This window comes from Hyperolius riggenbachi, chromosome 6 (assembly GCF_040937935.1).
Source record: "Hyperolius riggenbachi isolate aHypRig1 chromosome 6, aHypRig1.pri, whole genome shotgun sequence".
NCBI classification, from domain to species: Eukaryota; Metazoa; Chordata; class Amphibia; order Anura; family Hyperoliidae; genus Hyperolius; species Hyperolius riggenbachi.
This window is the reverse complement of record NC_090651.1, coordinates 338,705,204-338,849,382: the sequence shown is the minus strand read 5'-3', so window position 1 is coordinate 338,849,382 and position 144,179 is coordinate 338,705,204.

The following is a 144,179-nucleotide window of genomic DNA, read 5'->3' as shown; positions in this document are numbered from 1 at the left end:
TCGCCTGGAGATCTATGAACGGGAAAAACCATTCCCGTTCGTTGATCTCTGCCCCCGCAATGATCGACATGCTTCTATGAGAAGCAGCGCGATCATTGTGAAAAAAACTCAGTTTCCCAGCCTCCCTAAACTTCCTGCAAGCGTCCTTCCGACGCTTGTAGGACGCCTGCAAAAAAAAAAATAATGTGGCCATCTTGTGGCCAAAAAGTAATACTACACCCAGAAACATTTTTCACATACAAATACATTATTTTCAAATATAAAATTAACTCATTAACTTCCACTCTCCCCAATTGTTACCATTTTTTTTTTGTAATATTAAAATAAATTAAAAAAAATTACAATAAAAAAAAACTTAAATAGTTACCTTAGGGACTGAAATCTTTAAATATTTATATCAAGAGGGTATAACACTGTTACTTTATAAATTATGGGTTTGTAATTAGGGATGGACGCAAAACTGAAAAAAATGCACCTTTACTTGCAAATAAAATATTGGTGCCAACCATTGTGATAGGGACATAATTTAAACAGTATAATAACCGGGACAAATGGGCATATAAGTTACATGGATTTTAATTATAGTAGCATGCATTATTTAAAAACTATAATGGTGGAAAACTGAAAAATAATGATTTTTTTCCAAATGTTTTCCTATTTTCCCATTAAAACACATTTAGAATAAAATAATTCTTGGCATAATGTCCCACCTAAAGAAAGCTTAATTGGTGGCGAAAAAAACAAGATATAGTTCATTTTATTGTGATAAGTAATGATAAAGTTATTGGCGAATGAATGTAAGAAGCGCTGAAAGGAGAAAATTGCTCTGGTGCTCAGGGGGTGAAACCCCTCAGTTGTGAAGTGGTTAAGGAACATGTAATTCTTGCCTAAAATAAATACAAGAATGGAATGAAGCAGAAGAGCAAAACAAATGAAGGGAGGAAGGAAGGAAAGAGATGAAGTTATAAGAAAGTGGGAGGTGGGCAAATGATAGAAATTTGAGTAATATAATATACTTACTTGTCCCTGTCACAGCTGAGAGCAGGAAGACCAGACACACAAGATCCATCCCTGCTAAGGTAGCTCTGCTTCTCTTCTGAGTAATGTCACTTCTGGCTGCTGAGATATCTCTTCTGCAGCGTAGAGATGTGAAAGCAAATTTCAACACACAAAAGGGTGAGAGATACTCTGCACCTCCTCTGGGTAGTCTCTCACTTCAAACTGCTGAGATATCCATACAGTAGAGATGTTATCGTATCAAAAACAATAGCCTCAGTGTCCACATTATGTGGAAAAGAGTACTATACCATCAGGGGTGTAACAATAGACCCTGCAAGGGATGCCTCCGCAGGGGGGCCCAGATGCCACAGGGGGCCCGTGGGGGGAAAAGTTTGAGAGACTGATAGCTAAGGGCATGGAGAAAAAAAACGTATTCTGCTCTCACAGCATTGTTATATTGACTACATGTGTCCACCACACAGATAAGGAATCACACACACTTTGGAATTTGTACACCTTCCCTGCTCCCTAGGGTTCGTAAAAAAAAATCTGTCTCACACTGCAGCTAAGTTCTAAAGACTTGACAAAGACTTTACAAACAAAGGAGTCACATTTTGAAAAAAAAGTTGTAGATGTAATGATCAGTGATGTATCTGATAATCAGAACGCGCTGTATCAGCACAATAGTCAGTATATTATTCAAAGTGTGATCACATGTGTTCTTGTGCACAGTAATATACAATAATGCTAAAGAGTGATAGCCCTTTGGTGACAGGGGGTATCACTAACAAAAGAGTGGTCGTACAGGCAAGGTCGGTAACAGATCGGTCAAGCAGTGGTACAGAATCGTCAAGCAAAATCGGAGTGAGTATTCAGGCAGAAGTCAGCAACAGATCAGATTGGCAGAGGTACAGAATCGTAAGGCTAAGTCAGAAAGAGTGTTCAGGCAGAAGTCGGCAACAGATCAGATTGGCAGAGGTACAGAATCGATAGGCAGAGAGTAGTCAGAGGTACAGGCAAAAGTAATACACAGTAATATCAAATAAAAGTAATAATAATAATCCTAAGCTAAGTGCAAATCCCTGGGGTCCTGCCGGTTCAAGCACACACAGATCTGACTAAGGTCTGAGAGCTTTCACTGCGAAGTTTCAGCAACAACAGACAATGAGCTACTGACAACTCCAAGCTTAAATGCAGACAGGCAATTCCAAGCGTCCCGCCCAGAACACTTCCACCAATCAGCGAGGAGAAACAGTAGCCAGATGTCAGCTGACCGGCCAGTCAGCTGACTCGTCTCCTAAGCCCATAAAGGTCCTGCCGCTCTGCGCGCAAGTGTGCTGACCTGAACCGATGCGCAGTAATGAGACCTGTTCTGCTGGAGGCCGTGAGGGACGCCTGCGATGATGCGTGAGATGTGGAAGCGGCGATCGCGCTGCTCTACGCTAAGGTAAATACTTCATTCTTAACAGTAGACTTTCCCTTTTCAGCAAAAGGATTCCTAGATTCTTATCACACGGGCTAATGACTTTATGGCCTCTGAATACTTTTACAACTCAATGGAGTGGAGATTGATGTCTTATGCTGCAAATACACTGGTCGATCCGCCGCCGATGAGCCGCCGGATCAACTACAGCCGCGTCCTCGCTCGTCCGCTCGTGCACGCGGATCGATTACTGCTCGTCCCCACCGGCGCTCCTTATCAGCTGCTTGATTCCCCGCCATTGTCCGCCGACGGGGATCGAGCGGGTGGGGGTCGAGCAGCGTGATCGGACCAGCTGAATACTATTAGCTGGCTGGATCAGCTGGTCGATACACGGTACAGAAACGTACCATGTATCCCTTACATTACTGTTGCTGCTTCATTGAGAGCTTGTGACATTCTGAATGTTTTTCCAAAGTTGCATTGATACTATATCTTATGTTCAGCATGTCATTGTTGTTCCTCCATATAGCATGTGCTCTCATGTAGTAAATTAATACAGCTGTGTGTGTTTGTATGTACTGGGAACAGAGCTGCAACGAGGGACTTGTCGGCTGCAAGGGGCTGGAGGAAGCCCCTGGTAAGTAGATCTGGGGGTAGCATAGATTGCCTGACATTTCCTTTAAGTCTACGTGTTTTTATCTGCATGGGGAAAACACATGGGGGGCCCCATCCAAAGTTTCGCAGGGGGGCCCAGTGATGTCTAGTTACGCCCCTGTATACCATTGAAATGTTTGATATGTATAATTAGAGACATCTCACAGTGCATATAATGCATATGTTGTTTTCTATAATGCATTTGTTTTCTGTACAAGACATATGATATGGAAACATACCTTTTTGCATATGTGTAAAATGTATTGTGTTAGAGAACTGGCAGTACAGGGAGGAAGGGTGGAGAGGTATATTCAAATAATCAAATTAGTATGCTAAAATACATTTATAAGAGTTTAATGTGGACTTCTGTAGATCAGCACCTATGACCCATTATCTCATGAGTTCCTAAGAACTATTATTCCTCAGAGCATACATCTTGTTTGGGTCATTTAGTCTAAACTTATATAAGTAATTGAGCTCTGCTGTAAGTTGTGCAGTAAAACTATAAAAGTGTGTAAGTTGTGCAGTAAAACGATAAAATATCTGGGGCTTGATTCACAAAGCCGTGCTAATGCGTAGCATGACCGTGCTATGCATTTAGCATTCAATGTGACGCACGCAAAGGTTTGCATGCATAAAGCTTTATGTGCGTGCGCTGACGAAGGTTGTCATGCGGTAATGCGCGCACTTTGCCGTCACATTGCGTGCTACATGGGTAGCACGGTCATGCTATACATTAGCACGGCTTTGTGAATCAAGCCCCTGCTGTGTACGAGGGGTAATGAATGTATACAGGGTGGGCCATTTATATGGATACACCTTATCTATGGATACACCCCATATACCACACCATACCATCAATTTTTTTGTTCCAACAGTCTTGGAGGGATCTATCCAATGTGAGTTAGTGTCAGACCAATAGCGGTGGTGTATCCGTATACATGGCCATATTAAGGTGTATCCATAGAAATGGCCCACCCTGTATATTATGTTTTATTTGCTAAAAAAAAGCTCATTAGTTCATGCCTTTTTCTATGTATTTTCAATATCATAAATATGATCAATGCTTTAATAAAGATGAAGTTGTTGATTGTACTTCATTGTATTATTATTATCTTCCCTGACCAGAGGAGAAACACATCTGTGGGGTTCGGGGGCAGCAGAAAAGGTGGATCCAAGACCAGCTGGCCTTTTCAGTGTTGACAGAGTGAGCTACACTTCCGTGAACGAAGGGGTAAGTAGATTTCTGTTTGTCCTCTTTGTTGTACACAAGCTATCTAAGAACTCTAGAATAAGTACTTGAGGTACTATGTTTGTGCCTCAGAGTGAGATACAGGGTATCTCTCTAGAATAAAGTAGTGATGTCGTAAGGGCCAATTTCGACTTAAGAGTGGTTTTGATTGTGACGTCACGTGCTTTTGATTCAACCATAATCTACATTACGACTGTAAACGCCGTTTCGATTCAGATTAGGAGCTGAAAATGTATTTAAAATTACGAGTCGTAATGACAACTGTATATATCTTCTTGCCGACCGCTCCACACAGATTGGCGTGATCGCGTCTGCAGCTCCAGGACCACTCCTTGCTAATTGGTGTAAATGGTTTGGAATGGGGATTGCAGGGGAGTGCTTACACCGATGCGCACGCATCCCCGCTCTAATGATGGAGCTCCCTTCCGCCTTCAGCCTCCCAGCGCCCGCCGCTCGGAGACTGTTAGACCATGAAACTGCTGTCTAATCAGTCTGTACAGCACTGCGATCTAAGGCAGCGCTGTACTGGGAACAAAGCTGTCTCCCTGGGGGACAAAGAATCAATCTGCAATGATAGGCTAAAGCCTATCACAGCCGATGGCTGTGATAGGCAGATGGGGGAGGGAGGGGTAATAAAATAATTTAAAAAATAGGGAAATTTAATTTAAAAAATAAAATAAATATTTATAAAAAATAAATAAACACACCTGGGGTTAATCTGACCCCACCAATAAAAGGCTCTGTTGGTGGTGATAAAAAGAGCGGGGGTTAATCACTTGTGTGTAGAGATGGCCCAAACCTCCGATTTTCGGTTTGCGAACTTCCGCGGAAGGTTGTGTTCGCGTGAACTTTCGCGAACCGCAATAGACTTCAATGGGGAGGCAAACTTTGACAACTAGAAGCATTTATGCTGGCCACAAAAGTGATGGAAAAGATGTTTCAAGGGGTCTAACACCTGGAGGGGGGCATGGCGGAGTGGGATACACGCCAAAAGTCCCAGGGAAAAATCTGGATTTGACGCAAAGCAGCGTTTTAAGGGCAGAAATCACATTGAATGCTAAATTGCAGGCCTAAAGTGCTTTAAAACATCTTGCATGTGTATACATCAATCAGGGAGTGTAATTAGAGTACTGCTTCACACCGACAGACCAAAATCACTGTGTAACGCACCGCAAACAGCTGTTTGCGTAGTGACGGCCACGCTGGATCGGTGTGCACCATGGCGAGAGTGCAGGCCGTGGCGGTTTTCAAGCCCATATGGTTGCCGGGCTGTGGTAGCTCAATGATAGAAAAACAGTGACTGTCCAGCTGATCAAATTTGGTCTGACCACAATGAAGCAACGACCTTATTATCCTTGGTGTGCCAACCCCCAAGACACTCATATAGCCCCTCATAAAGCCCCTTCACCGCGGCAAGGTAATGATCTTGAAGGGGAATGGGCACATGTACATGCATTTTGTTTTGTTGTTGCAGCTGCAGTGCAGCCAGATAAATTAGGCAGGCCTGTACACGCACCAGAAAAATGTGTAAGTGGCCGCTGCTAGCAGCGGCCTTAAAAATTCAGGAATCCACCTGGAGTCCTGGACCCTGTTGGTGGTGGCGGAGAAGGCAAGCGGCCTGCAGGCAGAGATGCTGTGTGTGGGGACTGACTTAGTCTTGGGGTGGGCAGTAGCCCTCCGGGATCCATGCCTCATTATTTTGATAAAGGTGAGGTACTGAACACTTTTGTGACTAAGGCGACTTATCTTCTTAGTGACAATGCCTCCAGCTGCACTGAAGGTCCTTTCTGACAGGACACTTGAGGCAGGGCAAGACAGAAGTTGTATGGCAAATTGGGACAGCTTTGGCCACAGGTCAAGCCTGCGCACACAGTAGTCCAAGGGTTCATTGCTGCTCACAGTGTCTACATCCACATTTAAGGCCAGGTCGTTGGCTACATGCCAGTCCAGGCGGTGGTGGAGGGTGGATCTGGAAGCGCTAAGGCGAGGCTTTGGACTAAAGAATGTCTGCATGTCCGACATCACCATGAGATCGCTGGAGCATCCTGTCTTTGTCTACGTGGACATGGGAGGAGGATTACCGGCAGTGGTACCTTTATTGCGTTGTGCTGTGACATCACCCTTAAACAAATTGTAAAGCATACTTGCCAGCTTGTTCTGCATGTGCTGCATCCTTTCTGCCTTCAGGTGAGTTGGTAACATGTCCACCACTTTGTGCCTATACCGAGGGTCTAGTAGCGTGGCCACCCAGTACAGCTCATTCCCCTTGAGTTTTTTTATACGGGGGTCCCTCAACAGGCTTGACAGCATGAAAGATACCATCTGCACAAATTTGGATCCAGACATACTCTTCATCTCCTCTTGCTCTTCCACAGTGACGTCAGGTAAGTCCTCCTCCTCCCCCAGCCACGAACAATACCACAGGAACATCGAGCAGCACAAGCCCCCTGCGACGCCTGCTGCGGTTGTTCTTCTGCCGCCACCTCCTCCTCCTCCAAAGAAACACCTTCCTCATCATCTGAGCTGAGTCCTCTTCGCCACACGACTCTTCCTCCTCCTCCCCCCTCTGTGCTGCTGCAGGTGTTGAGGACACATCTGAATCTGATGAAAATTGTTCCCACAACTGTTCCTGCCGTAACTGTTCCACTTCACGCTCCTCCACAGCTTGATCCACCACTCTACGCATGGCACGCTCCAGGAAGTAAGCGTAGGGGATCAAGTCGCTGATGGTGCTTTCACTGCGACTCACCAGGTTGGTCACCTCCTCAAACGGACGCATGAGCCTGCATGCATTTCGCATCAGTGTCCAGTTGTTGGGCCACAACATCCCCATCTCCCCAGATTGTGTCATTTTACTGTAATTGTACAGGTACTGGGTGATGGCTTTTTCCTGTTCTAGCAGGCGAGAGAACATGACCAAGGTCGAAATCCAGCGAGTCGGGCTATCACATATCAAGCGTCTCCCGGAAAGTTGTTTCTCTGCCTAATGTCTGCAAAAAGTGCCATGGCCGTGTAAGAGCGCCTGAAATGCCCACACAACTTCCTGGCCTGCTTCAGGACATCCTCTAAGCCTGGGTACTTTGACACAAATCTTTGAATGACTAGATTCAGCACATGTGCCATGCAGGGTACATGTGTCAGTTTTCCAAATTCAAAGCGGAAAGGAGATTACTGCCGTTCTAACACACCACGTTGCCGATCTCCAGCTGGTGCGGGGTCAGCCACTGATCCACCTGTTTGTTAAAGGGAACCTTAACTGTGGGCCCCCCAAAAAAATCACTTATCTGGGGCTTTCCCAAGCCTCCTGCAGCCGTCCTGTGCCCGCGCCGGCCCTTCGGTGCCCTCCAATCTCCCTCCGTGACTAAGTTTCATTTTCGCCCGACTGCCAGTCATCCTCGGGCAAAGTGTCCTCTTCTTCCGCATTCCCCGTCGTAAAGAGCCGTAAAGCGCGTCCGCATGATGCGTCTTGCATCATGCGGATGTGCTTTACGGCTCTTTACGACTGGGAATCCGGAAGAAGAGGACGCTTTGCCCGAGGATGACTGGCAGTCAGGCGAAAACGATACTTAGCCACGGAGGGAGATCGGAGGGCACCGAAGGACCGGCACGACCACAGGATGGCTGCAGGAGGCTTGGGAAAGCCCCAGGTAAGTGAATTTTTTTTTTTGGGCCCACAGTTAAGGTTCCCTTTAAGAGCAGCCAGAAGAGCTGCTCCAGTGTGACTCTCCGCTTTGAGGCAAGACATGTCTAAGATGGCGTGACACCGTCGTACCTGGCATGCAGCATAGGCCCTGGGGAGATGGGGCTGTGTAGATGGAGAAGAGATTGCGGCACCAGCCAAGGAGGAGGAGGATGATGACAGCGAAGAGGATGTAGCAGGTGGAGAGGAGGTGGCAGGAGGCCTGCCTGCAAGCCATGGAGGTGTCACAAGTCGGTCCGCTGCACAAGACAGGCAAGACATGTCTAATATGGCGTGACACCGTCGTACCTGGCATGCAGCATAGGCCCTGGGGAGATGGGGCTGTGTATCGGGAGAGGAGATCGCAGCACTAGTAGAGTTGAACTGCCACTCAGCCAAGGAGGAGGAGGAGAACAACAGCGAAGAGGATGTAGCAGGAGGACAGGAGGAGGCAGGAGGTCTGCCTGCATCCCGTGGAGGTGTCACAAGTTGGTCCACTGCACAGCCACGTATTCCCTGCTTGCCATCGGTCACCAGGTTGATCCATTTGGCTGTGTAAGTTATGCACCTGCCCTGACTGTGCTTGGCAGACCAGGCATCCGTGGTCTGATGGACCCTTGACCCAACGCTGTGTGCCAGAGATGACACCTCTTGCCTCTCAACTTCACGGTACAGTTTGGGTATCACCTTTTTAGAGAAATAATTGCGGCCTGGTATCTTCCACTGTGGTGTCCCAATGGCCACAAATTTAAGAAAGGCCTCAGAGTCCACCAGTTTGTATGGTAACAGCTGGCGAGCTAACAGTTCCGCCATGCCGGCTGTCAGAAGTCGGGCAAGAGGGTGAGTGGCAGAAATTGGCTTCTTACGCTCAAAGATTTCCTTCATGGACACCTGGCTGCTGTGGGAAGAGGAGCAGGAACCGCTCAAGGGCAGAGGCGGTGTGGAGGAGGGTGCCTGTGAAGGAGTAAGGGAGAAAGTGGCTGAAGATGCTGCACCTGAAGGAGGAAGAGGAGAAGGAGGGTGGATTTTCTTTTTGTGTGCTGCTTTTGCTCAGGTGCTCTTCCCATTGCAGTTTGTGCCTTCTCTCCAGGTGCCTTCGTAAGGCACTTGTCCCTACATAATGGTTGGCCTTTCCACGGCTCAATTTTTTGAGGCAGATAGAACAGATGGCATTGCTCCGATCTGAGGCAGACACATTAAAACATTTCCAAACCGCTGAGCCACCCTGGGGTGATGGCACTATGGTGGCATCAGCAGCTGACGTTGAAGGGCATGTTGGCTGGCTGTACATAGGTTTCTGATGACGAGCTCCCCCTGCTTCTTTCAGCAACTTGTCTCCTCCTACTCCTCTCTGACTCCCCCTCTGAACTGTCTCCCTGTTTATCTCCTCTATTGGGAACATACAAGGGATCCGTATCATCGGCATCATCATAATCATGGCACACTATAGAACAGATGGAGCCACTCGGCACTCATACCCAATTTGTGGGGGCAGAGGGTAGATTCTGCACTTGCAATACGTTCATTTGCTACTCCACCATTCCTAAACACCCATACAATGGCGTATGACTTGAGCTGTAGGACGTGCAACCGATTCTGAGTCCTGTAAAGTCTATGGATGCATATAGGTGGAGACAAACCGGGCATAAGTCCCTTTAAGCACTTTTATTGCAACATCTTGCCATAGGATAACGCAGTGGTAGATTTACAGCATGCCAAATATGGATACATCAAACCTGCATTGATGAAGGTGTCAGGGGAGTGCGGGAAATTCGGGTGACCAGGGATGAGTGGATGGCACTACAGCCGTTTCATGCCCAACTGGGGCTTGCTCACATGCTTGTGTCCTTAGAAATGACGGCGCCGGGCGCCTTCCTAGATAGGACCTGCAAGCCATGCCCTCGGCGCCCGTCATTGGTCTAGAGAGAGAGTGTCAAGGGAGTGAAAGGTGAGGGGGCGGAGACTCGCCGAGATGGCGAGAAGCTGGTGATTGTGCTATGCAAAAACCAGCAAGCAGAGATTGGCTGCTGGCAGAACAATTAAAGGGACAATGTGTGATAAAAACTAAGAGTGAATACCATCATTAATAATCAAAATTGCTTATAAAAAATGTGCTTATTTTAGACAAACAGATAAAAGCACAAAACATAGTGCATCAGACATGTGTTTCATTTCATTGTGCCCATAAAACTGGTTGAGCACAAATCCGTGTGCCCTAAGTTAAACATGCCCATAGTTGCATTGCTGCAGCACAGTACATTCTAGATCTCCTATATCAATTAAAACCAAGTTCTACTTTATTGATATATTCCATATATTTTATCCCCTAATTAAAACAACCCCATGTCATTCCCATAAACCCCTCTAAAAAGACTGGAGGTGAAACTGTGTTTCCTAAGAGAAATTGAGAGGTATATTTACCTCAATACTGTATGGGTAGCCATCAAAAGCCTCCATAAAAACAAAGGGCCAAAACAATACTCATTAGCTGGACTAAGCCATCAAATGGCTAGTACTTTAGCCAGGTCAGAGGAATAACAGAGCCAAGTGGAGATAAGTGAAGCTCGAGGGAGATAAACAGATGTAAAAAGGAGAAAGAGGGCATGTGAAAAAACGCGGAAAAGCCGCCGCTTCTCAGGGTGAGGCGGCTGTTTCCGCGTCCAGCATGGCATCACAACGCGGAAAAACCGCCGCATGCCGCATAGGCAGAGCGGCGGAATCTGCATTGGCAGCGGCGGAATCCGCATTGGAGGCGGCGGACTTGCCACTTGGCAGTGTCCCTGACAAGGGGGCTGAGCGTGGGGAAGCCGCCGCTGGTATAGTGAGCGGTGCGGCGGCTCCCACGCCCGCTTCAATGGATACATTGCAAGACAGTACTGGTGTGGCTGGGACTGATAGTCCACCAAGATTCAGAGTGACACGCGTAGAGATGAGCGTAATGACCTAATTACGATTTCGCGAAATTTCGCGTAATTAGTGTAATTACGATTATGGCCGTAAGTACATAATCGTAATGAAGAAGGATTTCGCGAAATTTCGCGTAAACGTAATTTTCGCGTAATTTTCGCATTACAATGGTTATTTGTTCATGCCGTAATTTCGCATTAAACGCTACCGTAATTTCGCGTTAAACCGTAACGCTCCGTATAATGTAAAAAAGCCGCCGACTTTAAGGGTTAATAGCAAAGCCCCCTTAAATGCTAAGAGCCTCAAATTTGGAGAATATATTAAGGAGATTAGGAGGAATAAGAGGAAAAATTTTTTTTTCAAAAAGACCTTATAGTTTTTGAGAGAATAGATGTTAAAGTTTCAAAGTAAAAATGTATACATTTAAAAACCCGCCGACTTTAACGGTTAATAGCAAAGCCTGATTAAAGTTTAGGAACACCAAATTCACAGGGTATATTAAGGGGATCAGTGGGAATAAGAGGAAATTTTTTTTTTTCAAAAAGACCTTATAGTTTTTGAGAAAATCGATGTTTAAGTTTCAAGGGCAAAAATGTCTTTTAAATGCGGAAAATGTCAGTTTTTTTTGCACAGGTAACAATAGTGTATTATTTTCATAGATTCCCCCAAGTGGGAAGAGTTTTACTTACTTCGTTCTGAGTGTGGGAAATATAAAAAAAAAAAACGACGTGGGGTCCCCCCTCCCAGACCTCTTTAACCCCTTGTCCCCCATGCAGGCTGGGATAGCCAGAATGCGGAGCACCGGCCGCGTGGGGCTCCGCACCCTGACTATACCAGCCCGCATGGTCCATGGATTGGGGGGTCTCGGAAGGGGAGGGGCAGCCAAGCTTTCCCCTCCCCCTCCGAGCCCTTGTCCAATCCAAGGACAAGGGGCTCTTCTCCACCTCCGATGGGCGGTGGAGGTGGAGGCCGCGATTTCCTGGGTGGGGGGTTCATGGTGGAATCTGGGAGTCCCCTTTAAAAAGGGGTCCCCCAGATGCCCACCCCCCTCCCAGGAGAAATGAGTATAGAGGTACTTGTACCCCTTACCCATTTCCTTTAAGAGTTAAAAGTAAATAAACACACAAACACATAGAAAAAGTATTTTAATTGAACAAAAAATATAACCACGAAAAAAGTCCTTTAATATTCTTAATTAACCATTAATACTTACCTGTCCCTTTAAATAAATGATCCCTCGAAATATCCTCGGAAATGTTCTATCAGTTACAATGTAACAAAGTTATTACAATGTAACAACTTTGTTACATTGTAACTACGCCGCACCAGACGTCACTCGCCGCTCACCCGCCGCATACACTTACGCGTCCTTGCAGGACGCTAAGTCCCCGCCGGCTCCCGCTGTCCACCCCGCCCACATCTGTCACCCACGTCACCCAGATGTGGGTGACATGTGGGTGACATGTGGGAGAGGCGGGGAGGGCAGCGGAGCCGGCGGGGACTTAGCGTCCTGCACGGAGTCCGGACCCGACAGAGCTCTGAGCTATATAGCTCAGAGCTCTGAGAAGCATCTTTGTATTTGGGCTCCAAGGAGCCCCATTGGTCCTTAGCAGACCAATGGGGTTCCTTCAAATCAGAAGGAACCCCATTGGTCTGCTAAGGACCAATGGGGCTCCTTGGAGCCCAAATACAAAGATGCTTAGAGAGCTCTGAGCTATATAGCTCAGAGCTCTGTCGGGTCCGTGCGGCGGGTGAGCGGCGAGTGACGTCGGGTGCGGCGTAGTTACAATGTAACAAAGTTGTTACATTGTAATAACTTTGTTACATTGTAACTGATAGAACATTTCCGAGGATATTGCGTGGGATCATTTATTTAAAGGGACAGGTAAGTATTAATGGTTAATTAAGAATATTAAAGGACTTTTTTCGTGGTTATGTTTTTTGTTCAATTAAAATACTTTTTCTATGTGTTTGTGTGTTTATTTACTTTTAACTCTTAAAGGAAATGGGTAAGGGGTACAAGTACCTCTATACTCATTTCTCCTGGGAGGGGGGGTGGGCATCTGGGGGACCCCTTTTTAAAGGGGACTCCCAGATTCCACCATGAACCCCCCACCCAGGAAATCGCGGCCTCCACCTCCACCGCCCATCGGAGGTGGAGAAGAGCCCCTTGTCCTTGGATTGGACAAGGGCTCGGAGGGGGAGGGGAAAGCTTGGCTGCCCCTCCCCTTCCGAGACCCCCCAATCCATGGACCATGCGGGCTGGTATAGTCAGGGTGCGGAGCCCCACGCGGCCGGTGCTCCGCATTCTGGCTATCCCAGCCTGCATGGGGGACAAGGGGTTAAAGAGGTCTGGGAGGGGGGACCCCACGTCGTTTTTTTTTTTTATATTTCCCACACTCAGAACGAAGTAAGTAAAACTCTTCCCACTTGGGGGAATCTATGAAAATAATACACTATTGTTACCTGTGCAAAAAAAACTGACATTTTCCGCATTTAAAAGACATTTTTGCCCTTGAAACTTAAACATCGATTTTCTCAAAAACTATAAGGTCTTTTTGAAAAAAATTTTTTCCTCTCATTCCCACTGATCCCCTTAATATACCCTGTGAATTTGGTGTTCCTAAACTTTAAGCAGGCTTTGCTATTAACCGTTAAAGTCGGCGGGTTTTTAAATGTATACATTTTTACTTTGAAACTTTAACATCGATTTTCTCAAAAACTATAAGGTCTTTTTGAAAAAAAAAATTTTTCTCTTATTCCTCCTGATCTCCTTAATATATTCTCCAAATTTGAGGCTCTTAGCATTTAAGGGGGCTTTGCTATTAACCCTTAAAGTCGGCGGCTTTTTTATATTATACGGAGCGTTACGGTTTAACGCGAAATTACGGTAGCGTTTAATGCGAAATTACGGCATGAACGAAACGCGAAATTTCGCATTGAAAATTACGCTTACGGTATTTTCAATTACGATTTTAATGGCAATTTCGCTACGCTAATTTCGCATCGTAATCGCAAATTTCGCATGCGTAATTATAGTAATGCGAAATTACGAAAATTTCGGCTCAATTCTAGACACGCGCGCGCGTGCAGAGGCAGAGCTTATATAACAGCCAGAAGTGAGTCAGCTGACCAGGCTGGTCTGCTGACGTTTTCCACAACTCTCATTGATCCAGCAATTAGGGAGGGGCCTGGAGAGTGTTCTGGTATATATACTGCTGGCAGTTCAGTTGCTGGTTGTCTGGCGTTGCGATCACTATGTGGTAGCACGCAGACCTGAGTCAGATCCGAAAGTGTGCCGGGACCAGCTGGAGCTGTAATCCTACACTTAGCTAGAGATTGTTGATAGTTTAAAGTACTAGTTTGATTGTGATTATCTGTTATGACCTTCTGCCTGCCTGACCATTCTCCTGAACTCTGATCCTGTACTTTGTCTTTCTGATACTCTGTTGCCGAACCCCGGCTCGCTCTTAGACTCTGCATCTGCTTTCTGATCTTGTACCTCGATATTTCTGATACCCTGTTGCCGAACCCTGCCTGTACTTTAGACTCCGCCTTTGCCTCCTGATTCTGTACTTTGTCTGTCCGTGTGGTTGCGACCTGATCTGCCCGACCTCGAGAACCGACCTTACTGTTAGAGGCGGTTCCCAGTCCTGATAGTGACACTTCCTCTTGAGTGTCACTCTCGTTCTGTCGATTCCTTCTCTCAGCCTGACTCCTCCCTCCGGGAGAGTCCAGAAGGAATTGTGCAGTACTCCTTACTGCTCTGAGGCCCAGCCCTCTCATTATTACTGTTTGCACCAAAACACTCTACCCAGGTGTCCAGAGGTTAGCTTGTATATCTGATTATCGGTGATACTGCAGATCATCAATAATCAGGTATATATCTGTATTCCCAGTGATACTACAGATCACCGGTAATCAGATTCTCTCTGTGTTACACCGATCATTACAAGGCACCACCCAGAAAAACTGAAGGATGAGACCACCAGGAGACACCCGTGAATAAGGACGTCATGTACCTAAGGGAAAGATAAATATCACAAGGAGAAATCCAAAGAAGAAAGGAAAGAAGGAGTGGGTAGGTGGTTTCCTAGCCGGCAACACGCTACACATGTGTGGCACTGGCACCCATTGGAGAAAACTCTCCAGATGGCGTACCCCAAAGGGAGGGGAAAAGAAAAGAAAAGAGGAGGCCAACAGTGACGCGCGCGCCCAGCTCCAACTGCTGCGGGTATCGCGCATAGCTGTTCTTTGATATCTAAACACCACGGCTCCGATTCAATGGCGTTAGTGGTGGGTATGTAAGGCAAAATTGCCCCAAGTCCCCCTCTTCCCCCATCCGTCACATCTTGTCATTGGCCGGCTATTGTCAGCCAAAGGGTGTATATTACACCCGTTTTGGTTGCCAGACAGGAAGCACCATACCCATATACTCCCTCCATGTGGGGCCAATAAAGGAGAAAGACACCACAAGAGATTTGTGCAGTCATACCGTGGATTACCCAAGCCAAACGGGTGCTTAATGGGGCAAAGATACTGCTCTGGGTCCTAAAGGGCCGAAAGGCATTCCCCAAAAAATTGGGGGACCCTAGGTGGCTATGGATCAATAAAACAGGACAACTCCAGTCTGTCATTCAGACCTAGTGGTCCCATTGCCTCTGTGCGTAAGATAACCCTCGATTCCCATCTGGTCAGTTCTTGATCTCGATCACCTCCTCTCCAAGACGGAGCTACGTGCAAGAGGCCAGCAAACCTCAGGCAGGGTCGGACTGGGCCACAGTAGTACAGTTTTTTCCCTCGGTGGGCCCCCCCTCTTTGTCTGACAGAGCTCCAATTGCTGCCTGAAGCACAAAAATGCTCTTCTCAGTGCTGTAATCACTCATGCTGAGAGCAGTGGCATAGCTAAGGAGCTGTAGGCCTCGATGCAAATTTTACAATAGGGCCTTCCAAGCACTCTATACATAACAATTGATATGACGCACCAAAACCTGCCAATGGCAACTACAGTGTCAGAGGTGCAAGAAGGGGATGGGAAATAGCTTGTTAATGATTACCACTGTTCAAAGTATCTATAGAAGTGATTATTATGAGCAAAGGACCAATAGAGAGGTAATACTGTAGTTGAGGGAGGGCCCTTCTGGTCCCCCTGGCCCAAGGGCCCCGATGCGGTCGCAACCTCTGCAACCTCTGCGGTTGCAACCTTCGCAAAGTAGGACATTACTTTATATTGAAGGAGGGGACTCTATGCAAAGTTTTGCTGGGCAGCAGTGTCTCCGAATTACAATGCTGCTAAGATCATGTACATTTGGCCCTGTCCATAATACATCATGACCACGCCCACCTTCCGGTGCATGGTCACGCCCTTTTTTCACTGCAATCATGGGATGTGTGGGCGCCAGGTTGAAATTTCTTTGGTGGGCCCCCAGTGTCCCAGTCCGACCCTGACCTCAGGCATCCCGCCCTACCTCCATGGGCCTCTCTTACGTGTTCGATGAGTCGGGGGCAGCCTTTCCCTGATTTTATGATTTATAATATCAGGGAAAGGTTGCCCCCGACACGTAAGTGAGGCCCATGGAGGTAGGGCGGGATGCCTGAGGTTTGCTGGCCTCTTGCATGTAGCTCCGTCTCGGAGAGGAGGTGATCGAGATCAAGAACTGACCAGACGGGAATCGAGGGTTATCTTACACACAGAGGCAATGGGACCACTAGGTCTGAATGAGACTGGAGTTGTCCTTTTTTCTTGATCCATAGCCCCCTAGGGTCCCCCAATTTTTGGGGGAATGCCTTTTGCCCCTTTAGGACCCAGAGCAGTATCTTTGCACCATTGAGCACCTCTTTGGCTTGGGTAATCCACGGTATGACTGCACTAATCTCTTGTGGTGTCTTTCTCCTTTATTGGCCCCGCATGGAGGGGGTATATGGGTGGGGGCTTCCTGTCTGGCAACCAAAACGGGTGTAATATACACCCTTTGGCCGACAATAGCCGGCCAATGATAAGATGTGACGGATGGGGGAAGAGGGGGACTTGGGGCAATTTTGCCTTACATACCCACCACTAACGCCATTGAATCGGAAGCCGTGGTGTTTAGATATCAAAGAACAGCTATGCGCGATACCCGCGGCAGTTGGAGCTGGGCGCGCGCGTCACTGTTGGCCTCCTCTTTTCTTTTCCCCTCCTTTTGGGGTACGCCATCTGGAGAGTGTTCTCCAATGGGTGCCAGTGCCACACATGTGCAGCGTGTTGCCGGCTAGGAAACCACCTACCCACTCCTTCTTTCCTTTCTTCTTTGGATTTCTCTTTGTGATATTTATCTTTCCCTTAGGTACATGACGTCCTTATTCACGGGTGTCTCCTGGTGGTCTCATCCTTCTGTTTTTCTGGGTGGTGCCTTCTTTCTCCTTTTTACATCTGTTTATCTCCCTCGAGCTTCACATATCTCCACTTGGCTCTGTTATTCCTCTGACCTGGCTAAAGTACTAGCCATTTGATGGCTTAGTCCAGCTAATGAGTATGGTTCTGGCCCTTTGTTTTTATGGAGGCTTTTGATGGCTACCCATACAGTATTGAGGTGAATATACCTCTCAATTTCTCTTAGAAACACAGTTTCACCTCCAGTCTTTTTAGAGGGGTTTATGGGAATGACATGGGGTTGTTTTAATTAGGGGATAAAATATATGGAATATATCAATAAAGTAGAACTTGTTTTTTTTTTATTGATATAGGAGATATAGAATGTACTGTGCTGCAGCAATGCAACTATGGGCATGTTTAACTTAGGGCACACGGATTTATGCTCAACCAGTTTTATGGGCACAATGAAATGAAACACATGTCTGATGCACTATGTTTTGTGCTTTTATCTGTTTGTCTAAAATAAGCACATTGTTTATAAGCAATTTTGATTCTTAATGATGGTATTCACTCTTAGTTTTTATCACACATTGTCCCTTTAATTGTTCTGCCAGCAGCCAATCTCTGCTTGCTGGTCTTTGCATAGCACAATCACCAGCTTCTCGCCTTCACGGCGAGTCTCCACCCCCTCACCTTTCACTCCCTTGACACTCTCTCTCTAGACCAATAATGGGCGCCGAGGGCGTGGCTTGCAGGTCCTATCTAGGAAGCCGCCCGGCGCTGTCATTTCTAAAGACACAAGCATGTGAGCAAGCGCCAGTTGGGCGCGAAACGGCTGCAGTGCCGTCCACTCATCCCTGGTCACCCGAATCCCACACTCCCCTGACACCTTCATCAATGCAGGTTTGATGTATCCATATTTGGCATGCTGTAAATCTACCACTGCTTTATCCTATGGCAAGACGTTGCAATAAAAGTGCTTAAAGGGACTGATGCCCGGTTTGTCTCCACGTATAATCATCATAATCATCCTGCCCAGCTTCGCTTGCCTCAGACACCTCCAAAACTGCACCAACAGCAGGTACTTCATCATCTTCACATGTTACGTCAAAAGTGTCGGCGCCTAACTCAAACATATGAGGTGGTGTAACTTGCTTAGCGCCTTCATCTAGTTGTAACAATAATGGCTGTGAATCAGTTAATTCCCCACCAATTAACTCCTGTGAAGTGTCAAATGCAACGGATGTTGTGCTTGTAGTAGCGCTGGTGGCTGCGGAAGATGAGGTGTTCTGTGTAAAATAGTCAACCACGTCCTGACAATCTTGGGAGTTGATGGGACGTGCCTTCTTCTGAGCACTGTACTTTGGGCCAGGGCCGCAAAAAATCACATCAACACAACCTCGAACAGACCTGCCAGGTGGCCTTCCTCTGGGTCTGCCTCTACCTCTGCCTGTTTGGTCCTTTGTGTCCATATCAGGGGGGATGAAGTGAAAGGTATGCACTGACTTGACTAATACAATGTGACTACACAGGTGCAGTTAACAGGTATGCACGGAGTGGTATATCACACTGCGTGCACTCACGTAGGTAGGTGGGTGCACTGAACACAACAGGTAGGTATATGCAGTGATGAGGTGGGTGCACTGAACACAGGTAGGTATATGCAGCCTATCGCTGCACTGTTCTTAATGGCCCCTTTCTCTTGATTGCTGGTTCTGATTGTTCACCACCACCACACCAAGCAATTGGAATAGGACTCACCCTCTGCTTAGACCACCATAGGTCTAAGTGAAGCCTTGGGGTTATTCCCGGGTCACCCCCGACCACTGCGAGCTCTAGGTCACCTTTTCCGCCTTCTTTCCACCTCAATCAATGAATCTTTATACCTCCAAATAAAAACTGCTCATAGCGTAATACTGTTTGTTTAAAATAAGCTCTAAAATTTATTGCACTTACAATATCCAGGTTAAAATGACAGCATGAGTTTTTCCGGGCTCTCCCCCGTATCGGTGGCCTCTGGTGGGCTCTCCAATGTGTAATCCCGCCTCTCAGACTCGACCGCTGTACGCTCAGTCGTTCGTCCGTTCCGGCGTCTCCCCACCGCTCAAACACTCCACGCCACTTCCTGGGTCCCGCCCTACTAGTTTCGTCACCTTAGTGACTCATCAGGAGCTGAAACCCTGGTTGGTCAGGAGTGTTTTGACCTAAAGCTCACTCCCCTCCCCTCCCATTGCAACCAATAAGGCACCATGCACTTGCATAATGCATATTAGATAGCCGCACTTAACCGCTCGCTAAAAACCGAATAAACTTTAAAAATTAAAAATTAATGCCATGATGCGTTTCACGCCGCTAACCCTTCCCCTACCCGGCTCGCATCATGTACTTAAAAACTTCAAACCCCACAGAGTGCCGATATGGTGAGATCCCGTTTACAATATTCTCCACACATCTATCCATCCAATACCATCCCATCCATCATCCCACATTTGTATATCCTCCTTCAGAGCAGCTACCCCCACACCCTCACCCTCCCTTCATACATTGTAACTACTTAATTTTCCCCCAGAAAGCATACCAAATCAATGTCAATATTTAAACCTGCTGGTCTCAAAGTACCCATTTCATATATATATCTTGTTTCCTCCTGGGATATTTTCCTGAGCATATCAGTCCCCCTCCATGCTGGAGTTATCTTTTTGATAGCACAAAATGACATTTGTTTTGCATTACACTCATGCTTCTCCCTAAAATGCATAGGCACACTATGATTTATCTTCCCATTCTGTATATTCCTCGTATGTTCCCCCATTCTCTCCTTGAGTTGTCTGGTTGTTCGTCCTATATACTGGTAGCCACATGTGCACCATAATACATATATAACATACTTGTCATTACAGCTAATAAATTGGTTTATTTTAAATCTCCTCCCATTCACAGAAGAGACTACCTCCTTTGTTTTGACTGGTCTAGCTTCCCTGCATGCCTTGCATTTTCTGCAGGGATAAAAGCCATTTTCTTGCCACCCCTGTAGTCTCTCTTGCTTTTTGGGGGGGGTCCACACAGCTCGGTACCATAAGGTTCCTAAGGTTTGGTGCCCTTCTATATGTAAACCTTGGGTTATTGGGGATAATTCCCCTTAGTATTTAATCCGTTCCCAAAATTCCCCAGTGTTTTCTGATTATTCTTTCCCAGTTCCTATACTGAGAATTATAATCTGTAATGATAGCCATCTGTTGGTCCCCCTCCCCCCTTGCTCCCCCTTCCCCAAAAATAAGGTCCCTTCTATCCCTCTGGCTGATCTCATAGATTTGTTTGTCCAACTCCTCTCTTTGGTATCCTCTTTCGAGGAATCTACCCCTCAGGATACCACTTTGATGCTTATAGTCCTCCATTGTTGTACAATTGCGTCTCATCCGCAGGAATTGGCCCTTAGGCACATTGCCTATCCATCTGGGATGGTGGTTACTACTAGTGGGTATGTACCCATTTCTGTCCGTTGTCTTGAAATAGCTTCTAGTACTCAGAGTGTCCCTATCTTTTATAATCTCTAGATCCAGAAAGTGGATTTTTTGGGGATCAAATTCAATAGTAAGTTGAATATTATTTGTGTTGTGATTCAGCCTCTCAATAAATTCGTGCAATTCAATTTCCCCTCCCCCCCAAATAATAAATAAATCATCAATAAAACGAATCCATTTTTTAATGTTACCTCCCCCCTCATTACTCGTAACCTCTTCCTCCCACTTCCCCATAAACATATTTGCCAGACTGGGAGCGAAGCTCGCCCCCATGGCGCATCCCTTGTGTTGCCTATAATATGTCCCTTTGTGCCAAAAATAGTTTTTTTCAAGTGCAAATTGTAATAGTTCCAAAAGATATTCGACCTGATCCCCTTCCATTCCACCTTCCTTTTCCAGGTAGTCCCTGGCCGCTTCAATCCCCTGCTGGTGATTAATGTTTGTATATAATGAGGCCACATCAGCCGTGACCAGTATTTTTTCCCCTCCAAAGTGATCCCCTCCAGTATCTGTAGGACGTGTTTAGTGTCCCTGAGAACATGTGGTAACTTTTCCACTATGGGTTGGAAGAATTGGTCCAAGTATTTTCCTAACTTATGGGTTACTGACCCTATACCGCTAACAATAGGTCGTCCTGGCGGTTTCTCCTGATTCTTGTGAATTTTTGGGACTTGGTATATCACAGGAATCCTTGGAATATTTGGGATGAGATATTTATATTCATCATCTGTAATCATCCCACTATCCATTCCAACCTTCAAAAGTGTTCTCAATTCCGGGGGCGTGTCCGCAGCTCGTGCATGGCGGACGCTTGAATAGTGAGCTCCGTGCATGAAGCCTAAACTAGCGACAACAAGCAGCCACCTGGGTCCCAACAGCGAGAATAAGATGTCGGAAACCCCGATGGAAACAGACCTGTCAAAGAAGAGGAAGAAAACCCCACCTCAGCCGCAGAAACTCCCGGAGCTTTTTGCAGGCATGCAGGCATGGGCCGCACTCAAAGATGGCGCCGGCTCCCGCTCCAGCACTAACTCCGGAACAACAAGCCTCTTGCCTCCTCTCACAACTCAAGAGGGAAACAGAACCCAGACACGAGACTCTTCTCCGGACAATAACTCACCAGCATCCCGCAGCCCAGTGAAGTCTCGACAGAAGCTAAACGGAGACGGCGATCAGGTAGGACAAAGTTTACCAGACTCTGCCCCCTCTCTACCCCCAGCCAGCATCGAGCAGTTCCCGGCAACAGAGCAGGTCATCACCCAGACATACTTGAAAGAGCTAATGCTGGCCATGAAACAATCCATCACGTCAGATATGTTAAACATATCCCACACCCTTAAAAACTCCATAGATCTCCTGGGGGAACGAGTAGACATAGTTGAAAGGGGAGTTTCTGCACTTACTACAGAACATAACAAGGCGGTGGACTGCATCGATCATAACAAAAACGATATCTCTTGGCTGAAAAGCAAACAAGCAGATTTAGAAGACAGGAATCGCCGATCCAACCTTAAATTCAGAGGGGTAGAAGAAGCCGTGTCTCAATTACAGCTACGGGACTATGTCACTAGACTTACAAAAACAGCACTCCCACAAGTGGCTGACATCGAACTAGCCATAGAGAGGGTTCACAGACTCCCCAAACCAGCGAATCTCCCAGACTCAGTACCGAGAGACGTCATCTGCTGCTTTCAATTTTTCACCACAAAGGAAGCTCTCCTACAAGTAACCCGCTCTAAGGGCGCACTCCCAGACCCGTTCAAGCACATTTCGCTGTACTCAGACCTCTCTCAGGCCACACTACTCAAGAGGAAAGAATTCCAGCTTGTCACTAAAACACTTAGAGAGAACGCAATCCAGTACAGGTGGGGATTCCCCGCAAAACTATTGCTCTCCAAAGACGGGAAAAAGATAATGATACAAAGACCAGAGGAAGGATTAAAACTACTACACTCCTGGGGGATCCTTCCAGCGGCACAGTACGAAAACAAGCAAAATCCCTCTGGAGTTGTTAAACTGACCCAGGAATGGCATTCTGCATCCTAAGCTTCTGCACACCACTTTCCCCAACAGATTACTAATGGACCGTAGAGTTCACAAAAAGAATGTGACCTCTCGATCCGGCTCCCACTATGGAGCGCTTCTGTGTAGTCCCTCTGGAAGGTTCATTCTTACCATTAGCTACTTAGAGGCCTGTTTCGCCTTCAACTCCCAAAAGGAACTATCAACACCAAAGCAAATGATTAAGGAAGCCCTGCGCTCCCCTCACCCTCCCTCCCTCCCTCTTACTCAGGAGCTTAAAAAGACTAATACTCCTTTATGTTTGTCCACAAAATTTCTCCATAACCATAAAACATGGCTCTTAAAATCACCTCCCTAAACACGAAAGGTCTAAATCTCCCAGTCAAGAGACACTCACTTTGGAAAGAGGCTTTAAGACTCAAATCAGACATAGTGTTCGTGCAAGAGTCCCACTTCCAGGAAGGGTCTGCACCAAGATGCTCACACCCAGAGTACCCTACCATAATCTTCAGCAACTTCTCCAAAAAAAAGAGAGGAGTGTTTACTGCGTTCCATAAAGACCTCAACCTATCAATTATTTCAACAGAAATAGACCCTTTGGGTAGATTTGTCCTTACCATATGCTCTATTAATAATGCACTTGTGACTCTCCTCAATATCTACGCACCTAATGAGGGACAACAAAAGTTTATCCGGAGTATGATCAGCAGAGCAAAAAAGATTCAGCAAGGGGTTCTGCTCATAGGAGGGGACTTTAATATGGTAATTGACCACTCTCTGGACTCCTCAAATCCCAAGAAAAAGAACTACAAAGCTCTCTCAAACCTGCTACACAAGGAAGATCTGTATGAACCATGGCGAGCCCTACATGGAGACGAAAGGGGCTACTCTTTCTTCTCAGCGGTCCACTCAACATATACCAGAATTGACTATTTTCTACTAGATAGACACTTACTGCAAAAAGTCTCTAAAGCAGAAATCCATGAGATAGCCTGGTCAGATCACGCTCCAATCAGCTTAGAATTAATAATGTCAGCTCCTCAAAAGAGAACTCGACCATGGAGATTAAACTCCTCACTACTACTAGACACATCTAATGCAAAAAAACTGCAATCCGCCATTCAAGAATTTTTTGAATGGAATTCAACACCGGAAGTTGGAGTGAGCACAGTATGGCAAGCCCACAAAGCTTATATTAGGGGACTTCTCATCCAAATGGGGGCTACCCAAAAAAGAAAAGGACTGCTATCCTAGATTCAGTCCTCTCTGAAATTAGAATAGCTGAAGAACAAAATATTAAAAACCCATCACCAACCAAAGTTAAGGAAATTTTTAATCTTAGACAAAAACTTAAACTAATACTCACCTCAGACTACGAGTTTCACCTCTCTAGACTTAATTATAGACAATACCACCAAGCCAACAGAGCTAGTCCCTTTCTGGCTAAATTAATCAAACACAGACAGGAAAAATCTAAAATAGCTAAACTTTACCACCCCGTCTCAAAAAAGCTGCTAACTAATCCGCAGGACATAGTCAACGCTTTTAGCGATTACTATAGCGCCTTTTATAACCTTAAAGACGACCCACAGACCTTCCAACCATCTCCAGATAGCATTAACAAATTTCTTAGTAAAATCAATCTTCCCAGTATTCCCCCAGCACAATTGGACCAGATAAATAAATCTTTCAATATCTCGGAAATTTTAAACATCATGATGAAGCTAAAACAACACAAATCCCCAGGCCCTGACGGCTTCTCAAATGAGTACTACTCTACATTCGCTCCCTTATTAGCGCCTAAGTTAACTGAACTATTTAATAATTTCGTAACCCAAAAACAAGTACCCCCTGAAATTACAAAAGCCATTATTACTGTTATCCCTAAGCCAGGTAAAGACCATACGGCTCCCTCCAACTACCGTCCTATATCCCTGTTAAATGGGGACCTAAAAATTTATACTAAAGCAATTGCCAACCGCTTGCTGGAGGTTTTGCCGAGCTTGATTAAGATTGACCAAGTGGGCTTCACTAAAGGTCGCCAAGCACCGGATGGCACACGCCGAGTAATCGATATGCTGTACTCGATGGGGGCCTGTCGAGGGCCTTCTCTCCTCCTAGCTTTGGACGCAGAGAAGGCCTTCGACAGGGTCCATTGGGGCTTTCTTCAATCGGTTCTTTTGAAATTTGGTCTGAAAGAATTTATATTCAATGCTATCATGTCTGTATATAAGAATCCCTCAGCACAGGTATTATCATCAGCTTTCACGTCCAAACAGTTCTTAATTACCAATGGCACCCGGCAGGGGTGCCCCTTATCACCGCTAATTTTTGTGATGGTAATGGAGACCCTGGCCGAGACCATTAGAACCAACCCAGACATAAAAGGGATCACAGATAACCCGCAGTCCCCAAAAATTAGCCTATTCGCGGACGATGTCCTACTGACAATATCTGATCCTGTCAAGTCCCTCAAAGCCGTCTCCCAATCACTGGATGCCTTCGCCAAATCCTCACTATATAAAGTCAATGATACTAAATCGACCCTACTGGGGATTAATCTCCCTAGGCACATAAAAGCTGAAATATCGACCAAGTTTCCATTCCCATGGGCTAAATCCTCAATTACTTACTTAGGAATTCAAATCCCAGCTCACATAAAAGACATCTACTCCTGTAACTTTCCCCCTCTCCTAGAAAAAATAGCAACAGAACTAACACATATAGCCTCTTTCGAATTCTCAATCTCTGGCAAGATTGCGGCCTATAAAATGTCAGTTTTTCCAAAAATTCTATATTTTCTTAGGACCCTATCCATCCCGATACACTATAACTTTTTTAGAAAGTTACGCACAATACTCCTAAAATTCCTATGGAATAAAAAAAAACATAGGATTGCCTACTCAATATTAACAACCCACCCGTCCCAAGGGGGCTTCGGCCTACCGGACCCCAAAACCTACTACTTTGCGTCTCTATTAGAGATGTCAAAGAACTGGTTCCCTACAGAACATCATAAAAGCTGGGTAGACTTAGAGAAAGAAGCTTCTCCTATCCTGCTACAAGATCTCATATATCTAACTTGGTTAAAAATCCCAACACCAGCAACACAACATCCCTCAATTAAGGCAACAATTAACGCATGGCAACATCTCAGATCCAGAGGCCTCAATAATACCATCACGACCAACCCAAATATCCCCATTGAGACCTTATCAGCAGCAATACCTAACCTTAACATTAGCAAATGGACTAAAGCAGGAATAAAATGGATCCAAGACCTACTAATAGAGTCAACACTAGCACCCTTCTCCCACCTCAAGTGGAAATTTAAACTATCAGAGAAAGAGAGATATACATATATACAGATAAGCCACCTAAACGCAAAGCACAAACTCAACCCTGCACCCATATCCCATATAATAGCTTCATATATATGGCCAACCAGAGGAGCAAGAACCTCCCAGAAAGGCATTTCTCTCTGGTACAGACAAATTATAACATCTAGTCCTGACCCCTTACAGAAATTTATAACAACATGGAATAATGACATCCATACACAACTAGACACTAATAAATTACTCAAAGCGCTTCAAGATGTCAAGAAACATTCTAAATGTATCTCCCACATGGAAACGGCAAAGAAAATAATTTATAAATGGTATCTAACACCCAGAATAATGTCCTTATTCTCACCACAACATTCCCCCGAATGCTGGAGAGGATGCCTGAACACAGGCACCCTTTACCACATAGTATGGGATTGCCCACTAATCACACCATGCTGGGACCTAATATCAACAATAATCTCACTACAAACGAATACTCAATTCAGAGTAACCCCAGAAATGGGATTATTTACAGTTGGACTGGAAGATATTCCACCAATACACCAAACTGTAGTAGTCCAATTAATATGTGCTATGAGACAACTGATATTAACTAACTGGGGTACGGCCAACACCCCAAACGTTACCCAACTCCGAACATCAGTAGAATTTAACCTACAGATGGAAAAACTATTCTTGACTAGAGAACGACCAGGCACCCCGACTAACCACCTTGAAATAGACTGGGACAACATAATAATAAAACTAATAAAGGCAACAACATAAAACATAGCAGGACAACCTAAAGAGTATTGATCACCTACCAACCTACTAGCCCTCCCCCCCCCTCCCCCCCCCCTTCCCATCCCACTGACATGCAGGCTTCTAAAATGCTGCCGGCCTCACTCAGGGACACCTTCTGCCTCGAGGAGTGAGAACGAGTAGCACATTTAAACAAACAATCACCAAACAACGGGAGATTGAAGGTCACAACCCAAGTCTAAACAAACCATCCATGACCTTCCAAATACTAGCTTCCCCAGGTTAACATTAGCTAGGAAGTTTAAACCAAACTACACCTGCTCCACACAATTTAAACCAATAGAGCCCAGAGAGACTCAGCGTATAACCAATTGAGGTGGCACATCAGGGCTACAAGTACGTGATAAAGCATGTTTCTATACTTCAATAATACCACTCTGCTATTGACTCTTATGTCTATGTGTTTAGTGTGTTTTCTTGTTTTGTTGATATGTTACAATTATTACCATGCTAATCGGCATCCGTTGATGCTACTGGTTTGTATCAAAAAAAATTTTCAATAAAAATAATTATAAAAAAAAAAAAAAAAAAAGTGTTCTCAATTCCTGGAGATACTTACCTGTAGGGTCCCCTCTCAGGGCTGTGTACGTATCTACATCTCCTACCAGTCTATCCAGTTCATGATTATATTGTTCCTTGCTTAAGACCACCACCCCTCCCCCCTTATCAGCTGGCCTTACTACTAAGTTTTTTTCCTCCAACATGTTTTTGGCTATATCCTGTTCTCTATTGTATTTCCTAACAGGAATTAAATTCAGATCCTCCACCACCATTTTCTTAAATACCTCTATGGCATTATAGCCATGATCCTGCGGGTTGAATGTGGATCGATTTTTCAAAGAAGAGTGTTTATAAACTGTTGGGGCTGGCTCTTTTCTGGTTGTTTCCCCCCTTCCAGCAAAGTATTTCTTTAGATGCAAATTTCTAGTAAATTTGTTCAAATCTATATAAGTTTGGAATTTGTTGAGACCATTCCTCGGTGCATATTTCAACCCCCTGTCCAACAGTGTAATTTCTCTCCTCGCCAGGGGAACCCCACTTAAATTATATATCCCCTTACCTATTGATCCCTTCTTTTTTTGTTCACCCCTTCTCCTCCCTCCCCGTACCCCTCTTCTGGTCCTCTTTTGCCTGCATAGTTCCTGTATCCCCCCTCCCCCCTCCACCCCCACTCCCCCCTCCCCCTCCCCGGACCCAAATCTAAAAAATGTTCCATATTCCCTTGTTGTCTCAATGGGTCATATCTGTTATACACTGGTAGATTATATTGGGTGTCTTGATTGGGATATCTGTCCCCTCTCCCTCTGTTGGGTCTATCCCCATACCCCCCCTGGATTCCATTTCCCCTATTTGGCATTCCCCTTCCATACCCTCCATACGTACCTCTCACTGGTCCATTCCCTCCTCTCCATTGCATGGTTCCCCTTCCTCCCATTGGACCTACCCCTTGTCCACTCCCCATTCCCTGTGGGACACCTCCCCTTATAATCTCTTGTTGTGTGGGTGGGTTGTACCCTCCTTGGTTTAAACCTTGAATTATACTCACCCCCTGTGTGTTTATATCACTCTGTTGTTTTATTGCCTCCTGTTTCTTTTTTATCTGCCACTTATAGGCTTCTTTTTTCCTATATGCCTCATCATCCCTCTGAAATTTTCGTTTTTTCTCACTTACTATTTCCCTTTCATTTCTTTGCAAAATTTCATTCACCTTCTCAGATCTCACCTTATACTCCTCTGTCCCTTTAAAACTCTGAAGATTTGTTTTTATTTCTTCTATCTCTCCTCCCAGTCTGTCTAATCGCCTATTCTTACATTTTATGAGCAGTTGTATTAAACCTAATCCACATTTATCAAAATACTCCTCCCATTCCTCATCATTAGTTTCATTATCCTCCCCATCGTTGGCCATAAGGTCCCATCTCAATATTTTAGGTACTATTCCTTCCTTATGGTACTTGGTGAGAGTGGCCACATCCCATTAAGTACTCTGTTCTTTGACCATAATGCTCTGCAATTTCTTAAATTCTTGGTCTAAGTTATTACCATCTTTGCTCACTATAAATATCTCGTCTAGATTGACCAGTCTCCTGGTTCTTTGTTCAAATATATCCACAGGTGCAGCACTATTCATTTTTCAATTAATAATATATGAGGTATTTAAAGCGCACACTGATTTCTATCACACCCCAACTACAATAAAATACAATACAATGATTCCAAAAACAAAATCCACAACAGTGGTGCGATGGATGGGATGGTATTGGATGGATAGATGTGTGGAGAATATTGTAAACGGGATCTCACCTTATCGGCACTCTGTGGGGTTTGAAGTTTTTAAGTACATGATGCGAGCCGGGTAGGGGAAGGGTTAGCGGCGTGAAACGCATCATGGCATTAATTTTTAATTTTTAAAGTTTATTCGGTTTTTAGCGAGCGGTTAAGTGCGGCTATCTAATATGCATTATGCAAGTGCATGGTGCCTTATTGGCTGCAATGGGAGGGGAGGGAGCTTTAGGTCAAAACACTCCTGGCCAACCAGGGTTTCAGCTCCTGATGAGTCACTAAGGTGACGAAACTAGTAGGGCGGGACCCAGGAAGTGGCGTGGAGTGTTTGAGCGGTGGGGAGACGCCGGAACGGACGAACGACTGAGCGTACGGCGGTCGAGTCTGAGAGGCGGGATTACACATTGGAGAGCCCACCAGAGGCCACCGATACGGGGGAGAGCCCGGAAAAACTCATGCTGTCATTTTAACCTGGATATTGTAAGTGCAATAAATTTTAGAGCTTATTTTATACAAACAGTATTACGCTATGAGCAGTTTTTATTTGGAGGTATAAAGATTCATTGATTGAGGTGGAAAGAAGGCGGAAAAGGTGACCTAGAGCTCGCAGTGGTCGGGGGTGACCCGGGAATAACCCCAAGGCTTCACTTAGACCTATGGTGGTCTAAGCAGAGGGTGAGTCCTATTCCAATTGCTTGGTGTGGTGGTGGTGAACAATCAGAACCAGCAATCAAGAGAAAGGGGCCATTAAGAACAGTGCAGCGATAGGCTGCACCAAGTGTGTTGCGCTTTATATAGAGACTGTAAACTTATTGATGAAAAACTGTGACAGCGCACCACTGTTGTGGATTTTGTTTTTGGAATCATTGTATTGTATTTTATTGTAGTTGGGGTGTGATAGAAATCAGTGTGCGCTTTAAATACCTCATATACAGGTAGGTATATGCAGTGATGAGTATTACAATGTGCACCTGTCACACACAGACAGGTAGAGGACAGATACAGTGACACTGCATGCGCTCAACTCACGTAGGTAGGTGGGTGCACTGTGAACAACAGGTAGGTAGGTATATGCAGTACTGGGTATTACAATGTGCACCTGTCACACACAGACAGGTAGCGGACAGGCACAGTGACACTGTGTGCGCTCACATAGGTAGGTGGGTGCACTGTGAACAACAGGTAGGTAGGTATATGCAGTGATGGTTAACACAATGTGCACCTGTCACACACAGACAGGTAGCAGACAGGCACAATGACACTGCATGCGCTCAACTCACGTAGGTAGGTAGGTGCACTGTGAACAACAGGTAGGTATATGCAGTAATGGGTATTACAATGTGCACCTGTCACACACGGACAGGTAGCGGACAGGAACAGTGACACTGCGTGCGCTCAACTCACGTAGGTGGGTGGATGCACTATGAACAACAGGTAGGTAGGTATATGCAGTGATGGGTATTACAATGTGCACCTGTCACACACAGACAGGTAGCAGACAGGCACAATGACACTGCGTGCACTCAACTCTCGTAGGTAGGTGGGTGCACTTTGAACAACAGGTAGATAGGTATATGCAGTACTGGGTATTACAATGTGCACCTGTCACACACAGACAGGTAGCGGACAGGCACATTGACACTGCGTGCGCTCACGTAGTCAGGTGGGTGCACTGAAGTTAACAACAGGCAGGTAGGTATATGCAGTGATGGGTATTGCAATGTGCATCTGTCACACACTGACAGGTAGCGGACAGGCACAGTGACACTGCGTGCACTCAACTCACATAGGTAGGTGGGTGCACTGTGAACAACAGGTACGTAGGTATATGCAGTACTGGGTATTACAATGTTCACCTTTCACACACAGACAGGTTGCAGGCAGGCACAGTGACAATGCGTGTGCTCAGCTCACGTTGGTAGGTGGGTGCACTGTGAACAACAGGTACGTAGGTATATGCAGTACTGGGTATTACAATGTGCACCTGTCACTAGAGATGTAGCGAACGGTTCGCCGGCGAACGGTTCCAGGCGAACTTTGGTGGTTCGCGTTCGCCTGCACCAGACGAACTTTTGCGGAAGTTCGATTCGCCCCATAATGCACTATGAGGGTCAACTTTGACCCTCTGCATCACAGTCAGCAGGCACATTGTAGCCAATCAGGCTACACTAAGCCCTGGAGCCCCACCCCCCCTTATATAAGGCAGGCTCCGGCGGCCATTACACTCACTCGTGTGCCTGCTAGAGAGAGGAAAGGGACAGCTGCTGCAGACTTGTTCTTCTAGGGACAGATTAGTTTGGTTCTTGGCTGCTTAGCTTAGTGTTGAGTGAGAACCCACCTGGCCACCTCACTGCATCTAACTACCTGTTGTGTTGAGTGAGAACCCACCTCACTGCATCTTAAGTACCTTTACTGTTCAGTGAAGCCAGCTCACTGCATCTAACTACCTATTGTGTTGAGTGAGAACCCACCTGGCCAGGCCACCTCACTGCATCTAATTACCTGTTGTGTTGAGTGAGAACCCACCTCACTGCATCTTAAGTACCTTTACTGTTCAGTGAACCCAGCTCACTGCATCTAACTACCTGTTGTGTTGAGTGAGAACCCACCTGGCCACTTCACTGCATCTAACTACTACAGATGTCGCCAACCTCCGATTTTCGGTTCGCAAACCGGGTTCGCGAACCTTCGTGGAAGGTTCGGTTCGCGTAAAAGTTCGCGAACCGCAATAGACTTCAATGGGGAGGCGAACTTTGAAAAATAGAAAAAATTATGCTGGCCACAAAAGTGATGGAAAAGATGTTTCAAGGGGTCTAACACCTGGAGGGGGGCATGGCGGAGTGGGATACATGCCCAAAGTCCCGGGGAAAAATCTGGATTTGTCGCAAAGCAGCATTTTAAGGGCAGAAATCACATTGAATACTAAATTGCAGGCCTAAAGTGCTTTCAAACATCTTGCATGGGTATACATCAATCAGGGAGTGTAATTAGAGTTCTGCTTCACACTGACACACCAAACTCACTGTGTAACACACCGCAAACAGCTGTTTGCGTAGTGACGGCCACGCTGGACTGGTGCGCACCGTGGCCAGAGTGTAGGCCATGGCGTTTTTCAAGCCCATATGGTCGCCGGGCTGTGGTAGCTCAATGATAGAACAACAGTGACTGTCCAGCTGATCAAATTTGGTATGACCACAATGAAGCAACGACCTTATTATCTTTTGTGTGCCACCCCCACCCGAGACACTCAAATAGCCGGCGGTCATTGCTTCATTGTGATGCGCAAGCCCCTTCACCGTGGCAAGGTAATGATCACGAAGGGGGATGGGCACATCTACATGCCTTTTGTTTTTTTGTTGCAGCCGCCCGCAGTGCAGCCAGAAAAATTAGGCAGGCATGTACACGCACCAGAAAAAATAGTGTAGCGGCCGCTGCTAGCAGCGGCCTTAAAATCTCAGGAATCCGCCTAGAGTCCTGGACACTGTTGGTGGTGGCGGAGAAGGCAGTCAAGCGGCCTGCAGGCAGAGATGCTGTGTGTGGGGACTGACTTAGTCTTCGGTCGTGCAGTAGCCCTCCGTGATCCATTCCTCATTCATTTTGATAAAGGTCAGGTACTGAACACTGTCGTGACTTAGGCGTAACTATGCCTCCAGCTGCACTGAAGGTCCTTTCTGACAGGACGCTTGCGGCAGCCGGCAGGGCAAGAGAGAAGTTGTATGGCAAATTGGGACAGCTCTGGCCACAGGTCAAGCCTGCACAACCAGTAGTCCAAGGGTTCATCATCGCTTTTCGCAGAGTCTACATCCACACTCAAGGCCAGGTAGTCGGCTACCTGCCGGTCCAGGCGTTGGTGGAGGGTGGATCCGGAAGGACTATGGCCAGGAGTTGGACTAAAGAATGTCCGCATGTCCGACATCACCCTGAGATCGCTGGAGCGTCCTGTCCTTGCCTGCATGGACTTGGGAGGAGGAGGGTTACTGCCAGTGGTACCTTGATTGCGTTGTGCAGCCACATCACCCTTAAATGCATTGTAAAGCATCATCAACAGCTTGTTCTGCAAGTGCTGCATCCTTTCCGCCTTGTGTTGACTTGGTAACAGGTCCGCCACTTTGTGCCTGTACCGAGGGTCTAGTAGCGTGGCCACCCAGTACAGGTCATTTGTCTTGAGTTTTTTGATACGGGGGGCCCTCAACAGGCTGGACAACATGAAAGAGGACATCTGCACAAAGCTGGATGCAGACGTACTCTCCATCTCCTCTTGCTCTTCCCCAGTGACGTGACGCAACTCCTCTTCCTTCCCCCAGCCACGAACAATACCACGGGAACGTGGAGCAGCAGAAGCCCCCTGTGATGGCTGCCGCGGTTGTTCTTCTTCCGCCGCCTCTTCCTCCTCCACAGAAACACCTTCCTCATCATCACCATCATCAGAGTCTGACTCCTCTCCTTCCCCACACGACTCCTCTTCTTTCTCCTCCTCCTCCCCCCTCTGTGCTGCCGCAGGTGTTGTGGGAACATCAGGTTCGGGTGTAAATGGTTCCCACGACTCCTGCTGCCGTAACTCTTCTCGTTCACGCTCCTCCACAGCTGTATCCACCACTCTACGCATGGCACGCTCCAGGAAGTAGGCGTAAGGGATCAAGTCGCTGATGGTGCCCTCATCGCGACTCACCAGTTTGGTCACCTCCTCAAAGGGCTCCATGACCCTGCATGCATTTCGCATCAGTGTCCAGTTGTTGGGCCACAACATCCCCATCCTCCAAGATTGTGTCCTTGTACTGTAATGATACAGGTACTGGGTGACGGCTTTCTCCTGGTCTAGCAGGCGAGAGAACATCAGCAGGGTGGAATTCCAGCGAGTCGGGCTATCGCAAATCAGGCGTCTCACCGGCAAGTTGTTTTTCTACGCTGAATGTCCACAAAGCGTGCCATGGCCTTGTAAGAGCGCCTGAAATGCCCACACAACTTCCTGGCCTGCTTCAGAACGTCCTCTAAGCCTGGGTACTTGGACACAAATCTTTGCACGACCAGATTCAGCACATGTGCCATGCAGGGTATGTGTGTCAGCTTTCCCAAATTCAACGCAGCAATAAGATTGCTGCCATTGTCACACACCACGCTGCCAATCTCAAGCTTGTGCAGGGTCAGCCATTGCTCCACCTGTTTGTTAAGAGCAGCCAGGAGAGCTGCTCCAGTGTGACTCTCCGCTTTCAGGCAAGACATGTCTAACACTGCGTGACACCGTCGTACCTGGCATGCAGCATAGGCCCTGGGGTGCTGGGGCTGTGTAGCTGGAGAGGAGATTGTGGCACCAGCCAAGGAGGAGGAGGAGGATGATGACAGTGAAGCGGTGGTAGCAGGTGGAGAGGAGGTGGCTGGAGGCCTGCCTGCAAGCCATGGAGGTGTGACAAGTCGGTCCGCTGCACAGCCACATACTCCCTGCTTGCTGCCATCGGTCACCAGGTTGACCCAATGGGCTGTGTATGTAATGTAGTGGCCCTGCCCGTGCTTGGCAGACCAGGCATCCGTGGTCAGGTGGACGCTTGACCCAACGCTGTGTGCCAGAGATGACACCACTTGCCTCTCAACTGCATGGTACAGTTTGGGTATGGCCTTTTGTGAAAAATAATTGCGGCCTGGTATCTTCCACTGCGGTGTACCAATGGCCACAAACTTACGGAAAGCCTCCGACTCCACCAGCTTGTATGGTAATAGCTGGCGAGCTAATAGTTCCGCCACGCCAGCTGTCAGACGCCGGGCAAGAGGGTGACTGGCAGACATTTGCTTCTTCCGCTCAAATACTTCCTTCACGGACAGCTGGGTACTGCTGTGGGCAGAGGAGAAGAAACCGCTGAAGGGAAGAGGCGGTGTGGAGGAGGGTGGCTGTGAAGGTGCAAGGGAGAAAGTGGATGAAGATGATGCACCTGAAGGAGGAAGAGGAGAAGGAGGGTGGCTTGTCTTTTGAGGGGTGCTGCTTTTCCTCAGGTGTTCTTGCCATAGCTGTTTGTGCCTTTTCTCCAGGTGCCTTCGTAAGGCACTTGTCCCTATGTGAGTGTTGGCCTTTCCACGGCTCAATTTTTGCTGGCAGAGACAACAGATGGTTTTGCTCTGATCTGAGACACACACGTGAAAAATTTCCAAACCGCTGAGCCCCCCTGGGGTGATGGTGCTACGGTGGCATCAGCAGCTGACGTTGAAGGGCATGTTGGCTTACCAAACACACAGGAGATACTCACTTCCCAAACAGTTCTCTGCTGCTTATATAAAGCCTGCAGGCTGCTTGTAAGCCACTCAAGAAGTGCACACACACGTTACACCTAGTCTGCAGTAATTAATTTAAACAGAAGCTGAGCGAATTCAGCCAGTCGTTGGAGAGGGTTTCAGTTGCATATAGACAATGGCTATATGGCCAGCAGGGGGCATGTTGAAGGGCATGTTGGCTGTCTGGCCATAGCTGGTGATACATGGCGCCGGACACTGCCCCCAGCTGTTTCTGAGGACGAGCTCCCTCTGCTTCTATCATGGAGTCGTCTCCTCCTACTCCTCTCTGACTCCTCCTCTGAACTGTCCCCCTGGTCATCTCCTCTACCGGGAACATATGTGGTATCCGTATAATCGTCATCATAATCCTCCTGGCCAGCTGCACTTTCCTCAGACACCTCCTCAACTGCACCAACTTCAGGTGTTTCATCAGCCCCCTCCTCACACGTTACATCCATACTATCGCCACCTAACTCAGACGTATGAGGTGGTGTACCTGCGCCTTCTTGTTGTTGTTGCAGTAGTGGCTGTGAATCAGTGATTTCACCACCACCACCAAATAACTCCTGCGAAGTGTCAAATGCAGCGGATGTGGTGCTTGTTGTAGCGCTGGTGGCTGCGGGAGATGAGGTGTTCTGTGTTAAAAACTCAATCACCTCCTCACGATTTTGGGAAGTGATGGCACGTGCCTTCTTCTGAGCACTGTATTTTGGGGCAGGTCCGCACGAAATCACACCAACACCACCTCGCACAGACCTGCCGGTGCCTGGTGGCCTTCCTCTGGGTCTGCCTCTACCTCTTCCTCTACCTGGTTTGTCCATTTTGTCCATCTCGGGGGGATGCTAGGTATATGCAGTGAGGTGGGTTCACTCAACACGACAGGTAGTAAGATGCAGTGAGCTGGGTTCACTTAACAATAAAGGTACTTAGATGCAGTGAGGTGGGTTTACTCAACACAACATGTAGTAGGATGCAGTGAGCTGGGTTCACTAAACAGTAAAGGTACTTAGATGCAGTGAGGTGGGTTTACTCAACACAACAGGTAGTAGGATGCAGTGAGCTGGGTTCACTGAACAGTAAAGGTACTTAGATGCAGTGAGGTGGGTTTACTCAACACAACAGGTAGTAGGATGCAGTGAGCTGGGTTCACTGAACAGTAAAGGTACTTAGATGCAGTGAGGTGGGTTCACTCAACACAACGCTAGGTATATGCAGTGATGACGAGGTGGGTTAAGTAAACACAACAGGTACTGGGGTATATGCAGTACTGGGTAGTATAATGTGCAGCTCCCTGTCACACACACAGGTAGTTAGTCACTGAATGTGCTGGGCTGCTGGCAGTGGCACACACACTATCAATTAGCAAGGCTGTGCATGCAACAAAAGTGTCAGTTTGACACACAGTAAAACAATAAATAAATACAGGATGAGCTCTGAAAACAGCTATTGAGGGGTGCTATAAAAGCAATAACAATCAGCCAGGAGCAAGCTAAGCAGCCAAGAACCTAACTAATCTGTCCCTAGAAGAACAAGTCTGTCTAATAGCAGGCAGTCTCCCTAGTCTGTCTAATAGCAGGCAGACGAGTGACTGTAATGGCCGCCAGCGGCTGCCTTATATAAGGGGGGGGGGGGGCTTCAGGGCTTAGTGTAGCCTGAATGGCTACAATGTGCCTACTGACTGTGATGCAGAGGGTCAAAGTTGACCCTCATAGTGCATTATGGAGCGAATCGAACTTCCGGAAACGTTCGCCTGCCGCAGGCGAACGCGAACCCCCAAAGTTCGCCTGGAACCATTTGCAGGCGAACCATTCGCTACACCTCTACTAACTACCTGTTGTGTTGAGTGAGAACCCACCTCCCTGCATCTTAAGTACCTTTACTGTTCAGTGAACCCAGCTCACTGCATCTAACTACCTGTTGTGTTGAGTGAGAATACACCTGGCCACCTCACTGCATCTAACTACCTGTTGTGTTGAGTGAGAACCCACCTCACTGCATCTTAAGTACCTTTACTGTTCAGTGAACCCAGCTCACTGCATCTAACTACCTGTTGTGTTCAGTGAACCCAGCTCACTGCATCTAACTATCTGTTGTGTTGAGTGAGAACCCACCTCACTGCATCTTAAGTACCGTTACTGTTCAGTAAACCCAGCTCACTGCATCTTACAACCTGTTGTGTTCAGTGAACCCAGCTCACTGCATCTAACTACCTGTTGTGTTGAGTGAGAACCCACCTGGCCACCTCACTGCATCTAACTACCTGTTGTGTTGAGTGAGAACCCACCTCACTGCATCTTAAGTACCTTTACTGTTCAGTGAAGCCAGCTCACTGCATCTAACTACCTGTTGTGTTGAGTGAGAACCCACCTGGCCACCTCACTGCATCTAACTACCTGTTGTGTTGAGTGAGAACCCACCTCACTGCATCTTAAGTACCTTTACTGTTCAGTGAACCCAGCTCACTGCATCTAACTACCTGTTATGTTCAGTGAACCCAGCTCACTGCATCTAACTATCTGTTGTGTTGAGTGAGAACCCACCTCACTGCATATAGCTAGCATCCCCCCGAGATGGACAAAATGGACAAACCAGGTAGAGGAAGAGGTAGAGGCAGACCCAGAGGAAGGCCACCAGGCACCGGCAGGTCTGTGCGAGGTGGTGTTGCTGTGATTTCGTGTGGACCTGGCCCAAAATACAGTGCTCAGAAGAAGGCACGTGCCATCACTTCCCAAAATCGTGAGGAGGTGCTTGAGTATTTAACACAGAACACCTCATCTCCCGCAGCCACCAGCGCTACAACAAGCACCACATCCGCTGCATTTGACACTTCGCAGGAGTTATTTGGTGGTGGTGAAATCACTGATTCCCAGCCACTACTGCAACAACAACAAAAAGGCGCAGGTACACCACCTCATACGTCTGAGTTAGGTGGCGATAATATGGACGTAACGTGTGTGGATGGGGATGATGGACCACCTGAAGTTGGTGCAGTTGAGGAGGTGTCTGAGGAAAGCGCAGCTGGCCAGGAGGATTATGATGACGATTATACGGATACCACATATGTTCCTGGTAGAGCTGATGACCAGGGGGACAGTTCAGAGGAGGAGTCAGAGAGGAGTAGGAGGAGATGACTCCATGATAGAAGCAGAGGGAGCTCGTCCTCAGAAACAGCTGGCGGCAGTGTCCGGCACCATGTATCGCCAGCTATGGCCAGCCAGCCAACATGCCCTTCAACGTCAGCTGCTGATGCCACCGTAGCGCCATCACCCCAGGGGGGCTCAGCGGTTTGGAAATGTTTTCACGTGTGTGTCTCAGATCAGGGCAAAGCCATCTGTTGTCTTTGCCAGCAAAAATTGAGCCGTGGAAAGGCCAAATCTCACGTAGGCACAAGTGCCTTACGAAGGCACCTGGAGAGAAGGCACAAACAGCTATGGCAAGAACACCTGAGGAAAAGCAGCACCCCTCAAAAGACAAGCCACCCTCCTTCTCCTCTTCCTCCTTCAGGTGCATCATCTTCATTCACTTTCTCCCTTGCAACTTCACAGCCACCCTCCTCCACACCGCCTCTTCCCTTCAGCGGTTCCTTCTCCTCTGCCCACAGCAGTACCCAGCTGTCCGTAAAGGAAGTATTTGAGCGTAAGAAGCAAATGTCTGCCAGTCACCCTCTTGCCCGGCGTCTGACAGCTGGCGTGGCGGAACTATTAGCTCGCCAGCTATTACCATACAAGCTGGTGGAGTCGGAGGCTTTCCGTAAGTTTGTGGCCATTGGTACACCGCAGTGGAAGATACCAGGCCGCAATTATGTTTCACGAAAGGCCATACCCAAACTGTACCGTGCAGTTGAGAGGCAAGTGGTGTCATCTCTGGCACACAGCATTGGGTCAAGGGTCCACCTGACCACGGATGCCTGGTCTGCCAAGCACGGGCAGGGCCACTAAATTACAAACACAGCCCATTGGGTCAACCTGGTGACCGATGGCAGCAAGCAGGGAGTATGTGGCTGCGCAGCTGACCGACTTGTCACACCTCCACGGCTTGCAGGCAGGCCTCCAGCCACCTCCTCTCCACCTGCTACCACCGCTTCGCTGTCGTCATCCGCCTCCTCCTCCTTGGCTGGTGCCACGATCTCCTCTCCAGCTACACAGCCCCAACACCCCAGGGCCTATGCTGCATGCCAGGTACGACGGTGTCACGCAGTGTTAGACATGTCTTGCCTGAAAGCGGAGAGTCACACTGGAGCAGCTCTCCTGGCTGCTCTTAACAAACAGGTGGAGCAATGGCTGACCCCGCACAAGCTTGAGATCGGCAACGTGGTGTGTGACAACGGCAGCAATCTCATTGCTGCGTTGAATTTGGGAAAGCTGACACACATACCCTGCATGGCACATGTGCTGAATCTGGTCGTGCAAAGATTTGTGTCCAAGTACCCAGGCTTAGAGGACATCCTGAAGCAGGCCAGGAAGTTGTGTGGGCATTTCAGGCGCTCTTACAAGGCCATGGCACGCTTTGCGGACATTCAGCATAGAAACAACTAGCCGGTGAGACGCCTGATTTGCGATAGCCCGACTCGCTGGAATTCCACCCTGCTGATGTTCTCTCGCCTGCTAGACCAGGAGAAAGCCGTCACCCAGTACCTGTATCATTACAGTACAAGGACACAATCTGGGAGGATGGGGATGTTGTGGCCCAACAACTGGACACTGATGCGAAATGCATGCAGGGTCATGGAGCCCTTTGAGGAGGTGACCAAACTGGTGAGTCGCGATGAGGGCACCATCAGTGACTTGATCCCCTACGCCTACTTCCTGGAGCGTGCCGTGCGTAGAGTGGTGGATACAGCTGTGGAGGCGCGTGAACGAGAAGAGTTACGGCAGCAGGAGTCATGGGAGCCATTTACACCGGAACCCGATGTTCCCACAACACCTGCGGCAGCACAGAGGGGGAAGGAGAAGGAGGAAGAAGAGGAGTCGTGTGGGGAAGGAGAGGAGTCAGACTCTGATGATGGTGATGATGAGGAAGGTGTTTCCGTGGAGGAGGAAGAGGCGGCGGAAGAAGAACAACCGCGGCAGCCGTCACAGGGGGCTTCTGCTGCTCCACGTTCCCATGGTATTGTTCGTTACTGGGGGGAGGAAGAGGAGTTGCATCCCGTCACTGAGGAAGAGCAAGAGGAGATGGAGAGTACATCTGCATCCAGCTTTGTGCAGATGTCCTCTTTCATGTTGTCCAGCCTGTTGAGGGACCCCCGTATCAAAAAACTCAAGACGAATGACCTGTACTGGGTGGCCACGCTACTAGACCCTCGGTACAGGCACAAAGTGGCGGACCTGTTACCAAGTCAACACAAGGCGGAAAGGATGCAGCACTTGCAGAACAAGCTGTCGATGATGCTTTACAATGCATTTAAGGATGATGTGGCTGCACAACGCAATCAAGGTACCACTGGCAGTAACCCTCCTCCTCCCAAGTCCACGCAGGCAAGGACAGGACACTCCAGCGATCTCAGGGTGATGTCGGACATGCGGACGTTCTTTAGTCCAACTCCTTGCCATAGTCCTTTCGGATCCACCCTCCACCAACGCCTGGTAGCCGACTACCTGGCCTTGAGTGTGGATGTAGACTCTGCGAAAAGCGATGATGAACCCTTGGACTACTGGTTGTGCAGGCTTGACCTGTGGCCAGAGCTGTCCCAATTTGCCATACAACTTCTCTCTTGCCATGCCGGCTGCCGCAAGCGTCCTGTCAGAAAGGACCTTCAGTGCAGCTGGAGGCATAGTTACTGAGAAGAGAAGTCGCCTAAGTCACGACAGTGTTCAGTACCTGACCTTTATCAAAATGAATGAGGAATGGACCACGGAGGGCTACTGCACGACCGAAGACTAAGTCAGTCCCCACACACAGCATCTCTGCCTGCAGGCCGCTTGACTGCCTTCTCCGCCACCACCAACAGGGTCCAGGACTCTAGGCGGATTCCTGAATGCTAGCAGCGGCCACAACACACATTTTTCTGGTGCGTGTACATGCCTGCCTAATTTTTCTGGCTGCACTGCGGGCGGCTGCAAAAAAAAAAAAAAGGCATGTACATGTGCCCATCCCCCTTCGTGATCATTACCTTGCCGTGGTGAAGGGGCTTGCGCATCACAATGAAGCAATGACCGCCGGCTATTTGAGTGTCTCGGGTGGGGGTGGCACACAAAAGATAATAAGGTCGTTGCTTCATTGTGGTCAGACCAAATTTGATCAGCTGGACAGTCACTGTTGTTCTATCATTGAGCTACCACAGCCCGGCGACCATATGGGCTTGAAAAACGCCACGGCCTACACTCTGGCCACGGTGCGCACCAGTCCAGCGTGGCCGTCACTACGCAAACAGCTGTTTGCGGTGCGTTACACAGTGAGTTTGGTGTGTCAGTGTGAAGCAGAACTCTAATTACACTCCCTAATTGATGTATACCCATGCAAGATGTTTGAAAGCACTTTAGGCCTGAAATTTAGCATTCAATGTGATTTCTGCCCTTAAAACGCTGCTTTGCGTCAAATCCAGGTTTTTCCCCGGGACTTTGGGCATGTATCCCACTCCGCTATGCCCCCCTCCAGGTGTTAGACCCCTTGAAACATCTTTTCCATCACTTTTGTGGCCAGCATAATTTTTTCTATTTTTCAAAGTTCGCCTCCCCATTGAAGTCTATTGCGGTTCGCGAACTTTTACGCGAACCGAACCTTACGCAGGAGCTCGCGAACTCGGTTAGCAAACCGAAAATCGGAGGTTCGCGACATCTCTACCTGTCACCAGTGGTGTTATCCAGAATCCAGATATCCGGGTAACCCGGAGAGCCGACAGTTTTTCAGCTATTCGATTCGGATTCAGATTCCGGATTTCTGTGGAAATCCGGATAGCTATTAGTGATGGGCGAACAGTGTTCGCCACTGTTCGGGTTCGCCCGGATTTTGGCCTGTTCGGGTTCGGTTCGGCACCCCCCGAACCCGAACAGGCCTTCTTTGTTCGGCCGAACATAGCCGTGTCCGGCCGAATGAACATAGCCCCCTATAGGGTCCCAGCATAAAGGGAGAGCATGCCCTGAGCGCGGGGAGGGGTGGGGGGCATTTCCGACCCCCCCCCCCCCCGCGCTCGGGGCATGCTCTCCTTTTATGCTGGGACCCTATAGGGGCACCAAAGGGACATGTTCGAGTTGGGTTCGGGGTTCGGCTCGAACATGCCGAACATCAGGGGCATGTTCGGCCGAACCACACCGAACCCGAACATCCAGATGTTCGCCCAACACTAATAGCTATCTGCGGATAGTTGGCTGGCAATGCGGATATCCACGGATATCCGCAGAAATCTGCCTGTTGAGATACTAGTCTGTAACTAAGTAGATGACATCCAGGACGCCATTGAGCCAGTTAGAGGGCTCCCAGCAGAAGCCCTAGCAACCAATCACAGAGGGGAACACTGGCCAGCCCCAACTGACCTCATTGAGCCAATCAGAGGGCTTCCAGCCTAATCCCTGGCACCCAATCACAGAAAGGAACCCTGGCCAGCCCCCCTGTATAATAAGGAGGGCTGCCATGATGAGAAATCTCGTCCTTGCTTGTGAATGCTCACTGAGAGACATACTCCAGTGTTGCTGGCAGGGCCGGCCCGCTCATGAGGCGGGGTTAAACATTTGCCTCAGATGGCACTTCTGGGTGGGTGGCACCCGCCTGTCCATGGGTGCGGGGGGGGGGCGGCCGCCGAGCTGGAGGCGTAGTGGGCAGGAAGGGGGTATTGGGCCTAGCGGCGGGGAGGGGGTCAGACCCCGCCCTCCCTTGCCTGGGTCCCCCATCTGCGCTCCCCCTCCAGCTTTAAAAAGTTAAGTAGCAGCCGCTACTAGTAAGAGGCAATGGGCGGGGATCATTCACCTCTTCCTCGTTCCAGCGTGCATTCCACTGACGTCACTTCCTGCAACGCCGTCTGTCACAGACCGCAAGGCCGGTCTGCGGATGGGGTAAATCGATCAGTGTCAGAAATCCTCTCACACGGTCGTTTTGTTCATCACGAAGGGTAACCCGAGTTCGCAATTTGATGAACTGACTCGCGGAGGGAATGTTCGGATGCCAACGGATTCACCTCACACATACAATTCAAAGATCTGCCACCAAGCGAGTTACACAGCCTGCTACTGTAATTATACTAGGACTTGGAGAACGCTTTATTAACCCCTAGCAGTATGCAGGAACCTGGATCAGATCATTTTATCTGGGCCGGGTTCTTGCATACGGGTTATAAAGGCACACTTCTATTAAACACAGGGTAGCGATTTCAGGAGAATAGGTACGATTGTGTACGTTCAGCAACAGGTCATAACCGCTAAACGATTTTTAAACGTTTAATAACAAAAATGCATTACATACAGTTATATACACCAATTAACATATATACACAGAGCTTAAAAATATAAAGGAATAAAATCAGAAAATTCATACTTAGTTAGCTGAGCAGTCCATTTGTAGAATGAAGAAAAATAGTCCAGTTTAAAAGTAGGCATTCAGGTTAAGAGTCCTTTGAACACAGCATGCGCCGATTCTCCTTGAGCACATGCTTGGACTTTCCTGGTCGATGAAATTTGGAGAACTGAGGGAGGAGTTCCTCACAACCACTTTTGCCTGACCTGAGTATTGGGCTGTCACTACCTGGAAAGTAGGTGTGTTTCAGGCGGGGCTACCGCCTAATCAGCAGGTTGCCGCCCACAGACTCAGAGCAGAAAATGTACCAATTATTAATAATCTGTGTGACTCCGCCCCAGATTGGCGCATCGCAAATCCGAGGCTATATTCATAAGCGGCCTGCGACCCTGTATCAAACGAGGCTACTCGTGCCTATTCTATCGCATGTGCTCTACGCAGGCTGGATAAAGTGGTTTTCCTATGGATTCCTGACAGCTAGAAAATTGCAATTCATGTGAATGATAGAACTGATTTCTAGGTATCAGGAAATGTAATTTTTGTCTTGCTGTGTCAAACCTATTTTGAATTATCAATAAATTAATGTTCTCTTAGTTTGAAGCTTATGAGTTTGGAGGGAATTTTTATCTCAGCCAATTTGAGCTGGCTTGGAGACATGAGCTGTGTGCCAAATGGCTCTACCCAGGGGTGTTGCCCACGTGTGAATTTCTTTCCTGACCTGACACAGGATGTGGGGGGAAGGTTACTGTACTCTCTGCAATGCTCTCAGAGGGGGAAAAGAGAAAGGAAAGGCATTTTTTGTACAGTTACACAGCACTGACAGTGATGGTTCGGGACCATACGAAAATCGTTGACGATTACGCACATGACTTTCCGTAATGTTTGCCACATCTCCCCCCTACCAGTCGGCCGCAGAGTGGGTCTGCCAGACCCGCTCTACTCGCCGCTTAACTACTGAACGGGTTCTCGACTTCTTATCTGACTGCCCTTTAGACAACTCACCAGAAGCATAAGGCCTCATGGTGCGGTGTGTCCCAGTGTCCGCTTTGCGGACGGTGCAATGCACACCAACAGGCTTACCTCTAAAGGCTTGGCTGGGTTTGCGTAGCGCTTCCTGTAAGGGAGAGAGTCGTTGGCTGACATCCGGGTCACTTCCTGACTCTCGGGTGTCAGCCTGCGAATCTGGAAGCAGCGTAGCATACCCCTGCTCTAACTGACTACACCTTGGCACAACATTTTGGTCAGCACCACCTAGGTGGACAGTAGAGCACATTTTAAAAAAACGAATTAGCCTTCACCTGGGTTGCGAGGCTTGCCCCTTCTCCAGGAAGGATAGAGGGTGGACCTCTGAGCAGTTTTGCACTGGGTTGCTTCTGCAAGGGGAAGATATGCAAGGGCGAGACAGGGAAGGCACTGCCTGTCTCCACCAGCTGTTTGGTAACAGGCAATGGTGGAGCACTCTGGCTGTCATAGCAGGAGGGGAGGTCTAGGCCCCCAGCTGCCTGCTCTGACACCTAGCCTGCTTCCACTGCCCTGCACGGATATGACCCAGGCAAAACAAGACTGTTACCTCTTAGATTAGAGACTGTCACATTTAAACATACATCATTTTTAGCACTGTGAGATTCAGCATGAAAGCTATTAGCAACATCTGGTACAACAGCAACATCACAATTACGTTCACTTTTCACATCATGTACACAGGTATCTGGAACAACAGTGACAGGTTTAGAATCAGACAAACAATGATTAGACAGCTGTCCGTTAGAAACAGGTACCTCTTCCTTGCCTCCTTCCCTAGGAGAGCTAGGTACCATTACCCTGGCTGCCTCCCTCTGTCCCACCCCAAGCTTGTACAGTACCTGAGTGGGTCTAGACTGGCAATCTGGGGTGTTGATCACAGGTTAATAAAAGGATCGTAGGGTGCCAAGATCGGTGCCCAACAGCACAGGCACTGGGATGTCATCTGGCACCCCCACAACTTTTGTCTGGTGCCCCTTTCCCCAATTGAGAACAACACGAGCTTTGGCGATGCGTGCGTGTGTGCCACCAACTCCCACAAGGGTAACACACTCATTAGGCAGGAAATTCTTCCTGGCTACAAGATGAGAGCGAACCAAGGTAAGCTCTGCGCCTGTGTCGCGGAAACCAACAGCAATCTGGTCGTTAACTTCCACGACTTGATGATTTCCAGAAAGTCGAGGATTTGCTGCTTCCATGACGAGGTAGGCGTGTGCAGTAGAGGATGCGCTAGCCACTTCTGCGCTAGGCTCTGGAGACGGCGTCCTCACCTCGGGGCAGGCCGACTTGAGGTGTCCTCGCTGTCCACAGTGGTAACACTTCGGAACATATGTGGCATCAGGCGGATGAGTAGCAGGTGCAGCATCCGGCCTCTGTGGCTGTGGGACCCGATTCCCACGGTTAGCAGGGGGAGGAGAGCTGGGTTGCATAGGTCTTCCCCCTTTCCAGCTCTGGGCTGGAGGTTTGCGGCTGTCTGGCACACGGGTGGCCACAAAAGTGTCTGCAAGTTCCGCGGCAGTTTTGGCGGATCCAGGCTTCCGCTCCAGGACAAGCTGCCGGACATCTGGAGTGCAGCAGTTCAGCAACTGCTCCTGTACGATGAGGTCCTCCAGACCTTGGTGAGAGTCTTTGTTGAGGCCCCGCGACCACTGCCTGAACACGGTCAGCAGGCGACTCTCCAGGTCGGTGTAAGAGTCGGTGTGGCCTTTCTGCAGGGAGTGAAACTTTTTGCGATAGACCTCTAGGGTCAAATGGGATTTGGCGATAATTGCAGCTTTTATCGCAGCATAGTCATTGTCCTTGTCAGCGGGTAAGTCCACAAACGCCTCAAGCGCTTTGTCCCGCAAGTTGGGTGTCAGATATCTCGCCCACTGCTCCTGGGGCAGATGATGCTGACGACAAGTCTTTTCAAAGGAGCTTAAATAAGTGTCCAGGTCAGTTCCCTTCTTCATTTCTGGGAATTTAAACTTGGGAGTCCCAAATGGGCCTGCTGTGGGCCGGGGTTCCGGAGCACTCTGCAAGGGATTTTGACCTTGCGCTCGCAGGTTGGCCATTTCAAGGTCATGTCTGCGTGCGGCTGCTCTCTCCTCTCTTTCCACTTCTTTCTCGGCAAGCCACCGGCACTCTGCCGCTTCCCTTTCTGCCTGCTCCCTGCGTTCTTCTCTGTCGGCCAGCCGCTGCTGTTCTGCGCGGTCAGCATTTTCTCTGACAATCTGCAGGTACAGCTCAAGATTTGTATCCGACAGTCTTTGTAAAGCATGCTGCATTCCAGCATCCGGAACACAGGAAGGGTTTGCATGGACGGGCTCCCGCCGGTTACCATGCTCCTCAGCATTTAAAGCGATCGGTTCAGACGCGGTCCCGTTTTCCTCTGGGTCTGGAAGTGGGTTGCCTTGCTCCAACCGCTCACTTCCCTCTGCCCCAGTTACAGCACCGTCTGAACCAAGAGTGTGCTCTCCCAGCATCTGCTCCGGCTGGGTATCCAGTCGCAACAAGTCCTCGTGTAGCCCTGCTACAAATAGTGCAGCTTCTTTAATTTAAAAAAAAAACATGTATTTTTATTCCTGGCCAGCATCAGCTATGAGAATTAGTGCTGGCACAGACTGTATTTACACAGAGCAAGCAGCCAGCACTCAAGATGGCTGTTCTGCTCTCAGTCAGGTGGTGGGTGTCAGTTACACAGGTTGGGAACGCCCCTCGAGCTGAAGAGGCAAGCCCTCTCTGATTTTTACCTCAGGATGTGACACAGGCAGCGTGAGGAGAGATGACAGAGACCAGAGGGGGAGAAACTGAGCTTACAGAGAGAGAAATGGCATTCAGTAGCAGAGGAATTTAGCTCACTGATGACACACAGAAAGGGGACCATGAGAGACAGCTCCCTGAGTCAAAACAGGGAGACACCTCATCCACAGAGGAGTGAGAGATAGCTCAGCAAGGCCAAGGAGACCGCTTCAGGAAAAATTGACAGATAAGTGAAATTTCACCACACAGAAACACAGAAAGAAAGTGACAGGAGTTTATCTAAAAAGACATTTTCCTATTAGTAATGACACAAAAATCAGACTGTCAAATCAAATCAGCTAAATATTCTTCTTCTGATTCTCTACAGTTAGATAATATATATACAGTGTGTGTGAGGAGAAGAAATGTTGTCATAGCAACACCGGAGTACTGTATAATGTAAATCAATGACTGTGTTTCCCTACCTGTCACCACAGAGCTGATCAGTGAGAGAATCTGTGTGTGCACTCACTGGTACTGATTATTAATCTGTCTCTCCACAGTAAAGCCAGTCAGCCTGTGTTTAAATGCAATTGCTCTGTACATTGACTGTGCATATGCCTCAAGAATAATCCCCAGTGTGGCTCTGCCTCTCCTCAGTGTGGCTCTGCCTGATATGAGTGGAAAAGACACTTACCTGAAGATATTTTTGGAGTGTTAATTTCTCTGTGTGGAGAAAAGAGAATAACACATTAGTAAAGAAATTTATCAATTCATGGGAGAAAAATAGGAACTTACCCGTGAACAGATCTGTTGCTGTGTTCTGTGTGTTCTGCAAGTGAAGTGATTGCATTTAGAGCTTAAACCAACCTGCAGTGAGAAGTAATAAAAGGAGAGAATTGATACTTACATATGTGACATACAGGAAAAAGAAAAAACTTTGAAAACAAAAAGAAAAAAAAAAGGAAAAAGAGAATGTCAGATATTTGTGAAGTTTAACCGTTAAAAGGAACAATAAGGGAAGAAACTTACTTCAGAGTTATTGAACTGGCATCTTGGAGTGTGCTGCATGTAAAGTAAAGGAAAGTTAGTATAAGCTATCACCTGCTTCAGAAAAAGATCTTCAATCAGCAACTTATCATCAGTTCTTTTAAAGGGGTACCCCTACTCCATGAGCATATACAGGCTTAAGTAGGAATATGAATTCATAGCCACTGTATGGTTAGATAAGACTTTTGCAAGGAACTGAAGACTGTTAGGGTCATTACCATACAGTAAGGACTACTTAGAGTCAGTCACTACTTATCTACCCAACCAGAAGCATTAGTCCATTTCCTATTTGGTTTCTCTCAGGTGTATTTGTTCACATACATGTATGCATACATATTTTTAGATAGGAAAGAGAAAACTGTATCGCTATAGACGTATTGAGAGTGAGATGAAGAAAAAGGTCTGATGAAGTATTGTGAAATGTGTATTTGCTGTGTTTTGTTCTTTGCTTTTTCCTACAGGTGCAGGAACTTCAAGCAAGGTCCAAGTGCAGTAGCCTCTAATGATATTTTAGGAAGTAACCTTTTTCTTTTCAGGTGCTAGATCTTCAAGCAAGAAGTGTTAATTTGTTGCTTATTTTACTTTATTAATTTAGTGTATTTCAAGGGTGGTCTTGATATTGAGGATTTCAATTGGGGGTTTGTATTCTTGTTCTGCATGTTAGTGGACATTATTTCTTTGTTTGCCAAATAAAAACAATTGTTATTTTTCACCAATTTATCCTCCTGGTCAATCACTATCCTTCCGCTTTAAGAGTAATAAGGGAACTCTCTCCTTGTGATAGTAATCGATTGGTCGGTTACATTTGACCAATTGCACTTTCTTTTTTCTATAAGTCACGTTTACTAGGTCTGCCACTGACATTTTCTTGTATCTTGCTGCAGCCATTTTTGCCAAATAAAAGATAGGATAGGAAAAGAGATTGGGGGGGGGGGGGGGGGGAGGACTCTGTGCTACACGGTTAGTCTATGTAAATGGTAATGCACCGGTTATCGACCACAGATTTTTGATCTGTTCTGGCAGGTTAATCAAATAACGTTGCCGTTGATGTTCTGAATATACACAAATCCCAATAAGCTGCCAAACAATGTCACAGACCACAGAGCCGGTCTGCGGATGGGGTAAATCGATCAGCGTCAGAAATCCTCTCACGCGGTCATTTTGTTCATCACGAAGGGTAACCCAGTGCTGGTCGTAATGGAAAAATCTACGCTTACGGATCATTACGCGTAATTTTACGCTATTACGCATTACGCAATTACGGTTACGGCGTAGGAAATTATCTACGGTACATCACTGTAATTATGCGTAAACTTACGCAGTTACGCGTAAGGATACTGTAATGTAGGCGCTTACACTACGATGTTACGCGTAGTGCTGTAATACCTATTAATGCATATTTTTTTACGCATACGGACGATATGTACGCAATAGCCGTCAATGTGACAGTTATTGCGTACATATCATTCGTATGCGTCAAAACGTACGCTTATACTGAAGGGCGGGAGAAGATACTATTGGTTGCTTAGGATGTTGACTGATTGGCTACTCTTAGAAAAGGGGAGTTTTTACGTTAGTAATTACGCGTAAAATTACGCGTAAGTGTTCGTAAAATTACGCATACCTAGCAATTACGGTAGACAGTGTAATTACGATACCACTCTACTGCTTACGCGTAAATAATTACGCGTAAGACCGTAATTTACGCGTAGCGCTTACGCGTACATTTACATTGAATTACGATGCGTAATTACGCTCATGCGTAATTTCGGCCCAGCACTGGGGTAACCCGAGTTCGCAATTTGATGAACTTACTCGCGGAGGGAGCGTTCGGATGCCAACGGATTTACCTCACACATACAATTCAAAGATCTGCCACCAATCGAGTTACACAGCCCGCTACTGTAATTACACTAGGACTTGGAGAACGCTTTGTTAACCCCTAGCAATATGCAGGAACCTGGGTCAGATCGTTATATCTGGGCCGGGTTCTCGCATACGGGTTATAAAGGCACAGCGCAAGGTCAAAATCCCTTGCAGAGTGCTCCGGAACCCCGGCCCACAGCAGGCCCATTTGGGACTCCCAAGTTTAAATTCCCAGAAATGAAGAAGGGAACTGACCTGGACACTTATTTAAGCTCCTTTGAAAAGACTTGTTGACTTGTCGTCAGCATCATCTGACCCACCCCACCCCCTTTATGTAATCACATGGGCTTGGAGACAGAACAGTGCAGGGGGCTGGGGAACTTGTTGCTGGACACTGTCCAGGGGAGAAAAGGGGGAGAGATAAATATTTTATCATAATTAGTGGGTTCTGGTTCAGGCATGGGAGACATAGAGAAATTGTTCCTGGCTGCCTGAGGCTACCTACAGCCAGGGCCGGATTTTGGGCAAGGCCACCTAGGCCATGGCCTAGGGCACCACAGGAGGAAGGGCACCAAAGCAGCTGCCTGAACTTATGCAGCATTTTCAAACTTGCAAATGCTGCAATGCAGGGAGATCAGGCAAGCGCCTAACCACTGTACTCTGCTACCAGCGTTCTGTGCAGTGGCCACCTTGCGCTCTGTGCATGTTTGCATTGTGGGGGGCGGCTATGGACTTGGGCAGTATTGGAGACAGAGGGGAAGAGAAAGCTTTGGCACTGGAGACGAGCTGAGAAATGAGTGACACTATCTGGCTACCAATACTGAAAGGGGGGAAGTGGGGAAAGGGAAAAGGGAGTCATCTGGCTACAAAAATTGAAGGGAAAGGAGGGAGGGGTCATCTGGGTACCTATACTGGGGAGGTCATCAGGCTACCTATACTGGAGGGAAGGGGGGAGGGGTCATATGGCTACCTATACTGGAGGGAAGGGGGGGGGGTCATCTGGCTACCTATACTGAAGGGGGGGCGGCTGGTGACAGTGGCCTAGGGCGGTAAAGAGTACAAATCCGGCCCTGCCTACAGCAGCTTCTTTTTATTTCACTCCCCCTTGCCTGTCTCTTCCTCTCACTTGTCTCTTTTCACCCTTCTGGCTGCCTGCAATGACCATTAGTGCTACCCTATGTCATCAGTTTGTGTCTGATCACCAACGGGTAGCATTAACCTCTTTTCTCCCTTTTGTAATACCTGGTACACAAAATGCAAGTTCCCATCAGATTGAACGGTCAAATCGATAATTTTCAGCATGTCGAACAGTGATGACCAAAAATGGCAATATTCTTTTCGCATTATGGTGCTCAACAGAGCTCGAATATTCGAGCAGTTTGAATATTCGAGCTCTTTTTCAGCTATTCGAGCTCGGTATTCGAGCTCCGAATAGCTGCAGCTATTCGAATGGGCTATTCGAGTTCACTATTCGAGCTATTCGAGCAAACGGCGCTATTCAAGCTCGAATACCGAGCTCGAATAGCGTCATAGCCCAGATTGATGTCCTCAGAGCCAATCAGAGGGCTCCCAGGCCCTCTGACGGCAGCCAATCACAGAGGGGGACCCTGGCCAGCCCCTACCCTATAAATAGCGGCCGCCATTTTAGGTTTTTCCGTCCTTGCCTGACTTTGTACAGAGAGAGATCTGCTCCTTTGTGCTTTGGCTTAGCAAGAGCTCTATTGTGGTCATTTGCAGGGGCGTAGCAATAGGGGTTGCAGAGGTAGCGACCGCATCTGGGCCCTTGGGCCAGAGGGGCCCGAAGGGCCCTCCCTCAACTACAGTATTAGCTCTCTATTGGTCCTGTGCTCATAATAATCACTTCTATAGATACTTTGAATAGTGCTAATCATTAACAAACTGATTCCCATCCCCTTCTTGCACCTCTGACACTGTAGTTGCCATTAGCAGGTTTTGGTGCGCCAATCAATTGTTATGTATAGAGTGCTTGGGGGGGCCCCATTGTAAAACTTGCATCGGGGCCCACAGCTCCTTAGCTATGCCACTGGTCATTTACCTAGCGTTTTTGCTCACATACACCTCCTATACACACCTATATTGTTGTTAGTTAGATAGACATTGTATTTTAGTTAGTAGCTTGTGTGTTACTAGAGAGCCAGCTGCTGCAGGCAAGCTTACACTGCTTTAGGCCTCAGGGCCTGCCTGTGTGGGCAGCGGCAGCTGTTCTCTCCTGTCCTCTGTGTTAGTTTATTTCTCATCTATACCAGTATTTCTGCTGCTGTCCTTTACTACTGAGTGATTGTATTTTATACTGTAACTGTAGTGTACTAGGACAGTCACTGTCACTGTTTGTTCATAGCTCCTGCGTTTGTACGTGCACTGTCTGTAGTGTACACACACTCTATTTCCTTCTGATTACTAGTACTGATTATTGTAATTTCTAGTTGTATACTTACTGTTACTACTTACTAGGGACACACTTAGTCACTGTTCATAGGCTAGCTCCTGCGTGTGTGTGTGCGTGCCGTGCACTCACTGTCTGTAGTGTACACACACTCTATTTCCTTGTGATTACTACTGATTATTGTAATTTCTAGTTGTACTTACTGTTACTACTTACTACTAGGGACACTCAGTCACTGTTCATAGGCTAGCTCCTGCGTGTGTGTGTGCGTGCAGTGCACTCACTGCCAGTGCCTGTAGTGTACACACACTCTATTTCCTTCTGATTACTACTGATTATTGTAATTTCTAGTTGTACTTACTGTTACTACTTACTACTAGGGACACTCAGTCACTGTTCATAGGCTAGCTCCTGCGTGTGTGTGTGCGTGCCGTGCACTCACTGCCTGTAGTGTACACACACTCTATTTCCTTGTGATTACTACTGATTATTGTAATTTCTAGTTGTACTTACTGACTGTTACTACTTACTGTACTAGGGACACTCACTCAGTCACTGTTCATAGGCTAGCTCCTGCGTGTGTGTGTGCGTGCCGTGCACTCACTGCCTGTAGTGTACACACACTCTATTTCCTTGTGATTACTACTGATTATTGTAATTTCTAGTTGTACTTACTTACTGTTACTACTTACTACTAGGGAGGGACACTCAGTCACTGTTCATAGGCTAGCTCCTGCGTGTGTGTGTGCACTCACTGCCTGTAGTGTACACACACTCTATTTCCTTCTGATTACTACTGATTATTGTAATTTCTAGTTGTACTTACTACTTACTGTTACTACCTACTTACTGTACTAGGGAGTCGGGACACTCAGTCACTGTTCATAGGCTAGCTCCTGCGTGTGTGTGTGTGCGTGCACTCACTCACTGTCTGTAGTGTACACACACTCTATTTCCTTGTGATTACTACTGATTATTGTAATTTCTAGTTAGTGTACTATTGGAAACACTCACTGTGTTCACTGTTCACACTTACTGATTACCAATACCGATTATTGTATTTTGCATTTGTACTGTACTAATCACTTAGCGATCTAATCACTTAGTGATTAGTGTCACCTCACCCACCAACCCACTCCATTAAAGTACCCCACTTTTTCACCCGCCCTTTAAAAAAACTTTAGTGTTTACGCCCAAAACATCTAAGATGTCTGGAAGTGGCAGCCAGCGCGGTTTGGGCAAGGGGAAGGGCAGCAAGGGAATCAGGAGGAGAGGGAGCAGCATTGTGGCAAGCCGCGGCCGCGCCACCATGCACAGTTCCGCAGCGTCAGTGGCTAACATTCCTCCTATAGCCACTGGCCGTGGACGCCTTGGGCGCCACCCAGCAGGAGCATCTGCAACTCACGCTGCAGAGACACAGCAGCAGCAGCGTGTAGCACCTGCTCCTATTTTCCTCCAGCCGGGTCGGAAACGTCCCATTGAGGAAAAGGATGCATCCACTGTGGTGCAACTGATGACGGAGGATGAGCAGCCCGCCATCAGCTCTGCATCCGAGGCCTCCACCCTCACCACCACCACCACCACCACCACCACCCCTGTTCGCAGCAGCCGCCCAGCAGGGCCTGGGGAGGAGGCCAGTTCACCGTCAGTCGCCGACCTGTCACTCAGCAGTCTTTTCACCCCAGGCACCATCAGGGTATTGTCTGCTGTTGTTGGCGATTTTGAGGAGGAGATGCTGATGGGCACTTTGGGGGAGGAGGTATTGGACAGCAAGACTGTGGCGACAGTCAAGCAGCCCATCCATGCATCAGGAGAGGGGTTTGGGGGGTCATCATCCCAGCAGGACATGTTTCAGGAGGGGGATGATGATGATGACACTGTGACCGACAAAGACTGGGTGCCACCAGCTCCAGGGGATGTCGTCATCAGCAGCTCTGAGGAGGAGGATGCGCTTGTGGGCCTTGCAAGGAGGCGCATCATTGCAAGCATTGGCAGCAGTAGGCAGGTCCCACAGCCTGCTGGTGTCTCAGGCTCAGCAGCAGCAGCAGCAGCATCTGCCAGTACCACCACCAGCCGCACCCAAGCCCCCCCCCCCAACCACCACAGGGAGACAGGCAGCAGCGGTTCCATGCCGTAGGGGGTTGTTTTTGTCACCAATCTGGCGATTTTTCACCATGCCCACAGTGTACAGCAAGTACGCCACTTGCAACCACTGTCAGCGGAAGTTGAGCAGAGGTGCAGACTCCTTAAAGTTCAGCACCAGCTCGCTCATCAACCACCTTGCTGCTAAACATTTCCACCAGCATGAGGAGTTCCAGAGGCTGAAGGTATCTGGTGCTGGCAGTGGCACCACACCCATCACTGCACAGCCTGCAGCAGCAGCAACAGCAGCCACCCGCCCTCCTGCTCCTCCAGCAGCACCAGCAGGAGTGCGGAAACGCACTGCTCCTCCCCCCTCTGCAACTCCTGCCGCCGACACTGAGGCCTGTTCTGGCAGCCAGTCCTCAGTGGCCTCCTCTGCTGTGTCCGCTGATTCCCGTGCTAGCAAAAGGCCACGCCAGAGCCTTTTGAGCGAGTCCTTCCAGGGGGTGGTTAGGGCTCTGCCTCCCAGCAGCCATCGCGTGCGGCAGCTGAACGGCTTGCTGGCACGGGCTATGTGCTCCCAACTCCTGCCGTACACGCTCGTGCAGGAGGGGAGCGACATGCGTGCGCTGCTTGCTTGTGCAGCCCCAGACTGGCAGCTCCCCAGCAGACACTTCTTCGCCCGCAAGGCCATTCCTGCACTGCACCGCTTTGTGATGGAGCGAGGGCTGGAGCACGCGGTTGGTGAAAGGGTCCACGTCACCATGGACTCCTGGAGCAGCCGCTTCGGGACAGGCCGCTACCTGTCCTTCACTGTCCACTGGGTCAGCTTGGTGGAAGGGGGTGAGGATGGGAGAGCAGCAGCGGGCACAGCAGCAGCAGCAACACAGTGGGTGGTGCCACCCCGCAGGGTCAAGGGAACTGCAGCAGGTTCCTCCGATCCTCTGCCATCCTCCGGCACACCTGGCCAAACCCCCCGCCTCAGCAGCAGCGTGAAGGCCCGCCACTGCCAAGCGCTGCTGCAGTTGGTCAGCCTTGGGAAGACCAAACTGACGGCAACCCATGTGTTGGCCAAACTCCAGGAGCAGGAGAGGATTTGGCTGACCCCCAGAGGCCTCAGAGTCGGAGAGGTGGTGGCCGACAATGGGGCCAATCTGGTTGCCGCCATCGACAGGGGAAACCTGACCCACATCCCCTGTCTTGCCCACGTGCTGAACCTGGTGGTGCAGAAGTTCCTGCGCACCTACCAGGGGATGGGCGAACTGCTGGAAACGGCAAGGAACGTTGTGTGTCACTTCCGGCGCTCGGCTGTAGCCTGTGCGAGCCTGGAAGACGTGCAAAAGGAGCTGGAGCTGCCACGCCATCGGCTGATCATTGACGTTCCGACTCGCTGGAACTCCACCCTGGCGATGTTGGAGCGTCTGGTTGAACAGAAGCACGCTGTCAACCAGTACCTTGCCCTGGCCACTGTTTGCGCCGCTCAGAGAAGGGACAAGACCAGCAACATCCCGTCCATCGTCCCCGATGATGACTGGAGGCACATGCAGCAGGTGTGCTTAGTGCTGGCTCCCTTTCTGCAGGCCACTAACATGGTGAGCAGGGACCATGCTATGGTCTGCGAGTGGGTGCCCCTGGTTTGTCTGCTGAACAGGGCCCTCGATGCTTTGCTGGAACAGGGAGCGGCAGCCTTGGACCAGCAGGAGCGTCATGCAGCTGCACAGTCCACCTCTGAGGGGGAGGAGGAGGAGGACTTGGTGGAGGTCCCTGACCTTGCTGCTGATGAGGGGGATCAGCACAGCGCAGCTGAGTTGGTGCGGGGGTAGAGAGAGGATGAGGCTGAGGAGGCAGAGGAGGAGGATGAGGACAGCAGCACTGCCGTCGATGTGCCAGCACACGTGGCCCGCCTCTTCCCAATGGCAGCGCACATGCTGGCGTGCCTGCGCAGGGACCCGAGAGTGATCCAGATGAAGCAGAGGGAGGAGATCTGGATCAGCATGATGTTGGACCCACGCCTCAAGGGGAAGTTGAGCCAGTTCCTGCCGCCTGCAGGAGGAGACCCAGCGCAACAAATAAGGAGCTTGCAGCAGGCCCTTGTTGAGCGCTTGGAGGAAGCCTTCCCCCAGCCTTCCACCCCCACTGTCCAGCCAGCACAGAGGCAGCAGCAGGTGCCTGCATCCAGCAGCAAGCGCCCCACAGACCTGCTGTCTCTCAGCAACGAGCTCTACAGGACTGTAGAGGCTCCGGCAGCAGTGACTAGAGAGGAGGTGCATGCAGCAGCATCCTCCTCCGGTCACAGCCAGCGCCTGACCCGTATGGTGGCTGACTACATGGGGTCCTACAGCGGGCTTGACAGCGATGCCCCTGTTGATCCCATGGAGTATTGGGTCAAGCGCCTGGAGATCTGGAGCGAGCTGGTGCAGTACGCCCTGGAAGTGCTGTCCTGTCCCCCTTCCAGCGTGCTGTCCGAGCGCTGCTTCAGTGCAGCTGGTGGCGTGGTCACCGAGAAACGCTTACGTCTGTCTCACAAGTCTGTGGACAGACTGACGTTTCTCAAGATGAACCAGGCGTGGGTGGAAGGCGAGTTCCTGGCCCCTGTTGTCGGCGAGAAGGGGACATGAACTGGCTACCGGAAAAACCATCTGTAATGTGCCTTACCACCCTTTACCACCTCCTGGCTCCTGCTCACTAAGCCAGCCTGGTTCACTTTGACTATTACGTCGCCTGCAGCCACACATTTTACACCTACAGTGGGCTGCTGTGTACTGCCCTTCTGCTGTCTGTCTGTGTTTCCCACTGCCAGGGTACACGGATTTACCTTCTGCTGCCACTCTGCCACCAGCTATTACGTCAAACAATAGCTACTCACATTACTCCTCCATTCCTCCTGCTGCTGCTGCTGCTGTCTGTCTGTGTTTCCCACTGCCAGGGTACACGGATTTACCTTCTGCTGCCACTCTGCCACCAGCTATTACGTCAAACAATAGCTATATCTGTGTAATTTGTTGTAAAAACAAAACAAAAAAAACCATTAAAAAAAAAAAGGTTTAATTTTTCTGAGGTGCCCGGGTTGAAAACTGTGTTGTCCCAGTTGTGTATTGGACACGATGTGGGCTGCACGACCGCTGTCTAGGACCTCCTGCTGTGTTTATTTACGCCCTGGTATGACCGCTAGGTACCAGGGCTATTATGTCACGCTGCCTGCCTGCTGCCACACTCACACTACTCCTCCATTCCTCCTGCTGCTGCTGCTGCTGTCTGTCTGTGTTTCCCACTGCCAGGGTACACGAATTTACCTTCTGCTGCCACTCTGCCACCAGCTATTACGTCAAACAATAGCTATATCTGTGTAATTTGTTGTAAAAACAAAACAAAAAAAAACATTAAAAAAAAAAAAGTTTAATTTTTCTGAGGTGCCCGGGTTGAAAACTGTGTTGTCCCAGTTGTGTATTGGACACGATGTGGGCTGCACGACCGCTGTCTGGGACCTCCTGCTGTGTTTATTTACGCCCTGGTATCACCGCTAGGTACCAGGGCTATTATGTCACGCTGCCTGCCTGCTGCCACACTCACACTACTCCTCCATTCCTCCTGCTGCTGTCTGTCTGTGTTTCCCACTGCCAGGGTACACGGATTTACCTTCTGCTGCCACTCTGCCACCAGCTATTACGTCAAACAATAGCTATATCTGTGTAATTTGTTGTAAACACAAAACAAAAAAAACATTAAAAAAAAAAAAAGGTTTAATTTTTCTGAGGTGCCCGGATTGAAAACTGTGTTGTCCCAGTTGTGTATTGGACACGATGTGGGCTGCACGACCGCTGTCTGGGACATCCTGCTGTGTTTATTTACGCCCTGGTATCACCGCTAGGTACCAGGGCTATTATGTCACGCTGCCTGCCTGCTGCCACACTCACACTACTCCTCCATTCCTCCTGCTGCTGCTGCTGTCTGTCTGTGTTTCCCACTGCCAGGGTACACGGATTTACCTTCTGCTGCCACTCTGCCACCAGCTATTACGTCAAACAATAGCTATATCTGTGTAATTTGTTGTAAAAACAAAACAAAAAAAACCATTAAAAAAAAAAAGGTTTAATTATTCTGAGGTGCCCGGGTTGAAAACTGTGTTGTCCCAGTTGTGCATTGGACACGATGTGGGCTGCACGACCACTGTCTGGGACCTCCTGCTGTGTTTATTTACAGCCATGGTATCACCGCTAGGTACCAGGGCTATTATGTCACGCTGCCTGCCTGCTGCCACACTCACACTACTCCTCCATTCCTCCTGCTGCTGCTGCTGTCTGTCTGTGTTTCCCACTGCCAGGGTACAAGGATTTACCTTCTGCTGCCACTCTGCCACCAGCTATTACGTCAAACAATAGCTATATCTGTGTAATTTGTTGTAAAAACAAAACAAAAAAACCATTAAAAAAAAAAAAGGTTTAATTTTTCTGAGGTGCCCGGGTTGAAAACTGTGTTGTCCCAGTTGTGTATTGGACACGATGTGGGCTGCACGACCGCTGTCTGGGACCTCCTGCTGTGTTTATTTACGCCCTGGTATCACCGCTAGGTACCAGGGCTATTATGTCACGCTGCCTGCCTGCTGCCACACTCACACTACTCCTCCATTTCTCCTGCTGCTGCTGCTGCTGTCTGTCTGTGTTTCCCACTGCCAGGGTACACGTATTTACCTTCTGCTGCCACTCTGCCACCAGCTATTACGTCAAACAATAGCTATATCTGTGTAATTTGTTGTAAAAACAAAACAAAAAAAAACATTAAAAAAAAAAAGGTTTAATTATTCTGAGGTGCCCGGGTTGAAAACTGTGTTGTCCCAGTTGTGCATTGGACACGATGTGGGCTGCACGACCGCTGTCTGGGACCTCCTGCTGTGCTTATTTACAGCCCTGGTATCACCGCTAGGTACCAGGGATATTATGTCACGCTGCCTGCCTCATTGACTGCCTGGCCTGCTGCCACACACTCATCCTCCTCCTCCTGCTGCTGAATTTACCTCCTGCTGTCTGTGTGTTTCCACTGCCAGGGAGCACATACAATGGCGCTTCCAACATGCGTGCGCCACCAGCTATTTATTACGCTCAAAAATAGCTGCATTTCTTTAAAAAAAAATTATAAAAGAGAAATAAGTGAAGAAGAAGAAGACGATATAGAAGAAGAAGAAGATATAGAAAAAGAAGAAGAAGGAGAAGAAGAAGAAGGAGAAGAAGAAGAAGGAGAAGAAGAAGAAGAAGATGAAGATGAAGAAGATGAAGAAGAAGATGAAGAAGAAGATGAAGAAGAAGAAGATGAAGAAGAAGAAGAAGAAGATGAAGAAGAAGAAGAAGAAGAAGAAGAAGATGAAGATGAAGAAGAAGAAGAAGATGAAGAAGAAGATGATGAAGACAATATAGAAGAAGAAGAAGATATAGAAGAAGAAGATATAGAAGAAGAAGAAGATATAGAAGAAGAAGATATAGCAGAAGAAGAAGATATAGAAGAAGAAGAAGAAGAAGAAGAAGAAGAAGATATAGAAGATAAAGAAGAAGAAGAAGAAGTATATACAGTACTGAACAAAATTTTGGACACAACTTCTCTTTCCACCTTTTTTTTTTAAAGGAACATCCCCACATAATCACTTGCTGTTGTTACTTGGAAAAAAAGATGTTTCTTGCATCATTCACCCTCAAAACAAGTGTTGGAAGCTATTTAAGGCCAATTCGAATAGTCAGCTCGAATAATGAGCTCGAATACCGACTCGAATAGTGAGCTCGAAGTCCGAGGTCGAATCGAATAGTAAAAATTATTCGATTCGAATATTCGACTGAACTCGAATAATTTACTATTCGAATTCGACCAAACTCGAATTTTAAAAAGGGGTATCCGATCATCACTGCACATTAATGTTCACAAAAATAATGTGAAATTCAGATTTACAAGAGAAAAATCCATCAGAAATAAGTTGTGTGGTTTTTCACATATTTGTACAGTAAAAATGTTTGTTTCGCAGTAAAATATAAATTTTACGCAAAGCTATTCTTCGCAAAAATGTTTTCAAAATTGAAAATGGCCTTTTCAATGCAAAAATGACTTTGTCGAAAATTTGCAAGCAACACTGACATCCATGCTAATCAAAATTGTGGCAGTGACGAGAATAAATGGCAGGGCATGCACTCCCAAAAATCAGAAGAATCAATTTCCAAGTTGACTATTAACGTTTATTGTTCCAAAAGTGTTAAAAAATATATATATTTAAAATTACATGGGATGGCCACCCCGTCACACCACACCGCTCAGACCACCAAACACACAACCAGACACGCGCCGGCATCTAACTCTGTTCTAAGCAGAAATACAAAGCGCACTGAGCTGCGTATAATCAATACGCCATGTCCATCTCCAGAGGAAGGTCAGATAGAGACTAAATGCAGGGACAGTCCAACAAGGTCAGCACCGACCTGGACATTGATTTAGCAGGAATCATGTGGCTGAGCAGCAAGCGATTCAGCCTTCACAGCAAAGCATAGCAAAGATCATGCATCTAGGCAGCAAACAGTTAATCCTTCAAAGCAAAGCGTTGCAGAAATCATGCATTTAGGGTAGCAAGCAGTTCATCCCCCAAAGCAAGGCATGGCAGGCAGAGATATCACAAATAGCAGTCACCAGGATAATGTCTGGCCAGGATATACCTACAGCTCATCACATGTGCTCCATAGTGTGAGGAGAGGCAAATGACTTGCCATGAAATCACAAATGTAAGGAAAAGTTCATCTCACCATGTTCCTGAATAGCGACTGCATAGCGTGCTTTAGCCAACAAACCAAGCAGATGCTCCGGGATGAAGAGGACAGGTGTCCTAGAGAGTTGCCTTTTGTCTGCATGTGACGATGCAGGTTGCTGTGGTATTCCAGGCTGCTGGTAGTGCTTGTCCCCGTCTCCTGTGAAGGCGATGTGGCTGGAGGAGGCGATTGCAAAGGCCTCACTGGGGTGCCTGAGCGGGGGTCGGGACGGCGTGGTGTCCCATGCACGGCGGGCAGCTTCCCCGACGTTTCGCTGGCTTCTGGCTTTCTCAAGGGGCGTTGCTACCCTCGCCTACAACTTCCGCTTCTTATGCATCATTGCGGCCAATAATACGCATTCATCACTCCGCCCATCAAGGACAACAACACACGTACGTGCGTGAGGGCAGGGGGCAGAGGATGCATGGACTGCTGCAGACACCACAGGCAGCTACATGCCGAGAAGTGACGGGACGGAGGGAGGGGAAGGCAGAGATTACCAATCATAAAAGAAAACATGACCAATACCGTGGTCGTATATCAGGGGACACCATGTCAATAAAGAAGTGCCCCTGTCAGTTGGAAAAGAGTTTTTTTTTTAAAAACATATACTCTGCCAGGCGAATCCCCTTCCCCCACCCCACTCCCGCCCTGCCACCAAAGTGTCCCCAAACAGACCGCGCACACAGGCCCATATTCACCCACACACAGCCAACATATCTATGTTCAATGTGTGGAAAAACCAGAAAAAGTGGTGACTATATATAAAGCTGCCCCTTATCTATTCATCAAACGGCCGAAACAGGAGCCGTCCGTCCCTAAGGACATTTAAGGGAACCAATTGTCCCATAACCAAAAAATAACTAGTGGGGCACATATGACCAAGGAATGCCTGGGGAGTCACTGGGGACGAGGGAAAGAGCCCAGGGCCCACCCATAAGGTGCCGGGGCATCCACCAACCCAACTACATGGGCAGAAAATGGGCAAAGCTAGTCTGCTCATTAAGGCCAGGTACCTCACAGGCTTGCAGGTTATAAATCCAACGTGATTCACATCGAAGGAGTAGTCTGTCCAGATTCCCCCCTCTTATTGTGGGGTGAATGCGGTCCAATACCATGAACCTAACACCATGGGTGCTACTGTCGTGTTCAAGGGCGTAGTGTCTCGCGACAGGAGAGCTCGACTCACCCCTCTCAATGTTTTTAATGTGCTCAGACATGCGTTCTCTAAGGGGACGCTTCGTTTTGCCCACATAAAATGCGCCACAATGGCACAATAGTATGTAGACCACTAGGGTCGTCTTACAATTACCAAAATGGGACAGTGTGACTCTCCTGCCCCCAGACAAAGTAAAAGCCTTTCCCGCCTGCATGAACCGACAGTAATCACATCCCCCACATGTATAAGTACCCACCGTCGGACAGTGTCTTTTGGGGCTAACACACGTAAAATGACTACGTACGAGTCCATCACGTAAAGATCTTGCTCTACGAAAAGTAAGGTCAGGTTTAGACGGCACGGTGGGGCCAACCACAGGATCATTCTGTAATAGATACCAATGTCGGTTCAAAATACCTTTGAGTGCAGGATGCTGCGCACAATATCTGGTCAAAAAACGCAAGGGGGCCGTATTCTTCACGGTCGCCCTTATTCGCGGGCGAAGCAGATCCTCTCTTCTGCTCCGCCATGCCAGGTACATAGACAGCCCATCATCCAAAAAAATGAATCTTTCCCAGTCCCCCAGGTACAGGTTAGCGTAAGACGGGGCACATGTCGTCCCCATCGCTGCCCCCTGCACCTGGAGGTACCGTTCCCCATCAAACGTGAAGACGTTATTTGTTAACAAAAAATACAGCAAATCCAAAACGAAACCATTGTGCGCAGCATCCTGCACCCCCAATTCGTCTAAAAAACTAGCCACGGCCTGCACTCCCCGTGTGTGGGGGATGCATGAATAGAGGGACTCGACGTCCAAAGATACAAGAAACGTGCCAGGCGGAACCACAACATCCTCCAGCACGCGCAGGAGGTGTGTGGTGTCTTTAATAAAAGAGGGTAATCCTTGTACATGGGATTGCAGATGTTTATCCACGTAAATGCTTATTTTTTCTGTAAGAGCACCCCTGCCCAACACAATCGGGCGGCCGGGTGGTCTCTGAAGACGTTTGTGCACTTTTGGTAGTGCATAAAAAGTGTGGAGAATCGGATCCGCAACCCTCAGAAAGGAGGACACCTCATCATCGATTATACCTTTAATCCTGGCCCCCTCAATTAGGGAAACCAGTTCACCCTGGCATCTCTCGACCCTGGACGCCGAGACCCTCACATAGCACCCCCGCTGACCAAGGAGGTCCATGCACATGGCCCTGTAGTCTACTGATGTCATTACTACTACATTCCCCCCCTTATCGGAGGGTTTAATAGTCCAATCTGTCCTTTTGGTCAAGAAGTCATATGCCTCACAATCACTACCTGTCAATTCAGATCCACCATCACTTATTGTACTCAATCTCGCGATGTCCCCCTCAACCGCCTGAATGAAGCACCTAATACCTACATTGGCAGACAGCGGTGGAAAGCGTGTGGATTTGCTTCTAAACTGTTGATTGATTACCGTGTAGCGGGGTATGCAGGAATCCTCCGCAGTCACAGGCCCAGCCATCCCTGAAGTGTCCCCAGTCCCCTCTCGACCAACTTTGTATAAAAAATTGAGATCCTCCAGGGCCTCGTTGTCCCCTTGAGTGAGTCCCACAGATGGTGATGTAAGTCGAGTGATGACTTTATCATTCTTTTTCATAGTGGACTGAAGAAACAGTTTCCTACAAAAAAGATGCAGGTCAACCACAAAATCGAACTTATCCAACTGTTGGAGTGGGCAGAAGCCCAAACCTCTGCTCAGTAGACATTCCACTGAGTCTGGTAAAGTTTCTCCCGTAAGATTGATAACCTGCAAGTTATTAGATCCATCCCAATTTGGACCAGCCATTCCCATCGTGGTTATACCAACTTTGGGTTTGTCTGTTCTAAAAAAGAAGAATAAGAGGCCGAGGACGATGATGGTCGGGACTGTGGCTGCACACCCCCGCCCCCCATTCCCGTACCTTCCCCACATTTTAGTTGTTGTTTACTGCCTGCCTTCTTAACCTTATCTTGAGAACGGGTTGGATATCTATTTCCTTTCGATTCCGAATTCTGACTAGATTCTGAAGCAGCCGAACTGACACTCACCACTGATGAGTCAGACTCCTCCGCACCTACGTCAATCGGTTTTGGTTTGGGTTTGGGTGGTTGGCCGCGGGGTTTAGGGGAACAGGTCTACTGTCCCACTTGTACGCTTGTCCCGTCTTATATGCCAAGCGGTCGTTAAATAGTTTTTTATCACGCACAAAGACCAAGTCCTTGTTATATTTCTTAATGTGTTGTTCTAATTGCTCATTGCGCTTTTTATACAGATCCTCATCAGAATGAGTTTTCAGCTCGGCTGCTAATTTGTTAATTTCCTCATCGAGACTGATCAACTCAGCCTCATCCAGATCAGTCATCAGAGACAAACATACGTGGGCGCAATTTTCGAAATTTGCCTCCCATTTCCTTTTGAATTCGGCACTCAAATTTTTCCTGTGTGGGAAAATTTGAACCCTGAGCCACAGGGGACTAAAATGGTCCCCTATGTACTCTTTGTTGTATTTAATATTCCACCACAATCGAGACTTTCTCTCATAGAGGCGTTCCAATTTCCTGAACCCAGTGTTGATTGCCTGCTGGGCGCCCCTAACACCCGCCGACTGGGCACAATCACTCTCCACCTGCGTCACCAGGGCATCCCACTGTAGCATCCTTGGTCAAGCAAAATAGTCACAATGCAAAAGATCAAACACTGACATCCAGTATGCTCCCAATCCAGAACAGGGATGATTTTCAGATCAGTACTGCGCCAAATTGATCCTGTTTTTGATCTAGAGCAGATGAGACATGCCAGAAATGATCAATTCAGTCAATGATCTGATGGGAAATTGCATTGTGTGTACCAGCCTGTCTACAAACAACAACCTTCCTCTCTTGGATAGTCACCTAACACTAACCTCTACCCCTGCCTGTTGCCTAAATCTAACTTCCTCTCCATCTTCTGGACTGCAAATTTCAATATTGTGCATGTGCTGACCAAAAGAAATAATACTGCACATGTGCATCAACAGAAAACAATGAGCAGCACTAATTACCATCACACCTCTTATGTAACAGGCTTCAATTTACTGGGTATTTAAATCTAAGGTAAAAAAAAAATCCCTCTCCCTCCTACCACTGTATTCCCATTCTGTTCACACCTCATGCCCTTTTTGTACCCTTCCACACAGTTGTGTGTATCAGCCACTGCTGGGAGCGTATTGAGCATGCATGATTTTTCATATTTCTGAATCGCACATGAAAAAGACACTCTCAGCCATGACTGCTGTCACAAGAGAGGGCGGAGTGGAAAACGCATGTCAGAGCTGTAAATTAGGGCTCGTTCACACTACAAGAGTTTTTCTAAGTGCTTTGTGATTTTAAAAGCTCTTGTTAATGTTATCCTATGTGAGTGTTCACACTGGAGCGATGTGATTTTGTAAAAATCCCCCATAGCATTGCATTAGCAAGAGCTTTTAAAATCTCTAGCGTTTAAAAAGCTCTTGTAGTGTGAACGGGCCCTTAGGGGCTGCAGAGAAGAGAGGAGGCCAGGTATGAGAGGAGGCCACTGAAGTAAAAGCAAGTATCCGTACATTTTCTTACTTTTTTTTTTAACCTGGAGTACACTTAAAATAGGCTGAACATGGCCATATCTTTAAACAAGCCCTATGTTTGCCCACACCCCCAAGTGTCCTGCATTTGCTCTATCTGTCCAGATTTTTTTAGACCAAGTTTTCCCCGTGGAAACCTTGATGTTAGGTTTGTTGTGAAATCAGTTTAGAAGAGGGGGCTGCCCTTAGTACTGCTGCGCAGGTGCAGAATGCTCCCGGCCACGGGAGCACAACAGGGGAACACATGTGGCTTGACTGTGCCTGTGCCGACTACTACCAACTTGCAGAATTACCAGTCTGTCTAACTGAGGACCCAGGCAGCATGGGAAGACAAGGGACCGATGAGCCAGAGGGAGCCCCAGGTATGTATAAAACTTTACTCTTCACAGGTACACTTTAAGGAACACTCTGAAGGACTTTGTTGGGATGCATGCCTCCTTGCAGGAATTGATGAAGGAGGTAATGTTGCCCACCCAATCATCCAGGTTTGGTGCCTCTAGTTGTAGTTTTGTTTCCTTTGTTCACTTTTTGAGAATCTTGAACACTGGTTTAGTTGAATTAAGATGCCTTCTGTAGGTGTGGATCAGTTGGAGGAAACAGTGGTTAGAGATTCCAAAGGCAGCCCACAGAATGGCCTTGTAGGCATCCTTGAGGACAGTGTAGCGGTGGTCCAGGGTGTATCAGTTTCTGGTGGGGTAAGTGACATACTTATTTATAGCATAGCAGCTCCAGACAAATATTAGCTTTATTGAAGCCTTCCATGATGATGAAGAGGCCATGTGAGAGGTCCATCTCCAAAAGTGAGATTAGTATCGCTTAGAGTGCATAGAGCATTCTTGATGTTGGCATCAAGGAGGATGTATACTCCAGCAAGTACAAAGAAGGATAAATTTGTGGGTGAGCGCTGTGCTATTTCTCTTTAGTCTGTACTAGAGAACCATCTGGCTTTAATCTCCATTGTTATGCCAGTTAAATTCTATTCTCTTTTAGTTCATGAAATATTTTAAAGTTCATGAAATGAAATATATATCCTACTAATATTATAAATGGGGAAGTTTGGATGTTTGGATGTTTGTTACTCGATCACGCAAAAATAGCTGAACGGATTTGAATGATATTTGGCACACACATAGTACATTACCTGGAATAATTTATAGGATATTTTTTTACTCCCATAACCAAAGGCGGGCGGAGACAAATACAAATTTCACTGGGAAAATGTAAACAGCCATTCTTACACTGTTAATGGCAGGGTTCTCAAACTTTGCTAAATTTGTTACTGGGTGACTGGGATTAATATTCAGAAAAGTGGGTGGAGCCTACAAAAGCCAATCAAAATTCACCTATTGATTTTCAAGGGGAATATTTCATTGCTGCCATTCTTGCACTGTTATTTGCACAAGCCTCAAACCTGGTACAATTGGTAATTGGGTGACTGGGGTTCAAATTCATAAAAGGGGTGGAGCAAATCAGATGTGTTTCATTTCAGTGCAAATTATTAATGCCAAAACAGCAAAGCTCACAAACTTGGTCATTGAGTAATTCTATGTTAGGGTTAGAAAAAGTGGGTGCTGCCAACACCAACCAAATACATAAAATGCCGGGTCATCACTGGGCAGAGACAAATTAAAATTTCACTGGGAAAATGTAAACTGCAGCCATTCTTACACTGTTAATGACAGGGTTCTCAAACTTTCCACAGTTGGTCACTGGCTAACTGGGATTAATATTCAAAAAAGTGAGTGGAGCCTACAAAAGCCAATCAAAATTCACCTATTAATTTTGAATGGGAATATTTAATTGCTGGCATTCTTGCACTGTTATTTGCACAAGCCTCAAACCTGGTACAATTGGTTATTCGGATGACTGGGGTTCAAATTCATAAAAGGGGGTGGAGCAACAAACAGCCAATCAGATTTATTTCATTTCAATGCAAATTATTTATGCCAAAACACAAAGCTCACAAACTTGGTCATTGAGTAATTGTGTGTTAGGGTTAAAAAATGTGGACACAGCCCACACCAGCCAAATACATACCCAGGCAACGCTGGGTCATCAGTGGGTGGAGACAAATACACATTTTACTGGGAAAATGTAAGCTGCAGACATTCTTACACTGTTAATGGCAGGGTTCCCAAACTTTGCACAGTTTGTCACTGGGTGACTGGGATTAATATTCAGAAAAGTGGGTGGAGCCTACAAAAGCCAATCAAAATTCACCTATTGATTTTCAAGGGGATAATTTCATTGCTGCCATTCTTGTACTGTTAATGGCACAATCCTCAATCCTGGTACAGTTGGTCATTGGGTGACTGGGGTTCAATTTCAGAAAAAAGGGTGGAGCCAATCAGATTTGTTTCATTTTAAATTATTGATGACAAAGACCGCAAAGCTCAGAAACTTGCTCATTGAGTACTTGCGTAATTGTGTGTTAGGATTTAAAAAAAATGGGCAGAGCCAACACCAGCCCGCTACATACCCGGGCAACGCCGGGCCATCAGCTAGTATATATATATATATATATATATATATATATATATATATATATATATATATATATATATATCTCATCAAAACAGAACACTTTTTATAATGCTTATTGCTGATTTGCAGTGTGTATTGTTCTGTACCAAACAAAATTTCATTGGAAAAAGTTAGACAATATGAAAATATGCCCCTGGTATAGAAGAACATAACATCATTCATAACTATATACTATTCAAAGGAGCCGTATTATTCTTACAGAGAAACCAGACAATGATGTAAAATTCAAAACATATCTATTATTAAGAATGTTTTGTATGCTGTATAGCAATACCTCCATATTTAATGTAAAACAAATGTAAATATTTTATGGTTGACAGCATTGGTGACATAACGTCTCATCCTTATGACTTTGAAAACTAGAAACATTTCTGCTGGCCAGAAAAGTGATGGAAAAGATGTTTCAAGGTGTCTAACACCTGAGATCTTTCAGTGACTACAAGAGGGGACATTTTTTTTCAAAAATACCTTATAGTTTTTGAGAAAATCAATTTTAAAGTAACTTCTTCTGACCGTGGGAAAATTAAGCGCCCGACGACTTTAGCAGCTAATAGCAAAGCCGCTTTAAAAGCTAGAAACACCAAACATGCAGAAAATGTTAAGGAGAACAGTGGGAATAAGAGAATTTTTTTTTTTTTCAAAAAGACCTTATAGTTTTTGAGAAAATCAATTTTAAAGTTTCAATGTAAATTCTCCTTCTGACCGTGGGAAAATATACCCCCGCCGACTTTAATGGTTAATTGCAAATCCCCTTTAAAAGCTAGCAACACCAAAATTACTGGAAATCAGTGGTGCTCAGCAGAGCTCGAATATTCGAGTAGCTCGAATATTCGAGCTCTTTTTCAGCTATTCGAGCTCGGTATTCGAGCTCCGAATAGCTGGAGCTATTCGAATGGGCGATCCGAGTACACTCGAATAGCCCATTCACTATTCGAGCTATTCGAGCAACCCGGCGCTATTCGAGCTCGGTACCGAGCTCGAATAGCGTCATAGCCCAGATTGATGTCCTTAGAGCCAATCAGAGGGCTCCCAGGCCCTCTGACGGCAGCCAATCACAGAGGGGGACCCTGGCCAGCCCCTACCCTATAAATAGCGGCCGCCATGTTCCGTTTCTCCGTGCTTGCCTGAGACTTGTACAGAGAGAGAGTTGCTCCTTTGTGCTTTGGCTTAGCAAGAGCTCTATTGTGGTCATTTACCTAGCGTTTTTGCTCACATACACCTCCTATACACACCTATATTGTTGTTAGTTATTTAGACATTGTATTTTAGTTAGTAGCTTGTGTGTTACATTAGAGACAGGCAGCTGCTGCAAGCTTACAGGTTTAGGCCTCAGGGGGGCCTTGCCTCTGTGGGCAGCTGTCCTCTGTTTATTTCTCTCATCTATACCAGTATTTCTGCTGTCCTTTACTAATAGTATTGTAGTTATACTGTACTAGGAGTAGGACACTCACTGACTGTCACTGTTTATAGGCTACTAGCTAGCTCCTGCGTGTGTGCACTCACTCACTGTCTGTGTGTACACACACTCTATTTCCTTCTGATTACTGATAGATTATTGTTAGTTAGTTGTACTTACTTACTACTTACTCTTACTGTACCCGTAGGGACACTCACTGTCACTGTTCATATAGGCTACTAGCTCCTGCGTGTGCGCACTGCACTCACTGTCTGAGTGTACACACACAACACACACTCTATTTCCTTCTGATCGCTGATTGATTATCGTAATTAGTTAGTTGTACTTACTGTTACTACTTACTCTTACTGTACTAGGAGTCTAGGACACTCAGTCACTGTGTTCATAGGCTACTAGCTCCTGCGTGCGTGCACTCACTGTCTGAGTGTACACACACAACACACACTCTATTTCCTTCTGATCGCTGATTGATTATTGTAATTAGTTAGTTCTACTTACTGTTACTAATTACTCTTGCTGTACTAGGAGTCTAGGACACTCAGTCACTGTTCATAGGCTACTAGCTCCTGCGTGCGTGCACTCACTGTCTGAGTGTACACACACAACACACACTCTATTTCCTTCTGATCGCTGATCGATTATTGTAATTAGTTAGTTCTACTTACTGTTACTACTTACTCTTACTGTACTAGGAGTCTAGGACACTCAGTCACTGTGTTCATAGGCTACTAGCTCCTGCGTGCGTGCACTCACTGTCTGAGTGTACACACACCCACACTCCATTTCCTTCTGATCGCTGATTGATTATTGTAATTAGTTAGTTCTACTTACTGTTACTACTTACTCTTACTGTACTAGGAGTCTAGGACACTCAGTCACTGTGTTCATAGGCTACTAGCTCCTGCGTGCGTGCACTCACTGTCTGAGTGTACACACACCCACACTCCATTTCCTTCTGATCGCTGATTGATTATCGTAATTAGTTAGTTGTACTTACTGTTACTACTTACTCTTACTGTACTAGGAGTCTAGGACACTCAGTCACTGTCCATAGGCTACTAGCTCCTGCGTGCGTGCACTCACTGTCTGAGTGTACACACACCACCCACACTCTATTTCCTTCTGATCGCTGATTGATTATTGTAATTAGTTAGTTCTACTTACTGTTACTACTTACTCTTACTGTACTAGGAGTCTAGGACACTCAGTCACTGTGTTCATAGGCTACTAGCTCCTGCGTGCGTGCACTCACTGTCTGAGTGTACACACACCCACACTCCATTTCCTTCTGATCGCTGATTGATTATTGTAATTAGTTAGTTCTACTTACTGTTACTACTTACTCTTACTGTACTAGGAGTCTAGGACACTCAGTCACTGTGTTCATAGGCTACTAGCTCCTGCGTGCGTGCACTCACTGTCTGAGTGTACACACACCCACACTCCATTTCCTTCTGATCGCTGATTGATTATTGTAATTAGTTAGTTCTACTTACTGTTACTACTTACTCTTACTGTACTAGGAGTCTAGGACACTCAGTCACTGTCCATAGGCTACTAGCTCCTGCGTGCGTGCACTCACTGTCTGAGTGTACACACACCACCCACACTCTATTTCCTTCTGATCGCTGATTGATTATTGTAATTAGTTAGTTCTACTTACTGTTACTACTTACTCTTACTGTACTAGGAGTCTAGGACACTCAGTCACTGTGTTCATAGGCTACTAGCTCCTGCGTGCGTGCACTCACTGTCTGAGTGTACACACACCCACACTCCATTTCCTTCTGATCGCTGATTGATTATTGTAATTAGTTAGTTCTACTTACTGTTACTACTTACTCTTACTGTACTAGGAGTCTAGGACACTCAGTCACTGTGTTCATAGGCTACTAGCTCCTGCGTGCGTGCACTCACTGTCTGAGTGTACACACACCCACACTCCATTTCCTTCTGATCGCTGATTGATTATTGTAATTAGTTAGTTCTACTTACTGTTACTACTTACTCTTACTGTACTAGGAGTCTAGGACACTCAGTCACTGTCCATAGGCTACTAGCTCCTGCGTGCGTGCACTCACTGTCTGAGTGTACACACACCACCCACACTCTATTTCCTTCTGATCGCTGATTGATTATTGTAATTAGTTAGTTCTACTTACTGTTACTACTTACTCTTACTGTACTAGGAGTCTAGGACACTCAGTCACTGTGTTCATAGGCTACTAGCTCCTGCGTGCGTGCACTCACTGTCTGAGTGTACACACACCCACACTCCATTTCCTTCTGATCGCTGATTGATTATTGTAATTAGTTAGTTCTACTTACTGTTACTACTTACTCTTACTGTACTAGGAGTCTAGGACACTCAGTCACTGTGTTCATAGGCTACTAGCTCCTGCGTGCGTGCACTCACTGTCTGAGTGTACACACACTAAATTTACTTGTGATTACTACTGATTATTGTAACTGCTAGTTGTACTTCCTGACTGTTACTACTTACTTACTGTACTAGGGGACACTCACTCAGTCACCTCACCAACCAACCCACTCCATTAAAGTACCCCACTTTTCACCCGCCCTTTTAAAAAACTTTTGTCTATACGCCCAAAACATTGAAGATGTCTGGAAGTGGCAGCCAGCGCGGTTTGGGCAAGGGGAAGGGCAGCAAGGGAATCAGGAGGAGAGGGAGCAGCATTGTGGCAAGCCGCGGCCCCGGGCGCGCCACCATGCACAGTTCCGCAGCAGCAGCAGCAGCAGCAGCGTCAGTGGCTAACATTCCTCCCATAGCCACTGGCCGTGGACGCCTTGGGCGCCGCCCAGCAGGAGCATCTGCAACTCACGCTGCAGAGACACAGCAGCAGCAGCGTGTAGCACCTGCTCCCATTTTCCTCCAGCCGGGTCGGAAACGTCCCATTGAGGAAAAGGATGCAGACACTGTGGTGCAACTCATGACGGAGGATGAGCAGCCCGCCATCAGCTCTGCATCCGAGGCCTCCACCCTCACCACCACCACCACCACCACCACCACCACCACCCCTGTTCGCAGCAGCCGCCCAGCAGGGCCTGGGGAGGAGGCCAGTTCACCATCAGTCGCCGACCTGTCACTCAGCAGTCTTTTTACCCCAGGCACCATCAGGGTATTGTCTGCTGTTGTTGGCGATTTTGAGGAGGAGATGCTGATGGGCACTTTGGGGGAGGAGGGATTGGACAGCAAGACTGTGGCGACAGTCAAGCGTCCCATCCATGCATCAGGAGAGGAGTTTGGGGGGTCATCATCCCAGCAGGACATGTTTCAGGAGGGGCATGATGATGATGACCCGGTGACAGACAGAGACTGGGTGCCACCACCTCCAGGGGATGTCGTCCTCAGCAGCTCTGAGGAGGAGGAGGAGGATGCGCTTGTGGGCCTTGCAAGGAGGCGCATCATTGCAAGCATTGGCAGCGTCCCACAGCCTGCTGGTGTCTCAGGCTCAGCAGCAGCAGCAGCAGCAGCATCAGCCAGTACCACCACCAGCCGCACCCAAGCCCCCCCCCCCAACCACCACAGGGAGACAGGCAGCAGCGCTTCCATGCCGTAGGGGGATGTTTCTGTCACCAATCTGGCGGTTTTTCACCATGCCCACTGTGTACAGCAAGTACGCCACTTGCAACCACTGTCAGCGGAAGTTGAGCAGAGGTGCAGACCCCTTAAAGTTCAGCACCAGCTCGCTCATCAACCACCTTGCGGCTAAACATTTCCACCAGCATGAGGAGTTCCAGAGGCTGAAGGCATCTGGTGCTGGCAGTGGCACCACACCCATCACTGCACAGCCTTCAGCAGCAGCAGCTGCAACAGCAGCCACCCGCCCTCCTGCTCCTCCAGCAGCACCAGCAGGAGTGCGGAAACGCACTGCTCCTCCCCCCTCTGCAACTCCTGCCGCCGACACTGAGGCCTGTTCTGGCAGCCAGTCCTCAGTGGCCTCCTCTGCTGTGTCTGCTGATTCCCGTGTCAGCAAAAGGCCACGCCAGAGCCTTTTGAGCGAGTCCTTCCAGGGGGTGGTTAGGGCTCTGCCTCCCAGCAGCCGTCGCGTGCGGCAGCTGAACGGCTTGCTGGCACGGGCCATGTGCTCCCAACTCCTGCCGTACACGCTCGTGCAGGAGGGGAGCGACATTCGTGCGCTGCTTGCTTGCGCAGCCCCAGACTGGCAGCTCCCCAGCAGACACTTCTTTGCCCGCAAGGCCATTCCTGCACTGCACCGCTTTGTGATGGCCAATGTGGAGCGAGGGCTGGAGCACGCGGTTGGTGAAAGGGTCCACATCACCATGGACTCCTGGAGCAGCCGCTTCGGGACAGGCCGCTACCTGTCCTTCACTGTCCACTGGGTCAGCTTGGTGGAAGGGGGTGAGGATGGGAGAGCAGCAGCGGGCACAGCAGCAGCAGCAACACAGTGGGTGGTGCCACCCCGCAGGGTCAGGGGAACTGCAGCAGGTTCCTCCGATCCTCTGCCATCCTCCGGCACACCTGGCCAAACCCCCCGCCTCAGCAGCAGCGTGAAGGCCCGCCACTGCCAAGCGCTGCTGCACTTGGTCAGCCTTGGGAAGACCAAGCTGACGGCAACCCATGTGTTGGCCAAACTCCAGGAGCAGGAGAGGATTTGGCTGACCCCCAGAGGCCTCAGAGTCGGAGAGGTGGTGGCCGACAATGGGGCCAATCTGGTTGCCGCAATAGACAGGGGAAACCTGACCCACATCCCCTGTCTTGCCCACGTGCTGAACCTGGTGGTGCAGAAGTTCCTGCGCACCTACCAGGGGATGGGCGAACTGCTGGAAACGGCAAGGAATGTTGTGCGTCACTTCCGGCGCTCGGCTGCAGCCTGTGCGAGCCTGGAAGACGTGCAAAAGGAGCTGGATCTGCCACGCCATCGGCTGATCCTTGACGTTCCGACTCGCTGAAACTCCACCCTGGCGATGTTGGAGCGTCTGGTTGAACAGAGGCACGCTGTCAACCAGTACCTTGCCCTGGCCACTGTTTCCGCAGCTCAGAGAAGGGACAAGACCAGCAACATCCCGTCCATCGTCCCCGATGATGACTGGAGGCACATGCAGCAGGTGTGCTTTGTGCTGGCTCCCTTCCTGCAGGCCACAAACATGGTGAGCAGGGACCATGCTATGGTCTGCGAGTGGGTGCCCCTGGTTTCTCTGCTGAACAGGGCCCTCGATGCTTTGCTGGAACAGGGAGCGGCAGCCTTGGACCAGCAGGAGCGGCAACCAGCTGCGCAGTCCACCTCTGAGGGGGAGGAGGAGGAGGACTTGGTGGAGGTCCCTGACCTGGCTGCTGATGAGGGGGATCAGCACAGCGCAGCTGAGTTGGTGCGGGGGTGGAGAGAGGATGAGGCGGCAGAGGAGGAGGATGAGGACAGCACTGACGTCGATGTGCCAGCAGACGTGGCCCGCCTCTTCCCAATGGCAGCGCACATGCTGACGTGCCTGCGCAGGGACCCCAGGGTGATCCAGATGAAGCAGAGGGAGGACATCTGGATCAGCATGATGTTGGACCCACGCCTCAAGGGGAAGTTGAGCCAGTTCCTGCCGCCTGCAGGAGGAGACCCAGCGCAACAAATAAGGAGCTTGCAGCAGGCCCTTGTTGAGCGCTTGGAGGAAGCCTTCCCCCAGCCTTCCACCCCCACTGTCCAGCAGCCAGCACAGAGGCAGCAGCAGGTGCCTGCATCCAGCAGCAGCAAGCGCCCCACAGACCTGCTGTCTCTCAGCCACGAGCTCTACAGGACTGTAGAGGCTCCGGCAGCAGTGACTAGAGAGGAGATGCATGCAGCAGCATCCTCCTCCGGTCACAGCCAGCGCCTGACCCGCATGGTGGCTGACTACATGGGGTCGTACAGCGGGCTTGACAGCGATGCCCCTGTTGATCCCATGGAGTATTGGGTCAAGCGCATGGAGATCTGGAGCGAGCTGGCGCAGTACGCCCTGGAAGTGCTGTCCTGCCCCCCTTCCAGCGTGCTGTCCGAGCGCTGCTTCAGTGCAGCTGGTGGCGTGGTCACCGAGAAACGCTCACGTCTGTCTCACAAGTCTGTGGACAGACTGACGTTTCTCAAGATGAACCAGGCGTGGGTGGAAGGCGAGTTCCTGGCCCCTGTTGTCGGCGAGAGGGGGACATGAACTGGCTGCCGGAACCATCGTTAATGTGCCTTACCACCCTTTACCACCTCCTGGCTCCTGCTCACTAAGCCAGCCTGGTTCACTTTGACTATTACGTCGCCTGCAGCCACACATTTTACACCTACAGTGGGCTGCTGTGTACTGCCCTTCTGCTGTCTGTCTGTGTTTCCCACTGCCAGGGTACACAGAATTACCTTCTTCTGCTGCCACTCTGCCACCAGCTATTACGTCAAACAATAGCTATATTGGTTGCAAAACCAAAACCAAACAAACCATTAAAAAAAAAAAAAGGTTTAATTTTTCTGAGGTGCCCGGGTTGAAAACTGTGTTGTTCCAGTTGTGTATTGGACACAATGTGGGCTGCACGACCGCTGTCTGGGACCTCCTGTTGTGTTTATTTACAGCCCTGGTATCACCGCTAGGTACCAGGGCTATTATGTCACGCTGCCTACCTGCTGCCACACTCACACTGCTCCTCCATACCTCCTCCTGCTGCTGCTGCTGCTGTCTGTCTGTGTTTCCCACTGCCAGGGTACACAGATGATTTACCTTCTGCTGCCACTCTGCCACCAGCTATTACGTCAAACAATAGCTGCTCGCCTACTCCTCCATTCCTCCTCCTGCTGCTGCTGTCTGTCTGTGTTTCCCACTGCCAGGGTACACAGATGATTTACCTTCTGCTGCCACTCTGCCACCAGCTATTACGTCAAACAATAGCTGATCGCCTACTCCTCCATTCCTCCTCCTGCTGCTGCTGTCTGTCTGTGTTTCCCACTGCCAGGGTACACAGAATTACCTTCTTCTGCTGCCACTCTGCCACCAGCTATTACGTCAAACAATAGCTATATTGGTTGTAAAACCAAAAACCAAAAAACCATAAAAAAAAAAAAGGTTTAATTTTTCTGAGGTGCCCGGGTTGAAAACTGTGTTGTCCCAGTTGTGTATTGGACACAATGTGGGCTGCACGACCGCTGTCTGGGACCTCCTGTTGTGTTTATTTACAGCCCTGGTATCACCGCTAGGTACCAGGGCTATTATGTCACGCTGCCTACCTGCTGCCACACTCACACTGCTCCTCCATACCTCCTCCTGCTGCTGCTGCTGCTGTCTGTCTGTGTTTCCCACTGCCAGGGTACACAGATGATTTACCTTCTGCTGCCACTCTGCCACCAGCTATTACGTCAAACAATAGCTGCTCGCCTACTCCTCCATTCCTCCTCCTGCTGCTGCTGTCTGTCTGTGTTTCCCACTGCCAGGGTACACAGAATTACCTTCTTCTGCTGCCACTCTGCCACCAGCTATTACGTCAAACAATAGCTATATTGGTTGTAAAACCAAAAACCAAAAAACCATAAAAAAAAAAAAAGGTTTAATTTTTCTGAGGTGCCCGGGTTGAAAACTGTGTTGTCCCAGTTGTGTATTGGACACAATGTGTGCTGCACGACCGCTGTCTGGGACCTCCTGTTGTGTTTATTTACAGCCCTGGTATCACCGCTAGGTACCAGGGCTATTATGTCACGCTGCCTACCTGCTGCCACACTCACACTGCTCCTCCATACCTCCTCCTGCTGCTGCTGCTGCTGTCTGTCTGTGTTTCCCACTGCCAGGGTACACAGATGATTTACCTTCTGCTGCCACTCTGCCACCAGCTATTACGTCAAACAATAGCTGCTCGCCTACTCCTCCATTCCTCCTCCTGCTGCTGCTGTCTGTCTGTGTTTCCCACTGCCAGGGTACACAGAATTACCTTCTTCTGCTGCCACTCTGCCACCAGCTATTACGTCAAACAATAGCTACATTGGTTGCAAAACCAAAACCAAACAAACCATTAAAAAAAAAAAAAAGGTTTAATTTTTCTGAGGTGCCCGGGTTGAAAACTGTGTTGTCCCAGTTGTGTATTGGACACAATGTGGGCTGCACGACCGCTGTCTGGGACCTCCTGTTGTGTTTATTTACAGCCCTGGTATCACCGCTAGGTACCAGGGCTATTATGTCACGCTGCCTACCTGCTGCCACACTCACACTACTCCTCCATACCTCCTCCTGCTGCTGCTGCTGCTGTCTGTCTGTGTTTCCCACTGCCAGGGTACACTACACAGATGATTTACCTTCTGCTGCCACTCTGCCACCAGCTATTACGTCAAACAATAGCTGCTCACATTACTCCTCCATTCCTCCTGCTGCTGTTGCTGTCTGTCTGTGTTTCCCACTGCCAGGGTACACAGAATTACCTTCTGCTGCCACTCTGCCACCAGCTATTACGTCAAACAATAGCTATATTGGTTGCAAAACCAAAACCAAACAAACCATTAAAAAAAAAAAAAAAAAGGTTTAATTTTTCTGAGGTGCCCGGGTTGAAAACTGTGTTGTACCAGTTGTGTATTGGACACAATGTGGGCTGCACGACCGCTGTCTGGGACCTCCTGTTGTGTTTATTTACAGCCCTGGTATCACCGCTAGGTACCATGGCTATTATGTCACGGCGAGCTGCCTGCCTCATTGACTGCCTGCTGCCACACACTCATCCTCCTCCTCCTGCTGCTGAATTTACCTCCTGCTGTCTTTGTGTTTCCACTGCCAGGGAGCACATACAATGGCGCTTCCAACATGCGTGCGCCCACCAGCTATTTGTTACGCTCAAAAATAGCTGCATTTCTTTAAAAAAAAAATTGAAAAGAGAAATACGTGAAGAAGAAGAAGACGATATTGAAAAAGAAGGAGAAGGAGAAGATGAAGATGAAGAAGAAGATGAAGAAGATGATGAAGAAGAAGATGAAAAAGAAGAAGAAGATGAAGAAGATGAAGAAGATGAAGAAGAAGAAGATGAAGAAGAAGAAGATGAAGAAGAAGAAGATGAAGAAGATGATGAAGAAGATGAAGAAGAAGAAGAAGAAGAAGATGAAGAAGAAGAAGAAGAAGATGAAGAAGAAGAAGAAGAAGATGAAGAAGAAGAAGAAGATGAAGAAGATGAAGATGAAGAAGAAGAAGAAGATGAAGAAGATGAAGATGAATAAGAAGATGATGAAGAAGAAGAAGAAGATGATGAAGAAGAAGAAGAAGAAGATGATGAAGAAGAAGAAGAAGATGATGAAGAAGAAGAAGAAGAAGACAATATAGAAGAAGAAGAAGAAGATATAGAAGAAGAAGATCTAGAAGAAGAAGAAGAAAGATAAAGAAGAAGAAGAACAAGTATATACAGTAACACTACTGAACAAAATTAAGGACACAACTTCTCTTTCCACATTTTTTTTTAAAGGAACATCCCCACATAATCACTTGCTGTTGTTACTTGGAAAAAAAGATGTTTCTTGCATCATTCACCCTCAAAACAAGTGTTGGAAGCTATTTAAGGCCAATTCGAATAGTCAGCTCGAATAGTGAGCTCGAATACCGACTCGAATAGTGAGCTCGAAGTCCGAGGTCGAATCGAATAGTAAAAATTATTCGACTCGAATATTCGACTGACCTCGAATAATTTACTATTCGAATTCGACCAAACTCGAATTTTAAAAAGGGGTATTTGAGCACCACTACTGGGAATGTTAAGAAGAACAGTGGGAACAAGAGGAAATTTTTTTTTTCAAAAAGACCTTATAGTTTTTGAGAAAATCGATTTTAAAGTAAAAAAAAAAGAGTCGATTCATAAAAAAAGAACCCATTCATTCAGGATCCGTTAGTATAGCAGAGAATGTGTCCTCGGAAGGACGTGAAGCTGCTGGCTCCCGCTGCTGTCTCTCCCCACCTGCCTGCACCTGTCAACCCAAACCTAGGCTGGCACCCATGGTTGCACTGGGTGCCAGCCTAGGTGGGGGTTGACAGGTGCAGGCAGGGAGGTGGGGAGAGACAGCGGGAGCTAGCAGCTATGCGTCCAAAAGGACATTTGGACGCATTCTCTGCTATGTGGGTGGGGGGCTTCGGAGATCTTCAATCAACTTAATAGAAGATCGCAACATAAGAGGATACAGTTCGTTAAATCATTTACCGAGGATATTGCCGTGGGAATTTTTTTTTAAAGGTACAGGTAAGTATTTCTGGTTAATTAAGAAAATTAAAGGACTTTTTTCGTGGTTGTGTTTTCATTTCATTTAACCCTTTGTGGAAATGGGTAAGGGGTACTTTGTACCTCTAAACTCATTTCTCCTGGGAGGGGGTGGGCATCTGGGGTCCCCTTCTTAAAGGGGAGTCCCAGATGACACCATGAACCCCCCCCCCCAGGGAGTCGTCACCCCCACCTCCTCCTGGGGCACCGGAGGTGGGGAAGAGCCCCTTGTCCATGGATTGGACAAGAGCTCCTGGGGGGGGGGGAGGGGAAGGCTTGCCTCCCCCCCCCGGAGCCCCCCATACCATGGAGCATGCGGGCTGGTATAGCCCGACGTACATAAGTCGCAGCCATGGCCCCATGGCCGTTAGCAACGTCTGAATTTCACGAAATGTCTCATGCAGGTAGAAGACATATTGTTAGACTTGAATTCCAAAGATGGGGTCCCTACATCTCTGCAAACCAGAGTTACAGGGGTGCAAAAGTAGTAAAATTCCCCATAGGTTTTCATTGGTTCTATATTTCACTTTCCAAAATCTCACACCTTTTCAAAGGGCAATTGCTCAGCGTGGTGCTGAGCGTGGGAAATAAATGAAAAAAAAATGACGTGGAGTCCCCCCTCCCGAGCCTCTGTAACCCCTTGTCCCCCATGCAGGCTGGGATAGCCAGAATGCGGAGCCCCGGCCGACTGGGGCTTCGCACCCTGAGCTATACCAGCCCGCATGGTCCATGGTATGGGGGGGGGGGGAGGGGCTGCCAAGCCTTCCCCTGCACTCCCCCCCCAGAGCCCTTGTCCAATCCATGGACAAGGGGCTCTTTCCCACCTCCGGTGCCCCAGGAGGAGGTGGGGGCGATGACTCCCTGGGGGGGGGGGGGTCATGGTGGCATCTGGGAGTCCCCTTTAAGAAGGGGACCCCAGATGCCCACCCCCCCTCCCAGGAGAAATGAGTATAGGGGTACAAAGTACCCTTTACCCATTTCCACAAAGGGTTAAATGAAATAAAAACACAACCACGAGAAAAGTATTTTATTATTCTAAATTAACCATAAAGGTCTTTTTGAAAAAAAATGTTTTCCTCTTGTTCCCACTATTCCATTTAACATTCCAAACAATGTTGGTGTTTCTACCATGTAAGGGGACTTTGCTATTAACCGTTAAAGTCGGCAGCCATTAAAGTCTATGGGCGAACCGAACTTTGAAAAAAAGTTCCCGATTCTCTGCGAACGCGAACCACCAAAGTTCGCCTGGAACCGTTCGCCGGCAAACCGTTCGGCCCATCTCTACTGAGAGCTTTCACTGAGAAGTTTCAGCAACAACAGACAACAAACCACTGACAATCCCAGCCTTAAGTACAGACCAGCAATTCCAAATGTCCCGCCCAAAGCAGCTCAACCAATCAGCAGTGAGATACAGCGATCTGATGTCAGCTGACCGACAGGTCAGCTGACCCGTCTCCTGAGCGCATAAAGGTCTTGACACTCCGTGTGTGCAAGCGTGCTGACCTAAGCTGATGTGACGCTGAAAGACCTGTCCTGCTGGAGCCTGCGCAAGACGCCTGAGAAGACACGGCAGCAGCCGCGGTAACGTCAGACGTGGAAGCGGCGGCCGCGCCGCTTCCCACTGCAGAGGTAACTATTCCTAACATCCTATTCCTAACATTACCCCCCCCCCCCTCCCCCACCTGAGACGTGGCCTCCGGACACGCCCCTGATGGTTTTTCAGGATGTGATGAGTGAAATTGTTGTTTTAATTCCTCAGCATGAAGACGATGGGCCGGTACCCATGACCTTTCCTCAGGACCATAACCTTTCCAGTGGACAAGATACTGTACCGAATTCCGCACCTTGCGAGAATCCAGGATCTCCTCAATTTCATATTCAGGCTCCCCATCAATCACAATGGGGGGGGGGATGAATTCCCATATACAGCAGGTTTTAACAATGAAACGTGAAAGGACTTTACACCCCTCATAGTAGCTGGCAGGGCTACTCTATATGCCACCTCATTAATATTTTCAGTAATGGGATATGGACCAATATATTTAGGTCCCAACTTTGCTGAGGGTTGTCTTAAAGCAATATGATGGGTGGAGACCCATACCATATCTTCTGGTGCAAAATCCCACTCAGGAGAACGCTTCCTATCAGCATGTCTCTTTTGAGCCTCAAAAGCTTTCTCCAGATTGACTTTTACCAAAGCCCAATTTTTTTAAGAGACTCCTGCCATCCTTCCAATGCAGGAAAGGGAGATTTATTCACAGGTAATGGAGAAAACTTTGGTGACCTCCCCGTGACAACCTGAAAAGGCGAAAAACCTGAGGAAGTGTTCCTAAGATTGTTATGGGCAAATTCCCCAAAAGAAAGGAATTTTACCCACTCATGTTGAGAATCAGCTACATAGCAACCAGTGGTGCTCGGATGTGCCTCATCCACGAATTCGGCAATCCGCGTGGTTGCAAAAAAAATCCGCATTCGGCACCGCCGCATGCGGACTTTCGTCCGCGTCCACGCAACATTTTCTGCCGTGAATGGCGCAATCACGCATGGATTCTGGCCCGGAGGCGGAATTTCTTTTAACGTTAATAACAAAGCCCCCCATACATGCTACAATCCCCCAAATTGCATGGATTATCGAGGTGATAAGGGGCAACATAACTTCAACATAAAAAATTCAAAACAAATTTTTTTTTTAATGGCTTTTAAAGACAAATCACCACTGTAAATGGGGCTATTAATTGGTAATACGTGGTTTTAAAAAGGTATATACGCGTTAAGCAATCAAAGAGGTGAAGGCGAGTTCCAATGGCACTTGGCGGCGAAGGTACCGCTGGAGGAGGATGAGTGGCTGACGCCAAAAAGGCCCCAGAGAGGGTTTTGTAATTTTTTTTTTTGCAGCAATTAGCAATGACATCGCAGCAGAGTTGTCAGTGGACACGGGCAGTGTGAACGCAGAGTGCAGTGGTGGTAGCGACTGAGTCAGGAGAAGGACTATGCGGGCGGTCAGTTCAGCAGCACAGAAGGACCACGGCAACATACTGGTAGTAGTAGTAGCAGCACAGCGTCATAGTGCTGGCCAAAAAATTAAATGCACCCAGTGACCCGGGCAGTGTGAACGCAGAGTGCAGCAGCGGGAAGCGACTGAGTCAGGAGGAGGAGGACAATGCGGGCGGTCAGTTCAGCAGCAGCAGCACAGAAGGACCATGGCAACATACTGGTGGTAGTAGTAGTAGCACAGCGTCATAGTGCTGGCCAAAAAATTAAATGCACCCGGTGACCCGGGCAGTGATAACGCAGACAGAGTGCATTGGTGGAAGCAGTCAGTGGCGGACATACGGCCGTGCAGGCCGTGCCGCCGCACAAGGGCCCCTGAAGTTCCGCTGCTTCAGGGGCCCATTAAGTATTGCAGGGTTGTTTTTTTTATTTTACCTTTTATTTTTTTTTAACCTGGGGGGCCCCGACTCCTGTCCTCCCCCCTCACCTTGCCCCCCCCCCCCCTCCCTCATGCGGCGGGAGAGCGGAAAATACAGGAAGTCTCCGGCCTGGGCTGCAGTAGACGCTAGAGGCAGCTGCCGCTTGGTCTCCCCTGTCTTCAACTCTGTATACTGCTCGCTACTAAACCAGGAAGTAGCGAGCAGTATACAAAGTTGGAGACATATCGGAGACCAAGCGGCAGCTGCCTCTAGCGTCTGCTGCAGCCCCGGCCGGAGACTTCCTGTATTTTCTGCTCTCCCGCCGGCCGCCGTGCATACCGGGAGGGGGGCCCCGAGGTGAGTGAGGGAGGATAGGAGTCGGGCCCCCCACCCGGATAGCTACCCACCCATCCACCCGGCTACCTTACCCACCCACCCGGCTACCTTACCCACCCGGCTACCTATACCGCTACCTAACCACCCACCCGGCTACCTACCCGGCTACCTAACCACCCTGCCGGCTACCTACCCACCCGGCTACCTACCCGGCTACCTACCCACCTACCCGGCTACCTACCCACCCGGATACCTACACACCCACCCGGCTACCTACCCGGCTACCTAACCACCCACCCGGCTACCTACCCACCCGGCTACCTAACCACCGACCCGACTACCTACCCACCCGGCTACCTAACCACCCACCCGACTACCTACCCACTCGGCTACCTAACCACCCACCCGGCTACCCACCCACCCGGCTACCTACCCGGCTACCTAACCACCCACCCGGCTACCCACCCACCCGGCTACCTAACCACCCACCCGGCTACCTACCCACCCGGCTACCTAACCACCCTGCCGGCTACCTACCCGGCTACCTACCCACCCACCCGGCTACCTAATCACCCACCCGGCTACCTAACCACCCACCCGGCTACCTAACCACCCACCCGGCTACCTACCCACCTGGCTACCTAACCACCCACCCGGCTACCCACCCACCCGGCTACCTATCCGGCTACCTAACCACCCTGCCGGCTACCTACCCACCCGGCTACCTACCCGGCTACCTAACCACCAACTCGGCTACCTACCCACCCGGCTACCTACCCGGCTACCTAACCACCAACTCGGCTACCTACCCACCCGGCTACCTACCCGGCTACCTAACCACCCACCCGGCTACCTACCCACCCGGCTACCCACCCACCCACCCGGCTACCCAACCACCCACCCGGCTACCTAACCACCCACCCGGCTACCTACCCGGCTACCTAACCACCCACCCGGACACCTACACGGCTACCTACACACCCACCCGGCTACCTACACACCCACCCGGCTACCTACCCACCCACCAGGCTACCTACCTACCTACCCACCCGGCTACCTACCAACCCACCAGGCTACCTACCTAAAGACCCACCAGGCTACCTACCCACCCACCCAGCTACCTAACCACCCGCCTACCCAGCCACCCACCAGGCTACCTACCCACCCGCCTACCCAGCCACCCACCAGGCTACCCAAACACCCGGCTACCCAGCAACCCACCAGGCTACTTACCCACCCGGCTAAGGGCTGCCTAGCTACCCACCCGGCTGCCTACCTACCTACCCACCAGGCTACCTATCCACCCAACCACCCATGGGAGCTGCGCGCCGGATGGAGGCTGGGACAGGAGGTCTGCTGCTGCAGGTGAGTAAATGGTTTTTTTTATTATTTATTTTAGCAGGTGTATGTTCTGGGCAGGTCTGCCACATGATTGCGTGTATGTTCTGGGCAGGTCTGCCACATGATTGCATGTATGTTCTGGGCAAATTTGCTACATGATTGCATGTGTTTTCTGGGCAAATCTGCCGACATGATTGCACGTATTTTCTGGGCAAATCTGCTGACATGATTGCACGTATTTTCTGGGCATATCTGCCGACATGATTGCACGTATTTTCTGGGCATATCTGCCTACATGATTGCACGTATTTTCTAGGGCATATCTGCCGACATCATTGCACGTATTTTCTGGGCATATCTGCCGACATCATTGCACGTATTTTATGGGCATATCTGCCGACATCATTGCACGTATTTTCTGGGCATATCTGCCGACATCATTGCACGTATTTTCTGGGCATATCTGCCGACATCATTGCACGTATTTTCTGGGCATATCTGCCGACATCATTGCACGTATTTTCTGGGCATATCTGCCGACATCATTGCACGTATTTTCTGGGCATATCTGCCGACATCATTGCACGTATTTTCTGGGCATATCTGCCGACATGATTGAATGTATTTTCTGGGCATATCTGCCGACATGATTGAATGTATTATCTGGGCAAATCTGCTCACAATATGTGTATTTTCTTGAGAAAACCTGCACAATTATGTGAATTTTCTGGGGAAAGGGTCACCAAAACTTGGGTCCACTGTCTTTGCGTTGCACTTTTCAAGGGAACCTGAGGTGAGAATAATATTGAGGCTGCCATATTTCTCTCCTTTTAAGCAATACCAGTTGCCTGGTTGCCGTTCTGGTCCTCTGCCTCTTATTCTTCCAACCATAGACCCTGAACAAGCATGCAGCAGGTCAGGGGTTTCTGACAATATTGTCAGAACTGAGAAGATTAAGCTGCATGCTTGTTGCTGGTGTAATTCAGTTTATTACTGCAGCCAAATAGATCAGCAGGGCCGCCAGGCAACTAGTATTGTTTAAAAGGAAATAAATATGGCAGCCTCCATATCACTCTCACCCCGGGATCACGTTAAATTACAGTTAGCTCCGCCCTTATCCGGTCATTGCCACGCCCATTTCTATCCACACCCATTTTTTAGGTTATAGTCACGCCCATTTTTTGCCAGGGGGGCCCACAATTGATATTTTGCACAGGGGCCCACTGCTGCCTGTGTCCGCCACTGGGTGGAAGTGACTGAGTCAGGAGGAGAAGGACTATGCGGGCGGTCAGTTCAGCAGCACAGAAGGACCACGGCAACATACTGGTAGTAGTAGTAGCAGCACAGCGTCATAGTGCTGGCCAAAAAATTAAATGCACCCAGTGACCCGGGCAGTGTGAACGCAGAGTGCAGCAGCGGGAAGCGACTGAGTCAGGAGGAGGAGGAGGACAAAGCGGGCGTTCAGTTCAGCAGCAGCAGCAGCAGCAGCACAGAAGGACCATGGCAACATACTGGTGGTAGTAGTAGCAGCACAGCGTCATAGTGCTGGCCAAAAAATTAAATGCACCCGGTGACCCGGGCAGTGTGAACGCAGACAGAGTACATTGGTGGAAGCGACTGAGTCAGGAGGAGGAGGACAATGCGGGCGGTCAGTTCAGCAGCACAGAAGGACCATGGCAACATACTGGTGGTAGTAGTAGCAGCACAGTGTCATAGTGCTGGCCAAAAAATTAAATGCACCCGGTGACCCGGGCAGTGATAACGCAGACAGAGTGCATTGGTGGTACCGTGGTAGCGACTGAGTCAGGAGGAGGAGGAGGACAAAGCGGGCGTTCAGTTCAGCAGCAGCAGCAGCAGCACTACAGAAGGACCATGGCAACATACTGGTGGTGGTAGTAGTAGCAGCACAGCGTCATAGTGCTGGCCAAAAAATTAAATGCACCCGGTGACCCGGGCAGTGATAACGCAGACAGAGTGCATTGGTGGAAGTGAGTGAGTCAGGAGGAGGAGGACAATGCGGGCGGTCAGTTCAGCAGCACAGAAGGACCATGGCAACATACTGGTGGTAGTAGTAGTAGCACAGCGTCATAGTGCTGGCCAAAAAATTAAATGCACCCGGTGACCCGGGCAGTGTGAACGCAGACAGAGTGCATTGGTGGTACCGTGGTAGCGACTGAGTCAGGCGGAGGAGGAGGACAAAGCGGGCGTTCAGTTCAGCAGCAGCAGCAGCAGCAGCAGCACAGAAGGACCATGGCAACATACTGGTGGTAGTAGTAGCAGCACAGTGTCATAGTGCTGGCCAAAAAATTAAATGCACCCGGTGACCCGGGCAGTGATAACGCAGACAGAGTGCATTGGTGGTACCGTGGTAGCGACTGAGTCAGGAGGAGGAGGAAAAAGCGGGCGTTCAGTTCAGCAGCAGCAGCACTACAGAAGGACCATGGCAACATACTGGTGGTAGTAGTAGCAGCACAGCGTCATAGTGCTGGCCAAAAAATTAAATGCACCCGGTGACCCGGGCAGTGATAACGCAGACAGAGTGCATTGGTGGAAGCGAGTGAGTCAGGAGGAGGAGGACAATGCGGGCGGTCAGTTCAGCAGCACAGAAGGACCATGGCAACATACTGGTGGTAGTAGTAGTAGCACAGCGTCATAGTGCTGGCCAAAAAATTAAATGCACCCGGTGACCCGGGCAGTGTGAACGCAGACAGAGTGCATTGGTGGTACCGTGGTAGCGACTGAGTCAGGCGGAGGAGGAGGACAAAGCGGGCGTTCAGTTCAGCAGCAGCAGCAGCACAGAAGGACCATGGCAACATACTGGTGGTAGTAGTAGCAGCACAGTGTCATAGTGCTGGCCAAAAAATTAAATGCACCCGGTGACCCGGGCAGTGATAACGCAGACAGAGTGCATTGGTGGTATCGTGGTAGCGACTGAGTCAGGAGGAGGAGGAGGACAAAGCGGGCGTTCAGTTCAGCAGCAGCAGCAGCAGCACCACAGAAGGACCATGGCAACATACTGGTGGTAGTAGTAGCAGCACAACGTCATAGTGCTGGCCAAAAAATTAAATGCACCCGGTGACCCGGGCAGTGTGAACGCAGACAGAGTACATTGGTGGAAGCGACTGAGTCAGGAGGAGGAGGACAATGCGGGCGGTCAGTTCAGCAGCAGCAGCAGCACAGAAGGACCATGGCAACATACTGGTGGTAGTAGTAGCAGCACAGTGTCATAGTGCTGGCCAAAAAATTAAATACACCCGGTGACCCGGGCAGTGATAACGCAGACAGAGTGCATTGGTGGTACCGTGGTAGCGACTGAGTCAGGCGGAGGAGGAGGACAAAGCGGGCGTTCAGTTCAGCAGCAGCAGCAGCAGCACAGAAGAACCATGGCAACATACTGGTGGTAGTAGTAGCAGCACAGTGTCATAGTGCTGGCCAAAAAATTAAATGCACCCGGTGACCCGGGCAGTGATAACGCAGACAGAGTGCATTGGTGGTATCGTGGTAGCGACTGAGTCAGGAGGAGGAGGAGGACAAAGCGGGCGTTCAGTTCAGCAGCAGCAGCAGCAGCACCACAGAAGGACCATGGCAACATACTGGTGGTAGTAGTAGCAGCACAACGTCATAGTGCTGGCCAAAAAATTAAATGCACCCGGTGACCCGGGCAGTGTGAACGCAGACAGAGTGCATTGGTGGTACCGTGGTAGCGACTGAGTCAGGCGGAGGAGGAGGAAAAAGCGGGCGTTCAGTTCAGCAGCAGCAGCAGCAGCACAGAAGGACCATGGCAACATACTGGTGGTAGTAGTAGCAGCACAGTGTCATAGTGCTGGCCAAAAAATTAAATACACCCGGTGACCCGGGCAGTGATAACGCAGACAGAGTGCATTGGTGGTACCGTGGTAGCGACTGAGTCAGGAGGAGGAGGACAATGCGGGCGGTCAGTTCAGCAGCACAGAAGGACCATGGCAACATACTGGTGGTAGTAGTAGTAGCACAGCGTCATAGTGCTGGCCAAAAAATTAAATGCACCCGGTGACCCGGGCAGTGTGAACGCAGACAGAGTGCATTGGTGGTACCGTGGTAGCGACTGAGTCAGGCGGAGGAGGAGGACAAAGCGGGCGTTCAGTTCAGCAGCAGCAGCAGCAGCACAGAAGGACAATGGCAACATACTGGTGGTAGTAGTAGCAGCACAGTGTCATAGTGCTGGCCAAAAAATTAAATGCACCCGGTGACCCGGGCAGTGATAACGCAGACAGAGTGCATTGGTGGTATCGTGGTAGCGACTGAGTCAGGAGGAGGAGGAGGACAAAGCGGGCGTTCAGTTCAGCAGCAGCAGCAGCAGCACCACAGAAGGACCATGGCAACATACTGGTGGTAGTAGTAGCAGCACAACGTCATAGTGCTGGCCAAAAAATTAAATGCACCCGGTGACCCGGGCAGTGTGAACGCATACAGAGTACATTGGTGGAAGCGACTGAGTCAGGAGGAGGAGGACAATGCGGGCGGTCAGTTCAGCAGCAGCAGCACAGAAGGACCATGCCAACATTCTGGTGGTAGTAGTAGCAGCACAGCGTCATAGTGCTGGCCAAAAAATTAAATGCACCCGGTGACCCGGGCAGTGATAACGCAGACAGAGTGCATTGGTGGAAGCGACTGAGTCAGGAGGAGGAGGACAATGCGGGCGGTCAGTTCAGCAGCACAGAAGGACCATGCCAACATACTGGTGGTATTAGTAGTAGCACAGCGTCATAGTGCTGGCCAAAAAATTAAATGCACCCGGTGACCCGGGCAGTGTGAACGCAGACAGAGTGCATTGGTGGTACCGTGGTAGCGACTGAGTCAGGAGGAGGAGGAGGACAAAGCGGGCGTTCAGTTCAGCAGCAGCAGCAGCACAGAAGGACCATGGCAACATACTGGTGGTAGTAGTAGCAGCACAGCGTCATAGTGCTGGCCAAAAAATTAAATGCACCCAGTGACCCGGGCAGTGATAACGCAGTCAGAGTGCATTGGTGGTACCGTGGTAGCGACTGAGTCAGGAGGAGGAGGAGGACAAAGTGGGCGTTCAGTTCAGCAGCAGCAGCAGCAGCACTACAGAAGGACCATGGCAACATCCTGGTGGTGGTAGTAGTAGCAGCACAGCGTCATAGTGCTGGCCAAAAAATTAAATGCACCCGGTGACCCGGGCAGTGATAACGCAGACAGAGTGCATTGGTGGAAGTGAGTGAGTCAGGAGGAGGAGGACAATGCGGGCGGTCAGTTCAGCAGCACAGAAGGACCATGGCAACATACTGGTGGTAGTAGTAGTAGCACAGCGTCATAGTGCTGGCCAAAAAATTAAATGCACCCGGTGACCCGGGCAGTGTGAACGCAGACAGAGTGCATTGGTGGTACCGTGGTAGCGACTGAGTCAGGCGGAGGAGGAGGACAAAGCGGGCGTTCAGTTCAGCAGCAGCAGCAGCAGCACAGAAGGACCATGGCAACATACTGGTGGTAGTAGTAGCAGCACAGTGTCATAGTGCTGGCCAAAAAATTAAATGCACCCGGTGACCCGGGCAGTGATAACGCAGACAGAGTGCATTGGTGGTACCGTGGTAGCGACTGAGTCAGGAGTAGTGTTGGGCGAACAGTGTTCGCCACTGTTCGGGTTCTGCAGAACATCACCCTGTTTGGGTGATGTTCGAGTTCGGCCGAACACCTGGTGGTGTTCGGCCAAACTGTTCGGGGTTCGCCCGAACTGCAGAATGCATGGCCGAACATGGCCGAACAGGGCCCCTGTTCGGCCGAACAGGGCCCTGTTCGGCCGAATACTGCCCCCCTATGCCCCCTATGGGGTCGCAGGCATAAGGGGGGAGCATGCCCCGATCGCGGGGGGGGTTGGAAATTCCCCCCACCCCCTCCGCTAGCGCTCCCCCCTCTGCCCGCTTCCCCATACAAAAAGTTTGAAACAAGTTCAATAGTACCTGGGCTGGTGGCACTGGCTGGCAGTGGAGTGAGGAGGAGTCCGAGTAGCAGAGTGACGTTGAGGCCGGGCAGCGGGCGGTTCAGCGCTAGTACCCTTGTGGTACTTCCGCCCTTTCTCTGACCTCACGTCCTCTGCATACGAGGGTACGCATCACGCGTACCCTCGTATGCGTCATCACGCAGAGGACGTGAGGTCAGAGAAAGGGCGGAAGTACCACAAGGGTACTAGCGCTGAACCGCCCGCTGCCCGGCCTCAACGTCACTCTGCTACTCGGACTCCTCCTCCTCCTCACTCCATTGCCAGCAAGTGCCACCAGCCCAGGTACTATTGAACTTGTTTCAAACTTTTTGTATGGAGAAGCGGGCAGAGGGGGGAGCGCTAGCGGAGGGGGTGGGGGGAATTTCCGACCCCCCCCGCGACCGGGGCATGCTCCCCCCTTATGCCTGCGACCCCATAGGGCCCCCAAAATGGGCATGTTCGGGGGTCCCATTGACTCCCATTGAGTTCGGCGTTCGGGCCGAACATGCCGAACATCTGGCCCATGTTCGGCCTGTTCGGCCCGAACCCGAACATCCAGGTGTTCGCCCAACACTAGTCAGGAGGAGGAGGACAAAGCGGGCGTTCAGTTCAGCAGCAGCAGCACTACAGAAGGACCATGGCAACATACTGGTGGTAGTAGTAGCAGCACAGCGTCATAGTGCTGGCCAAAAAATTAAATGCACCCGGTGACCCGGGCAGTGATAACGCAGACAGAGTGCATTGGTGGAAGCGAGTGAGTCAGGAGGAGGAGGACAATGCGGGCGGTCAGTTCAGCAGCACAGAAGGACCATGGCAACATACTGGTGGTAGTAGTAGTAGCACAGCGTCATAGTGCTGGCCAAAAAATTAAATGCACCCGGTGACCCGGGCAGTGTGAACGCAGACAGAGTGCATTGGTGGTACCGTGGTAGCGACTGAGTCAGGCGGAGGAGGAGGACAAAGCGGGCGTTCAGTTCAGCAGCAGCAGCAGCAGCACAGAAGGACCATGGCAACATACTGGTGGTAGTAGTAGCAGCACAGTGTCATAGTGCTGGCCAAAAAATTAAATGCACCCGGTGACCCGGGCAGTGATAACGCAGACAGAGTGCATTGGTGGTATCGTGGTAGCGACTGAGTCAGGAGGAGGAGGAGGACAAAGCGGGCGTTCAGTTCAGCAGCAGCAGCACCACAGAAGGACCATGGCAACATACTGGTGGTAGTAGTAGCAGCACAGTGTCATAGTGCTGGCCAAAAAATTAAATACACCCGGTGACCCGGGCAGTGATAACGCAGACAGAGTGCATTGGTGGAAGCGACTGAGTCAGGAGGAGGAGGACAATGCGGGCGGTCAGTTCAGCAGCAGCAGCAGCACAGAAGGACCATGGCAACATACTGGTGGTAGTAGTAGCAGCACAGTGTCATAGTGCTGGCCAAAAAATTAAATACACCCGGTGACCCGGGCAGTGATAACGCAGACACAGTGCATTGGTGGTACCGTGGTAGCGACTGAGTCAGAAGGAGGAGGAGGACAAAGCGGGCGTTCAGTTCAACAACAGCAGCAGCAGCAGCACAGAAGGACCATGCCAACATTCTGGTGGTAGTAGTAGCAGCACAGCGTCATAGTGCTGGCCAAAAAATTAAATGCACCCGGTGACCCGGGCAGTGATAACGCAGACAGAGTGCATTGGTGGAAGCGACTGAGTCAGGAGGAGGAGGACAATGCGGGCGGTCAGTTCAGCAGCACAGAAGGACCATGCCAACATACTGGTGGTATTAGTAGTAGCACAGCGTCATAGTGCTGGCCAAAAAATTAAATGCACCCGGTGACCCGGGCAGTGTGAACGCAGACAGAGTGCATTGGTGGTACCGTGGTAGCGACTGAGTCAGGAGGAGGACAAAGCGGGCGTTCAGTTCAGCAGCAGCAGCAGCACAGAAGGACCATGGCAACATACTGGTGGTAGTAGTAGCAGCACAGCGTCATAGTGCTGGCCAAAAAATTAAATGCACCCAGTGACCCGGGCAGTGATAACGCAGTCAGAGTGCATTGGTGGTACCGTGGTAGCGACTGAGTCAGGAGGAGGAGGAGGACAAAGTGGGCGTTCAGTTCAGCAGCAGCAGCAGCAGCACTACAGAAGGACCATGGCAACATACTGGTGGTGGTAGTAGTAGCAGCACAGCGTCATAGTGCTGGCCAAAAAATTAAATGCACCCGGTGACCCGGGCAGTGATAACGCAGACAGAGTGCATTGGTGGAAGTGAGTGAGTCAGGAGGAGGAGGACAATGCGGGCGGTCAGTTCAGCAGCACAGAAGGACCATGGCAACATACTGGTGGTAGTAGTAGTAGCACAGCGTCATAGTGCTGGCCAAAAAATTAAATGCACCCGGTGACCCGGGCAGTGTGAACGCAGACAGAGTGCATTGGTGGTACCGTGGTAGCGACTGAGTCAGGCGGAGGAGGAGGACAAAGCGGGCGTTCAGTTCAGCAGCAGCAGCAGCACAGAAGGACCATGGCAACATACTGGTGGTAGTAGTAGCAGCACAGTGTCATAGTGCTGGCCAAAAAATTAAATGCACCCGGTGACCCGGGCAGTGATAACGCAGACAGAGTGCATTGGTGGTACCGTGGTAGCGACTGAGTCAGGAGGAGGAGGAAAAAGCGGGCGTTCAGTTCAGCAGCAGCAGCACTACAGAAGGACCATGGCAACATACTGGTGGTAGTAGTAGCAGCACAGCGTCATAGTGCTGGCCAAAAAATTAAATGCACCCGGTGACCCGGGCAGTGATAACGCAGACAGAGTGCATTGGTGGAAGCGAGTGAGTCAGGAAGAGGAGGACAATGCGGGCGGTCAGTTCAGCAGCACAGAAGGACCATGGCAACATACTGGTGGTAGTAGTAGTAGCACAGCGTCATAGTGCTGGCCAAAAAATTAAATGCACCCGGTGACCCGGGCAGTGTGAACGCAGACAGAGTGCATTGGTGGTACCGTGGTAGCGACTGAGTCAGGCGGAGGAGGAGGACAAAGCAGGCGTTCAGTTCAGCAGCAGCAGCAGCAGCACAGAAGGACCATGGCAACATACTGGTGGTAGTAGTAGCAGCACAGTGTCATAGTGCTGGCCAAAAAATTAAATGCACCCGGTGACCCGGGCAGTGATAACGCAGACAGAGTGCATTGGTGGTATCGTGGTAGCGACTGAGTCAGGAGGAGGAGGAGGACAAAGCGGGCGTTCAGTTCAGCAGCAGCAGCAGCAGCACCACAGAAGGACCATGGCAACATACTGGTGGTAGTAGTAGCAGCACAACGTCATAGTGCTGGCCAAAAAATTAAATGCACCCGGTGACCCGGGCAGTGTGAACGCAGACAGAGTACATTGGTGGAAGCGACTGAGTCAGGAGGAGGAGGACAATGCGGGCGGTCAGTTCAGCAGCAGCAGCAGCACAGAAGGACCATGGCAACATACTGGTGGTAGTAGTAGCAGCACAGTGTCATAGTGCTGGCCAAAAAATTAAATACACCCGGCGACCCGGGCAGTGATAACGCAGACAGAGTGCATTGGTGGTACCGTGGTAGCGACTGAGTCAGAAGGAGGAGGAGGACAAAGCGGGCGTTCAGTTCAGCAACAGCAGCAGCACAGAAGGACCATGGCAACATACTGGTGGTAGTAGTAGCAGCACAGCGTCATAGTGCTGGCCAAAAAATTAAATGCACCCGGTGACCCGGGCAGTGTGAACGCATACAGAGTACATTGGTGGAAGCGACTGAGTCAGGAGGAGGAGGACAATGCGGGCGGTCAGTTCAGCAGCAGCAGCACAGAAGGAACATGCCAACATTCTGGTGGTAGTAGTAGCAGCACAGTGTCATAGTGCTGGCCAAAAAATTAAATGCACCCGGTGACCCGGGCAGTGATAACGCAGACAGAGTGCATTGGTGGAAGCGACTGAGTCAGGAGGAGGAGGACAATGCGGGCGGTCAGTTCAGCAGCACAGAAGGACCATGCCAACATACTGGTGGTATTAGTAGTAGCACAGCGTCATAGTGCTGGCCAAAAAATTAAATGCACCCGGTGACCCGGGCAGTGTGAACGCAGACAGAGTGCATTGGTGGTACCGTGGTAGCGACTGAGTCAGGAGGAGGAGGAGGACAAAGCGGGCGTTCAGTTCAGCAGCAGCAGCAGCACAGAAGGACCATGGCAACATACTGGTGGTAGTAGTAGCAGCACAGCGTCATAGTGCTGGCCAAAAAATTAAATGCACCCAGTGACCCGGGCAGTGATAACGCAGTCAGAGTGCATTGGTGGTACCGTGGTAGCGACTGAGTCAGGAGGAGGAGGAGGACAAAGTGGGCGTTCAGTTCAGCAGCAGCAGCACAGAAGGACCATGGCAACATACTGGTGGTAGTAGTAGCAGCACAGCGTCATAGTGCTGGCCAAAAAATTAAATGCACCCGGTGACCCGGGCAGTGTGAACGCAGACAGAGTACATTGGTGGAAGCGACTGAGTCAGGACAATGCGGGCGGTCAATTCAGCAGCAGCAGCACAGAAGGACCATGCCAACATACTGGTGGTAGTAGTAGCAGCACAGCGTCATAGTGCTGGCCAAAAAATTAAATGCACCCGGTGACCCGGGCAGTGTGAACGCAGAGTGCAGCAGCGGGAAGCGACTGAGTCAGGAGGAGGAGGACAATGCGGGCGGTCAGTTCAGCAGCAGCAGCAGCACAGAAGGACCATGCCAACATACTGGTGGTAGTAGTAGTAGCACAGCGTCATAGTGCTGGCCAAAAAATTAAATGCACCCAGTGACCCGGGCAGTGTGAACGCAGAGTGTAGTAGCGACTGAGTCAGGAGGACAAAGCGGGCGGTCAGTTCAGCAGCTCAGAAGGAGGACCATGGCAACTTACTGGTAGTAGTACCATAACACCAAAAAATTAACCAAGGTAGGCACTAGGCAGGTAATAACTGTCTTTATAAAGGCAGGCATAGTTAACAACAGCACATGCAGCAGCCACTTCATGTTCCCCTGTGTCCGACAATAGGGGCCAGGAACTCACCTTCCACCCAAGCGTGGTTGATTTTCAGGAAGGTGAGTTTGTCCACAGAGGCGTGGGAGAGCCGAGAGCGCTTCTCTGTGACCACGCCACCGGCCGCACTAAAGCATCTCTCTGAGAGGACACTGGAAGGAGGGCAGGACAGGAGTTCCAGGGCGTACTGGGAAAGCTCGCTCCAGATGTCCAGTCTCTTGACCCAGTACTCCAAGGGGTCCACGGGGCTGTCGGTGTCATTGAGCCCGCTGGATGACCCCATATAGTCAGACACCATGGTGGTCAGTCGTTGCTTGTGCTGGTTGGTGGTGGATGCTGTGGCGGGCACCTCTGTTCTGGGCTGCTGCACTGCATACAGGCTCTTGCTTAGGCTCTTCAGGTCTCCGGGGCGCCAGTTGCTGCTGCTGCTGCTGGTGGTTGTTGTTGTGCTGCTAGTGGCAATGGCAGGCACCTCTTGCTGGCTTGGCAGAGCAGTTACAGTGGGGGTGGAAGGCTGGGGGAATGCTTCCAGTAGTCTGCGCACAAGGGCCTCCTTCAACTCCCTTGTGCGTTGCTCGGTGGTGGATGGCGTCATTAAGTCTCCTAGCTTCCCCTTGAGACGGGGATCAAGCATCAAGGTAATCCAGATGTCCTCCCTTGAACGCATCTGGATCACCCGGGGGTCCCTGCGAAGGCAGCACAACATGTGCACAGCCATGGGAAACAAGTGGGCCCTGCCAGCAAGATCTTCCTCGTCCTTGCCATTGTCCCATAACGCATGCCTGTCCTCTTCCTGTGCCATGTCGTTGTCCTCCTCAAACCGCCATCCACGTACAACGCCTGCTGCACTCTGCTCCTCCTCCTCCTCCTCATTCAGGTTAGGGACCTCCAACTCTTCCACTACCTGCTGTGAGCCCTCCTCTGAGCTGGACTGTGCTGCCATCTGCTCCTGTTCTTCCAACTGCCTCAGGGCTTCATCCCCACGCTCAATTAAATTGTGCATTGCCTGCTCCAGTAGACAAACCAAGGGCACCCACTGGCACACAGAGGCCCGCTCCTCACTGACCATCTTGGTTGCCTCCAGGAAGGGACTCAGCACCAGGCATACTTGCTGCATCAGTGTCCACTGAGTGGCAGTAATCATGGGGACTTGCTGGTTGCTGGGGACACTTGGGTCTAGCATGTAGGCCCTAAGAGCCAGCCTGTGCTGACACAGCCGCTCCAACATGGCCAGAGTCGAATTCCAGCGAACTGGCATGTCGATGATCAGCCGTTGTTGTGGCCTTCCATACTGCTGCTGTAAGGTGGACAAGAGTGCAGAGGCAGTGGCTGACAGGCGGAAAAAGCGTACCACCGCCCGGTCATCCTGCAGCAGCTCGCTCATCCCCTGGTAGGTGCTCAAAAAGCGCTGCACCACAAGATTGAGCACGTGGGCCAAGCAGGGGATGTGCTGGAGGTTTCCCTGCTGCACTGCTGCCACCAGGTTGGCCCCGTTATCGGCTGCCACATACCCCACTTCCAGGCCTCTGGGGGTCAGCCACCTCCGCTCCTGCTTCCTGAGGGCGGCCAGGACGTTGGTGGCCGTAAGCCTCTCCTTCCCCAGGGTCACCAATTTTAAAAGGGCTTGGCAGTGCCGAGGCTTGGCGCTGCTGCTGCCGAGGCGGACTTGCTTTCCGGGTGCTGAGGGAGTGTCTTGACTGGACCCTTCTGCATCCCCCCTGATCCCGCGTGGTGGCACCACTAGCTGGGCTGATGCGCTCTTGTCCTCCCTCCCTTCCATCAGTGTCACCCAGTGGGCCGTAAAGGACAGGTAGCGACCTGTCCCAAATCTGCTACTCCACGAGTCCATGGTCACGTGGACCCGCTTGCCCACAGAGTAGTCCAGGGAACGGGCCACGTTTTCCACCGCAAACTTGTGGAGTGCTGGGATCGCGCTCCTGCTGAAATAGTGGCGACTGGGGACTTGCCACTCGGGGATGCCAAATTGAAGCAGCGTCCGCATGGCGCTCCCCTCCTGCACCAGGGAGTAGGGAAGCAGCTGTGATGCCATGGCCCGGGCCAGCAAGCCATTTAGTTTGCGGATCCGCCTGTGGCTTGGAGGCAGAGGCTTGGTCAGACCCTGAAAGGTGTCGCTCAGCAGGGTCTGACGACGCTGGGATGCAGGGGAGACAGAGGAAAGAGACGACCACTGGCTGCCAGCCTCAATGTCTGTGTCCTGAGTAGCCGAGGTGGAAGAGCGCTTGCGTGCTACTACTGCTGCTGCTGTGGGGGATTCACGACCCTGAGGGAGGGATGATGCTGCTGCGCTGGTGGGCCTTCTGCTCTCAGGAACCCCTGCCAGCAGTGCCTGCTTCCTCTTAAACTCTGCATACTCGCGGCAGTGGCGGCTTCTCAGGTGGCCCTGGAGGGATGAGGTACCCATCTTGCTCAGACTTTTCCCACGGCTCAATCTTTTGCTGCATAACCTGCACACCGCATACCTTTTGTCATTAGTACATTCCTCAAAGCAATCCCACACTGGTGACTTTAATTTACTGCTGCCCCCACTAGCAGAGGGTGCAGCGGAACAATGTGTGGTAGTAGTTGCCGGGGGTTGCATGGTGGTTGTGCCAGCTGAAGCAGTGTCCTGTCTACTTCCTCCTCGCCCACTGCTGCCGATGCCCCTGCCCCTGCCTGACATATGGCGATATCCTTTCCTAGGCCGAGGTGACTCGTCATCCTGCTCTGACCATTCTTCCCCGGACTCAGCAGGCTGCACATAGTTAGGGTCCACAACGTCGTCATCATCAGCAGCATCATCATAATCCAGCTCTTCCTCTGACTCCCCCGCCTCCTCTTCTGTCCCTACATCCCCAGACACAGACCCCTCTTCTTCATCACCAGAACTCAACAACGCTTGTGATTGTGGCCCGATCTCAATCTCTGCCACATCAGTCCCCAGTAAGTCCTGAGCTTCTTGCATCAGCAGGTTCCCAGATGCCGGACTGAGGGACAGAACGCTGTCATCCTGGGAGGGCTGCTGACCAGTGGGTGCTGGGGTGGATGTCACAACAAGCGTGGGACATTGGCTGCTGCTGCTGCTGCTTGGAGTGGTGCTCACAGTAGAGGTCTGGGAGGAAGTCATGATGTCCATGAGTACGTCAGGTTCCATTTGCTCAACCACCACACGGGGACCAGAAACGTTAAAATATTTGGACAATGGCGTCCGCTGACTCAGGCTTTGCTGCCCCCCTTTCTGCTGCATCACGACCACGTACAGCTGGGCGTCCTCTCCCTGGACGTGGAGCAGTCCCAGAAGTGGCTGAGGCAATTCAACTCCCTTTCCTCTCACCCCGCGAAACCCTGCCAGACATGTTGGCAATAATGAATCACTGGATGCAGTGGGCACAGTACAAGGTCACTGAAGGATGCACCAGGCACAGTACAACAGCACTGAAGGATGCAGTGGGCACAGTACAAGGTCACTGAAGGATGCAGTGGGCACAGTACAAGGTCACTGAAGGATGCAGTGGGCACAGTACAAGGTCACTGAAGGATGCACCAGGCACAGTACAACGGCACTGAAGGATGCAGTGGGCACAGTACAAGGTCACTGAAGGATGCAGTGGGCACAGCAGTGGGCACTGGATATACAACTAGGTCACTGAAGGATGCAGTGGGCACAGTACAAGGTCACTGAAGGATGCAGTGGGCACAGCAGTGGGCACTGGATATACAACTAGGTCACTGAAGGATGCAGTGGGCACAGTACAAGGTCACTGAAGGATGCAGTGGGCACAGCAGTGGGCACTGGATATACAACTAGGTCACTGAAGGATGCAGTGGGCACAGCAGTGGGCACTGGATATACAACTAGGTCACTGAAGGATGCAGTGGGCACAGCAGTGGGCACTGGATATACAACTAGGTCACTGAAGGATGCAGTGGGCACAGTACAAGGTCACTGAAGGATGCACCAGGCACAGTACAACGGCACTGAAGGATGCAGTGGGCACAGTACAAGGTCACTGAAGGATGCAGTGGGCACTGGATATACAACTAGGTCACTGAAGGATGCAGTGGGCACAGTACAAGGTCACTGAAGGATGCAGTGGGCACAGCAGTGGGCACTGGATATACAACTAGGTCACTGAAGGATGCAGTGGGCACAGTACAAGGTCACTGAAGGATGCAGTGGGCACAGCAGTGGGCACTGGATATACAACTAGGTCACTGAAGGATGCAGTGGGCACAGTACAAGGTCACTGAAGGATGCAGTGGGCACAGCAGTGGGCACTGGTTATACAACTAGGTCACTGAAGGATGCAGTGGGCACAGTACAAGGTCACTGAAGGATGCAGTGGGCACAGCAGTGGGCACTGGATATACAACTAGGTCACTGAAGGATGCGGTGGGTACAGTACAAGGTCACTGAAGGATGCAGTGGGCACAGCAGTGGGCACTGGATATACAACTAGGTCACTGAAGGATGCAGTGGGCACAGTACAAGGTCACTGAAGGATGCAGTGGGCACAGCAGTGGGCACTGGATATACAACTAGGTCACTGAAGGATGCAGTGGGCACAGTACAAGGTCACTGAAGGATGCAGTGGGCACAGTACAAGGTCACTGAAGGATGCAGTGGGTACAGCAGTGGGCACTGGATATACAACTAGGTCACTGAAGGATGCAGTGGGCACAGTACAAGGTCACTGAAGGATGCAGTGGGCACAGCAGTGGGCACTGGTTATACAACTAGGTCACTGAAGGATGCAGTGGGCACAGTACAAGGTCACTGAAGGATGCAGTGGGCACAGCAGTGGGCACTGGATATACAACTAGGTCACTGAAGGATGCAGTGGGCACAGTACAAGGTCACTGAAGGATGCACCAGGCACAGTACAACGGCACTGAAGGATGCAGTGGGCACAGTACAAGGTCACTGAAGGATGCAGTGGGCACAGCAGTGGGCACTGGATATACAACTAGGTCACTGAAGGATGCAGTGGGCACAGTACAAGGTCACTGAAGGATGCAGTGGGCACAGCAGTGGGCACTGGATATACAACTAGGTCACTGAAGGATGCAGTGGGCACAGTACAAGGTCACTGAAGGATGCAGTGGGCACAGCAGTGGGCACTGGATATACAACTAGGTCACTGAAGGATGCAGTGGGCACAGCAGTGGGCACTGGATATACAACTAGGTCTCTGAAGGATGCATTGGGCACAGCAGTGGGCACTGGATATACAACTAGGTCACTGAAGGATGCAGTGGGCACAGTACAAGGTCACTGAAGGATGCACCAGGCACAGTACAACGGCACTGAAGGATGCAGTGGGCACAGTACAAGGTCACTGAAGGATGCAGTGGGCACAGCAGTGGGCACTGGATATACAACTAGGTCACTGAAGGATGCAGTGGGCACAGCAGTGGGCACTGGATATACAACTAGGTCACTGAAGGATGCAGTGGGCACAGTACAAGGTCACTGAAGGATGCAGTGGGCACAGCAGTGGGCACTGGATATACAACTAGGTCACTGAAGGATGCAGTGGGCACAGTAAAAGGTCACTGAAGGATGCAGTGGGCACAGCAGTGGGCACTGGTTATACAACTAGGTCACTGAAGGATGCAGTGGGCACAGTACAAGGTCACTGAAGGATGCAGTGGGCACAGCAGTGGGCACTGGATATACAACTAGGTCACTGAAGGATGCAGTGGGCACAGTACAAGGTCACTGAAGGATGCAGTGGGCACAGCAGTGAGCACTGGATATACAACTAGGTCACTGAAGGATGCAGTGGGCACAGTACAAGGTCACTGAAGGATGCAGTGGGCACAGCAGTGGGCACTGGATATACAACTAGGTCACTGAAGGATGCAGTGGGCACAGTACAAGGTCACTGAAGGATGCAGTGGGCACAGCAGTGGGCACTGGATATACAACTAGGTCACTGAAGGATGCAGTGGGCACAGTACAAGGTCACTGAAGGATGCACCAGGCACAGTACAACGGCACTGAAGGATGCAGTGGGCACAGTACAAGGTCACTGAAGGATGCAGTGGGCACAGCAGTGGGCACTGGATATACAACTAGGTCACTGAAGGATGCAGTGGGCACAGTACAAGGTCACTGAAGGATGCAGTGGGCACAGCAGTGGGCACTGGATATACAACTAGGTCACTGAAGGATGCAGTGGGCACAGTACAAGGTCACTGAAGGATGCAGTGGGCACAGCAGTGGGCACTGGATATACAACTAGGTCACTGAAGGATGCAGTGGGCACAGCAGTGGGCATTGGATATACAACTAGGTCACTGAAGGATGCAGTGGGCACAGCAGTGGGCACTGGATATACAACTAGGTCACTGAAGGATGCAGTGGGCACAGTACAAGGTCACAGAAGGATGCAACAGGCACAGTACAACGGCACTGAAGGATGCAGTGGGCACAGTACAAGGTCACTGAAGGATGCAGTGGGCACAGCAGTGGGCACTGGATATACAACTAGGTCACTGAAGGATGCAGTGGGCACAGTACAAGGTCACTGAAGGATGCAGTGGGCACAGCAGTGGGCACTGGATATACAACTAGGTCACTGAAGGATGCAGTAGGCACAGTACAAGGTCACTGAAGGATGCAGTGGGCACAGCAGTGGGCACTGGATATACAACTAGGTCACTGAAGGATGCAGTGGGCACAGTACAAGGTCACTGAAGGATGCAGTGAGCACAGCAGTGGGCACTGGTTATACAACTAGGTCACTGAAGGATGCAGGGGGCACAGTACAAGGTCACTGAAGGATGCAGTGGGCACAGCAGTGGGCACTGGATATACAACTAGGTCACTGAAGGATGCAGTGGGCACAGTACAAGGTCACTAAAGGATGCACCAGGCACAGTACAACGGCACTGAAGGATGCAATGGGCACAGTACAAGGTCACTGAAGGATGCAGTGGGCACAGCAGTGGGCACTGGATATACAACTAGGTCACTGAAGGATGCAGTGGGTACAGTACAAGGCCACTGAAGGATGCAGTGGGCACAGCAGTGGGCACTGGATATACAACTAGGTCACTGAAGGATGCAGTGGGCACAGTACAAGGTCACTGAAGGATGCAGTGGGCACAGCAGTGGGCACTGGATATACAACTAGGTCACTGAAGGATGCAGTGGGCACAGCAGTGGGCACTGGATATACAACTAGGTCACTGAAGGATGCAGTGGGCACAGCAGTGGGCACTGGATATACAACTAGGTCACTGAAGGATGCAGTGGGCACAGTACAAGGTCACTGAAGGATGCACCAGGCACAGTACAACGGCACTGAAGGATGCAGTGGGCACAGTACAAGGTCACTGAAGGATGCAGTGGGCACTGGATATACAACTAGGTCACTGAAGGATGCAGTGGGCACAGTACAAGGTCACTGAAGGATGCAGTGGGCACAGCAGTGGGCACTGGATATACAACTAGGTCACTGAAGGATGCAGTGGGCACAGTACAAGGTCACTGAAGGATGCAGTGGGCACAGCAGTGGGCACTGGATATACAACTAGGTCACTGAAGGATGCAGTGGGCACAGTACAAGGTCACTGAAGGATGCAGTGGGCACAGCAGTGGGCACTGGTTATACAACTAGGTCACTGAAGGATGCAGTGGGCACAGTACAAGGTCACTGAAGGATGCAGTGGGCACAGCAGTGGGCACTGGATATACAACTAGGTCACTGAAGGATGCAGTGGGTACAGTACAAGGTCACTGAAGGATGCAGTGGGCACAGCAGTGGGCACTGGATATACAACTAGGTCACTGAAGGATGCAGTGGGCACAGTACAAGGTCACTGAAGGATGCAGTGGGCACAGCAGTGGGCACTGGATATACAACTAGGTCACTGAAGGATGCAGTGGGCACAGTACAAGGTCACTGAAGGATGCAGTGGGCACAGTACAAGGTCACTGAAGGATGCAGTGGGTACAGCAGTGGGCACTGGATATACAACTAGGTTACTGAAGGATGCAGTGGGCACAGTACAAGGTCACTGAAGGATGCAGTGGGCACAGCAGTGGGCACTGGTTATACAACTAGGTCACTGAAGGATGCAGTGGGCACAGTACAAGGTCACTGAAGGATGCAGTGGGCACAGCAGTGGGCACTGGATATACAACTAGGTCACTGAAGGATGCAGTGGGCACAGTACAAGGTCACTGAAGGATGCACCAGGCACAGTACAACGGCACTGAAGGATGCAGTGGGCACAGTACAAGGTCACTGAAGGATGCAGTGGGCACAGCAGTGGGCACTGGATATACAACTAGGTCACTGAAGGATGCAGTGGGCACAGTACAAGGTCACTGAAGGATGCAGTGGGCACAGCAGTGGGCACTGGATATACAACTAGGTCACTGAAGGATGCAGTGGGCACAGTACAAGGTCACTGAAGGATGCAGTGGGCACAGCAGTGGGCACTGGATATACAACTAGGTCACTGAAGGATGCAGTGGGCACAGCAGTGGGCACTGGATATACAACTAGGTCTCTGAAGGATGCATTGGGCACAGCAGTGGGCACTGGATATACAACTAGGTCACTGAAGGATGCAGTGGGCACAGTACAAGGTCACTGAAGGATGCACCAGGCACAGTACAACGGCACTGAAGGATGCAGTGGGCACAGTACAAGGTCACTGAAGGATGCAGTGGGCACAGCAGTGGGCACTGGATATACAACTAGGTCACTGAAGGATGCAGTGGGCACAGCAGTGGGCACTGGATATACAACTAGGTCACTGAAGGATGCAGTGGGCACAGTACAAGGTCACTGAAGGATGCAGTGGGCACAGCAGTGGGCACTGGATATACAACTAGGTCACTGAAGGATGCAGTGGGCACAGTAAAAGGTCACTGAAGGATGCAGTGGGCACAGCAGTGGGCACTGGTTATACAACTAGGTCACTGAAGGATGCAGTGGGCACAGTACAAGGTCACTGAAGGATGCAGTGGGCACAGCAGTGGGCACTGGATATACAACTAGGTCACTGAAGGATGCAGTGGGCACAGTACAAGGTCACTGAAGGATGCAGTGGGCACAGCAGTGAGCACTGGATATACAACTAGGTCACTGAAGGATGCAGTGGGCACAGTACAAGGTCACTGAAGGATGCAGTGGGCACAGCAGTGGGCACTGGATATACAACTAGGTCACTGAAGGATGCAGTGGGCACAGTACAAGGTCACTGAAGGATGCAGTGGGCACAGCAGTGGGCACTGGATATACAACTAGGTCACTGAAGGATGCAGTGGGCACAGTACAAGGTCACTGAAGGATGCACCAGGCACAGTACAACGGCACTGAAGGATGCAGTGGGCACAGTACAAGGTCACTGAAGGATGCAGTGGGCACAGCAGTGGGCACTGGATATACAACTAGGTCACTGAAGGATGCAGTGGGCACAGTACAAGGTCACTGAAGGATGCAGTGGGCACAGCAGTGGGCACTGGATATACAACTAGGTCACTGAAGGATGCAGTGGGCACAGTACAAGGTCACTGAAGGATGCAGTGGGCACAGCAGTGGGCACTGGATATACAACTAGGTCACTGAAGGATGCAGTGGGCACAGCAGTGGGCATTGGATATACAACTAGGTCACTGAAGGATGCAGTGGGCACAGCAGTGGGCACTGGATATACAACTAGGTCACTGAAGGATGCAGTGGGCACAGTACAAGGTCACAGAAGGATGCAACAGGCACAGTACAACGGCACTGAAGGATGCAGTGGGCACAGTACAAGGTCACTGAAGGATGCAGTGGGCACAGCAGTGGGCACTGGATATACAACTAGGTCACTGAAGGATGCAGTGGGCACAGTACAAGGTCACTGAAGGATGCAGTGGGCACAGCAGTGGGCACTGGATATACAACTAGGTCACTGAAGGATGCAGTAGGCACAGTACAAGGTCACTGAAGGATGCAGTGGGCACAGCAGTGGGCACTGGATATACAACTAGGTCACTGAAGGATGCAGTGGGCACAGTACAAGGTCACTGAAGGATGCAGTGAGCACAGCAGTGGGCACTGGTTATACAACTAGGTCACTGAAGGATGCAGGGGGCACAGTACAAGGTCACTGAAGGATGCAGTGGGCACAGCAGTGGGCACTGGATATACAACTAGGTCACTGAAGGATGCAGTGGGCACAGTACAAGGTCACTAAAGGATGCACCAGGCACAGTACAACGGCACTGAAGGATGCAATGGGCACAGTACAAGGTCACTGAAGGATGCAGTGGGCACAGCAGTGGGCACTGGATATACAACTAGGTCACTGAAGGATGCAGTGGGTACAGTACAAGGCCACTGAAGGATGCAGTGGGCACAGCAGTGGGCACTGGATATACAACTAGGTCACTGAAGGATGCAGTGGGCACAGTACAAGGTCACTGAAGGATGCAGTGGGCACAGCAGTGGGCACTGGATATACAACTAGGTCACTGAAGGATGCAGTGGGCACAGTACAAGGTCACTGAAGGATGCAGTGGGCACAGCAGTGAGCACTGGATATACAACTAGGTCACTGAAGGATGCAGTGGGCACAGTACAAGGTCACTGAAGGATGCAGTGGGCACAGCAGTGGGCACTGGTTATACAACTAGGTCACTGAAGGATGCAGGGGGCACAGTACAAGGTCACTGAAGGATGCAGTGGGCACAGCAGTGGGCACTGGATATACAACTAGGTCACTGAAGGATGCAGTGGGCACAGTACAAGGTCACTAAAGGATGCACCAGGCACAGTACAACGGCACTGAAGGATGCAATGGGCACAGTACAAGGTCACTGAAGGATGCAGTGGGCACAGCAGTGGGCACTGGATATACAACTAGGTCACTGAAGGATGCAGTGGGTACAGTACAAGGCCACTGAAGGATGCAGTGGGCACAGCAGTGGGCACTGGATATACAACTAGGTCACTGAAGGATGCAGTGGGCACAGTAGAAGGTCACTGAAGGATGCAGTGGGCACAGCAGTGGGCACTGGATATACAACTAGGTCACTGAAGGATGCAGTGGGCACAGTACAAGGTCACTGAAGGATGCAGTGGGCACAGCAGTGAGCACTGGATATACAACTAGGTCACTGAAGGATGCAGTGGGCACAGTACAAGGTCACTGAAGGATGCAGTGGGCACAGCAGTGGGCACTGGATATACAACTAGGTCACTGAAGGATGCAGTGGGCACAGTACAAGGTCACTGAAGGATGCAGTGGGCACAGCAGTGGGCACTGGATATACAACTAGGTCACTGAAGGATGCAGTGGGCACAGTACAAGGTCACTGAAGGATGCACCAGGCACAGTGCAACGGCACTGAAGGATGCAGTGGGCACAGTACAAGGTCACTGAAGGATGCAGTGGGCACAGCAGTGGGCACTGGATATACAACTAGGTCACTGAAGGATGCAGTGGGCACAGTACAAGGTCACTGAAGGATGCAGTGGGCACAGCAGTGGGCACTGGATATACAACTAGGTCACTGAAGGATGCAATGGGCACAGTACAAGGTCACTGAAGGATGCAGTGGGCACAGCAGTGGGCACTGGATATACAACTAGGTCACTGAAGGATGCAGTGGGCACACAAGGATGTCACACTGTGTAATGAGATGCTTATATGCCAGTGAGCGAGCAGTGGGCACTGGGCACCGCACAAGGTCACTGACAGAATGAATGAACAGCGCTGGCAGAGAGTGGCGGTGCCGGCGGTGTGACTGGCTGCCTGCAAATAGTACAAGTGAAGTGTATAACTGTCACTGAAATAATATACAAGTGTGTAACTGGCTGCCTGCAAATAGTACAAGTGTATAACTGTCACTGGAATATAGAAGTGAACACTGCAGCTGCACTAACCTGCCTGCCTGCACTACACACAGATAACCCCCACTCCCACTACACTGACTACACTGCAGCACTGAACCTGCCTGCACTACACACAGTTAAATAATCACTAGACTCCCACACTCCCACTACACTACACTGACTACAACTAACTACAGAAATCACTCACTGACTAGCTAACTGTGTACAGTATAAGAGCAGTGTTAGCAAAAAAAACGCTTTGTTTTTAACACAATAAATGCACTTGCTCAAACAACAATGGCCTGGAGATAATCCTCTCAGCACCACAGTCTAGCAAGGACAGAGCTTTTCATCATGGCCGCCGCTTTATATTCAGGAGGGGAGGGCATAGCTCCCCTCCTGTGATTGGTTGCTAGGGCCTGGCTGGGGCCCTCTGATTGGCCTGCAATGTGTCACTTCCGCATAGTTTGACGCATTTCCGCTAACCACGACTTCAGCGCCGGGTTTCACGAGCGTGAATGCGGCTTTCTGTTCGCATTCACGCGAAGCCGAAGCAGATTTTCGTGGTTGAAAATCTATTCACGGCTTAGCGTGTCCGAGGCGGAATGCGTCAAAATGGTCGTGAATCCACGCGTAAGCGTGATCACGACCTGGCGGTGAGCACCACTGGTAGCAACGGAGAAATTGTTCCATAGATTGGTTCATCCTCTCTGTTTGACCATTAGTCTGAGGATGATATCCTGAGGAAAAAGACAAGGTCAAGCACAAATGCTGACAGAAAGCTTGTCAAATTTTTTAAACGAATTGAACTCCCCTGTCTGAAACTATGTTCTCTGGTATCCCATGTAAACGAAAAATGGTACGAAGTGAACCATCTTACTAAAACGGTCCACTACCACACATATCACAGTTTTCCCTTCTGAAGTAGGGAGTTCCCCCACAAAATCCATGGAAATTGAGTCCATGGTTCTGTGGGCACTGGTAATGACTGCAGTGTCCCTGCAGGAGCTTACCTGGAACTTTTGCTCCGGGCACAAACTGTACAAGACATCACAAACTCTTTACAATCATTCTTAAGTGAAGGCCACCACACACAACGGGACAATAATTCTTGAGTTCTGGCCATGCCAGGATGCCCTGTGTTCTTATGGCTGTGAAATAGTTGCATAATCTGAAGGCGCAGATGCAACGGGACAAACAGGAGACCATCTGGTTTCCCCTCAGGAGTAACCTGTTGATAAGGCTGCAGAGTGGTTGCCAGATCCTCCATGGGTTCTGTGGCGGCCACCACTACATGCTCAGGCAGAACATTAACAGGAGATGAGGGCTGAACTGTCTCTGGCTCAAAGCAAGGGGACAATGCGTCTGCTTTGACGTTTTTATTCCCAGGTTTGTACGTTATTATAAACTTGAATCTGGAGAAAAAGAGTGCCCAACGAGCTTGTCTCGGATTGAGCCTCTTAGCTTCTTCAATATACTCCAAATTCTTATGATATGTGTATACCGTGATCATATGCTCTGCCCCCTCCAACCAATGACCCCATTCTTCAAAAACCATTTTGATGGCCAATAACTCCCTGTTACCAATATCATAATTTTTTTCTGCTGGGGAGAACTTGCGAGAAAAGAATGCACACGGATGTAACCATCCATGAAGCCCTGAATCTTGAGACAGAAAAGCCCCCACTACTATTTCAGAGGCATCCACTTCCACAATGAAAAGACATGTCACATCCACATGTCGGAGAATGGGAGCGGAACAAAAAAAAAGACTGAGAAAACGCTGCACAAGCTTCCACAGGCCAATTGCAGGTATCCGCCCCTTTTTTGGTAAGATTAGTGAGAGGGGCGACCACTGAGGAGAACCCCTTAATAAATTTTCTATAATAGTTTGCGAACCCAAGAAATCTTTGGATTGCCTTCGAACCAGAGGGTTGAGGCCACTCCAACACAGCACAGCAGAGACTTTCTTAGGATCCATAGACAGACCAGTGGTGGATATGATGTACCCTAAGAATGACACCTCTGAAACTTCAAATAAACATTTTTCAAGTTTTGCATACAAACAATTCTGTCTTAGTTTATTTAATGCAAACTTAACATGATCCCTGTGTGAGGGATTTAGAAAAAATCAAAATGTCGTCCAAATATACAACAACAAATCGTCCCAGTACCTCCCTGAAAATGTTATTTATCAACTCCTGAAACACAGCAGGAGCATTGCATAACCCGAAGGGCATAATCAAGTATTCATAATGACCATCGGGTGTATTGAAAGCCATTTTCCACTCGCCCCCCTGTCTGATTCGTATCAAATTATATGCCCCTCTCAGGTCTAATTTAGAGAAAATTCGGGCCCCAGATACTTGAGAAAACAAATCCTCTATTAACAGCAGCGGGTAGCGATTCTGAATGGTAATTTTGTTCAAAGCTCTGTAATTAATACAGGGACGAAGTCCACCGTCTTTTTTTGAATGAAACCTTTCTCGAGGTTTTCTTTAATATAATCCTTCATGGCAACCTGTTCTGGACCTGAGAGGTTATACAGATTTCCCCTGGGAGGCATGGTACCGGGTCTCAAATCAATGGGACAATCAAATTATCTGTGAGGAGGAAGTTTATCAGCAGAACGTGGACAAAAAACATCCGAATATGCGACATACTGAGGAGGAACATACTCAATGTGGATTTCAGCAGAACACAAGGTAATTCTCTCCAAACAGTGATCTTGACAAGCTGGAGAACAGGTCAGCAGTTGACCTGTGTTCCAGTCTATTTGAGGAGAATGTTTACGTAACCAAGGGAGACCGAGAACTATGGTAGAGGAGGACATGTTCAACACATAAAATTGAATTTCTTCCCTACGCAGAACCCCCACATGACAAGAGAAGAGTGGTGTCTGCGAGAGAAAAAATCTATTAACCCTTCGCACTCTCGCATGCAAATGTTCAAACAAATGCATTCACAGATTCACTCATCCAGGCACCACTGTTATCCCTACAGCTAAGTTAAAAGCCGGGGTCTTAGTTCACAGAAGAATGTATTCTTATGGTTAGTCACCTATACTGCGCAGAAGTACCCAGGTAAACATAGGTGTCCTAACTCTGGCCCTGTAACATGCATAGTGCATTCATGCAAACATTCATTGCATCAAACCTATCTAGGGATTAGGAGCACACATCCTGACGTCCTCTCCTGGGACAGATAGCGCATCTTACCAATCGCACAAGGGAGCTAACGTAATCAGGGCCGGATTTACAGCTCAGATTTACAGCCGGATTTACAGCCTAAAGGCACAGAAGTTCTGGCGCCCTAAGCCCCGCCTATCCGCACAGGCCACACCCCCAACTCACGCCCCTTTTTCTTACGCAAACTAATGTAGATATTACCAAAGGCAGTTAGAGAATACTAACAATATGCAGCTATTGCCAATGACATGCAGAATTTACCAAATATATGCTATTACCAACAACAAGCAGATAATACAAATCACCAGCAAGTGCGGTCACAAGGCGCCCAAGCGGACATACTGTGCATGCACAGCATAGTATGTCTGGGTTTGAGAGTGCCAACAGGACCCTTAGAATGGAAAGGAAAATAGGCAAACGGAGGCAGACACCGGCCCATGGGAGGTGCAGTAAGCATATGTACAACTGCCATCACACACAGACAATTTGAGGATATGTTTAGGACTAAGATATCCTTTAAAATAAATATCAGGCATTTGCGAAAATGTGGAAAATGCGATCTACTTACCTGTTGCTTCCTCCAGCCCCAGAAAGCTATGTGTCCCTTGCCACAGCTCTGCTCTCAGCTGGTCTCTAAAGGTCCCCTTTGTTGCAGATGCCGACCTGGCAAGGTCGTTATTTTCTGCGCCATTGTGCGGCTGCTCACGATCACATAGCCGGGAGATTTGTGTGCAGGTGCAGCAATTCTGCGCCTGCACAGAACACTCCCGGCTACGTGACCGTGATCCCGCAAGCGCAGAAGATACCAACATCGCTGGGTTGGCATCTGCAACCGAGGGGACCTTTGGAGACCGGCTGGGAGCGGAGCTGTGGCAAGGGACACATAGCTTTCCGGGGCTGGAGGAAGGAACAGGTAAGTAGATCGCATTTTCTTTAAAATACATACTTCCTTTAACCCTCTCTAATCTCTAGCTGAGAGACTACATTACTTCCTCCTTATAAACGTGTCCCCTGCTGAGGCAATCCTATGCTTCCCCTTACTCCTTCAAGTGGTTCCACTCCCCATTTGACACCCCCTACACGCGCGGCGAAAAGTGGGGAGGACTGAGCGCGCAGCGGCGAAGACTGGGGGGGGGCTGCCGCGCGTGTAGGGGGCTGCCGCACCAAAAAATGGGCATGGCCATGACATTGTATGGGCGGAGCTAACGTAATGATGTAACAGCGAGGCATAAGAAAGCAGTGTTTACGCCATGATGTGGACAAACGAGACTTTGCATCATGGGTGTGCAGAAACTGTGTGATGCTAATAGTATACCGTAACCACAAAGCAGCAAACATAGCCATCTATGACCATTAAATAATAAATGTAGTAACAGTTACCCCGGACACCAGAAAATAAACGCAATAGGCAACATGTCAGCACAAAATAACCGCAATGCGGGCAACATGTCAGTATAAAATAAATGCAATACGGGCAAACGTCAGTACAAAATAAATGCAATGCGGGCAAACATTTCACCAGAAAATAAACGCAATGCGGGCAAACATTTCACCAGAAAAGAAACGCAATGCGGGCAAACATGTCAGTACAAAATAAACGCAATGCGGGCAATCATGTCAGTACAAAATAAACGCAATGTGGGCAACATGTCAGTACAAAATAAACGCAATGCGGGCAACATGTCGGTACAAAATAAACGCAATGCGGGCAAACATTTCACCAGAAAAGAAACGCACTGCGGGCAAACATTTCACTAGAAAATAAACGCGCTGCGGGCAAACATTTCACCAGAAAAGAAACGCAATGCGGGCAAACATTTCGCTAGAAAAGAAACAATGCGGGCAAACATTTCACCAGAAAAGAAACGCAATGCGGGCAAACATTTCGCTAGAAAAGAAACAATGCGGGCAAACATTTCACCAGAAAAGAAACGCAATGCGGGCAAACATTTCGCTAGAAAAGAAACAATGCAGGCAAACATTTCCACAGAAAAGAAACGCAATGCGGGCAAACATTTCGCTAGAAAAGAAACAATGCGGGCAAACATTTCACCAGAAAAGAAACAATGCGGGCAAACATTTCGCTAGAAAAGAAACAATGCGGGCAAACATTTCACCAGAAAAGAAACGCAATGCGGGCAAACATTTCGCTAGAAAAGAAACAATGCGGGCAAACATTTCGCTAGAAAAGAAACAATGCGGGCAAACATTTCACCAGAAAAGAAACGCAATGCGGGCAAACATTTCGCTAGAAAAGAAACAATGCGGGCAAACATTTCGCTAGAAAAGAAACAATGCGGGCAAACATTTCACCTGGAAAAGAAACCTAATGCGGGCAAACATTTCACCTGGAAAAGAAAGCATTTACTCACCTGGCAGAAGTGTCCGGCCTCTGGCGCGCTGCTCCGTCCCGGGACCGTCTTGTTCCTCCTGCTCTTCTCTCCCTCGCTGACAGGGCTACGGCAAGATGGCGCCCGAAGCCCTGTACTGGAGACACAAATAGGTCTCCAGTACAGGGCTTCGGCAGCCATCTTGCTGTAGCCCTGCTCGCCTGCCGGTGTCGGAAACAGACACCGGAAGAGGAGGCTGGAGCGGGGCTGCAGGCAATGAACTGGCACGGCGTCTATAGACGCCGCTGCCAGTTCATTGAGGAGAGAGTGGCCAGAGTCCCGAGGCCGGGACGTCCCGCTGCTAAAAGCGGGACGTTTCCCGGGACCTCATTAAGCCTGGGACAGCGGACCCCGAATCCGGGACGCGTCCCGGGCACTCCGGGACGTCTGGTCACTCTACGGGCACAGGAACAGGCTGAACCAGTAGACATGGGGAGGGGGATGGGGGCAGAGCTGTAGCCCACACGTTGTGCAGCAAAATCATCCCAAAGCCACATGTAACAGCATTCCGTGCTGCTCTCCCCACCACTCGCCTGTTACTTTACTGACCCTTTGCCTGCACGTGTGGCTACAGAGTGAAAAAGTAAATAAAGCCAGCCGGAGGACAGTGTACGCTGCTCTCATCTTCCCGACCCCGTCCAAGGCATTGTGTCACACACCGCTCTCTGCCACTGTCTACATCTCATGTGTGCCCCCAATAGAATACACACGGGGCGGGGGGCGGAGCTGTAAGGTAAACAGAGCAGCCAGGGCCGGTGCAGTGGTTCCTCAAACTCCCAGCCAGCAGCAGACGCCAGACGGACAATCTCGCAGCCCCCCGCCGCCTATGCACGCAGCTAGCTGTTGTTCACACAAGCGCTGCGTGCAGGCATGGAAACGGTGGGCGGGGATAACGGGTAATGAATGTGTGTTGCTACTAGCCGCCCGCAGCCCACCCCTCTCTGTAGTTCCGCCCGCAGTCGCCCGATTATCATGTAAATAAAGGTGCGAGCGGCCGCTATTGCATTTTCACTGATTCAAATTTAAAGGGGACATGACACAGACCCGCCCTTTGACCAATCAGGCGCCTGTAGGCACGTGCCTAGTGTGCCTTATGGTAAATCCGGCCCTGAACGTAATGTATCCATGCGCACCATGCACATACACCAGCATAAGCTGTGTGGATGCTGAAAAAAAAAACACATACCGAGGAAGGAGGGAGTGCATTGAATTAAAACCCTAGCCACAGGTGTCAGTAACAAGAAAAAAAACATATATATCCAGGCACATTGCCTCTAGTTAGGACATTAAATAAGTTATTAAGGAAAGGGAGGTGCTGAAGGGGGTGTGGCCAGAAAACATCAAACATCTATTAACCCTTTGCACTCTCGCATGCAAATGTTCAAACAAATGCATTCACAGATTCACTCATCCAGGCACTACTGTTATCCCTACAGCTAAGTTAAAAGCCGTGGTCTTAGTTCACAGAAGAATGCATTCTTATGCTTAGTCACCTATACTGCGTAGAAGTACCCAGGTAAACATAGGTGTCCTAACTCTAGTGCTGTAACATGCATAGTGCAGTCATGCAAACATTCATTGCATCAAACCTATCTAGGGATTAGGAGCACACATCCTAACTTCCTCTCCTGGGACAGATAGTGCATCTTACCAATCGCACAAGGGAGCTTACGTAATGTATCCATGCGCACCATGCACATACACCTCCTAACTAGAGGTGATGTGCCTGGATATATATGTCAGGATGTGTGCTCCTAATCCCTAGGTAGGTTTGATGCAATGAATGTTTGCATGACTGCACGATGCATGTTACAGGGCCAGAGTTAGGACACCTATGTTTACCTGGGTACTTCTGCGCAGTATAGGTGTAGAGTTGGGCCGAACCTCCAATTTTAGGTTCGCGAACCGGGTTCGCGAACTTTCGCGGAACGTTCGGTTTGCGTTAAAGTTCGCGAACCGCAATAGACTTCAATGGGGATGCGAACTTTGACAAAAAAAAATGTATGCTGGCCACAAAAGTGATGGAAAAGATGTTTCAAGGGGTCTAACACCTGGAGGGGGGCATGGCGGAGTGGGATACACACCAAAAGTCCCCGGATAAAATCTGGATTTGACGCAAAGCAGCGTTTTAAGGGCAGAAATCACATTGAATGCTAAATGACAGGCCTAAAGTGCTTTAAAACATCTTGCATGTGTATACATCAATCAGGTAGTGTAATTAAGGTACTGCTTCACACTGACACGCCAAACTCACCGTGTAACGCACCGCAAACAGCTGTTTGTGTAGTGACGGCCGTGCTGGACTGGTGCGCACCATGGCGAGAGTGCAGGTTTTGGTGGCTTTACAGCCCATATGGTCGCCTGGCTGATGTAGCTGAATGACAGAACAGTGACTGTCCAGCTGATCAAATTTGGTCTGACCACAATGAGGCAACGACCTTATTATCGTGGGTGTGCCCCCCGAGACACTCATCTAGGCGCCGGTCATTGCTTCATTGTGATACGCAAGCCCCTTCACCACGGCAAGGTAATGATCACGAAGGGGAATGGGCGCATGTACATGCCTTTTCTTTTGTTGTTGCAGCTGCCCGCAGTGCAGCCAGAAAAATTAGGCAGTCATGTACACGCACCAGAAAAATTATTACAGCGGCCGCTGCTAGCAGCGGCCTAAAAAATTCAGCAATCCGCCTGGAGTCCCGGACCCTGTTGGTGGTGGCGGAGAAGGTAGTCAAGCGGCCTGCAGGCAGACATGCTGTGTGGAGGGACTGGGAGCGACTTAGTCTTCTTGGGGCAGGCCAGGCAGCCAGTCACACGGCGTGCAGGCAGAGATGCTGTGTGTGCGGGGACTGACTTAGTCTTGGGGCGGGCAGCAGCCCTCCGGGATCCATGCCTCAGTCATTTTGATAAAGGTGAGGTACTTAACACTTTTGTGACTTAGGCGACTTCTCTTCTCAGTGACAATGCCTCCAGCTGCGCTGAAGGTCCTTTCTGACAGGACGCTTGCAGCAGGGCAGGAGAGAAGTTGGATGGCAAATTGGGACAGCTCTGGCCACAGGTCAAGCCTGCGCACCCAGTAGTTCAAGGGTTCCTCATCGCTGTTCACAGCAGTGTCTACATCCACACTTAAGGCCAGGTAGTCGGCTACCTACCGTTCCAGGCGTTGGTGGAGGGTGGATCCGGAAGGGCTACGGCGAGGCGTTGGACTAAAGAACGTCCGCATGTCCGACATCACCATGAGATCGCTGGAGCGTCCTGTCTTTGACTGCGTGGACACGGGAGGAGGATTAGTGGCAGTGGTACCTTGCTGGCGTTGTGCTGTCACATCACCCTTAAAGGCATTGTAAAGCATAGTTGACAGCTGGTTCTGCATGTGCTGCATCCTTTCCACCTTCAGGTGAGTTGGTAACAGGTCCACCACTTTGTGCCTGTACCGAGGGTCTAGTAGTGTGGCCACCCAGTACAGCTCATTCCCCTTGAGGTTTTTTATACGGGGGTCCCTCAACAGGCAGGACAGCATAAAAGACGACATCTGCACAAAGTCGGATCCAGTACCCTCCATCTCCTCTTGCTCTTCCTCAGTGACGTCACGTAAGTCAACCTCCTCCCCCCAGCCACGAACAATACCACGGGAAGGTTGAGCAGCACAAGCCCCCTGCGACGCCTGCTGCGGGTGTTCTCCTGCCGCCGTCCCCTCCTCCTCCTCCTCCCCCAAAGAAACACCTTGCTCATCATCCTCTGAGTCTGACTCCTCTTCTGCACACGACTTCTCTTCTTCCTCCTCCTCCCCCCTCTGTGCTGCCGCAGGTGTTGAGGAAACAGCTGCGTCTGATGAAAATTGGTCCCATGCCTGTTCCTGCCGTAACGGTTCCTGGTCACGCTCATTCGCAGCTTCATCCGCCACTCTACGCACAGCTAGAGTTGGGCCGAACCTCCGATTTTAGGTTCGCGAACCCTGTTCGCGAACTTCCGCAAAAGGTTCGGTTCGCGAAAAAGTTCGCGAACCGCAATAGACTTCAATGGGGAGGCGAACTTTCAAAGTTTTAAAACATTCTATCAGCTGGAAAAATGATAGAAAACATGTTTCAAAAGCTCTAATACCTGGAGCCACACCTAATTGAGTGAAATACACATCATTGCTGGAGGACCCCACCCTCCCTCCTCCAAGCAAGGTCCTTTATACCATTTGCCTACCTACACTAATTAGTTATGGGACAGCTGCTACACACTCTGCTAGGGAGATTTTATCCTCCCTTCCTCCCTTCCTCCCTATTCCCTCCTACCGGAGGGAGGAGGGTCTCTTCTGCCAGGGAATTATACTATTTTAAAAACCAGTATACATCATACCATAGCTGGGAATACATACATGAGTATACATCATACCATAGCTGGGGATACATACATGAGTATACATCATACCATAGCTGGGAATCGAACCCAGATCTCACTGTGTGGTGGGCACATCACCCTAAGCACTGTACCACTACAGAAGTAAGTGAAGCTTGCCTAAAATTTAACATTTATGCTCAATGCAATAGAACCATTAGGTTGCTTAAAGGAGAACTGTAGTGAGAGGTATATGGAGGCTGCCATATTGATTTCCTTTTAAGCTATACCAGTTGCCTGGCAGCCCTGCTGATCTATTTGGCTGCAGTAGTGTGAATCACACCAGAAACAAGCATGCAGCTAATCTTGTCAGATCTTACAAAAATGTCAAACACCAGATCATACCATAGCTGGGAATCAAACCCAGATCTCACTGTGTGGTGGGCACATCACCCTAAGCACTGTACCACTACAGAAGTAAGTGAAGCTTGCCTAAAATTTAACATTTATGCTCAATGCAATAGAACCATTAGGTTGCTTAAAGGAGAACTGTAGTGAAAGGTATATGGAGGCTACCATATTGATTTCCTTTTAACCACTTGAGGACCCACCCTTTACCCCCCCTTAAGGACCAGCGCTGTCTTAGCTGATCTGTGCTGGGTGGGCTCTGCAGCCCCCAGCACAGATCAGCGTGCAGGCAGAGCGACCAGATCGCCCCCCTTTTTTCCCCACTAGGGGGATGATGTGCTGGGGGGGTCTGATCGCTCCTGCCTGCCGGGTGTTGCGGGGGGCACCTCAAAGCCCCCCTCCGCGGCAAAATCCTCCCCCTCCCTCTCCTACCTGGCCCCCCCTGGAGATCCGGGCTGCACAGGACGCTATCCGTCCTGTGCAGCCAGTGACAGGCTGTCTCCTGTCACATGGCGGCGATCCCCGGCCGCTGATTGGCCGGGGATCGCCGATCTGCCTTACGTCGCTGCTGCGCAGCAGCGCCGTACAATGTAAACAAAGCGGATTATTTCCGCTTGTGTTTACATTTAGCCTGCGAGCCGCCATCGGCGGCCCGCAGGCTATTCACGGAGCCCCCCGCCGTGAATTGACAGGAAGCAGCCGCTCGCACGAGCGGCTGCTTCCTGATTAATCAGCCTGCAGCTGGCGACGCAATACTGCGTCGCTGGTCCTGCAGCTGCCACTTTGCCGACGCACGGTATAAGCGTGCGGTCGGCAAGTGGTTAAGCAATACCAGTTACCTGGCTATCCTGCAGATCCTCTGCCTCCAATACTTTTAGCCCTAGACCCTGAACAAGCATGCAGCAGATCTGGTGTTTGACATTTTTGTAAGATCTGACAAGATTAGCTGCATGCTTGTTTCTGGTGTGATTCACACTACAGTGGCTGGATAGTGTACTGGTTAAGGGCTCTGCCTTTGACATGGGAGACCAGGGTTTGAATCCTGGCTAGGTCAAGTACCTATTCAGTAAGGAGTTCAAGGCAAGACTCCCTAACACTGCAGGGTGGCCTCTTGAGCACGTCCCTGTGGCTGCAGCTCTTGAGCGCTTTGAGTCTGACAGGAGAAAAGCGCTATACAAATGTTTGGATTATTATTACTGCAGCCAAATAGATCAGCAGGGCTGCCAGGCAACTGGTATAGCTTAAAAGGAAATCAATATGGCAGCCTCCATATACCTCTCACTACAGTTCTCCTTTAAGCAACCTAATGGTTCTATTGCATTGAGCATAAATGTTAAATTTTAGGCAAGCTTCACTTACTTCTGTAGTGGTACAGTGCTTAGGGTGACGTGCCCACCACACAGTGAGATCTGGGTTTGATTCCCAGCTATGGTATGATCTGGTGTTTGACATTTTTGTAAGATCTGACAAGATTAGCTGCATGCTTGTTTCTGGTGTGATTCACACTACTGCAGCCAAATAGATCAGCAGGGCTACCAGGCAACTGGTATAGCTTAAAAGGAAATCAATATGGCAGCCTCCATATACCTCTCACTACAGTTCTCCTTTAAGCAACCTAATGGTTCTATTGCGTTGAGCATAAATGTTAAATTTTAGGCAAGCTTCACTTACTACTGTAGTGGTACAGTGCTTAGGGTGACGTGCCCACCACACAGTGAGATCTGGGTTCGATTCCCGGCTATGGTATGATGTATACTGGTTTTTAAAATAGTATAATTCCCTGGCAGAAGAGACCCTCCTCCCTCCGGTAGGAGGGAGGAGGGAATAGACAGAATGGGAGGAGGGAGGCCAATTAAAATCTCCCTAGCAGAGTGTGTAGCAGCTGTCCCATAACTAATTAGTGTAGGCAGACAACTGAGTCAAATGGTATAAAAGGACCTAGCTTAAAGGGAAGGAGGGTGGGGTCTTAAGCAGTGTGTTTCACAATAACATGTCTGCTGACAGTAAAATGGAGGCGAAAAATTATGCTCAATACAGCTTTATGGGGCGAATCGAACTTCCGCAAAAGTTCGCCTGATGCAGGCGAACGCGAACCCCCAAAGTTCGCCTGGAACCGTTCGCCGGCGAACCGTTCGGCCCATCTCTACGCACAGCATGCTCCAAGAAGTAAGCGTAGGGAATTAAGTCGCTGATGGTGCCCTCACTGCGGCTCACCAGGTTGGTCACCTCCTCAAACGGCCGCATGAGCCTGCATGCATTTTTCATCAGTGTCCAGTTGTCGGGCCAGAACATCCCCATTTTCCCAGACTGTTTCATTCTACTGTAGTTGTAGAGGTACTGGGTGACGGCTTTCTTCTGTTCTAGCAGGCGGGAGAACATGAGCAGGGTCGAATTCCAGCGAGTCGGGCTATCGCAAATGAGGCGTCTCACCTGCATGTTGTTTTTCCGCTGAATTTCCGCAAAGCGTGCCATGGCTGTGTAAGACCGCCTCAAATGCCCACAGAACTTCCTGGCCTGCTTCAGGACATCCGCTAAGCCAGGGTACTTTGCCACAAATCTTTGAACAACTAGATTCATGACATGTGCCATGCAGGGTATGTGTGTCAGCTTCCCCATATGCAAAGCGGCAAGCAGATTGCTGCCGTTGTCGCACACCACGTTGCCTATCTCCAGGTGGTGCGGGGTCAGCCACTCATCCACCTGTTTCTTAAGAGCAGCCAGGAGAGCTGCTCCAGTGTGACTCTCCGCTTTGAGACAAGACATGTCTAAGATGGCGTGACACCGTCGTACCTGGCATGCAGCATAGGCCCTGCTGAGCTGGGGCTGTGTAGCTGGAGAGGAGAACTGCCACTCAGCCAAGGACGAGGAGGACAGTGAAGAGCATGAAGCAGGAGGAGAGGAGGTGGCAGGAGGCCTGCCTGCAAGCCGTGGAGGTGTCACAATTTGGTCCGCTGCGCCCTGCTTGCCATCGTTCACCACCAGGTTGACCCAATGGGCTGTGTACGTAATGTAGCGGCCCTGCCCGTGCTTGGCAGACCAGGCATCCGTGGTCAGGTGTACCCTTGACCCAACGCTCTTCGCAAGAGATGACACCACTTGCCTCTCAACTTCACGGTGCAGTTGGGGTATGGCCTTTCTCGAAAAATAAGTGCGGCCTGGCATCTTCCACTGCGGTGTTCCGATGGCCACAAATTTACGGAAGGCCTCAGAGTCCACCAGCCGGTATGGTAACAGCTGGCGAGCTAACAGTTCCGCCACGCCAGCTGTCAGACACCGGGCAAGGGGGTGACTGGCCGAAATTGGCTTCTTCCGCTCAAACATTTCCTTCACGGACACCTGACTGCTGCTGTGGGCAGAGGAGCAGGAAGCGCTCAAGGGCAGAGGCAGAGTGGAGGAGGGTGCCTGTGAAGGTGGAAGGGAGAAAGCGGCAGAAGCAGATGATGCACCTGAAGGAGGAAGAGGAGAAGGAGGGTGACTTTTCTTTTGTGTGCTGCTGCTGCTTTTGCTCAGGTGGCCATCCCATTGCTGTTTGTGCCTTTTCTCCAGGTACCTTCGTAAGGCACTTGTCCCTACGTGAGTGTTGGCCTTTCCACGGCTCAATTTTTGTTGGCAGAGCGAACAGATGGCTTTGGTCCGATCTGAGGCACACACATTAAAAAATTTCCACACTGCTGAGCCACCCTGGGATGTGGGCACTATGGGGACCTCAGCAGCTGATGCTGAAGGGCAAGTTGGCTGGCTGTACATAGGTGGCGATACATGGTGCCGGACACTGCCACCAGCTGTTTCTGACGAAGAGCTGCCCCAGCTTCTTTCAGCAACTTCTCTCCTCCTACTACTTTCTGACTCCCCCTCTGAACTGTCCCCCTCTTCATCTCCTCTGGGAACATACAGAGGATCCCTATTATCGTCATCATCGTAATCATCCTGCCCAGCTTCGCTTGCCTCAGACAAATCCAAACATGCACCATCAGTAGGTCCTTCATCCTCCTTACACGTTACATCCATAATGTTGCCGCGTAACTCAGACATATGAGCTGGTGAAAATTCATCTGGCTGTAACAACAATGGCTGTGCATCAGTGATTTCAACACTAAATAATTCTTGCGAAGTGTCAAATGCAGCGGAAGTGGTGCTAGTAGTAGCGCTGGTGGCTGAGCAAGATGAGGTGTTCTGTGTCGCTAAATACTCAACCACGTCCTGACAATCTTGGGAGGTGATGGGACGTGCCTTCTTCCGAGCACTGTACTGTGGGCCAGGTCCACACGAAATTACATTTACCCGACCTCGCGCAGACCTGCCGGGTGGCCTTCCTCTGGCTCTGGCACTACCTCTTCCTCTACCTGTTTTGTCCATATCGGGTATGCACGGAGTGGTATATCACACTGCGTGCACTCACGTAGGTAGGTGGGTTCACTTAACTGCACAGGTATGCGCACTGATGCGGTGGGTTCACTGAACAGAACAGGTATACAGTGGCGGGTTCACAGACCAGGTATGCAGTGGCAGGTTCACTGAACAGAACAGGTATGCAGTGGCGGGTTCACTGAACAGTACAGGTATACAGTGGCGGGTTCACAGAACAGGTATGCAGTGGCAGGTTCACTGAACACAACAGGTATGCAGTGGCGGGTTCACTGAACACAACAGGTATGCAGTGGCGGGTTCACTGAACACAACAGGTATACAGTGGCGGGTTCACTGAACAGAACAGGTATACAGTGGCAGGTTCACTGAACAGAACAGGTATACAGTAGCGGGTCCACTGAACACAACAGGTATACAGTGGCGGGTTCACTGAACACAACAGGTATGCAGTGGCGGGTTCACTGAACAGGTATACAGTGGCGGGTTCACTGAACAGAACAGGTATACAGTGGCGGGTCCACTGAACAGAACAGTTATGCAGTGGTGGGTTCACTGAACACAACAGGTATGCAGTGGTGGGTTCACTGAACAGGTATGCAGTGGTGAGTTCACAGAACAGGTATGCAGTGGTGGGTTCACTGAACAGAACAGGTATACAGTAGCGGGTCCACTGAACAGAACAGGTATACAGTAGCGGGTCCACTGAACACAACAGGTATACAGTAGCGGGTCCACTGAACACAACAGGTATGCAGTGGCGGGTTCACTGAACACAACAGGTATACAGTGGCGGGTTCACTGAACACAACAGGTATGCAGTGGCGGGTTCACTGAACACAACAGGTATGCAGTGGCGGGTTCACTGAACAGGTATACAGTGGCGGGTTCACTGAACAGAACAGGTATACAGTGGCGGGTTTACTGAACACAACAGGTATGCAGTGGCGGGTTCACTGAACAGGTATACAGTGGCGGGTTCACTGAACAGAACAGGTATACAGTGGCGGGTTCACTGAACACAACAGGTATGCAGTGGCGGGTTCACTGAACAGGTACACAGTGGCGGGTTTACTGAACAGAACAGGTACACAGTGGCGGGTTTACTGAACAGAACAGGTATACAGTGGCGGGTTTACTGAACACAACAGGTATGCAGTGGCGGGTTCACTGAACAGGTATACAGTGGCGGGTTCACTGAACAGAACAGGTATACAGTGGCGGGTTCACTGAACACAACAGGTATGCAGTGGCGGGTTCACTGAACAGGTATACAGTGGCGGGTTCACTGAACAGAACAGGTATACAGTGGCGGGTCCACTGAACAGAACAGGTATGCAGTGGCGGGTTCACAGAACAGGTATGCAGTGGCAGGTTCACTGAACACAACAGGTATGCAGTGGCGGGTTCACTGAACAGGTATACAGTGGCGGGTCCACTGAACAGAACAGGTATGCAGTGGTGGGTTCACTGAACACAACAGGTATGCAGTGGTGGGTTCACTGAACAGGTATGCAGTGGTGGGTTCACAGAACAGGTATGCAGTGGTGGGTTCACAGAACAGGTATGCAGTGGCAGGTTCACTGAACAGGTATGCAGTGGTGGGTTCACTGAACAGGTATGCAGTGGTAGGTTCACTGATCAGGTATGCAGTGGTGGGATCACTGAACAGGTATGCAGTGGTGGGTTCACAGTACAGGTATGCAGTGGTGGGTTCACAGAACAGGTATGCAGTGGTGGGTTCACAGTACAGGTATGCAGTGGCAGGTTCACTGAACAGGTATGCAGTGGGCTCACTGAACAGAACAGGTATGCAGCCAGGAACAAGCTAAGCCTAACTAATCTTTCCCTATGAGAGACAGTCTGCAGCAGCTCGCCCTACTCTCACTAATGCAGGCACACGAGTGACCATAATGGCCGCCGCTGCCTGCCTTATATAAGGGGGGTGGGGCTCCAGGGGCTAGTGTAGCCTAATTGGCTACACTGGGCCTGCTGACTGTGATGTAGAGGGTCAAAGTTGACCCTCCATGGTGCATTATGGGGCGAACCGAACTTCCGCAAAGGTTCGCCTGCGGGACGCGAACGCGAACCACGTATGTTCGCATGGAACCGTTCGCAGGCGAACCGTTCGGCCCAACTCTATATAGGTGACTAAGCATAAGAATGCATTCTTCTGTAAACTAAAACCCTGGCTTTTAACTTAGCTGTAGGGATAACAGTGGTGCCTGCATGAGTGAATCTGTGAATGCATTAGTTTGAACATTTGCATGCGAGAGGGCGAAGTGTTAATAGATGTTTGATGTTTTCTGGCCACACCCCCTTCAGCACCTCCCTTTCCTTAATAACTTATTTAATGTCCTAACTAGATGTGATGTGCCTGGATATATATGTTTTTTTCGTGTCTGCGAGAGAGGTTTTTTGTTCTGTAGGGGAGAATCATCGATGGCCGTTACGTAGATCTGCCTTTCCATGGAAAGAACTGGTATATTCCACTTCAAAGCTAAACCTAAATCAATGAAGTTTGCTGCAGAGCCTGAATCGATAAAGACCTGAGTACAAAAAACTGATTCTCCCAAGTGATAGAACAAGGTAATAACATTTTAGTATTCTTTTGAGGTAAAACAGGTTCGCCTAGGGTAGTACCTCCCACTACACCTAGGCGGAGAAGTTTTCTGACTTTTTACTACAATTTTGCACAAGATGGCCCTTCTCCCCACAGTATAGGCAAAGACCCTCCCTCCTTCTCCTAGTTTTCTCAGTTTCTGACAGTTTGGAATGGCCTATTTGCATAGGTTCATCAGAACTAGTCGTGACCGAGGGGGTGGCAAAAACCACTTTGGGAGAAACATGAGATCTGTCCTGCTTGTGGAACCGAATCCTAGGGTCAATCTTGATAGCCAACGTGATTGCCTCATCTAGTGATTTTGGTTCTGGGTGACTAATCATGACGTCTGATACTGACTCTGATAACCCCGTAAGAAACCGATTCAATAAGGCAAAATGTTTCCACCTGGAGGAAATAGCCCACTTTCTAAATTCTGAAGCATACTCTTCGACAGTACTATGACCCTGACGGAGATTCTTTAACTTTCTTTCTGCAGTGGCTGCAATGTCGGGGTTGTCATATATAACTGACATGGTCTTAAAAAATGCCTGAACGGACGACAAAGCTTCGTGACCATCAGATTATAGGCCCAGGTTTGAGAGTCCCTGTGTAATAATGTTTTAATTAAAGTCACTCTCTGTAATTCTGTGCCAGATGATAAGGGTCTCATCTCAAAATATGACATACATCTGTTCCTGAAATTTCTAAAGTCCGATCTAAGACCAGAAAATGTTTCTGGGAGTGCCATCTTGGGTTCAATTACACAAACGGGAGACACTGATGATGCGGATGCCTGCAGCTTGTGCACGGCATCAGTCAAAAGATTTAATTGAGACTGTTGCGACGCGACTATGCGATTTAATTGATCGACAGCCGTGGCTAAGGCCTGAACCTGTTGGCATAGTGTCTCCATGATTATTATGGTCTGTTGTTATGTAATGATCAGTAGTGCTCAGCTCTTTCAGCACAATAGTCAGTATACTTTATTCCGATGTGTAATACAAGTGATTTGGTGCACAATAATACTCAGTAGCACTAGAGAGTAGTAGCCCCCAGTGGCAAGGGCCCACTAGTGAAAGGGCAGTGGCCCCTAGTGGTAGGGGACCACTAGAGGGAGAGTGGTCAGATAGGCGAGGCCGGCAACAGATCAGATTGGCAGAAGTACAGAATCATAGGACAGAATCAGCGTAAGTATTCAGGCAGTAGTCGGCAACAGATCAGATTGGCAGATGTACAGAATCGTTAGACAGAAGGAGAGTCAAGAACAGGCAAAGAGTCACAACAAATAATCAATACAATATAAATCTCCTAATCTAGTGTGAATCCCCAGGGTCCTGCCGGATCAAAGCACACACGGATCTGACTAAGGTCTGAGAGCTTTCACTGCGAAGTTTCAGCAACAACAGACAACGAACCACTGACAATCCCAGCCTTAAGTACAGACCAGCAATTCCAAATGTCCCGCCCAAAGCATCTCAACCAATCAGCAGTGAGATACAGCGATCTGATGTCAGCTGACCGACAGGTCAGCTGACCCGCCTCCTGAGCGCATAAAGGTCTTGACGTACCATGCGCGAGCGTGCTGACCTGAGCTGATGTGACGCTGAAAGACCATTCCTGCCGGAGCCTGCGCGAGACGCCTGAGAAGACACGGCAGCAGCCGTGGTGACGTCAGACGCGGAAGCCGCGCCGCTTCCCGCTGCAGAGGTAACCACACTATTCCTAACAAGCAGCAGTCGGGTGCATGAATGGAGGATGATTGCTGAAAGTATTAAGAGCAGCTAATGAGGACACAGCAGGGATGGAAGAGGACAAGGGGACAGAAGAGGACAAGGGTACAGAAGAAGACACAGAAGGGACAGAAGAGCACACAGGAGTGACAGAAGAGAACACTTAAGGGACAGAAAAGGCAAGGGGACAGAGGAGCACACGGGGACTGAGGGGGACAGAGGAGGGCACAAAAGGGACAAGGGGGACACAAGGGGCACATAACAATTGAGGGGAGAACATCTACAAGATTCCCCTGCACCATGGACGCACCAGGTTTAGTATACTTTTTTTCTGTTTTTGTCCTCTAAACCTAGGTGTGTTTTACGGTCAAGTGCGTCTTATGGCTCAAAAATATGGCAGTTAATTAAATGACTCAAATGTGATTTATTTAAAGGGGAACTTCAGCCTAAACAAACATACTGTCATCAAGTTACATTAGTTATGTTAATTAGAATAGATAGGTAATATAATCTCTTACCCACTTTGTTTTAAAAGAACAGGCAAATGTTTGTGATTCATGGGGGCTGCAATCTTTGTCATGGGGGTAGCCATCTTTTTGGTTGAAAGGAGGTGACAAGGAGCAGGAGACACAGTTCCAACTGTCCTGTGTCCTGATCACCCCTCCCAGCTCCACACGCTAGGCTTCAAATGTCAAATTCAAAATGTAAAAAAAAAATTGCACCAAAACAGCAGAACGAGAACAACAAAATCAGAAATCCCATCATGCTTTGCACAGCATCAGGGGAAAAATGCCCGGGCAGTTTTCTTCTGTGCAGCTAAAAATGAGGCTTGTATAAGAGAGACAAAGTTCTGATGCTGTGAAACTGTTAAAGAAACACCAAGCCTTTTCAGTGTTGCTGAGTAGTGTTGGGCGAACAGTGTTCGCCACTGTTCGGGTTCTGCAGAACATCACCCTGTTCGGGTGATGTTCGCGTTCGGCCGAACACCTGGTGGTGTTCGGCCAAACTGTTCGGGTTCGCCCGAACGGCTCATTGCCTGGCCGAACAGGGCCCCTGTTCGGCACGAACAGGGCCCTGTTCGCCCGAATACTGGCCCCCTATGGGGTCGCAGGCATAAGGGGGGAGCATGCCCCGATCGCGGGGGGGGGGGGTCGGAAATTCCCCCCACCCCCTCCGCTAGCGCTCCCCCCTCTGCCCGCTTCCCCATTCAAAAGTTAGGAAGTGAAACTGTACCTGTGCGGCCGGTAGTGGGTGACTGGCAGTGGGCGGCACTATGGAGAGACTGAGGAGGAGGAGGAGTCCGGAGAGTGACGCGTTGAGGGAGGCCGGGCAGTGGGCGGATCAGCAGTAGTACCGTACTACTGCTGATCCGCCCACTGCCCGGCCTCCCTCAACGCGTCACTCTCCGGACTCCTCCTCCTCCTCAGTCTCTCCATAGTGCCGCCCACTGCCAGTCACCCACTACCGGCCGCACAGGTACAGTTTCACTTCCTAACTTTTGAATGGGGAAGCGGGCAGAGGGGGGAGCGCTAGCGGAGGGGGTGGGGGGAATTTCCGACCCCCCCCGCGATCGGGGCATGCTCCCCCCTTATGCCTGCGACCCCATAGGGCCCCCAAAAGCGGGATGTTCGGGGAGTTCGGGGTTCGGCCCGAACATGCCGAACATTGCGGCCATGTTCGGCGAACTTTCCCGAACCCGAACATCCAGGTGTTCGCCCAACACTACTGCTGAGTCGATTTTTAGTCCGGAGGTTCACTTTAATTATTGAGAAAAGATTAGTTGAAGCAATATGGCATTTATGTTTTTAGAATATCTAAGTCTAAATCCTGACCTTAATCCTATTTAAAGGTTGTAAAAGGAATTGGAAGTTTTAGGAACTGCTTGGAAAAAATATCACTTTTGTAGTCATTCTTAATCCCCTCCTGACCGCCTAATGCCGATCAGTGGCGGGAGGATGGCAGCCCCAGGTCAGGTCCTGTAGGCGGGAATTAGCAGGGAACACGTGTGCATGTGTGATCGTTCCCTGCAGAGACATGGAACGGAGCTCCATGATCAGCCTGCCTTCCCGCGATCACAACTGGCAGGCTATTAGAGAGAGGAAGGGGGAAAAGAACTGTATTTACATTTGTACAGCGCTGCGATCTAGCACATCGCTGTGAAGGGGACACTTTGCTGTCCCTCAGAGCTGCTCACAATCAAATCCCTCTCATGGGCTGATGCCCATGAGAGGAGGGTAAAAGCCTAGGGCCGATTTAGGGGAGGGAGGGATAACTATAGAATTTTTTTAGGCTCATTTTTTGAAATTAAAAAAAAACCTGACGATTATAGCAGTGATCAGAGACCAGCAAAAGGGAGGCCTATTTGTGTGAAGGAAAAGGAAGTAGGACTCATTTGAGTGCTAAGTTGTATGCCTGTGCTGCGAACTGTTAAAGCGTGTTGGATTGTGAAAAATTGGCTGGTCACTAGGGTAATGTAAACCTGTGGTCTTCAACTTGTTAAGAGAGAATATTGCAAATACAAAATGGCTTGCCAACCTTTAAAGATGAACTTATGAATATATGTATATAAGTCAATATAATGTAATGAATAAAATTGCCTTTTTTTTCTCCAGGGAGCTGGAGACAGTTGGGGTAGACGTCACTTGGGTGGTGGGTGGGGGTCTTTGATTCTGCTGCTGGTAGGAGGAAGATTCATGACTGTGTGGAACTGCCCTGCTGCTGCAACATCAGCTCCACAAAAGCCTCAATATGGCTTTCCTAAATGGGATGACAACCCTTGACAACCCAAAATTCCATGCACCTGTGCAACCCTCCTCTTAGCTCCCTCCACCATAGCTGAGTGCCCACTGTCTGACGGAGGACCTGCTAGGGAGGCAGCACCACAGCCTCTCCTGTCTCTGCCTGTGCCTCTGCCCCTGCCCTCTCTGTCTCTAACATTTTAAATTATCAAAAACTTTTAATCAACAATAAATGTGTATAAATGATATGTGCTGTTCTTTAAACCGTGTAAACTGAGTTTATGTCAGATAGAGGCACTTACAAGATGTAAGTGCGGATTGAAACAACTGTATCACTAAACTATTACCTCAACTAATCAAATACACTAAAATGTAACCCTATAGATCAGGGCAAGGGAACCTATGGCTCGGAAGCCAGATGTGGCTCTTTTGATGGCTACATCTGGCTCACATACAAATCAGTAGGGGTTGATTCACTAAGCTACACTGCTCAAGCAGCGCAGCTTAATGTGGCAGCACAAATAAAACGTACTAAAGTAGGCACGCTACTGCTGTAGCATGCACTACTAGCTTACCTGCGCTTCCCCAAAATGAATGGCTGCTCCAATTGTTCCACTCTGGACCCTGTCAGGTCCAGTGACTTTGTAGGACGAGATCCCTGCAATTTAATTGGCCCAGTAGGCTGCCTGTTACTTGACATGCAGCCTATTGGGCCAAAGTGTGGGGATCTCGACCTACAAAGTGAATCAACCCCCAAGTCAGCTAGCTAATTGTACAAGCTGTTAGTTGGTATATCTCCTGTCTGGCTCTCGGTAAAATTGCTGATGTTGATGAATCCCAAGAGAAGCTGAAGACATGTCTGACACTTCTGCTGCCCGGCCGATCAACTCTATACACATCACCATGGCAACAGAGACGTGAGCCCTCTGCTGCGCATGCATATTGTCCCAGTTTCTTGAAACATGTGGTATGGCTCTCACAGAATTATATTTTAAAATATGTGGCGTGCATGGCTCTCTCAGCCAAAAAGGTTCCTGACCCCTGCTATAGATCTTCAAAATAATTTAAAAAAGACAAGTAGCATAAACAAAAAGACAAGTTCTAGGTCAGAGGCAAGAAGTAATGTTGGAAGTGGGCGGGCAGCAGCAGGTCCCCAAAAGACCGAAGACACCGAGTCTCCTCACATTCGAAGCCAACTAGGCACTGGAAGTTTGTTGCAGCGTGCACCTTTGATGAGGTCCCTAACTACAGGCAAAATCACTGAGCGCAGACTGGATGGATTCCATTCTTATCCATTGCCAATTACAACCACGTCTCTCACACACAAATATAGTGCATGCCTGGACTGCAGTGCTTAACACCAAGCCAGCATGTTATGCTTTGTGCCCATATGTGAAACCCTGGAAAAAAGCAATTTTCTTTAGCGCATTAACCGTTTTCGTGCGCAAACGTGCTAAAACTCGCGCAAAGCACGTTTCACAGCCGTGATAACAGTTGTCACGGCTTTTGTGAATCAAGCCCTTCAAATCTCATTTCCATCTATATCCACCGGGAGTCCTGGAACACACTACAAATCTCTAACGCAATCGCTAGCATTTTTAATTAGCGTTTTGTAAGCGATTTCATGAGAGTTTTCTGGCGATTTTGGTATCGATTTTAAAAAGTGTAAGCTTTTTTGCAATATTGCACTTGCCCTTTTTCAAATGGAATGCTGCTTTTAATTTGCGCACACCCTTTTTTTATCTTTTTTTACTCTTTACTGTTACTTCATAGCACATGCACATAACTTATAGCACACGCATTACAATGCACTTTTTATAACTGACTTTCACATCCCTTAGGGAGTTAGTCATATATGGCTCCCTCATACTGCACAGTTGCACCACACCTTGACCAGCTCTGTATATAGGCTTTTGCACACAGGTTGTGCAACCCACACCTACATCTCCAGTCGAACAATTTGTGCACATCCCTGCACATGTGGGAACCAACCAAAGGGGGGAAGAGAAGGGAGATGGGGTGAGGAGGAGACCAGACACCTTCCGGTAGGAATAATAAAGTCTCCTGGAAAGAATTACCTCAGTCCAAGAAGAATTATCTGAAAGAATAGCTAGTGTAGATCCCAAAGCTCCCCCTAGTTCTGACCAGTATGCAGAACATCACAGGCATGAGGAAACCCCTCCATCTGTCCCTTTATTTAACTGTCTGTGGTGAGATCTATTTCAATTGGTTCCTGGCCCTTGCAGTGCATCCTGGGAGCAAATGATTCACTCCTACAAATGTCATTCCACCCTTCCCAGCAAAATTTGATGCTTTACTGACCCTCGTGTTTGCCCTTGCCCACACTTGTTTGGCGAAATTGCAACCCCATGGTAAAAAAAAAAACATTTTCTTGTGGAAATCTGAGGTGAGCAAGAAAGACCCAATTTGCCATGAGATTGAGCATGCAATTCTTGCTCATCCCTAGTGAATAAACATTTCTATTAATCTATATGATTCTAAGTAAGTGATAATATGGTAAGCTGACAATGGTCAGAGTTCTAAACTAATGCACCAGGCCACCATAATACTGTCTTGCCAAGGAGTCCGAGCCTTTACAACTCTGTACAGCAGATAACAGACAAAATAACACAGTAATTCTATCATAGTACAAGTTTGTCACAGCGCTGGTACAGCCCAAATCAGCACAGCCAAGGATGTCATAAAGCTTCCGGTCTCTCTTGTTCACATCCACACCTATATGCACTCACAGTGCAAAGGAAAAATCAGAAAGATCACTCTCAGTGGGTAGATAAGATGAATCCGCTTTATTCAGAATAAAAATACATAAAATAGCATAAGGGTGCACTCACATCATGAGGGTCCTATTCCAACAGGACCCTCTTTGGCATATACCGCTTCCCACCAGTGTAGTACTCACTCCCTCAGCTAGGTACAAGTCAAGGTGTAGTGTAGCCCGCTCTCGTCCCGACTAGTTTTGGCTTCTTGCCGTCATCATTGGTGACCCCTGATGACAGAAAGAAGCCGAAACTAGTCGGGACGAGAGCGGAGGTGACCCCGATGACGGCAAGAAGCCGGAACTAGTCGGGACAAGAGCGGAGGTTACCCCTGATGATGGCAAGAAGCCAAAACTAGTTGTGACGAGAGCGGGCTATACTACACCTGGACTTGTACCTAGCTGTGGGAGTGAGCACCACACTGGTGGGAAATGGTATATGCCAAAGAGGGTACTGTTGGAATAGGACCCTTTTGATGTTTGTGCACCCTTATACTATTTTATGTCTGTTTTATCCTGAATAAAGCAGATTCATCTTATCTACCCACTGTGAGTCATCTCTCTGATTTTCCCTTTGCAGTTTGAGTGCATATAGTGTGGGCGTGAACAAGAGAGACTGCAAGCTTTATGACATCCTTGGCTGTGCTGATTTGGGCTACACCAGCGCTGTGACAAACTTGTATTGTACTACAGAATGTAATACACATACAGTACAGACTGAACCCATCCACGGAGTAGGATACTGTCCTTATCACTTTATAAGACACAAATTCCGTACATGCTTTTTTCAAGAGATAACTTGTATCTCACTCTGAGGCATAAAGTTAGTGCTCCAAGTACTTATTCTAGAGTTCTCAGATGCATACATAAAATAAAGGTGCAAGAAAATTTGGGACAGAAATAGCCGATAGTAGAATATAGGTAACATTTAGCATTACTCTATTTTTACAGTGGTAATTGCGATAGTAAAATATTGATAAATGTTGCTACGCCTCCGGTGCCCACATGTCTCAGACACCTTGTGTACCAGAAAGAAGGCAAACAACAATCTACTTACCCCTTCCTGTCATGGAAGAGTATCCAACTCTGACTCCACTGGAAGGGTCCCAAACCCCCTTTTCTGCCTCCCCTGAACCTCATGGATGCCTATCTCCTCTGGATAGGGAAGCTGATTAAAAAACACTGAAGTGAAATTAACAGCTACATCTTTATTAAATCATAGATAGAGATGTCGCAAACCTCCGATTTTCGGTTCGCGAACCCCGTTTGCGAACTTTTGTGCATGGTTCGGTTTGCGCGAACTTTCGCAAACCGCAATAGCGTTCAATGGGGAGGCAAACTTAAAAACTTTGAAAAAGTTCTGCTGACTAGAACAATGATAGAAACGATGTTTCAAGGGGTCTAATACCCGGAGGAAGACATGGTTGAGTGAAATACACATCTAAAGTCCCAGAAAAAAATCTGGATTTAATACTAAGCAGTGTTTTAAGGTCAGAAATCTCATTGAATTTTCAATTGCAGGCCTACACAACTTTACAACTTCAGGAAGTGTACTTCCTCTCTCCCTTCTCCCTCACTCCCTCTTCCCGGAGGGAGGAGGGTCTTGTCTACCAGGGAATTGTAGTATTTCAAAAGCCAGCTAACATACCTTGGTCGGGAATTCAACCCAGGTCTGAGTACGTGGTAGGTTGCTCACTTTACCACTATACCACCACCAACACTACATGCTTAAGCCATCCTAGCATATACCATTATGATATATCCAAGAGAAAATTGCTTAAGGATTTGTAGTATGTCAAAGGCCAACTCACATTGGCCATTAATAGAACCCTGGCTCTTCCGAAAGAGAGAGAGAGAGAGAGAGAGAGAGAGAGAGAGAGAGAGAGAGAGAGAGAGAGAGAGAGAGAGAGAGAGAGAGAGAGGGTATATCACAATGCTACATGCTAGGCTGGCTTCAGCATACAGCATTGTAGCGTGTTGTGTTGGTGGTATAATGGTTAGGATAGCAGCCTACCATGTGGTAGGCCTGCGTTTGATTCCTGGCCAATGTGAGTTAGCTTTTGACATACTACAATTCCCTAAGCAAGCTCATTTTTCTCTTGGATATATCATAATGGTACATGCTAGGCTGGCTTCAGCATGTAGCATTGTAGTGTGTGGTGTTGGTGGTATAATGGCTAGGATAGCAGCCTACAGAACGGTAGGCCTGGGTTCTATACCTGGCCAATGGGAGTTAGCTTCTGACATACTACAAATCCTTAAGCAATTTTCTCTTGGATATATCATAATGGTACATGCTAGGTTGGCTTTAGCATGTAGTGTTGGTGGTGGTATAGTGGTGAAGTGAGCTACCTACCACGCACGCAGACCTGGGCTCAATTCCCAGCCAAGGTATCAAGGTATGTAAGCTGGCTTTTGAAATACTACAATTCCCTGGAAGACAAGACCCAGGGGGAGAGGGAGGAGTATAAGAAACAACAATCAGCTAAGAACAAACCTACAAGAGCCTAACTACACTCTCCCTAGCAGAGTCTGTCAGCAGCTGTCCCTTAACTAATTACTGTAGGCAGGTGAGTGAGTAAAATGACAGGAGAACCTTACCTTTTATAAGGGGAGGTGAAGCTCCAGGAGTGAGTACAATAAAGACGATGAGCAGTAGAAGGCAGCACTGACACTGCAATACAGATACAGAGAGTGGTCAGGAAAATCGAGTCAGCAACAGATCAGATAGGAGAGGTACAAAATTGGCAGGCAATATCAGAGTGATAAATCAGGCAGAGGTCAGCAACAGATCAGATTGGCAGAGGTACAGAATCAGTAGGCAAAAGAATAGTCGAGAACAGGCAGAAAGTCAATAATATCAATCACAAATAGTATACAAGGCCTGAGCTAGTGTGTAATCCCCGGGGTCCTGCCGGATCAAAGCTCACAAGGATCTGACTAAGGTCTGAAGCCTCCACAGGATGTGTTAGCTAGAGCAGACAACAAGTGAATGGCAGAACAGAGCTTAAGAAGCCCGGGATGAACAGATCGGCACGCCCCCAGCCTACCCAGCCAGTCCGAGTCCGGAGGTGGAGCAATGCGTGTCAGCTGACAAACAGTCAGTTGAGACGTCTTCTCAGGGCATAAAAGGTGCGCCGCTGACCGCGAGTGCATCTGCCCTCATCTACAGCCCGCACACCATGTGACCGGCCCCCTGACGGAGCGCCGGCGATCTCCTCCAAAGCAACGCAGCTGGAGCCGACGGAAATCCCAGACGCGCCGCAAGTAGCGGCGGCAGCCGCAGCAGAGGTTAGCTCTGCATTTCTGGCATAAGTCTTCCATCAGGTACTCCAGTTATCCTTAAAAGGATGATTGGTATGTGATGCTCATTAGATTCTGCAATGATTTGAGAAAGAGAGGTCGAAAATACCTGTGCGTCATCATCTTGCAGACCTGTTTTTATGGATATATTTTAAAGAGCTATAAATAAAAGAATGTGAATCTTGATGGTGCGGACCTTTGGTGATTGTTGAAGATTCCCTGTGATTCCAGGGGTGGTCCCTGAACATCTGAATTATTGGTGCAGTAACGCTGGAAAATTCCTAGTCCAATTAGTGTTGGGCGAACATCTGGATGTTCAGGTTCGGGGTGGTTCGGCCGAACATGCCCCTGATATTCGGCATGTTCGAGCCGAACTCCGAACCCAACCCGAACATGTCCCTTTGGGGCCCCTATAGGGTCCCAGCATAAAGGGAGAGCATGCCCCGAGCGCGGGGGGGGGGGGGGGTCAGAAATGCCCCCCACCCCTCCCCGCTAAGCTCTCCCTTCTGCCGGTACCCTATAAAATAAAATGTAAGTGCCCTGAAAGTACCTGAGGAGGAGGGCAGGAAGAGGGCAGCCGGAGATCCTAGGCGCTAGTACCATCTGGTACTTCCGCCCTCTCTTGACGCACTTCCTGTTTACATTTGAAGTCGCGTCAAGAGTGCGCAGAAGTACCGCGATGACGCGAACGAGGGTACGCGTCATCTACATGATGACACGTACCCTCGTACGCGTCATCGCGGTACTTCTGCGCACTCTTGACGCGACTTCAAATGTAAACAGGAAGTGCGTCAAGAGAGGGCGGAAGTACCAGATGGTACTAGTGCCTAGGATCTCCGGCTGCCCTCCTCCTGCCCTCCTCCTCAGGTACTTTCGGGGCACTTAAATTTTATTTTATAGGGTACCGGCAGAAGGGAGAGCTTAGCGGGGAGGGGTGGGGGGCATTTCCGACTCCCCCCTCCCGCGCTCGGGGCATGCTCTCCCTTTATGCTGGGACCCTATTGGGGGCTATGTTTGGCCGGACATGGCTGTGTTTGGCCGAACAAAGAAGGCCTGTTCGGGGAGGGTGCCCGAGCACCCTCCCAAACACCACGAGGTGTCCGGCGGAGCGCGAACCGAACTCGAACAGGCCAAAATCCGGGCGAACCCGAACAGTGGCGAACACTGTTCGCCCATCACTAAGTCCAATGTACGGCAGCAATATAATATTTGTTAGTAAAGGTGTATTTTTCTGTTTTTTTTTTGTTTTGTTTTTTCTGTGTGCAGTCAATTGTAAGCCCTTATGTACTCAAATAACAGAAATATACTCTCATGACATACATTTTTTTTTTTTAAAGTTGAGTCCCTAAGGCAACTATTAATGTATTTCTTTTACTTTTTTTTAATTACGTGATTATTTGTTAACGGGAAATGATTAATTGTATTCATTTTATACAAAAATTGTGGTATGTAAAATTTAACTTTCATAAACACTACCCTGGTTTTCCAGGAAATGTTTATTTATTTATTTTACTTTACTTCACCCTTCTTCCGTCTTTATTAATGGACATGGCCCCTGATCGGGGTCATGTCCATTCACTCTAGGCACTGGAACTAGTTCGTGGATCCCTAGTTCCCTTTCCCAATCTACGGAAAAGCCACCAGGTAATAGCTGGAGTAGCACAGACATGCATGAGCTACCGCCGCTATAACACTGGACGTGTATACTTCAGCTGTGTCTATCTAGTCGTCTAGATAGAGTGAAGTAGTTAAAGGGAACCTAAACTGAGAAGGATATGACAGCCTCTTTCAGACATTTGGTCCTCATCAGTACATTGCAGGGATTGATACGGCTGTATGAGATAGGGCTTGGACCAGTACAACAGAGTAACCAAACAGCTCAGGGTGACCCAAACTACTAAGAATGTATAGGAGGATAAAAGAGACCAAAAAGCCCTCCTACTAAAAAAAAGCAAAGCTTGCTGTAATTTTCCTTCTTAAAACAGAAGCAAATCTGCAATAATTCAGCTATAAGTGAACATTTGTGGTTACCCACAATGCACTGCTACTGAATATGCAAATTATCCCTCTTTGCCCTTGGTTTGATATGACACTACTTCTTCTTCTTGCTTGGACTAGCCCCTTCTTCTTGCTTGGACCGGCCCTGGGGGAGGGGCACTACTTCTTCTTCTTGCTCGAAGGTTGAGGCACTTACTCTATTATATATATAGATTTACTGTTGTCAGTAAATTATTATATCTTAGTCTGTAAAAATATAACGTGAAAGGTGGGAAACACTGGTATGGGGGCCCCATCATCTCCTATTACCCGGGGGCCCCATGAGTTGTCAGTCCGCCCCTGCTCCAGGTAAAATAAATAAATAAATAAATAAAGTTATGGTTACTTGCTTATTCTTTCGTAGCCCTCAGTGGTTCCCCAACCTGATATGCATTTTCTACTCTGCACTCTCTTGTGACTGTGCACAGTAGCAAGAACTTCCTAAGCATTTGTGATTCAGAAATATTAAAAATTGTGCATGCTCAATCCGCTCCTGGCAGTGGCTGCTATACACAGCTGTGCACAAAGAGTTGACAAAGAGGGAACGTGGCATGAACAGTATGGGGGTACAGTGGTAGTAGGGAAACATTTTTCCTTTTAAAATTATACCAGTTGCCTGACTGCTGCTGATTCTGTGTATCTAATACTTTTAGCCACAGCCCACAGCCCCTCAACAAGCATGCAGATCAGGTGCTCTGACTGAAGTCAGACTGGGTTAGCTGCATGCTTGTTTCTGGTGTGTGATTCAGCCACTACTGCAGCCACAGAGATCAACAGGACTGACAAGCAATTGCTATTGTTTAAAAGGAAACATCCATATCCCTCTCTGCTAATGTTACCTTTAACCACTTCACCACTGAGGAGTTTTAAAATATATCGTCATCCACAGAACTATCACAGACTATGCACAGGGCTCCGCAGGCAACTCCATGTCTCGCTTCTTCCTGCTCCCCCTTTGGAGGTCGTTAAGGTGGGACAAGTGGGACAGCTCCATCCCCTACAACTGGGACACTCCTTGGTTCTACTTGGATAGTTGTTGTGATGCATCATAGTCGTCACCTTCTTCCTGGTCTGCTTCTGTTGACCATTCGCGCTGAATTGTGGAAGTCCAATGTGCACCGCTCTGGCCCTCGTCAGTGGTGGCAGGAAATTCCTGCTCCAACTCCAGCTGTTCCTCCTACTCTTCTTCGTCATAGCTGCTGGGGCCAGCGTTTCCTGAGGCGGATGGCCTGATGTTGGTACCATCACGCTGATCGTTTTCTCCTTCACATTCCCCCAGTTGCATCATGACAGCTGTTTCCTTGATTTTCAACATTGACTTCTTCAGTAAACACAGCAGTGGTATGGTAATGCTGACTGAAGAGTTGTCACTGCTCACAAGCAACACGCGCACATTTCTTTTTTTTTTACCTCAGATTTAAGTACCTCGTAAATTAAAGCCTGTTACATGAGAGGTGCATTGGCAATTAGTGCTGCCCATAATTTTCTGCTGATGCACATGTGCAGTATTATTTCTCTCGATGAGTGCATACGCAGTATTGAAATTTGAAAACCGAAAGGAGGTTAAGGTTGGAGAAGAGGAAGTTAGATTTAGGTATCAGGCAAGGGTAGATATTAGTGTTAGACGTCCAAAAGGAGTAGATGTTAGTGTTAGGCGTTAGTGATGGGCCGAACCTCCGATTTTAGGATCACGAACCGTGTTCGCGAACTTCCGCGGAAGGTTCGATTCGCGAAAAAGTTTGCAAACCGCAATAGACTTCAATGGGGAGGCGAACTGTGAAAAATGGAAAAAATTATGCTGGCCACAAATGTGATGGAAAAGATGTTTCAAGGGGTCTAAAACCTGGAGGGGGGCATGGCGGAGTGGGATACACGGCAAAAGTCCCGGGGAAAAATCTGGATGTGACGCAAAACAGCGTTTTAAGGGCAGAAATCACATTGAATGCTAAATTGCAGGCCTAACGTGCTTTAAAACATCTTGCATGTGTATACATCATTTAGGTAGTGTAATTAGAGTACTTCTTCACACTGACACACCAAACGAACTGTGTAACGCACCGCAAGTTACCAGCTGCAGTGCTGCTCGGATACCCCTTTTCAAAATCCGGATCCGATTCGGATCCGGATACCCCGCTATCCGATCCGGGTCGGATATCCGAATTCAAAATTTTCGGATCCGAATCCGATTCGGATATCCGACCCTAGTATCCGATCGGATTCGGATATCCGTGTTTAATCCCGGAAGTGGCCTTTAAATTGCTTTAAAAAGGTTTTTTAGGGTATATGAGGCATGTAGCATCATAATTTTGAAAAGGGAAACACTGATGATGTGGGGAGTGGACTTAAAATCCCCCCCCCAAAAAAAAAAATGGCTGTCAATCAACATCAGAGTGGTATCAGGAAGCAGTCGTACTGACGCAGTTGGGGCCTCCCCACAACTCGGACAGCAGACACCTCCAAAAAAAATTACACAGCTATTGTGTTTAGATAGTTGACCATGGCACTGTTGTAGGTACCACGGCACAGTAAAAAATTAGGAGAGGTTCCAGGAAGCGGTCGGTCGTACTGCCGCAGTTGGGGCCCCACAACTCGGACAGCACAGACACCTCCAAAAAAATTACACAGCTATTGTGTTTACATAGTTGACCATGGCACTGTTGTAGGTACCACGGCACAGTAAAAAATTAGGAGAGGTTCCAGGAAGCGGTCGTACTGACGCAGTTGGGGCCTCCCCACAACTCGCACAGCACAGACACCTCCAAAAAAATTACACAGCTATTGTGTTTACATAGTTGACCATGGCAGGTACCATGGCACAGTTCAAAAAATAAGAACCTGGCTTCATAAGGATGGAGTCAGGAGGTTGTGGTGGTAAAGGGTGGTTAAGCAGGCCAGGCATAGTGATTATTACCACTCAGCCACTTCATTTCCCCCTCTTGCCAACAACAGGGGCCAGGAACTCACCAACTGCCCAAACCTCGTTCATCTTTAAAAAAGTCAGTCTGTCCACAGACTGGCCTGACAGACAAGAGCGCTTCTCAGTGACCACGCCACCGGCCGCACTGAAGCACCTTTCCGACATAACGCTGGAAGGCGGGCAGGACAGCACTTCCAGGGCGTATTGCGCCAGCTCGCCCCAGATATCCAGGTGCTTCACCCAGTACTCCAAGGGGTCCACAGGGGTGTCGGTGTCAAGCCCGCTATAGGACCCCATATAGTCGGCCACCATCCGGGTCAGGTGCTGGTTCTGGCTTTGAGAGCCGGATGCTGCTGCAGGCACCTCCTCTGTAGGCAGCGGTACTGGTGTGGCATAGAGCGCCTTTGTCAGAGACAGCAGGTTTGTTGGGCGCCTGCTGATGCTGGATGCAGGCACCTGCTGCTGTGCTGGCTGGACTGAGACAGCAGGGGGGGTGGGAGTCCGGGGGAAGGCTTCCTCCAAGCGCCAAACCAGAATCCGCTGCAAGTCCCTGATTCGGCGCACAGGGTCTCCTCCTACAGGCAGGAACTGAGCCAGCTTCCCCTTCAGCCGTGGGTCCAGCATCAGGGTGATCCAGATGTCCTACCGAGCACTCATCTCCTTCACCCTTGGGTCTTTGCGCAGGCACTGCAGCATGTGCACTGCCATGGGGAAGAGGGCTGCCATCTCTGCTGACCTATCATCTTCTGCACCGCTGACAGTGCTGTCGTCCTCCTCTGATTCCGGACCCTCATCTTGCTCTCTCTACCCCCGCACTACTGCAGCTGCACTCCGCTGTGCCCCCTCCTCTTCAAGGTCAGGGACCTCCAACTCCTCCAAGTCCTCCTCCAACTCCTCCGACTCCTCCTCCTGCTGCACAGAGGTGGACTGTGAAGTGTGCTGCTGCTGCTCCTGCTGGATCAAGGCTTCCTCTCCCACTTCCAGCAGAGCATCGAGGGCCTTGTCCAGCATGCACACAATGGTCACCCACTCACACAGCGACGCATGGTCCCGGCTGACCATGTTGGTGGCCTCCAGGAAGGGTGGCAGCACAAAGCACACCAGCTGCATTTTTCCCCACTCAGCAGGGCGGATGATGTCTGGGAGGTGGGTGGTGCCGGTCCCCAACAAGTTGGCATCCATGGTGGCTCTGGCCAGGTACAGGTTGACAGCCCGCCTCTGTTCAACCAGACGTTCCAACATCGCCAGGGTGGAATTCCAGCGTGTTGGAACGTCTATAATGAGGCGGTGCTGTGGGAGGTTCAGCTCCAGCTGCACGGCTGTAAGGGTTGCTGTGGCACCACCCGAGCGGCGAAAATGACCCACCGTTTTCCTTGCCGCTCCCAAAAGAGTGTCCATCCCCTGGTAGGTGTGCAGGAATTTCTGCACCACTAGGTTCAGGACGTGGGCCAGACAGGGGATGTGGGTGAGGTTTCCCCGCTGGATGGCAGCAACCAAGTTTGCCCCATTGTCGGCCACCACCTCTCCGACTCTGAGGCCTCTGGGGGTCAGCCAACTCCTCTCTTGCTCTCGGAGCTTGGCCAAGACGTGGTCTGCCGTCAGCTTGTTCTTGCCCACCGTGACCATCTGCAGCAGCGCTTGGCAGTGGTGGGCCTTCACGCTGCTGCTGAGGCGGGGTTGTTTGGCGGCGGATGGAACCGGATCAGAGCTGGAAGCTGCTGCACTTCCCCTGACCCTGCTGCGGGGTGGCACCACCCACCGGGGTGATGATGCTGCTGTCTCCTCTTCACCCCCTTCCACCAAACTGACCCAGTGCGCGGTGAAGGACAAATAGCGGCCTGTCCCGAACTGGCTGCTCCATGAGTCCATTGTCACATGGACGCGCGCACCAAGCGCATGATCCAGCCCACGCTCCACGTTGACCTTTACAAAGCGGTGCAGTGCTGGGATGGCCTTGCGTGCGAAGTAGTGCCGGCTGGGGATTGGCCAATCCGGCGCTGCGCACTGCAGGAGCGCACGCATCCGGCTCCCCTCCTGCACAAACGAGTACGGGATGAGCTGGGAGGACATGGCCTGTGTCAGCAAGCCGTTCAGCTGGCGTATGCGACGGCTGCCGGGAGGCTGAGCCCTGACCACAAAAGAGTCACTCAGCAGGGTCTGGTGGTGGGGGTGTTTTAGGCTTGCACGTGAAGCCGAGGAGAGAGCAGAGGAGACCACTGAGGAGGAGTGGCTGCCTGAACAGGCCTCAGTGTCAGCAGGAGTGGCAAAGCTGGTTATAGTGCTCTGACCTCTGCAAGGGCCAGCGCCAGCTTCCTTCAGCCTCTTGAATTCCTGATGCTCAGGTTTGTGCTTATTGCCCAGATGATTTATGAAGCTGGAGGTGCCATAAGTGGAGGGGTGAGACCCTCTGCTCAGCTTCACATGGCATAATTTGCACGTTACAAATTTGCTATCCAGTGAGGGCAGATGGAAAAACTGCCATATTGGGGATTGGAGTTTTCCCTTACGTGGCTCAGAACGGGATGCTGCTGTGGATTTTCTGCCGGTGGTGGTTGGGGCCTGGGGTTGAGTGGTGCGGCTGGTGGTAGTCGTGCCACTGACAGATGGAGCAGCAGCCTGCGGGTCACGTATTCCATGCCCACTGCTGCTCCTGCCAATCCCTGAAATGCTCAACCTGCGTGCCA